Source organism: Dromiciops gliroides, chromosome 5, assembly GCF_019393635.1.
Source record: "Dromiciops gliroides isolate mDroGli1 chromosome 5, mDroGli1.pri, whole genome shotgun sequence".
Taxonomy (NCBI): Eukaryota; Metazoa; Chordata; class Mammalia; order Microbiotheria; family Microbiotheriidae; genus Dromiciops; species Dromiciops gliroides.
This window is the reverse complement of record NC_057865.1, coordinates 110,001,032-110,145,210: the sequence shown is the minus strand read 5'-3', so window position 1 is coordinate 110,145,210 and position 144,179 is coordinate 110,001,032. Positions and strand designations below refer to the sequence as shown.

Here is a 144,179-nt window from a genome sequence, read left to right as displayed (position 1 = left end):
TGGGTTGAGAGTCAGGAAGACCTGAATTCAAATCTAGCCTCATACCCTTACTAGCTGTAGGACCCTGGACAAGTCAGCTAACCTCTGCCTGCCTGAGATTTCCCAAATGTAAAATGGATATGCTAATAGCACCTACCAACCACAGTTGTTGTGAGGGCTAAATAAGATAATATTTGTAAATAATGTTTTCTTAGCAAAGTGCCTGGTGCCTAGTAGGTGCTTCCTAAATATATATTCCCTTCCTTTCCCTTTTCCTCCCCCTTCCTCAGGTTACATTCTAAGTACTTGCCTCTTTTGTCTACTGTGAAGGCCAGAGGTCTTGCATAGAGTGTGTGTGTGTGTGTGTGTGTGTGTGTGTGTGTGTGTAGTAGTGGTGGTGAAGGAAGGGTGCTGTTAGACATGAGCTTGATTAGACTATTTCCTTCTTTCCTGCATTCCTTCTGTCCCACATTCTGGTGAGACTTGACTTTAATCCTCTCTTCAGGTATGATGGGAGAAATGCCATCTTGATTTCTGTCTCTCTCCTTGTTCCAGCATCTCCCAAGGGAGGAGAGGGAAAAGGTTTAGCCAGGGTAGACTATTTTATTAAAAAAAAAAACACCCCCCCCACTGAAATCAACCCGTTATCCCTTTCCTGACCCCCAGCCTATTTGAATCTTGTAAGCGGTAATGATGTGTGTGGGGAACAATTTCGTTGTTTACTGAAGCAGCTGAGTGATAATTGCAGGGAAAGGAGAAAGCGGAAGGTTTTCCCCACATACTGTATTTCTTGCTGTCTCTTTCTATGCTAATACAGCCCTGAATGTTATGCCTTGTGAATCAAGATGACAGACAGAAAGAGAGCCCAGCAGGAGGTCAGGGGAAAAGGCCGGTGATCCTGAAGGGGAAGGTCTCCAGTCTCCTTCCTCCCCAGGAAATGCAATTAGACAAGGACATTTGGGAAGCTAGCTAGCTGCCTCCTTTAGGAACACTGTCAGGAGATGCAGGTGCCAAAGCAACACTGGCAGAGAGAGCTGGGAATCTTCTGCAAATGCTTTTTTGTCCACAAGATGGAGTGCCAACCCTGCTTACTCACTAGGGCACCAGAGCCAAGGATGGACAGCCTCTCTTTAGGTAAGAACCAAATTTCTTCTATTCGGACATAAAGGGAAAAGGATGGAGTGAATGCCTCTCCAAAAGCTTTTCCTTTGTTCTAGATTCTCTTTGGGGGAAGATGGGTGCTTATTTCTCTCCAAAACATTTGGCTGAGAAATAGACATGGATGATCTTGGAAAGGTTGGTATGTGTATTGTTCTGGAAGGGAAGCTCCAGTGCCTGACATAGTGCCCGACACATAGTAGGCACTTTATTTTTTTATTAAAAATTTTTTTTAGGCGGGGCAATGGGGGTTAAGTGACTTGCTCAGGGTCACACAGCTAGTAAGTGTCAAGTGTCTGAGGCCATACTTGAACTCACGTCCTCCTGAATCCAGGGCAGGTGCTTTATCCACTGTCACCCTCTCCTCAGATCTTTGATAGTATTTTCCTTACTAAGTTCTAATTTATATTAGAACTCCTTGTACATATACTTCTTAGCTTGCTTACTGGATTGTAAGCTCCCTGAGGACAGGGACTATGCCTTTTTACTGGTACAGTGTCACAGGCACTCAATAGATGTATTGAAAGAATATTGAATGAATATGTATGATCTGAAACTTGCAAGTTGTCTTTGTCAGGGAGTCAGTTACAAAAGTTAAGTACCCATCAATCATTTAGATGTGCCAGTCACTGGTGGGTGATAGAAGAGAAGAGGAAGAGAACTCAGAGCTTCAACAATTCGTGAGTCTGAATGCAAAGCAGTGTGGCATAGTGGATCGCGCCCTTTCAAATCCTGAATTTGCCATTTACTAGCTGTTTGACCTCGGGCAAATCACCTGGCCTCTCGATGTCTGTTTCCTCAGCTGTAAGATGGCAGGGTTGGACTTGGTGGCCTCTAGGGTCCCTTCTAGCTCTAAATCTAGGCTCTTTGATCCATCAGTGTGGGCACTTCCTTCCATTGTCACAGATCATCCCCCCTCCATGGCTTAGTCTTCAAGAGCTGCTGTTGCTGAGTGAGCATCTTCCTTTAGTCAATTGAGTGACGAGCTTCTCTAACCTTAGAGAGGCTGGTTCAAAGATGAAGAGGCTTCTAATCCTATTTGAATGGAAATTCCCTGAAGTTAGGGACTGTCTCTTCTTTTGCTTGTCTTTGTATTCCCAGTGCTTAGCACAGTGCCTGAGACATAGTAAGCCCCTAATAAATGTCATATCTCATCTCATCTAACCTCATGCATTGGTGAGCTCATAGTGGACTTCTGTCTAGCTTGGTAGGACCTAGCAGAGATTGTATTCTTCTCAGGTAGCTTTTAAGACCCTGGGATCACGTCTACACTACAATGAAGCATACAATAAGACTTTAGGGGTGTGGCAGTAAAGGTAGGGGGTGGGGAGGGAATATGAGAAAGGGAGTATGCCCCAAAGAGAAGGTATAAGCCTAAGAGCCTGATGAAGCTCTGGTCCCATGCCATTCAGTGGAATGCTATCCACGAAGAGTAATGGATTGACCCAGACTTCTCTGCTGGAACAGTATAGTGTCAGACAAAAAAGCTCTATTTTTCTCTTTTTCTCTATCCCTGGCAAAGAGGCATTTCTCAGTCTTTTCTCCCTTCCATCTAAAAAAACAGCCCAGACTTGAATAAAAGGATAAAATGCAAGAGCCGCTCATCTTTTCCCTTGCAATTTTACATTTAGGCATTTCAACCTCCCCTCACCACCCTCCCCGCTCCCCCAAACCTCTTCTTATTGGATTTGAACCTCTTTCATGTACACGTTCCCCTTTGAACAATTCCCTAGTGACACTTCTGTGGCAACCTTGTCCAATTACAGGTTATTTGACTTTCAGGGTTTTATTATAACAGAATGTATCACCTCCACCACTGAAACATAACCTCCCATTCCCAGAAGCCCTAGATTTGTTCTGTCTTTTCCTAACAATTTCTAAGTCAGGGCAAAGGCAATTTGTTGGGACAATGCTAATTCGAATGCATTCACACGAGCACCCCTGCTTTGTGCTCAATCAACTTCTGTTTCCCATTCCTGGGAATTAGCTCTGGGAGAAGAGAGGGAGGTCTGTGTGTGCACATTCGGGCACTGTAAGTTGGGATGGAGGAGAGGAGGAGTCAGTAGTGGCCAATGGTCACAATAACTTTCCTGTAGTTTAAGCTGTTGTCTTTAGCCAGGATGATAAGATCGAAGATTTAGAGATGGGGTGGATGTTTAGTCTGACTGCCTTGTTTCACATTTAAGAGGACTGAGGCCCACTGGGGTGGGTGGGGGGGCCTGAGTGGTGGTGCTTAAGTAGGTTGTCCAAGGTCACAAAGGTGGCAAGTGGGAGAGTTGGGATTGTAACCTGGGCAACCACCATCTGACTCAAAAGCTACCATTCCATTTGGATGACTGTAAACTGCTTCCTTTAATAGATGAGGAAACTGGAGTCAAGGAGGTAAAGTGTTTTGTCCAAGGTTATACCTACCCCCCAGAAAGTGCAGAGCTGGAATTGGAACCCTGGGTATAATCCTGGTATAGTCAGTGTATTTGTCACTGTACAACACATCTAGACATTGAAAGCTACTCAAGGACAAGGTGCAAATCACTTGACTGTGACTTAGCTCTTTCATTTCAAACCAAACAGGGGTAATTTATGGCTCATTGAGGGACATCAAAAAAGATGTTTGTTTGAACCTGACCAAGTAGCATATGTAGAAGTAGGAGCTGGATCTCCTAGCTGGCAGCAGCAACATGGAAAAGATCAGGACCCCGAAGTTAAGTACACTGGGGATTCAGCAAAGCTTGCTCTGTTAAGTGAATCTCTGTTGGTTTCTAATTTAATTTAATTTTTCAATGAAGATCTATCATTCTCTCCCTCCCACTTCCTGTTCTCTTCCTCCCACATCGAGAAATCAAGAAAACCAAACCTCTGTTAAAAATGTGCAGTCAAGCAAGACAAATTTCCTCATTGGTCATGATCTGCCCTCAGAGTCTTTCAACTCTCTATTAGGAGGTGAACAGCATATTTTATCATGAGTGCTCTGGAATCCTGGCATGTGATCAAAGTGAGTTCTTCAATCAGTATGATGAGATGGGAGGACGTGTCCCTTTGTTTGGATGCAAGTAAGAGGCACCTCTCCATGGAATGTGGGCATACTTATTGGGCATATATTAATCAGATTTCAGAGACTAGGTTCCCTCCTGACCTTGATTGGCTGACTTCGAATAATAATAGATAACATTTATACGGTGGTTTAAGATTTGTAAAGCACTGTATATATGTCATCTCATTTGATCCCCATAACGATGCTGTGAGGTAGGGTGCTATTATTGCTTCTGTTTCACAGATGAGGAAAGTATAACAGAGATGTTAAATGACTTGCCCAGGGTCAAATAGCTACTAAGTGTCTGAGGTAGGATTTGAACTCAGGTCTTTCTGAGTCCGTTAAATGTGTTTACCTACTGTGCCATTTTCCTCTCTCCCTTTACCTCTTCCCCCTTCCTCCTCTCTTCTTTCTCTCTCTCCTCTCTTTCCTCCCCTTCCCTTTCTCTCCCCCATCACCCTCCAAGAATCTCAGCTATGGGAATATTATTACTATTGGAACAAAAGTAAGCCATAGGTTTAGGGAATCTTTCAGAGCACAGGATAAAATCCTGTTAGGCCCGAAAGACATCAGAGCCTCAGGAATCTTAATTTGATCCTGGTTGTTTCTTCCTATCTGATTGCTAGGAGGGTATGATGAAATCCAGGGTGATGAAGTCAAACTTTCCGACTGTCAGTAGCTCATAAATAGACCAAATGTTGAGATTGGAGGAGGGGACCAGCAGAGCCTCAAGTGATATCATCCTCCATAATCACGGGGGTTAATGTTCACCGTCTGTCCCCATTCCTGCAGTGGTCTCCCTTCTAGTCTCTGTTTCCTGGCTTCCATGGCAGCCTTCAAGTTGAAGCTAAAATGTCACCTTCTGCAAGGAACCTTTTCCAACCCCGATTCATATTAGTACCTCACCTCTGTCTATCATTGCCAGTTTATTCGTCTTTTTTTTTTGTATTTAGTTGTTTGCATGTTTTCTCTCCCATTTGACTGTGAGTTTCTTGAGAGCAGAGACTATTTTTTTGCCTTTTTTTTTTATATCTTCAGGGCTTAGCACAATGTCTATCACATAGTAGAGATTTAACAAATGTTTGTTAACTGACTGACTGATAGTCTAGTAGTATCTGAATGGTGACTTGAAGCCATATTTAAAAGGCTGGACTTTGACAATAAACATTTTATTTCAAACACCTACTAAGCGAAAGGCTCTGTGCTAAATGCTAGGTAACTAAGGAAGATAAAGGGTAAGTGATTTGCCCAGGGTCACATATCTTACAAGTATCTGAGGCTAGATTTGAATTCAGGTATTTCCAACCCCAGGTTGAGAGCTTTATCCATTGTATCACTAAGAGGTAAGTGACATCACACAGTATGTGTTAGAGGTAGTACTTGAACGAGGGTCTTGCAGACTCAGGGGTTCGTTCTCTAAGGGCAGTTGTAGCTCTGAATGGAATCTCCACTAGACCTCGTCAAGAATGGGTCGGTCATCCGGCTTTTGCTTAAAGACCTCCAAAGAAGGACCCACCGCTTCTCAAAGCACCTCCCTTCCCTTTTTTGACATCTCCAGTTGTTAGGAAGTTTTTCCTGACACTGAGCGTCAATATCTATCTTTGTAACTTCCAAACACGGCCCCTGGCTCTGTCTTTGGGGCCAAAGAAAACAAGTACAATGTCTCTTCCATATGGTAGTCCTTTGGAGACTTCAAAATGGCCACTTGTTTCATCCTGAGCTTTCTCTTTTCAAGACTACATAGTCTCATTTCTTTCAACCAGGTCCTCATAAGACATGGCCCTACAGCCTTTCATGACCCCTCCTTTCTCCTTCCCAGCTCCTCCAGCAATTCACGAAATATATTGAGGCCATTAGCTGACTATAGCCACTTTTATTTTTGCAGGGTAATGAGGGTTAAATGACTTGCCCAGGATCACACAGCTATTAAGTGTCAAGTGTCTGAGGCTGGATTTGAACTCAGGTCCTCCTGAATCCCAGGCCAGTATTTTATACACTATACCACCTAGCTGATCCCTAGACTATAGCCTCTTAAAAACACCTTCCATTTGATTCAAGAAGTTGCTTGGGCTTGGTATTTAAATTTTTAAATTTATTTTTAATTTTTTTGAAAGGGAGCCATCATTTATTAAGTACCTCTGTGTACCAAGAACTATGCTAAAAACTTTACAAATATCTCACTTGATCTTCACAACAACCTTTGGAAGGCAGGTATTGTTATTATCAGGGATTGGTATTTTTAAAAATGCCAATTGTGGGGGCAGCTAGATGGCACAGTGGATAGAGCACCAGCCCTGGAGTCAGGAGTACCTGAGTTCAAATCTGTCCTCAGACACTTAACACTTACTAGCTGTGTGACCCTGGGCAAGTCACTTAACCCCAATTGCCTCACTAAAAAATAAAAAAAAATGCCAATTGTCTTCATTTGCACCTGGGCTTGAACTCAAAACATGATTTTAGAGAGACCCGGTCTTTCTTCTTTTCTCAGAATTCCTTGCATTTTCTTGTCCCCAGGTAGGGGACCTGGAATCCTAGGGGCCCAGGGAACCCATGAATCTTCCTGAGTCTTCACATATGAGGTTTGGCTGGGCTACAATCCTTTGTTGGTGATGATGTAAAGTGAAGTGTGTTCCAGCTAATTCCTTCAGTTGCCCTCCTAAGGGCAACACCTTAAGGGTGACAGAAACAAGCTAAGAGGAACAGAGATTTTGACAGGTAAACTCAAGGTTGTGATGTCTACCACAGCACACCTTTTAGTAACTGAACTATTCTCACAATCTTCAGTGCCGTTTAAGACCTGGATTGCGATGTAAGGTAGAACTCATTGAAGTCTGAGGCTTCCGGGTATGAGGAACTCCATTTTAATGTTTAGAAACTCTCTTAAATAACCATAAAGGGGAACTGTTTATCTCAATCGACACCTCAAACACCTGCTTAACTGATACTTGATTATGTGTTTTGAGGTTTGTGATTGAAAATCCAACACCTGGCTGATTAGGCGGCTGTTTGATCATGTTTGGAAATGCAGTTCCATCTTGTGTGATATTAAGTGGATTGGGTGCCTCTGGGCTTGGGGGCCTAGTTTCTCTTGTGGCAGGATGTTCATGCTTTAAGAATGACTTCCTCTTGGTATTCCTATTTGATTAAATCTGTGTTGGAAGCTACCATGTCCTGAGATTTTAAGAGTATGGGGAATGGGTTTTGATGACCAAACACTGGATACCAACCAAAACTGCTTGAGCGAGAGCCTGGCCTTCCCTATATAAGATGTCACCTGCTTTGACGCTGTTCATGGACTTCTCCTGTGGTGCTGTCTCACCACTGCAATCTGGAGGGGTCAGCTTCTCTACCCTAGCATGGGGAAGGGCGGTAGGTGTCACTTCTTGAGTTTCCCTGGTATGGAGATAGGACGCCAGTCTCTCACCAGTTAGGAGCCACTGAAGTCAAAGTACAACCTCTTCCTAGGATCATCCCTGTACCCTTTTCTCCCTTACAAATGAGATAACATTTGTTAAAGCTCTTAGCACAGTGCCTGATATTTTTGTTGTTCATTGGTTTCAGTCGCGTCTGACTTTTTGTGACCCGATTTTGGGGTTATCTTGGCAAAAATACTGGAGTGGTTTATCATTTCCTTTACCAGCTCATTTTCCAGATGAGGAAACTGAGGCAAATAGGGTTAAGTGACTTGCCCAGAGCCACACAGCTAGTAAGTGTGAGGCTGGATTTAAATCCATGAAGCTAAGTCTTCCTGATTCCAAGCCCAGTGCTCTATCCACTACATCATCTAGCTACCCACCTGGCACATAGTAGGTGCTATATAAATACTTAAATACTTATTCTCTTCCCTTTCCCTACTGTGGACTAGAAACTATCATGCCTGAGATAATAATAGCTTGCATTTATATAATGCTTCAAACAAAGCCGGTACAACGATCACCGCTGACCTCATCCTCCAAATGCTTCTGCACAAGAGAGCAAAGAGGAGGCTGAAGCACCAACTGAAAACCCTGCTCCAACCACTCAGATGAGCACGGCTGAGTGAGGTCTGGCTCTCTATAGGCACCTTTACCATTGCAGGTGTACTAAAACCAAAAAGAAACTTTCAGTGCTTTACCAACACCAAAGATACATCCAAGCAATAAAATGCAAGAATAAACTAACCAAGATTTTTGAGATTAAAACTTTTTTATTCTTAAATTAAAAACATGGAAAACAACACCCTTACCAGCAAGCTGAGATCCCTGGAACGTCTGCACAAAAGATAATAGAAAGAAAAGGAACAACCTCCTCAATTTCAGCAGCAACTGTGGTTTTTTTCTGGCTTTACCATTTTGCTATTATGAATTGAAAGAGAAAATTTTGGCACCAACTCTAAAGGGAAGGACCCCAACCAAAGAAATTATAGTAAATGTGTTGTTATCTTAATTGACCCTCACCACAACATTATGCAGTAGATACTACTATTATCTATTTTACATATAAGAAAACTGAGGCAGATGGAGGCTAGATGACTTGCCCACTTAATAAATGTCTGAAAGCAGGATTTGAATTCAGGTTTTCCTTACTACAGGACCTGTACACTCTGCACTGTGCCAACTAGCTGCTCTTATACTAACAACCATCCTGACTTTGCTGCTTTTGTCTTCCATGTTCCTACTCTAGGACACCCCATGTTTGGCCTTACACTTTCCCTTGTGTTCGTTAAAATGCTATCAAATAGAGGTCTATTGCTTTTTAGCATTAATTGGCCTCTTTCATGAAGGCTGTCTAGATTCCAAGATAAGTGTGAAAGACAAGTACTTATTGTTTGCTTTAATAATAAATGCAAGATAAAAAAACCTGTTCCTTTGATAGAAAGTGATCTTTTTAAACTATCTCCCCATTGTGGAGAGATTCCTTTAAAAGGAGGATATTTTAAAAGCACATTTGTACATTGCCTCATTTGATCCTTAAAACAATTCTGTGAGATAGGTGGTACAAGTATTTCCTTCGCCCTCCCTCTCCTCCTCCCTCTTTCTTTCACAATTGAAACTGAGACACAGATTATTTAAATGACTTAGTGAAGGATAAGTAGTAGAACCTGGGATTTGTGTCTAGGTGTTCTGGCTCTAAAGTTACTGTTTTTTTTTTTTCCAGAATAGCATAGCTTGCCTCACATGTTAGCATTCCTTTAGATCTTTAAGTGGAACAAATAGTCTCCTGGGTTGTTGTTTTGGTATAACCTAGGAGCTCAACTTAATAACTCTTCTTGGAGTAGTATGGTGAACTTAGGTTCAGTTTTATATTTTATATAACCTCATAGGCACACTTTCTTATTTATAGAAAATTTTTATAAGAATTCTCAATGAAAGCACATCAAAGAAACAACACAAGAAATGGGATTTAATTATGCACCCCCCCAAAAAGAAGAGGTTTTAAAAACATTTTTTTCTTATTATGAACTTAACAAATACCAACAATGTGAACATTTCTATAAATAAAGAATAGCAAAAAGATTATTGTACTTGAAACCATAAACTTCATTCTTTATAGTTTATCTAAAAAAAAATATAACCATCAGTATGTTAGTTCCAATAATATCTTGCTTGTCCGTGTTTCCCTAAACCTCCTTCTGATATTTTTTCTGAGTATTTTCTATAGATCCTTCATTAACAATCTTTTTTCTTCTTTTTGGCACCACTATCAGGATTCTCCCCTTTCCTTACTCCTATTCACCCTCCCCACCAAAAAATCACACCTTAAATATCTCTTGGAACAAATTAATGAAATCAAGAAAAAAAAAACACGTATTGGCCAGGTCCAAAAATGTTTATCTCTTTATATATCTCTAGTCTATCACCTTTTTGCCAAGAAGTGGGAAGTGCTTCTTCATAAATTCTCTGGAGTTATAGTTTGTCTGTTGCATTGTTCAGAGTTCTTAAGTCTTCAAAAGTTATCCATATGTATCAACTATCCATATGTACAAAAATACTTCTAGTGGCTCTCCCTCATATAGTAAAGTACTGGAGACTAAGGGGTACTCATCAGTTGGGGAATGGCTGAACAAATTATGGTATAGGAATGTAATGGAGATTATTGCTTTGTAAGAAATGATGAAAGGAGCTGTAGGAGAGAAACCTGGGAAGACTTGGGTGACTAGATGGATAGACAGAAAGAAGATTGATAGATAGATGGGAAAAATATTTTTAAATAACTTACAATATTCTAGGTACTGTGCTAAGTGCCAGGGATGTAAATATAAACAAACAAGATGGTTCCTGTGCTCAAGGATCTTACCTTCTAATAAGAAATATCATCACAAGAGCATCTAGAAGCAGAGGACATGGTAGCATGGTGTGGACCAGGCAGATAAGTAATATGGAGGTCTGAATTTTGGCAATATAAGACAAAAGCTCACCTATCAGAGCCAGGGGATCCAGGGGCTCAGATAGGTTTAGTGGCTTGCCACAGAGTTCGGGTCATGGACAGACCATCCATTATACCAGGAGTTTCTAACCTTCTTTATGTAACATGGATCCCTCTGACAATTTAGTAAAGCCTATGGTCATCTCAGAGTAATACTTTTAAATGCATATGATAAAGTACATGAAATTAGGAAGCTAATTCTATTGAAATACAGTTATCAAAATACTTGAAAAAAAGGTCATAAACCCCAGATTAAGCAGACTTGCAAAAATATTGCCTCAAGCAGTATTTTCAATATATGTTATTTTAGTATTTAATATTTATTTTAACTAATTTAAATTTATACATTAAAATTATATTTATTTCATTTTACTTAATTTGTTTAAATTTTATTTAAATTTATATATTAAGGTTGTATGATTTAAGTTTAATATTTATTTTATTCGAGGGAAAATACTATTAGCGCTTAAATTTTCTCTAGGAGCTCCTACTAAAGTTGTGTAGAACATTGGGTTTTTGAGGAACAGAGTTGTTAATAGAGGTGGAGAAGAAAAGGAGATTCAAGAGTACAAGACCTATGGTCAATGATCAGTGAGAAGAAGTGTTTTTAAAACAGTGGCTGCAGAAGTTAGGGGCAGCTAAGTGAATGGGACTTCATTTCTCATTCTTAGTTTGCCTTTGATAACTCAGATTCTGTCCTGTTTTCTTCTCTGGTCCCTACTACATTCCCAGTTGAAAACCATTTCCCATGGCTAGAGCAGGCCCCCTTGCTGAGTCAGCTCATTAGTCTTAATTGTCTTTAAAATGATTTCCAGCTGCTATCATTCCTTCCTGGGAAGGCTGGCTGCCTGTCTCAGGCCTTTATAGTTATGAAGAATGCTGTCAATAGCAGAGTGTGTCTGTTAGGGAGACATGTGATACCTTGCCACCAGTTTTCAGAACTGACAACTGAGGAATGAGTACATTTATTTTGAGAAGGGACCATATCAAACCAATGCTGTGAAAAGTTCTCAATGTAGGGGCAGCCATAACATGACAGTATTGTATAGTGGAGAGGCAATGGGGTATAGTGGAAAGAGTACTGCACCTGGATTTAGGAAGACTGAGGTCTAAATCCTGCCTCTAACACTAATTAACTATGCATTTTTGACCAACAACTTAACCTCTCTGTGCAGATAAGTTTCTTTATAAAATGAAGGTGTTGGATTTGATGACTTCTGGCTCTGAACATATGATTCAGTGTAGTGTTTCCTAGCTTTTTTCAGTCTATAACATATCTGTGACCTCACTAGGGCATACTGTGTTAAGGAACATAGGATTATTTGTTGAGCCATCCTCTAGTAGGGCATATGTCTATTCATACCTAACCACTATCCCCTACCCCAATCACATTTTGCATTGAGGTCCCTTCTAGAGTAAATTTTTTGTGATTTTGTATAAATAATAAAATATTTTTTAAAAAAGAAAGATGAGATAAAATATCTATGATTGGACAAGGAGGCAAAGGAAAGAAAAGAGGGGCAGGGGAGCCAAAGATAAACCACATTTTACTGAAATACATTAATATAAATACTAAACAGATATGTACCTAATGACAAATACACAAAACACACAAATGAAAAATCAAGCTATAGGAAGAAATAGTAAAACTATAAAAGCAGGGGATCTAAATCTACCCCTTTCAGTCTCTGATAAATTTAACAAAAAATAAACAAGTAAAAAGTTAAGGACCCAAATATAATTTTAGAAAAGTTAGATAGTATAGACCTATGGGGATTATTGAATAGTAATAGAAAGGAATATACATATTTTTCAGTTGTGTGTGACACTTTGACAAAAATTGATCTTGTATCAGGACCTAAAAACTATGCAAATGAAGAAAAGCACAAATACTGAACACCCCTTATAAGAACACAGTGCAATAAAACTATGAAATAAAACACTACTGAAGAAAAGATTCAATATTTTTTGAAAAGATTAAAATTAATTGGAGAGTAAATAACTCAATCCTAAAGAATGGGTGGTTTAAAACAAATTATAGAGGGGGCGGCTAGGTGGTGCAGTGGATAAAGCACCGGCCCTGGATTCAGGAGTACCTGAGTTCAAATCCGGCCTCAGACACTTGACACTTACTAGCTGTGTGACCCTGGGCAAATCACTTAACCCCAATTGCCCTGCAACCCCTCCCCCCAAAACCCCAAACAAATCATAGAACCAATAGATAACTTCATTAAAAGATAATGACAACAATGAGCCAATATGTCAAAATTTTTTGGATTCAGCCAAAAGTAATTCTTAGGGGAAATTTGATGTCTCTAAATACTTTCACCAATAAAAAAAGAAAAGGTATGTAACAAACAAAAAAACACTTAGAAAGCAACAGATTTAAAAAACCCTCCAATTAGACAAAAAAAGAGACACCCTAAAGAAATCAAAGATTGACAAAATTAAAAGTTAAAAAACCCCTCACTGAATGAATAAAAAGCTATTTAAAAATTAACCCAAATGACTAAAATAGATAAGCTGTTAACTAACTTGACTAAAGAAAGAAATAAGAAAATTAAATTGCCAGTATTAAGAATGAAAAAAGGGAATTCATAACCAATAAAGAAGAAATAAAATAAATTACCAGAAACTATTTTGCCTGATTACATGCCAATAAAATAAGCAATTTAAATGAGATGGGTAAATATTTACAAAAAATATAAAATGCCAATATTAGTAGAAGAAACAGAGAACTTAGCCCAATCTTAAAAAAAGAAATTAAACACACCATACATGAACTCCCAAAGAAAAAAGTCCAAACAGATGAATTTATAAGTGAATTTTATCAAACATTCAAAGAACAATGCCAATGTTACATAAATTGCTTGGGGAGAAAAAGGGAAAAGAAGCGGTCCTATTGAATTCCTTTTATGATACAAATATGATCTTAATACCTAACCTAGGTAGAGTCAAAATAGAGAAAGAAAACTATAGATCAATATCCTTAATGAATATCAATGGGAAAAAGTAAATAAAATACTAGCAAGGAGATTATAGCAATACATCAAAATATTATATACTATTGCCAGATCAGATTTATATCAGGAATGCAAGACTAATTCAATAACAGGAAAACTACAAATGTAATCGATCATATTAACAACAAAAACAACAGAAACAATAGTTATATCAATAGATGCATAAAAAGCTTTTTGTAAGATTAAAAACATTTATTTTAATAACACTGGAAAGCAGAGGAATAAATGCGTCTTTTCTTAATAGAAGTAGTAGCTATCTAAACAAGAAATAGCATTATCTGTAATGGGGATATGGTAGGGATATTTCCAACAAGATGAAGGATATAGCAAGTATATCCATTATCACCCTTCTTATTCAATATAGTGCTAGAAAGACTAGCTATAATAATAGCACAAGAAAGGGAAATTAAGGGAGAATAAGTGTAGGCAAAGAGGAAACAGTGTTACCACTTTTTTTATTTAAAAAAGTATTTTATTATTTTCCAGTTACATATAAGGATAGTTTTCAGCATTTGTTTTCATAGGATTTTTAGTTCCAAATTTTTCTCCCACCCTTCCTTCTGTTCCTCCTCCCCAAGAGAGAAAGCAATCTGATATAGATTATATATGTGCAATCACATCAAACATATCTCTGCATTAGTGATATTGTGAAAGAAGAATCAGAGAACAAGGGAAAAACCTCAAAAAAGAAGGGAAAAAAAACAGTCCCAAAGTAGAAACAGTATGGTTCAATCTGCATTCATAATCCACAGTTCTTTTCTCTGGATGTTGAGAACATTTTCTATCATGAGTTCTTTGAAATTGTTTTGGATCATTGCACTGCTGAGAAGAGCCAAGCCTATCACCATTGTTCATCACACAATGTTGCTGTTACTGTGTACAATGTTCTCCTGGTTCTGCTCCTCTCAGTCAGCATCCGTTCATGTAAGTCCTTCCAGGTTTCTCTGAAATCTGCCTGCTCATTGTTTCTTACAACACAATAGTATTCCATTACATCCATATACCACAACTTGTTTAGCTATTCTCCAATTGATGGTCATTCCCTTGGTTTCCAGTTGTTTGCCACCACAAAGAGAGCTGCTATAAATATTTTTGTACATGTTGGTCCTTTTCCCTCTTCTATGATCTTTTTGGGATACAGACCTAGCAGTGGTACTACTAGTTCAAAGTGTATGAACAGTCCCATAGCACTTTGGGCATAGTTCCAAATTGCTCTCCAGAATAGTTGAATCAGTTCACATCTCCACCAATAATGCATTCCAAATTTTTCCACAGCTTCTCCAACATTTGTTATTTTCCTTTTTTGGTCACATTAGTCAATCTGATAGTTGTGAGGTGGCATCTCAGAGTTGCTTTAATTTGCATTTCTCTAATCAGTATTGATTTAGAGCATTTTTTCATATGGCAATAGAAAACTGCCTGTTCATATCCTTTGACCATTTCTCAATTGGGGAATGACTTACATTCTTATAAATTTGACTTAGTTCCCTATATATTTTAGAAATGAGGCCTTTATCAGAAATACTGGCTGTAAAAATTGTTCCCCAGCTTTTTGCCTCCCTTCTAATTTTGGCTGCATTGCTTCAGTTTGTACAAAACCTTTCTAATTTAATGTAATCAAAGTCATTCATCTTGCATTTCATAATATTCTCTATCTCTTGTTTGGACATAAATTATTTTCCTCTCCATAGATCTGAGAGGTAAACTACTCCTTCCTCTCCTAATTTATCTATGGTATCAACCTTTATGTCTAAATCTTGTACCCATTTTGACCTTATTTTGGTATATGGTGTAAGATCTTGGTCTATGCCTAGTTTCTGCCATACTCTCTTCCAATTTTCCCAGCAGTTTTTGTCAAATACTAAGTTCCAATCCCAGATGCTGGAGTCTTTGGGTTTATCAAACAGTAGATTACTATAATCATTTACTACTGTGTCTCCTGTGCCTAACCTATTCCATTGATCCACCACTCTATTTCTTAGCCAGTACCAAATAGTTTTGATGACTGCTGCTTTATAGTATAGCTTCAAATTTGGTACAGCTAGCCCTCCTTCCTCTGAATTTTTTTCATTAGTTTCCTTGACATTCTTGACTTTTTGTTCATCTAGATGAATTTTGTTATTATTTTTTCTAGCTCTATAAAATAGTTTTTAGGTAGTCTGATTGGTATGGCACTGAATAAGTAAATTAATTTAGGCAGAATTGTCATTTTTATTATATTAGCTTGGCCTATCCATGAGCAATTGATATTTTTCCATTTATATAGATTTGATTTTATTTGCATGAAAAGTATTTTGTATTCATAGAGTTCCTGGGTTTGTCTTGGCAGGTAGACTCCCAAGTATTTTATATTGTCTACCATTACTTTAAGTGGAATTTATCTATCTTTCTGTCTTTTGCTGCTGAGCTTTGTTGGTCATGCATAGAAATGCTGATGATTTATGTGGTTTTATTTTATATCCTGCAACTTTGCTAAAGTTGTTGATTGTTTCAAGTAGTTTTTTAGTTGATTCTTTAGGATTCTCTAAGTATACCATCATATCATCTGCAAAGAGTGAAAGTTTTGTTTCCTCCTTGCCTGTTATAATTCCTTTAATTCCTTTTTCTTCTCTTCTTGCTAAAACTAATGTTTCTAGTACAATATTAAATAATAGAGGTGATAATGGACATCCCTGTTTCACCCCTGATCTTATTGGGAATGCCTCTAACTTGTCTCTATTACATATAATGTTTGCTGATGGTTTTAGGTAGATACTGCTTATTATTTGAAGGAAATCCCCTCTATTCCTATGCTCTCTAGTGTTTTCAATAGGAATGAGTGTTGTATTTTATCAAATGCCTTCTCTGCATCTATGGAGATAATCATATGATTTTGGTTAGTTTTGTTATTGATGTGGAAAGTTACCAGTTTTTGCAGATGATTTGATTCACTTAGAGAAACCTAGAGAGTCAGCTAAAAAGCTAATTGAAATAATGAACAACTTTATCAGAGTTAGAGGATATAAAATAAACTTACTTTATCAGCACATCCATATATGAGCAACAAAGTCCAGCAGGATCACATACATAAAGAAATTTCATTTAAATTAAATACAGAAAGTATAAAATATTGGGGAGACAACTTGCCAAGACACACACAAGAACTATATGAATATTTCTATAAAATGTTCATTGACTAAATTCAGATAGATTTAAATAAATGGAAAAATATTAATCGCTCAAGGATAAGATGAACTTATATAATAAATGTGGTAATACTACCAATATTAATTTACTTATTCAATGCAATACAAATTAAACTACTAAAAGATTTTCTTTTATTTAGAAAAATAATAAAATTAATTTGGAAGAACAAAAAAATTAAGACTAGAGAAATCATGAAAAGAAGTAGGAAGGAAGGGAGCATCAAAATATTGAATCTCAAACTAGACTACAAAGTAGTAAAAATCAAAATAGTTTGGTACTGGTTAAGAAATAGAGAGGTTGGGAGCAGTGGATAAAGCACTGACCCTGGATTCAGGAGGACCTGAGTTCAAATCTGGCCTCAGACACTTGACACTAGCTGTGTGTCCCTGGGCAAGTCACTTAACCCTCATTGCCCCACAAAAAAAATAGAGAGGTTGATGAGTGGAACAGTTTTGGCACACAATATACAGAATAAATGAACACAGGACTACTCATGTATAACTTATTTTGAATTGCTTGATTTCTTGTGGGTGGGGGGTGGGAATGGAGGGAGGAAGAGATGTTGGAACAGAAAGTTTTTTTTAAAAATTGATGTTAAAATTTGTTTTTACATCTGTTTTGGAAAATAAAATTTCTATTCAAAGCCAAAAAATAAAAAAAATAAATGAACACAGTAGCTTAGTGTTTGATAAATTAAAAATCACAGTTACTGGGGTAAAAAACTCACTATTCAACAAAACCTATTGGGAAACTACAAAGCAGTCTGGCAAAAACTAGGTATAGCCTCACATCTCACATTGTACATCAAGATATGCTAAAAGGGGTGGGCGACCTAGACATAACTGATGACATCATAAGCAAATTAGAGGAACAAAGAATAAATTGGATGGGGGGGGGGAAAGTTCATGACCAAACAAGAAATAGAGAAGATCATAGGATGTAAAATGGACAATTTTGATTACATAATTCTCTTCTTCATCTTGATCCATTAGTGAACCAACTCAGCTCTACACTGCCCTCCTCTCTTGAATCACTAGCTCCTTTATCATGTTTTCCCTTTATCTTTTTATTGATTATATCTAGCCAAGCCTCAGCCTTGGACCATTCTCACCATTAAATGACTTCACTCCTATACATGTTACTACTGAAGACAGAGAAAAATCACACAACTTTTCTGACTAGGTCCACTACAAATTCATGTTGTACAACCTCAACTGGGCCCTCACTGCTGCTAGGCAATCTTATTAACCGTTTCAAGCTGTTGCCTTTTTTTTTATGACCTTCCTGCATCACTCTCATTTCTCTTTCCATTTTTTCCTCTACCTCTCTTACTTTATTTTCAAAGTCCTTTTTGAGCGCTTCTATGGCCTGAGACAAATTCATATTTTTTTGGAAGCTTTGAATATAGGAGCCCTGATGTTGCTATCCTCTTCTGAGGGTGTACCTTGATCTTCCTTGTCACTAAAGAAACCTTCTATAGTCTGCATCTTTCTCTGTTGGCTCATCTTGCCCATCTTCTACTTGACTTTTAATTCCTTCTTAAAGTGGGATTCTGCTTCCAGGATGTAGTGTCCCAAGCTTCAGGGGGTGTAAGGTGGTACGATTTAAGGAGGGGCAGGTTCTTCACTTGCCTGGCCTCTTCTCTGGTCTGTAGATAACCCCAGGTCAACTTGCTACTTAACCAGGCACCAAAACTTAGTGTGCTGGGGTTGCTAGCTCCAACAAGCCTGCGCACCTGAGCCACCACCACCCAGCAGGGGTAAAACACCCAAATTCTGCCTCAGAACCAGCAGAGACCCCTGTAATCTCCTCCTGGCCAACCGCTCAGCCCTCTCACCAGACTGTGAGCTTAGTTCCAGAAGACACTGGTGCTGCAGCTGATTCAGAGGCTCTGAGGGTCTTTTTCCCTGTCGAGGCCTGCCTGGGACTGGATTTGTGTCGGTGTGACTGTGAGGTTGGGCTCCATTCCTGCCTCAGCACAGCAGCCCCCTCCTTCCAACCTTCTAAGCCATCCTTGGCTGGAAAATGATCTCAGCCAGTTCTTTTGTGGGTTGTGCTGCTCCAGGAATTGTCCTATGGCATTATTTGGAGGTTTTTTTTGAGCGATCATGTTGTGAGTTCCAAGAGTTTACTGCCTTTCCTCCACCATCTTGGCTCCACCCCCTCTTATTAACATTATAGATTCACTATCCGACTCTTCACAGGAACTCATCCAACTTTTTTCATTCCTCCTTAACCCACATCTCTCCCTCTACTTTCTCAGTTGAGAAACTTGCCTCATATTTTACAGAAAAAATTGAGGTCATTTGCTGTGAGGTTCCTTCTCTTCCCTATTCCTCATGTCATATCACTCATTTACCTTTGCTACTATCTCCTTCTTCACCCCTCTCTCACATGATGGAGTGATCTTACTCCTACCAAGGCTAATCCCCTCTAGTGATCCCATTCTATCCTGTCTCCCCCAACGGAGGACCATCCCCACTCTTTCACTTATTTTCAGACTTTCCTCATCTACTGGATCATTCTCCACTGCCTACAAATATACCTATGACTCTTTTATCCTGAAAAAACCCTCAATTTATCTCTCCATTTTTGCTGTTATCTCACATCTCTTCTGCCCTTTGTGGCTAAATTTGAAAAGGTAATCCACAGTTGGTGCCTCCACTTTTTCTCCTCTCACTCTCTTCTTAATTGCTTACAAGTTGGTCTCCAGTCTTATAATTCCACCAAAATGGCCCCCTGAAAAGATACTAATCATCTCTTAGTTGACAAATGCAATGGCCTCTTAATCCTTATTCTCTTTGACTTCTCTGCAACCTTTGACACTGTTGATCTCTTTCTCCTCTTTGATACTCTCTTCTCTTTAGGTTTTTCAGGACACTGCTTTCTCCTAGTTCCCACACTATCTATCTGACTATCTGTCTCCTTTGCTGGATCCTCTTCTAGATCATGGCCTCTAGCTGTAGGTATCTATCAGGATTCCATTCTAGGCCCTCTTTTTTTTCTCTAGACTACTTTACTTGATGACCTCATTAGCTCCCATGACTGGAGTATTGTCATAGCTTTCTGCCAGGTCTTCATGCTTTAAATTTCTCCCCATTCCAATCTATCCTCCATTCGGCCTCTAGAATGCTTTTCTTTTCTTTTCTTTTTTTTGGTGGGGCCATGGGGGTTAAGTGACTTGCCCAGGGTCACACAGCTAGTAAGTATCAAATGTCTGAGGCCAGATTTGAACTCAGGTTGTCCTGAATCCAGGGCCAGTGCCACCTAGCTGCCCCTAGAATGCTTTTCTTGAAGTGCATGTCTACTCAGCAAACTTCAGTAGCTCCCTCTTTCCTCCAGGATCAAATACAAGATGCTCTGGTATTCAAAGCCCTTTATAATGTTTCCCCCTCCTACTTTTTCATTCTTATGCCTTTTCTTGTATGTACTCTTCAATCCAGTGACAATGACTTCCCTGCTGTTCCACAAACAAGACACTCCATCTCGAGGCTCCAGGCATAGTCTCTGTCTGTCTGAGTTGCCTGGAATACTCTTCCTCCTCAGCTCTGCCTGCTACCTTCTTTTAAGTCCCAGCTAAAATGCCATCTTTTACTGGAAGTCTTTTCCAACCCCTCTTATTCTAGTGTCTCCCCTCTGTTAATTACTTCCTATTTATTCTCTATATAACTTGCTTTGTATATATTTGTTTACATGTTGTCTTCCCCATAAGACTGTAAGCTACTTGAAGGCAAAGACTGTTTTTTAAAATTTCTTTCTGTATTGCTAATGCTTAGCACATAGTAGGAGCTTAATAAATGTTTATTGATCAGTAAAATTAACAAGTTTTTGCACAGGTAAAAACAATACATCTAAAATTAGTAGAGTAGCAGGTAGATGGGGAAAAAATCTTCGCAGCAAATTTCTTTGGTGAAAGTCTCATTTCTAAGCGAGAAAGGGAACTGAGTCAGATTTATAAGAATAAGAGCTGTTACCCAGTTGATAAAAGGTCAAAGGATATGAGTAAACAGCTTTCAGAGGAAGAAAGACAAGCTGTCAATAGCTACATAAAAAATGCTCTAAGTCACTAATAATTATAGAAATTCAAATGAGAATTCTGTGGTTCTATCTTATACCTGTTGGAGTTGGCAGAGTTGACAAATAAAGGAAAATGACAACTGCTGGAGTGGCTATGGAAAAAGCAGGTACATTAATTCAGGTGGATCAGTGAACTGATTCAGTTGTTCTGGAAAGCAATTAAACTGTGCATATGCTTTGACCCAGAAATACTACTACTAGGTCTATGCTTCTAAAGAGATCAAAGATAAGAAAAAGGACCCATATGTACAAAAATAAGTTTAGCAATTCTGTTTACAGTGGCAAAGAATTGGAAATTGAGGGACTGCCCATCATTTGGGGAATGGTTGAACAAGTTGTGGCATATAAAGATGATAGCATACTATTGTTTTTTTAAAAAAATCATAAACATTTTTATTTAAAGTTTTGAGTTTCAAATTTTATCCCTCCTTCCCTCCCTCCCCTACCCACTCCCTGTAGTGGTAAGCAATCAGATATATGTTATACATATACAATTGTGTAAAAAATTATCATATTAGTCATTTTCTATAAGAAAATTTGAATAAAAGAAAAAATGAAAGTGAAAAATAGCATGCTTCAGTCTGTGTTCAATCAATATCAGTTTTTTTCTTTGGAGGTGGATAGCATGCTTCATCATTAGTCCTTTGGGATTGTCTTGGATCATTGTATTGCTGAGAATAATTAAATCATTCACAGTCCTTCTTCAAACAATATTGCTGTCTCTGTGCACAATGTTTTCTTGGTTCTTCTCACTTCACTATACATCGGTTCATACAAGTCTTTCCCGGCATTTCTGAAATCATCCTGCTTGTCATTCCTTATAGCACAATGATATTCCATCATAATCTTATATACTACAACTTGTATAGCCATTCCCCAGTTGATGGGCATTCCTTCTATTTCCAATTCTTAGCCATCACAAAAAGAACTGCTATAAATATTTTTGTACAATGGAATGCTATTGTACTTTAAGAAATGAAGAAGGAGGTGGTTAGGAGGTAGTTTCGGAGAGGCCAAGGAAAACTCATATGAATACAAAGTGAAGAGACTAGAAGCAGAATAATTTATGCAGTAATAATGTTATACAAAACAAACAAGAATTCTGATCAACATAATGACCAAGAACAATTTTCTGAGAATTCATGATAACACGTTTCACCCTTACTGATAAAGAGGTGGTAGATTCTGAGTGCAGATTGAGACTTTATTTTTGCACATGGCCAATTCAAGAATTTATTTCAGTATTGTTGGACAATGGTTAGACCATACTCATTTTTAAGAGGTGTTTTATTTTTCTTGTTTTCTCAATGGGGGAGGAGGAAGATAGAGGTGGAAGGGAAAGAAGGCAGACTTTATTTGATTGAAAAAATTAATTAAAATATTAAAAATACGATAAATGTAAATGAAAATTTAAATAGTATCCCAAATAATCTCATTATATTTAAAAATTTTTCATAATATTACTATCAGCTTGGGAGGGAAAGTTATAATTTACCTTATTTAGTAGATTTGGGAAAAGAAGTATGGGGTAAATGTGGATACCTGACCCAGTTATAAAATGAGTCAGTAACTAGCCCTAGAAATTGATAGTCTGTTGGCTTTGGGCCTGGGGTTCTTTTGGTCAAACTGCCCTGTTATGTTCTGTGGCCAGAAGTATTAAAGCATCTTCCCAGTTTAGGAGTTGGCCACCTTTCAGAAGTGGCATTCCAAGTCTTCATGTACTAACTCCATCTTAAGGTTTCATGTGCCTGTAATAGAGTTTAACATTTAAAAGGTCTCTCCCTATACAGGCTATGATTAAAAAAATAGTCGCTAGATATCTGCGCCTTTTTTATTAAGACATTAAAAAACATTTAAAATTACGTTCACGGACTCAACTTACTGCTATATTTTTCAGCTGAATAATGAATTTTGTCTCATCCAATATTAATGAAGGGACAGAGTTCTGAATAGGGAGTCAGAGGACTTGGGTTCAAATCCCAACTAAGCTGGGTCACTACCTGTGTCACCTGAGGCAATTTACTAGGCCTTTATCAGTTTTCTCAGCTGTATTGAAAAAAAAAAGCTCTAAGTTCTCTTTGTTCTGTGATGTGAGCATGGGACAGGGAATGCTCCTCCCCAAAGGGCTCCAGATTCCATTCATCCTGAGAGTGGACTTGATCTGTAAGAGAGTGAGGTCAGGAAGGTCTAACTCTCCTTGCTTTATGGTCCCCAGTCCAGAGTAACTTCTGGAAAATCTCTAAAATCAAACTTAGGTATAGCTCAACTCTATGGTCTTCCCAAAAAAATGGGTAACAGAGTCCTTTCCAGAAGGGTATTCAGTACATAACATGGATATTGGGTGGAGGACAACGATTAACTTCCTTCACTACCGAAAATATTTAAAATACAAAAGACTCAAAGGAAACTTTAGCAAATACAGAAACATAAAACATGCTAACACAAACATTATATTTTCTCCAAGAGGTAAAGACAACTTTGTGGGCCTGCTGAAATAGAGACTTCACTTTCATCTCAAATCCACACTGTCTGATCAACTCACGAAGTTTTCATCCCCAGTTTTCTTAGTCCTTTTCTTGGTCAAAAGCATTGTCTTGGAAGTGGTGTTAGTGCATGAATTAATCACTGTCTGCTGGGCAGATGACACTGGACCCAGAAAAACTTGACATCTCAGATTCATGAAGTTACCATCAGGACTGGAAACATTCATTTCTCAGGATCACTGGCTGGTTATTGGACTTTGCTCTGGGAAGAAACAAAAAGTAGAAGGAAATAGAGGACACAGACTCGCGTAGGCAGGCTCCATGTTCTCATTACCATTCCTGCTGTGGGGGGAGGGGGAGTGAAATCTCCTCCTCCCTTTATGCTGGAAGTCTAAGGTAGAAGAAGTACTGGAAGAACACTTGCCAGTATTTGTATCCTTGGTGCTTAGCACAGTTCCTGCCACCTAGTAAGTGCTTAATAAATATTTATTGCCTGCCTGCTCATCTGAAGGAGAGAGCAAACTGTTTCTCCTCAGTTTCACCTATAACATTATAACTCTTCCTGACTTTGGCTAGTCACTTCTGATGCAACTCCTGTCACTAATGGCCAATCAGGAGTTGCTATATCATCTCAATAAGGATCATGTCCTTCATCAAGGAACACAGGCCCAACTCCAAGGTAGATAACTCAGTCTACCAAAGCAGGGATTTCCCCAAATCATCCCAAATATGATCCTGTGGTTCACTTAATACATAGCAGCTACTGGTGTAGTGGATAGAATACAGGGCCTGCAGTCAGGAAGACTCATCTTTCTGACTTAAAATTTGGATCCAGACACTAGCTATGTGACCCTGAGCAAGTCCATTAACCTGTTTACCTCAGTTTTTCCATCTGTAAAATGAGTTGGAGAAGGAAATGGCAAACCACTCCAGTATCTTTGCCAAGAAAACCCCAAATGGGGTCATGAAGAATCAGACACAACTGAACAACAACAACAACAACAAAATGTATGCTAAGCACCCAATGGGAAGTATAGATCATAATCATTATGAGTCTAGAAAAGATAGTGAGCAATATGGGGGGGGGGTGGAATGGAGGGAAATGGGATCTAGCTCATGGAAGAAGGATCTTAGATCTAAGACTGGAAAGGACCTTAGAGGTTATCTAGTCTAGCATCCTCATTTTTAAAATGAATTGTTATGATATATGTTATAACATTGATTGAAACCTAATCTGTGCCAAGTTACTTTCCTGTTTCCCGAGCAATTTTAGTCAAATTGAGAGCTCTTGCCTATGTAATCTATGTTTTGAGGTTTATTGAAGACTGGCCAATACCTTTATTTTATCATAAAAGTATTTTTGTTATTTTCCAGTTACATGTAAAGATAATTTTCAACATTTGTTTTATAAGATTTTTAGTTCCAAATTTTTCTCCCTCCCTCCCTTCCTTCCCCCCTCCCCAAGACAGAAAGCAATCTGATATAGGTTATATATGTACAATCACATTAAACATATTTCTGCATTAGTCATATTGTGAAAGAAGAATCAGAGCACAAGGGGAAAACCTCAAAAAAGAAGAAAAAAACAGCCAAAAAGTAGAAGCAGTTTGGTTCAATCTGCATTCAGAATTCACAGTTGTTTTTTTTTCTGGATGTGGAAAACATTTTCTATCATGAGTTCTTTAGAATTGTTTTGGATCATTGCACTGCTGAGAAGAGCCAAGTCTATCATAGTTGATCATCACATAATGTTGCTGCTACTGTGTATAATGTTCTCCTGGTTCTTCTCACTTCACTCTGTTTCAATCTACTTAAGTCTTTCCAGGTTTTTCTGAAATCTGTCTGCTCATCATTTCTAACAACACAATAATATTCCATTACATTCATATACCACGACTTGTTCAGACATTCCCCAATGGATGGGAATTTCCTTGATTTCCAATTCTTTGCCACCACAAAGAAAGCTGTTATAAATATTTCGGTACATGTGGGTCCTTTTCCCTTTTTTATGATCTCTTTGGGATCAATCCCTTTATTTTACAGAGGAGAAGACAGGCCTAGAAAAGTTAAGTGAGCTGTTCCAGTTCACACAGATGGTAAATGACAGAACTGATATTTGAACTCAGATGTTGCGAGTCCAAGTTCAGTGATTTTACCTGTACCATACAGCCTCCCTTGAGATGGAACTTAAAGCATGAACTGGACTAGACAAATGTAGAGGAAGCAGTAGGAGATTTCAGTTTCAGGAGGATGACATATGGAAAGTTCCCTGGGTTCAGCCTACTCCTTTGCCTTCCTTCCCCTTTTCTTGGGCTGCCAACTTTACTCTCTCCTGCTCCTGGTGACAGGCCACAGACTCAATCCAATATTGACAATACCCTGTCTAGATTTATGCAGCAAGTTAGTGGTAGAACTAAGGTAACACCTAATAGGTGCTGGGTTGATAGACCTGAAGTTATTTTCTCTGCTACTTAATTTCCACTGAAAGTTGCCTTTAGATCCAGTAGATTGGTAAAAATTAAAGGAAAAAAAAAGAAATAATGAGGAAAAATTTCTGGAGAAAACCAGAGGGGTTGGGGATTGGGGGTCTGGCTAGGAAAAGGGCCACTTCTAAGACAGAAGTGTTAGGAGATTGTATGGGTAGATGTCTGAATTATATGAGAGGAGGAGAAAGGGAAGCTCTCTGGGAATATTCTCTCTCTCTCTCTCTCTCTCTCTCTCTGTTTCTCTGTCTCTTTTTGGTAAAGTATGAGGCTAGGACTTGACTGAGAGGATGAAGGGAGGGAATACTTTGAGAGCAAAGGCCTGCTGGGAAATGTTTAATAACTGGCTCTCTGGAAAATAAAATATATACCCATGACATACTTTTAAGTTTAATCTGCATCATTAGCATTTTCTCTATCACTTTTTAAAGTCTAAAAATCAATGAAACAATAACCCAAGTCCTGATTTGTTGCCTTTGCTGATTTCTGACGTGTAAATATTCACACCGCAATGTTAACAACTGGCGCTCCCAAGCCAATTCCGTCTAACTAGCAAACCTAGGATTGACAGGTTTAAGGAGAAGAGAGAAGGCCTGGAATGGCTTCTGTAGAGACTGAGATAGTTAAAAGATAGTGGATGAGTAGGATGTTTGTCTTATTGCATTAAATAACATCCATTCTTAGTGAGCCCACATGTGAGTAGGAGGGAAGGAGCAGGATGGAAGCAGTAACCCGAGGTTGGGATTAGGAATGGGTCTAAACAGCTAAAATGGCATCACGGGGCCAGGAAATTCTCCAGCAGAACTTCTCCTTCCATGGGCATGTGCTTACACACATTCCTAAAGCTTCTAGGAACATAAGATCTTTCTGAACTTGACGACTGTGTATCCCAGCAGATTGTGCCTCACAGCTCACAGGAATAATTTTGTCCTTGAAAAAAGGAATGAATGCATATTGCTAAATATGCAGGATTAAAATACACATGGATTATTGAGTTCAAAGGCAACTATGCTAATCTGCCAGAGAACATCTTTGCATGGGGAACTTGAATAAATCCTAATTAATCCTTACACAGCACAACCACGTTCAGGCGTTATGACCACAGCAAGGAAATCGATGGGATTTAGGTTTTCCTAGATTATTTCTTATGTTTGAGAGGTAGTGAAATTCTTGGTAAGGCAAAGAGAGGGGTAGACTGGAGAAAGAGAAACGCCTTTCCATCTACAGGCTCCCTAGAAAGGCTAAAAACCCAAAGGAAAGGACCTAAAGATAGATAGATTAAAGCCTTTCCTTCTCTTCCATCCCTCCGTAAGAGTTGAGCCCACTACAAATTTCTGACCAGAGGTATTTCCAGTGAATATGCTGAAAACATGCTCCAGGATGTATCAAATATTCTATTTGTATGAGCAAAGTAACCTACATACATCTATCACTGTGATGTCACCTCAGGGGGAAAGAAGAATGGAAGGAGAATCTCTAATCTACTAGGGGTGGCAAAGAAATGGTTACCTTCTTTGGGGTAGGAGGCAACAGTTTAAATTTCTATAGGGCAGAATTACATCTCCTTTCTTTATTGTATGTATGTCCAAAGACTCCCAAGTCTATTTGGGATCGGGTTACAAGTATGTGAACAATATTCCCCCCAACATTTTCATGCTTGTTTCTAATAACTCCAATGTGCTTAATATATGGGTCTGTGGTTATTCAGGTGGAATGCTGTCTCCTCAAGGCATGTTAGAGAGATCCAACCCCAATTTTACTAGTGCCTTTTTCTGATTTTCCAATTTGTTACATGTGCGACCTTGGGCGAGTAATTTAAACTTCCTGGTCTTCAGTTTCTTAAACTTGAAATGATGGGGTTTCACTAGGTGACCCTTGAGGCCCCTTTTAGATCTAGACTGTGATCTATCTGCCTCAGTTTCCTCAACTGTAAAATGGGGATCATAATAGGACCTATCTCCCAGGTTTGTGAGGATTAAATGAGATGATATTTATAAAATGCTTAGTACAATACCTGGCAAACAGAACAGTTTACCAATATGAACAGAATATAGATGATGTCATTCAGTCATTTTCAGTTGTGTCTGTCTCTTCAGGACCCCATGTGGGGTTTTCTTGGCAAAGATACTGGAGTGGATAGAGTACTAGGCTTGGAATCAGAAAGACATCTTCATGAGTTTAAATCCTGCCTCAGATATTTACTAGCTGTATGACCCTGGGCAAGTCACTTAACCCTGTTTGCCTCAGTTCCTTATCAGTGAATGAGCTGGAGAAGCAAATGGCAAACCACTCCAGTATCTTTGCCAAGAAAACCCGAAATGGGGTCACAAAGTGTTGGACACAATTGAAAAACGACTCAACTGCATCATGCCTGGCCTAATAAATGATGGTTCTCTCCTTTCCTCCTCCCTCCCTCTCTCTCCCCCCTCCCTCCCTCCCTTCCTTCCTTCCTCCCTCCTTCCCTCCCTCCCTCCCTTCCTTCCTCCCTCCCTTCCTCCCTCCTTCCCTCCTCAGACTGGTCTGTCTGATCATGTCACTCCCTATTCAAAAATGTATGTTCTTTGACCCATCAAGACTATTATTAGAAATCAAAGATGGGGGCAGCTAGGTGGCGCAGTGGATAGAGCACCGGCCCTGGAGTCAGGAGTACCTGAGTTCAAATCCGGCCTTAGAGACTTAACACTTACTAGCTGTGTGACCCTGGGCAAGTCACTTAACCCCAATTGCCTCACTAAAAAAAAAAAGAAAAAAAGAAAAAAAAAGAAATCAAAGAAAGAGGAAAAGGTCCTGTATGTATGAAAATACATATAGCAGCTCTTTTTGTGGTGGCAAAGAACTGGAAAGTAAGGGGGGGCACTCATTAATTGGGGAATGGCTGAACAAATTATGGTATATGAATGTAATGGAATATCATTGTGCTGTAAGAAAAGAAGAAAGTTTCAGAAAGACCTGGAAATACCTGCACGAAGTAGTCCTTATCACTTCTTAGATAAAAAACAAATTCCACAGCTGGGCATTTAAAGGCCTCCACAGTCTGGCTCCAATATACCTTTCCAGACATTCGTGTTACTCTCCTTTATGCATTCTACATTCTGGTCAAACTGACCTTATAAGCTTGTTTCCTTAACTTAGCATATTATCTCCCATCTCCAAGCCTTTGCGTAGGATTCCTGAAATGATGTTCATCATAATCTTTGCTTCTCAGAATCCTTAGTTTTTAAGCCCAGCTTACTAGCCACCCACTACTTGAATTTTTCCTGATCCTTCCATTTGCTGGTGCTCTTCTCTCCCTTAGATTGAATTCTATTAATATACCTGTTATATTTCCCCAGTTGAATGTTAGCCTCAAGAATGCAGGGACTTTTATGGTTTTGTCTTTATATTTCTAGTGTACTAGCACCTAGTAACTATCACCTAGCAGATTTATATGTGAGAAATGAACATTTCTTTCTTATATTTAATAACTAGTTATTATATTGAGCTCAGGGTTTTCCCCCTTTTCTATTTCCTTATTCAGGAACCAACCAACCAGTATAGGAAATTTCTCTTAGAGTATACTATTAAAGTGTATTCTTGTTCATTGTGTTTACTCTTACAGGTCCTGGGAAAATGTTGATTCTCCTTATCAAGATAGGTGATATGGAAATTGATGTGCCTTTGACTAAGATTTGAGTGACCCAAGTCACATACTTCAAGATAGCCCACCTCCCATTTGATTAATCAGAGGTGATTAGGCATCCCTCAGGAATGGCATATAAGCCATGACCCCACTACCATTAGAGGTCTTTGGTCTGAGAAAGATAGCCAAATGACCATCCTTTTATTAATAACTTGCTGGCTTATTTAATGAAGCTATTAACTTACTCAGAAAGTGTCTCAGTTTTTAATCCTCACAAATAGGTGTTGATGAAATTTGTGGAAGGAGCTAGCATACCCTAATGGATAGAGTACTGGATCTGGAGCCAGGAAGACCTGGGTTCAAATCATAACTCTAATAGTTGCTGTGTGACCCTGGACAAGTCACTTAGCCTATCTAAGCCTTTGTTTCCTTATCTGTAAAAGAAACCAATTGGAATAGATGGCTTCTGGGATCCCTTCCACCTCTAAATCTATGATCTTTTGACTTGTTTGAGGAGACACAGCTAGTTATTGACAGAACTAACTCTGTTTAGTGAGCTATTCCATTCAATTTATCAAGCATGGATTTGCTAGCTACTGAGCTAGGCTTGAGGATGAAAAGATAAGTTTAGATAGTTGTGGTGGGGGAGGTGGAGAACAACATGCCACAGTACCATATTATACACAAATGTGAGTACTAGGTCTACAAGAGAGTTTGAGACAAAATATTCTGAAAACTTTTGAGAAAGGGAAAAAACATACCACTTTGATCTATGAGGATGCTCCTTGGAGGAGGTAGCATCTGAGATGAGCTTTGAAGGAACATTTTCCCAGTGATACCTTTTAGGATCTTTCTAATCCTGTGATATTTCCAATCTGGTAGCATTTAGCTCTCCCTTTATTTTATCTATCTATCTATCTATCCATCCATTTATTTATTTATCCATTTATCTATCTATTTATTTATTTATTCATCCATCTACTTATCTATTCATTCATTCATTCATTTATTTGTTTATTTATCTATTTTTCTGTCTGTTTATTTTGTTTATAGGTTTCAGTTCCAATCTCCATCCCTCCTTCTCTCCTTCCCCTTACCCCTCCCTGAGGTGGCAAACAATCAGATATGGGTTATACATGTACAATCATGCAAACACATCACCATATTTGTCACTTTCCACAAGCAAATTAAATCATAAAAAATGTAAGAATGTGAAAAATAGCATGCTTCAGTCTGTTCCATCAATATCAGTTCTTTCTTTGCAGGTGGATAGTATGTTTCATCAATAGTCTTTTGGGATTGCCTTGGATCATCGTGTTCCTGAGAATAGTCAAGACATTCATAGTTCTTCATCAAACAATATTGTTGTCTCTGTGTACAGTTTTCTCTTGGTTCTGGTCACTTCCCAATATATCATTCCATACATGTCTTTCCAAGCTATTCTAAAATCATCCTGCTTGTCATTTCTTATTGCACAATAATATTCCATAACCATCATATACCACAATTTGTTTAGTCATTCCCCAATTGATGGGCATTCCTTTGATTTCCAATTCTTAGCCACCACAAAAAGTAGCTCTCCCTTTAGAAATTATCTTCTCCTACAGAATCAGGAGGAAAGCAACTAATGAAGAGGTCAGAATCCAACAAAGTAATGGGAGTTCATGGGGTGGAATTCTAAACAACCTCAGATCGGGTGAACAGAAGACAGATGACTTTTGTTTTAGACAAGGGGACAGCCAGCATGCTGAAAATGACAGCTTCAGGTCTAGTGAGAAATCAGTTACTTCAGCAGAACAAAGGACCAGAACTGCCACTGATACTCAGCCAGCCTCTCTGCTGAAGGTAACATGAGGTTCCTCATGAAGGGAGACATCTCAGGTAACAGCTATTCCAGTGAGAGGGAAGCAGCAAACAAAACTAACCTTGAAAACTGTCAGTGTCAAAACAAGAGACTGATAAGGAAATGTGCAAAATGTCTTGGTTCAGGAAAGGGTGATGGCTTTCTGGAGGCAACTGGAGTCATCCTTGTACCTTGACAGTCGACCTCTACACTATCACTATGTGGCTCCCTATTGCCTCCAGGTTAAAACCCAAATTAGTTAGCCTGACGTTTAAGGCCCTCCACCATCTAGATGAGATCTACCTTTTTAGCTTTCTTTCACACTACTACTCCCCTTCACACAAATTATGTTCTAGCCAAGCTAGATTTTCTGCAGTGTTTCTGTCTCTTTCTCTCTCTGTGTCTCTCCCCTTTTTCTTTTTTCCTCCCTTTTCTCTCTTTTTTCCTTCCTTCCCTCTTTTTTTCCCCTCGCCTCTCTTTTCCTTTCTTTTTTCTTCCTCTCTCCCTCCCTTCCCCTTCCTTCTTTCCTCGATGAGGAAACAGGCTCCAACAATGTAGGTCAATGCCTTCTCTGCAACTTAATGGCCTTAAGAGAATTGCCTAGAGGTCTGAGAGGTAAATGACTTATCCAGAGTCACAGAGTCAGCATGTGTTGAAGGTGGGACTTGAATCCAGGTCTTTCTGACTTCAAGGCTGATTCTACCCATGATTCTGTGCTGCCTTTCCTCTTGGCACATAGTTGGTCATCAATAAATGTCTGGTGAATTAAATGGATTCCATAGCTATAGGAAAACTGTCAAAAAGGAAGGATAAGATTCATAGACAATGAAAACAAAGTTAGACTATAGGAGGATAGAAATGAATTCTCTATGGTCTCCTGAAGCACATGGGCAGGTCGAAGCCACAGCAATCCTGGCTAGCCTCACTGAGTACATCATTGCTGTTCTGTCCTTCCGATGGTGAAACAATGCTCTTGAGGGTTTTAATCAGTGAAGCAGATAGGTCATGATGATCCATCCTTTCCCTTTCTAACATGACACATGTGTGAGCTGTCTGATTTTAATGGAGAGGACAGTCTGACTGGAGAGCAGTGATTCAAACTGGGCCAAGTGGGGTGCTATGAGGATTGCTGTGCCCTTGACCTCAGCCTCATTACCATCATTATCTCGCCCTCCACTTGTGAACTCCCAGGAAGTTTTTATTCCATGAAAAACCAAAGCAAACATGCCCACCATGCTTCAGCTCACTAGACCTCATTGTCTTTCTTCAAGGCTAAGAAGATCCTTGGCCCCATTCCTAAAAGAAAGCTCACACTGCTCACTGACACCAACACACTTGGATGGCTGGTGTGAATCTGGAATTACAGAAACGGGCTTATCTTGGGAGAACAACAGTCCTTTTCTTTCTGTTCCCCTCAGAGAGAGATCAGAAGGCAGGGCCTGAATCCGGTAAGCCCTGGCAGGCAGGCAGCATTCAATAATGCCCTGAAAACAGAGGAGGGCCCTGCCACTGCCTGAGAGAGGGATGCATTTGGAAAGAGCCCGCTTATTCCCCAAAGAAGTCCCAGATTGGCTCCGACATGATTCCTCAGTGCAAAAAAATGCCAGGGAGAAAACTCTGTCCTTTGGCTCATTGCTTTGAACGTGGAATTCAGGGGCTGCAGTTTCTGACTGTGGTTTAAGATTGTTTTTCCAGCTAACCAAACTCTTGGGCTTTATTAAGGCCATTCAGAGATCCTTATTATTCTTTGCCTTAGGCTAGGACACAGGGCCGGTATTGGGTATTGTTTCCTCTCCTCATTTCACCTTCGCTGGTCTAGTCTATGTCTAGTCTTTTAGAAATGAGGTTGTCAGTTGGCTAAGGTGAATGGGAGACTGTTTTTATCACTGATGAGTGGTTCTATGGCTGACTGGTGTGACCTTGAGTCAGTCACTTACCCCTTGCATCTTGTCTCTCTCTGCTCTGGTTTATTCTTATTTCATCCCCCACAGGCCCGCTTGATTAACATTTGAATTGTCCAGAGAGCTGCAAAATTGGTATTCCTAAGGCACAGATCTGACCAAATCACTCCAAGGCTCAAAATTCAATTAATCAACCATTATTTATTAAGTGCCTACTATGTACCAGGCACTGGGCTAAGTGCTGGGAAGCTTCAGTGACTTCCTCCTGTCCTCTGATTGACACTAACCTTTGATTGACACTAATTTTAAAGTCTTCACAATCTGTCAGTCTGTCAATAAATAATAAGCAGCTACTATGTGCCAGGCACTGTGCTAAGTCCTGGGGCTACAAATACTAAAAAACCAGTCCCTGCCCTCAAGGAGTTTACCATCTAATGGGGAAAGACAACCCACAAAAGAAGACTGACCTGAAAAAGTGGGGTGGTATGGTGGAGAAGTCAAAGTTGGACAGCTGGATGGAAAATGAAGAGAGGCCTTGTCTTGGGCTCTCTCTCTAAATGGATCTTTTGGAGTCATCCCTCTGACCTCCAGTCAGGGATAGAGGGTCTTCCTTTCCTCTTTCTGTCTCTTCCTCCCTCCCTTCCTCTCCATTTCTCTCTCTCTCTCTCTCTCTCTCTCTCTCTCTCTCAGAAAGGAGGATTTCACTGGTCATGAGACACCAGGCAGGCTGAGGTCTGGGGCTCATGGGAGAGAATTAATTGGGGCACATACATAAGGAAATAAAGGAACATAAGGAAAGTATTCCTAACAGTCATATCTGCAGTGGGTAGTGTGTGGGTACCTGTGTTTTGAGGTCTTCCTGTTTATCAGGATTGTGTGCTTGCCCAGCGTGTCTGTCTTACAGGTGGCATTTCCAGGTGGGATCAGGGTCTGCTCCTCCCCGCCTATGCTGAGTCAGCCATATGTCTTCTGTTTCTCTATAGGGGAAATCTCTGCCCACACCAATATTAATCACACCAGTCAAGGCTTTGACAGTCACCAGACTTCCTTGTTTATATCAGACACATGACATACATGATCAGGGGATGGGGATATATTGACAGGTAAATAGATCACAGGCCATAGCCAGGGGAAGAGGGAGGGGTCAGACCTCTACTTCTCCAATCTCGTCCTCCTCCAACAAAGCAGGGAGTGGGGTGGGGCTGTTGGTGGGGAAAGAAGAGGAAGGGAAGGGAAGGGACCAAGCCTTTATTAAGTACCTACTATGTGCCAGGCACTGTGTTTAGTGCTTTTCAAATATTATCTCATTTGATCCTCACAAACACCTTGGAAGACATCTGCTATTATGACCTCCATTTTACAGTTGAGGAAACAAAGGCAGAAAGGGGTTAAGTGACTTGGCAATGGTCACAGCTAGATCTGAACTCAAGTCTTTTTGACTTGGGTCCCAGGGCTCTATCCACTTTGACACTTAACTGCCTCACAGCAGGCAGTGAATATTTCATTAGGTTACACATTATGACTTAGTGCCATAGTCCGGGTGTCACATTCCACCAGAGTCTCAGAGTGGAGGGGCAAGGGAGCCAGTAGCAAGAAATCAGAAATTTGGGACTCTGCCAGTGGTACTTGTATTATGCAAGATGGATGAATTATTGTCTTCTGGTGCTCTCTCTCTCTCTCTCTCTCTCTGCAGGGCAGTGAGGGTTAAGTGACTTGCCCAGGGTCACACAGCTAGTAAGTGCCAAGTGTCTGAGGCTGGATTTGAACTCGGGTCCTCCTGAATCCAGGGCCGATGCTTTATCCACCATGCCACCTAGCTACTCCCTGGCTTTCTCTTAAGAGAAACCTTAAATATGTTCAGAGAGATTTCACCAAACTGGGGAATTCTGGGATGGTGTTTGTTTGAGTCTAGCATCTCCATAGTTCTGGGGGCTAGGGAGCCCAGGAACCCAGGGTTTCAAATGTATGTATGGAGGAGGTGGGGAGAAGGAGAAAGGAGAGGGACAGAAAGGATAGAGAGGGAGAGAGAGGGAGAGAAACAGAATCAGAGAGAACAGAGAGGGAGAGAGAAACAGAGATGAAGATAGGGAAACAAAAGAAGAATTGGGAGGGAGGGAGGGAGAGAGAGAGAGAGAGAGAGAGAGAGAGAGAGAGAGAGAGAGAGAGAGAGAGAGAGAGAGAGAGCAACAGAAAGAGACATGCATGTCCTTTGAAGAACGTGGATTATTTGAAGAATAATGATTCAGAGTTGACAGTGCCTTGCCAGAGCTCTGCTCTCTTCTCAAGATTTTTGTCCACTGTCTCCACTTTTATCCCCAGACCCTTTGGGATAGTTGACTCTTACTTTTTGTTCTTGCATCAGGAAATGAATTTGAGTGAATGACAGGGAGAGGGAACAAGGCTGGCAGAGAGGGGAAAGAATTCATGAGTGACTCTTTTCCTTCCTTGGGAGTGCCCAACAAGCTTTTTCTGCCCCACTGTTGATGGGCCTGTTTATGTATAGCTCATTAGGACCTCAGGCCTTCACCAGCCTGTAGGAAGATGTCCTTGATGCAGGGCTGTTTTCCAAGTGACAAAAGGGAAGGGCAAGTCCAGTCATTCCCATGTGAGAGACAGTGAGTCCTAAGGAGACAGGTGAATAGTTTAATTTGGCATTGAAAGTCAGCAATAACGTTTCATCAAATTATTATTTTCCTGTGTGAAAATTTGTGGCATCCACTGAATTTATACTACCTAGTTACTAAGCAGGCCTAGGGTGCAATGTTTATCAAGATTTTTTTTTTCTTATTCTGCAGCACCTTTTCTCTCATACCAGGAGCATGACTTCCAAACCCTACTTGAATACTGCTAGTGACAGGGTACTCACTACCTCATGGAACGTGTATTACATTTTTTTTTTTTTGATAGAACTGTTAGGAATATTTTCCTTATGTTGAACTGAAATTTACTTCCCTATAAATGTCTCTCATTGGTTTGAGTCCTAACCTCTGTTCAAGGAGAACAGTTTGATCTTCTAACCTTCTTCCATGTGACAGTTTTTCAGATATTTGAGGATCCTCCTCTTCTTTCCCCATTCTTCTGTTTACCAGTCTAGATTTTGTTCTAGCCCAGGCTTGAATGGAAATCTCATCATCCATTCCTGCATCTCTCTACTCCTTCACCTCTACTTCCCCCTTATTTTCCCTACTTTAAAATTCTACCCTGATTACAATTACTTCCTCCATTCACCCTTTTAGTAAGAAAATTGGCAAAGTGAAACCCTAGGATAGCATGACATTCCTTAGCCTCTGGAAGCCCTTGTTATGCTGAATATCCTCATACATGGATTAGATTGCAGTGTGACCGTGTTAAATGTGTGTATATTCTTGGATGATCATTGGATTGTAACCTATGAATTGAAGGTGTCATTGACTAAATCAATATGTCTTTCACCATGTACATGTCAAGATGGTCTTTTGAGTTGTAGATACAAAAATTCCTTCTGCTTATTTATGTCTTTGCCTCTTTATAATGCCACAGCAGGTCTCCTGCTGTAATTCAGGTCTCATGAATACTTTTTAGTCCCTGTCTCAATTTCTTCTTTAGTGGAGGGAGGAGGGGATAGGGTTTGCTTGTAAATGTTTAACAACCAGCTCTTTTGGGGGGAAATGTAGACATGACATATTTTTTAAATCATAAAAGTATTTTGTTATTTTCCAGTTACATGTAGAGATAGTTTTCAACATTTGTTTTTATAAGATTTCTAGTTTCAAATTTTTCTCCCTCCCTCCCCTCCCTCCACCTCCCCACGACAGCAAGCAATCTGGTATAGGTGTTTTACACACACACACACACACACACACACACACACACACACACACACACACACACATACAATCACATTAAACATAGTTTTGCATTAGGACATGACATATCTTAAAGTTCAATCTGCATTATTAAAATTTTCTCCATCATTTTCTTAAAGTCTAGACAAGCAATGAAACAATAAACCAAGTATGGATTTGTAGCATTTGTTGAATTCCAAGGTGTAAATGCTAACACTGATGAGCCCATGCCCAAGATATTTCTTAATCTTTCCTCCAGTTTCTTCTTTCATGAACCCTAGGACTTGGCTTGCCCATACTCTTGTTATCACTAGAACTCCCCTTTCTTTATGCCTCCATGCCTTGATATCTAGATTCCCCCTCAATAAGAGATGGCGATGATTCTGGAAAATAGAGAATAAAACATACCCTTCTCCTCTTGGCAGAGATGTGGTGACTCCAGAGACATTGTTTACAGCATTGATAACAGTGCATATGTTGTCATATATGGTCACTGTATCAATTGTTTTTCTTAGTTACAAGGAATGATTCAGTTGAGGGTGATGGAATGGATGGATATACAGAAATGATAGTGATATAAAAAAAGTAGCAATAACTATTTTTTTTAAAAAAGGGGGTGATTTCTGCTAGTTCCTTTTCTCTGATCTCTCTGAAACAAACCAAAAGGAGACCAGACATCTTTTATTTCAGCTGAGTATAAGATCAACTCTGCTTGAGAGATGGGGAAAAGAAGGCTACTCACAGAGGGAAATGCTTTGCTCTTGTTTTGAATGCAGTTGAATAGCTGAAGGAGAAAAAGGAGGATTCCATGTTTTTATGACCTTCTTTATCTTCCCTCATTAAAGCCCTGGGAAGATGGGGGTGGGGAGGGGTTGTGTCCCACTGCCTGGGACACAGTGAGGAGGGTGAAGTCAGGGAAAATGAAGTTCATGGTGTGTGGGTCTGTGTATATATACCATATCTATATCCATCTACAGGAAAAAAATGGTACATATTTATATATTATATATACTACATACTATATAGCTATACTATATATATTTTTATCTGTATATATATCTATATCTGTATATCTATATTTTATCTACATAGATAAAATATATACATCATAAATCTATATGTAGTAAATATAGACATATATAGTATATTTTTATGTAGATTTATTTTGTATATAGATAGGTACAGATATATAATCTCTATTTTTATACATTGAAATATTTGTTTATTAAGTTCACAATCAAAATAAAATTAAGAAACAAAAAAACCACAAAAACATTGAATTTAATTGAATTTTTTCTTAAAACTTGCAGAGAAAGAAGGATCAGCTCTTGGAAAAACTATGAAGAAAGAAAAAAATGTATCTTAGGCTTCCTCTTCTGATTTCTTTTTGCATCATGCTCTTGCCTCATAGTTCCTTTCTGCCTAAACCTCAGGTATGTACGCTAATTGAGATACTTGATTGATTCATTCATTTGTTCATTCATTCATTCAGAATTAATTAAACCAGGACTGTCCTTAGTCAGTGCTTTTTGCTATAAAAATAATCTGCTCTTCTCCTTTTAATACCTGAATTCTATTAGTGCATGAAGGAAGATGATGCAATAAACTAATTCACACTAAGAGGAGAATGAATGATAAGATCTAAATGTTTTGTTAGAGAGGTTTGGGCTATTTAAATGATTTGGTTTTGCCACAGTTGGTGAATTGTGTTATCTAAATGATGGGGGGGGGGCTAGACTGGGTTTTCTAAATTATTGCTATGTATATATTAATTGCTATTTATATAATAATGGCTATTGCACCATTTTTGGCAGTAAGGATTTATCATTAATTGACATTATGTATTATTAAAGTATTGACTGTGTGGCATTTAATACAAGATGAAAAACCCCTAGTGCCATAATTCTAAGAGAGAGAGCACGTCTTAACAGCCTACCCTGTCCTAAGAGGGGAGCACTCACCAACCAACAGTGGGTCCAGACCAAGAGTTGTGTTCCAAAATGGCGCTTGCTAGGAGCCCTGTTCTTCTTTCCTTTTATTCTCTTTTGATAGAGGCATATCACTACATACTGATCAAAGCTAATTGGCTAGTATCATTCAGTTCCATTGGTTGGCATGACTTGAGGGTGGGCCATATTAAAAATGAACTCTACCATGACCTCAAAGTCTAATGGGAGAGACCCCATGAGGGGCAGAGGTGCATAGGTATGGTATAATCCCATAAATTTACTGAGCTAGTCAAAAGAGTCTATTCTCCATCCCCCTGAACAGGATTAAGCCCTGAAAGAGATTAGAACTTTTTCAAGGACTGAACTTTCTGAAGTGGGGGCTGAGGGGGAGCTAAAAACTGGGTCCCTGGGTCCCCAAGAAATTCACTATTTTTTTGTTTGTTTGTTTGTTTGTTTTTTGGTGAGGTGACCGGGGTTAAGTGACTTGCCCAGGGTCACACAGCTAGTTAAGTGTCAAGTGTCTGAGGCCGGACCTGAACTCAGGTCCTCCTGACTCCAGGGCTGGCGCTCTATCCACTGTGCCACCTAGCTGCCCTGAAATTCCCTATTAATAAATATTTTCCCACAGGTTTGAATTTTCAAAGGGGAGCGTCAATCTCTATTAATGAAAATCTCTATAGTAAATATGCTGGGGGATTTTTTTTGGGTTGGGGGAAGGATCATGCATGGGACCTTTCCAGTGCCTTTCAAACACTAATGCAGAGGAAACTGTTTGGACAAGAAGTTGTTGTTGGGTAGAAGAGAGAAGAGGTATCTGGCAAGAAAAGGCTTAGTTAAAAGCCATGCACTAGAAATCTGGAATTTTCCCAATTTGCTGAGGCCATAGCTCTCAGCAGGCTCTTGAAAACTAATGAGTACAAATCACATCTATTTGACCTCTGTGGAGTAAGTCCCCAGAAAGATAAGGAGGCTCCTTGCCAAATTTAAAAGCCTTATGTAGGCACTGGAATAAGATTTGAACCTTTTGAGTTTCAGATTTGTTTATGTTTGACCCCAAATCATCTCTTGGCACCAAAGAAAATTGACCTAAAAGGTTTATATATGGTTTACAAGACACTTTGAGTCTTTTTGCCAGTTTTACTCAACATCTCCAAGATGAGTTTTAGGTGTGTAAGAGCTTTGTAGGCTAAATTTCCTTTGAACTACTAAGAAATAAGTACTTTATGATATACATTTTGGAGCCTATCCAACTTCCTAAGCTTGAAGAATAGTCAAAGGCACTAGGTGAACATTGGGTAATAGGAAGCAATATGTGGTACAATGGAAGCAAGAGGATTGTGCTCTAGGGGTAGGAGACAGTCTTCTAATCAGTCATGGTTCCTTATTAACTAGTTTTCTGACCTTGGACAGATAACTTAAATCCTCTAGCTCTCAGGTCCCTCCCTTGAAAAATGGCTGGATTAAATCAAATAGACCATAGGGCTCCTTCACTTCAGCTTTAAGGAAAAATTACAAGCTTCAAAACCATTACTTTACTTTTGAGCCTTTCTTCCCAGAAATAAGAAGCTGCTAAAATTTCCATGATCTGGATAAAGGAACTTTGTAAAGTTCTATATGAATGTAAGCTATTAGAGTCTGTGAGTTTTCACCACTCCAATTTGCCTCTTCTCTACTCATCTCAAGTCTAATCAGTTTCCAAGCTGAGTATCCAAATTGGTATAACAGCATGGCAAATTGGAGTGGTAGAAACTCATGGATGAGCATAATGACTTATATTAATATAGCACTTTTAAAAGTCCTGTCACAGGCCCACACATTTAGAACTTTTGTTGATGTTATTTTGTCATTTTCAGTTGTGTCAGACTCTTTGTGACTCCATTTGGGGTTTTCTTGGCAAAGATACTAGAGTTGGTTTGCCATTTCCTCCTCCAGCTCATTTGATAGATGAGGAAACTGAGGGAAATGAGGTTAAGTGACTTGCCCAAGATCACACACAACTAGTAAGTGTCCAAGGCTGGATTTGAACTGAGGTCTTCATGACTCCCAAGTTTGGCATTCTGTTCACCATACCACCTTGCTGCCCTATTTAGAGCTAGGCAGAACCATAAAGAATATCTAAGTCAACCATATCATCTTAAAGATGAAGTTGCTGAGGACAGAGTCAAAGTGAATTGCCCAAGCTCACCCAGTATTTTTCTTACTACATCACATAACCTAGCCTAATTACAGGGGGAAGTAACCAGGATTAAGAGAAGAAATTCTGAATTATAAACTACTTGATAGAAAACGTGATGAATGCCATACATCATACATCCATTCCAGGCTAGGCAATGTGCATATTTGTAATTAGTGTGATTAAACCCTGCCCAAAGGCAGAGAAACAGTAAGGTTCACTCAGAAATAAAGGAAATAAAGGAAATGCCAACATGCTTTTTTTTTTTTTTTGAGGGAGGGGATGCTTTTATAACTTAGCTTTGATGATACAGGAGCAAAAATAGGCTGTAACCAGCTCATAGGTACACCTATTATCTCACCTCAGTTTCAGAACAACCTTGTGAGTCAGACAGGGTAGTTATTGTATCTGTTTCATAGATAAAGAAACTGAAGTTCAGAGAGGACCAGTTGTTCCTGAATTCAAATTGGGCCTCAGATACTTACTAGCTGTGTGATTGCTGGCAAGTCACTTAACATCTGTTATCCTCAGTTGTTGTTGTTTTTTTTTTTTTGTGTGTGTGTGTGTGTGTGTGTGGGGCAATGAGGGTTAAGTGACTTTCTCAGGGTCACACAGCTAGTAAGTGTCAAGTGTCTGAGGTCAGATTTGAACTCAGGTCCTCCTAAATTCAGGGCTGGTGCTTTATCTACTATGCCACCTAGCTTCCCCCATCCTCAGTTTTCTTAATTGCAAAATGGTGAAAACAATAACACCTACCTTGCAGGGTAGTTATGAGGATTAAATGAGACAATTTGTAAAGCACTTAGCACCTAGAAACCACTTAACAATTTTCCCTTTCTTCAATAGACAGTTTCATCAGCTGTAGTTTGTAGTACCATTTTACCTAGAGCACTAATCTCCTAAACTAGAGTGAGGCTGGCATGGTGTAGCATCATGCACTCCATGTTCCTCTAGCCTCATGTCCTGAACAACCTTCATTATTCTTATTTTCCGATCTTCCACGCTTCATGATAATTTTGGCTGACTTCATGCTACTATTTGTTTTGAATGTATCAGTAATGGTGCCCAAAAGAAAAGTGAATGCATGGGCCTTGAGTAATTGATCAATCAATGAGTATTTATTAAGTGCTTACCCTGTGCCAGACATGGTGTTAGCAGTGCCTGCAGTTGCATGGTAAGTAGGATTATTCAGCTGTTCCTATTTGTCTCCTGTACTCTGATACTGACCCAATGTCTAGATGGGTTTCTTAAAATAAGCCCTCCTCCCCAATTCTGGGAAGTTGCCTCAAAGCACCTCTAATTCTCCCTGTATGTTTTGTAGCTCCCTATATATTTTTGTAGCCTCATCCAGAGACAAGACCCTGGCAAAATGCTTCAGTTTTTGATTTCTTTATTTCTCTTCTCTAGGAATATTCTCCATTCATTTAACCCCTTATTTCTACTAAGTACCTTAGATTAGCAACAGCCTATGATTAACCCGACTTACAGAGATGAAGTAAAAAATTAAGATAAAAAGAGCTAAACAGTTCTTCTCAGAAGAAAGGCTTCAGCCTTCAAAGAGGAAGACCAACAGAAGAAGAGAATTATAGGATTAAGTACCTTGGGGTTTGTAGTTTAGCTGGAGAGGGTTACAAGGGATGTAGCTTTTGTCCTGGTGCCCTTTGTGCTTGGTCTGCCCAAGCAACCTCCTCCCAGAGTTCTGTTCTCTTTATTTGTGGCAGCTACCTCCAACCTTCACTTCTGTTCTCCTAGCTCTCTGTGTCTGTGAAGCATCTTATCAGGAGCTGGGTTCTTCTCCTGGATTCACTGAAGTGACTTTTAAAGTTCATTTAGAAGTCTAGAATTCTCAACTGTTTGACATTACTTTCAAGGACTTAGTTATATTTCACAAAGGGATATCCTGTTATGACTGTATTTTTATAGTAAGTTTAGCCCTTGTTATTTATTAGGCCTCTCTTTTGTGATTAGGTATATGAAAAAACCACTTCATTGTACATAGAAAGGTAGTTGAGAAAGCAGAGTGATATTATATCAAGAATTATGAATGAAAACGGACCTAGGACACTGGCAGAGGTAAATTATATGACATTAATGAGTCCTTCACAGCAGATTATCAAGACAAAAAGGGAAAATATAAGAGAACAACCCTTCCCAAGAGATAGCTTATAAGGTTTCCTGTTTCCAATAACAAGAAAAAAATGAGGATGTATCATCATCCTTGTCGTCGTCATTATCATTAACACGCTGATAAAAGCACTTTAAAGTTTGTTACTTTGCCTTTTAGCATTACTGTGAAGAAGGGAGTGCAAGCATTATTAGCCTTATCTTACAGGTGAAGAAAGGGAGGTCTCAGGAAGGTGATGTCACTTGTTTAAGATCACACAGCTAGTAAGTGAACCTTGTAAGTCTCCCTGACTCCAAATTCAGTACTTGTTGCAACAATGAACAGCACAGTTGTATGTGTTCCACAAAACAACTTAACACCATGGCAGAGTAGAAAAAGCACTGGTTATGGAGTCAGAGGACCTGGGCTCAAACCTAGTCTCTGATGATTATTTTCTCTCTGACCTGGAGAAAGATCTGTATTGCATCCCTTAACTATCCTGCATTCCACTTTCCTCATCAATAAAATGTAGAGGTTAGACTAGATGGTCCCTGAGGACCATTCTGAAAACTGTGATCTTATTATATAGCATTTTCCATTCCCATTTTACAGATAAGGAAAATCAAGGTATAGAAGGTATCACAGCTAGGGAATATCAGAGGCAGGCTTCAGATCTGGGTCTCCTGAGCCCCTGTCCTCTTTCTGTTATTGCTTCTCTGGTTAATCATTTCGAGCCAGGGTCTTGTAGGGAAACGGATAGTTACATAATATTACTTCATTTAACTGAAATAAGGTGAGATTACACAGCTAGTAAGTAGTTGAGGCTAGATTCAAACTCAGATCCTCCTGACTCAAGGGCAGTGCTCTTTCCATTGCACCACCTAGCTGAGAATTTTAATAGGAAGTTTTTGTTAAGTGACATGACATGGTGGATGGAGAGTTGGTCTTTGAATGAGAAAGACCTGGGCTGGCTGGCTGGCTGGCTGGCTGGCTGGCTGACTGGCTGGCTGGCTGGCTGTCTCTCTCTCTCTCTCTCTCTCTCTTCTTAGGGCAGTGAGGGTTAAGTGACTCGCCCAGGGTCACACAGCTAGTAAGTGTCAAGTGTTTGAGTCCAAATTTGAACTCAGGTCCTCCTGAATCCAGGGCTGGTGCTTTATCCACTGCGCCACCTAGCTGCCCCCTCCAATGACTCTCTAAGACTCAAGTTGCATAGATGGTGCTGACCTGAATTGGTAGAGGAACTCTTCACTGAGAGTTCTCTACCCCTAATGAAATGACATCTGGTTCAAAAATCCTAGTTAGGAAATATTGTGTATCTTGCACAGTGTAAGACTTGGATGCCCCTGCCTCTGCTATTTCAGAATAAGGATTTCATTGTGGGTAAGATCAATTTCTCTTCCATTACTTCACAATATTTCATCTCTTATTCCTATTGTTTGAATGTATTGCTTAACTGTTGTGTGGTACGTAATTTTTTCCATGATCAAAATGTGCCTATGGTGAACTCTTTATTTGTGTATTGGAAAAATATTTTGGTAGTTAGTATTTTCATTTACTAAGATTATTTATGATTTCCTGAAAATAATCCTCTGTAAGACTATGATTTTACCCTTCCTCATCATTTTCTTTCCTGTCTAGGCCCTCCCTAGACTGGGCTCTCATGAACTCTTGTTTTGAAACTGGATTACTGCAACAACAATCTGCCTGGTTTTCTTTCCTCTTATTTGTCTATTTCTGCCTTTATTTCTCAGGCTTTTTTCCCCTCATTTAGTCTTTTCTGGATAACGCTTCCCTACTCATGAAATTAGACCACCTTTCTATGGCCAATCCAAATTCTTTAGCCTGGCTGTGATGTTTCCATCACTGAAATAGGATAAGAGGTGAAGACTAAGGTTATAAAGGCAAATTAACTCCTCCTAGGCACCATGCCTTCACTTGAGGTAACTGCCGCCAGGTGACATGATTCCTCCAGTGGTCCTTATCAAATCATTGAATCTGAGTACTTCAACTGGTTCTTGAACAGAAATCCCCTCTTCTTGTTGTTGTTTGGTTGTCTTCAGTCATGTCTGATTCTTTGTGCCCCCTTTTGCTGTTTTCTTGGCAAAGATACTGGAGTGATTTGCCTTTTCCTTCTCCAGCTCACTTTACAGATGGGGAAACTGAGGCAAACAGGGTTAAGTGACTTGCCCAGGGTCACACAGGTACTAAGTGTCTGAGACCAGATTTGAATTCGGGAAGAGGAGTCTTCCTGATTCCAGGCCTAGTGCTCTATCCACTGTGCCACCAAGCTTTCCAAATGTCCTCTATAGTGTCCTTAAATTATCTTCCAGATTCTGCTTGAAGACAGCCCTTAAGAGGGGAATTCATCTTAAGGCAGGAAATTCCAGTTTTGGACAGTGCCAATGATTAGGAAATTTATTCATATACCAGGCTGAAATTTGCTTCACTGCATCTTCTGCCCACTACTCTTAATTCTGTTCTCCATGACCAAGCAAAACAAATTAAATCTCTTTAACATGATAATCCTTCCAATTAGGAGGCAGCTCTCATGCCTCCTCTGTGACTTTTCTTATCTAAGATAAACATTCTTAACTCTTTCGAATAATTCTTGCATGGAATGATTTTAAGTCCCCACACTGTCCTGGTGATCCTCTTCCACAGACACTCCAACTTAGTGTTCTTACCAAAATGGCACCTCCAAAATGGAGTAGGATCTCTGTGGTGTCTTCTAACTAGAGGAAAGTAAGGTGGGATGGTCCATCACCTCCCTCCTTCTGGATGTTGTGTTTTGATTCCAGCCTAAGGTAGCATTAGGGTTTGGGTCTTTTTTTTTTTTTTTGGTCACAAAATAATAATCTTGACTCATTGAGCATGTAGTCCATCAAACTATTATCTCACCATGCCTCTCCCATCCCATGATTATACAGTTACTTTTTAAAAAATATTTTAAAAATCTGGTGTAAATATTTATATTTGTATTGATTTTTACCTCATTAGATTTGGCCCATAGTTAAAACTTACCAAGTTCTGTTTGGATCTTGGTTTCCATAGTTTATACTATTTAGAGCTGGAAGGCACTTTAGAGGTCATCAGTTCAATTCTCTCATTTTACAGGTAAAGGAAACTAGAGCTTACAAAGCTCAAGTGACTTGCCTAAGGTCACATAGGCAGTTAACTATAAAAGCCTAGATTTTGCCATCCAGAAGATTAGTTATCCCGTCAGACTTCATTTCATCTGAAAATTTGATGATCATATTATTAAAGTCTTCATCCAATTTACTAAAAATATCTTCAAGAGATATTTGCTACAGAGACTTGTGTGTGGCATTCCAGAAACTTCCCTCCAAGATGATTTAAATTCATTAATCATCACCCTTTGAATTAGGCTGCTCAAATAATTCTTTTTTTTCTCCCTCCCTCCTTTACTTCCTTTCTTCCTTCTTCCTTCTCTCCCTCCTTTCCTTCCCTCCTTCCTCTTCCCTCCCTTTTTCTATCCCTCTTTCCCTTCCTTCCTCCTTTCCTCCGTCTCCCCATCTCTCTCCAATTCTTTGTCTCTGTCTCTTCCCTATTTTGTCCAGGCTGGAAATACAGTTAGTCATCCATGGGCCTGACCTTACTATTTTTTGGCTTGTAAGCTTTGACCTCCTCTATTTTTTCTTTTCTTTTCTTTTCTTTTTTTTTTTGGTGGGGCAATGAGGGTTAAGTGACTTGCCTAGTAAGTGTCAAGTGTCTGAGACTGGATTTGAACTCAGGTCCTCCTGAATCCAGGACTGGTGCTTTATCTACTGTGCCACTTAGCTGCCCCCAACCTCCTCTATTTCCAAACTGGGCTGATTTATTCCACCTTGGGCAACCTGGTGGCCTCTCAGAGGCTGACTATATTGGTGCCAGACTTAGTGTGGACACCCTATTGCCTTTAGCCCTAATGCTGCCCAGAACTCCCCAAATCAATCGATCAAGTAGCCTCAGCCTCCCCAGTAGCAGGGAAGTATAGGTGTGAGGCACCACAATTGGCCAGTTTAAACAGTTTCAAAACTACCTAATTCTCATGAGCCTAGGACATAGGAAATGTTTGATAAATGCCTTTTCATGTATTCATTCATCAAGCTCAAACTTTGTTCACCAAGATATCATGAGGGGCAGCTAGGTGGTGCAGTGGATAAAGCACTGGCCTTGGATCCAGGAGGACCTGAGTTCAAATTTAGCCTCAGACACTTGACACTTACTAGCTGTGTGACCCTGGGCAAGTCACTTAACCCTCATTGCCCAGCCCCCCCCAAACAAAACAAAAAAACAAAAACAAAGATATCATGGAAGACTTTGTCCAATACATCCCTGAAATTCAGGTATTTGCTGGAGCAGGCCTCAGATCACTCCATTGAAAAAATGGAATGAAATTTATCTATCCTGGCTTTTTATTGATTGACTCATAATGGCTATTTTCGATCACCACTTTGCTTTCCAGAAGAAGATGCATGCATGACAGGCTGTGGCTGTACAGAAGTAGGAGTATAAAGATCCTGATTAAGAATCAGCCCAGTTTGGCTGGAGCAAAGAGTATAGGGGAGTGGATACGGATCCATATGCACATATGTGGATATGGAAAGGTTGGTGGATGGAGGCCAGCCTGAAGAATTTATATTTTATGGCAGAAACAACAGGGAACCATTGAAGATTTCACCCTGTGCTTTAGAAAGATCATTTTGGCAACAACAACAATAATAGAGCTATGTTCTAGGACAGAGGTTAAATGACTTGTCCAGGGTCACACAGCTAGCAAGTCTCTGAGGCCAGACTTGAATCCAGGCCTTCCTGACTCCAGGCCCAGAGCTCTTTCCACTTTGCCATCTAGTTAGTCATCAGTGTGGATGATGGTTTGGAGAGGGTAGAGCCTAGAAGCAGAGAGATCCATTAGGAGGCTCTTGTGACAGTCCAGTTGAGAGTTAACCACCCCAATCTAGGGTAGTTGCCATATGAGTAGAAAGAAGGGGAAGGATACAAGAGTTGTGGAAGTATAATTGATAAGACTTGGAAACTGATTGGAAATTGGGGATCATGGAGAGGAGGATAATGTCAAGGTTACAGACTGTAGGTGACTGGGAGTTTGCTAGTTTTCCTAACACAAATAGGAAAGCTAATAGGAAGGGAAAGATGGTCAGTTTTACTTTGAACATTCTGACTTGGTGCTTGTGTAATTGATTGCTTATCCTCCTGCACACTCACAAACTGTATACGTGTATGGCCCTTGTCACTTCTTCCCAAGGTTCCCATTGTTTCTACTTCAGCAAGGAGTTCCTCGGTATTTGTCAGCATTGCTAAGTATGGAGAGGCTCATCAACACTTCGGGCTGAATTGCTCACCCAGGAAGCAAAGAAAAATGCAAAATTACTCTCAGTCAATCCTAACAGGCCTTCTTCAGCTGAGGAGAAGGAGAGTCTTCTGAGAACCACATGGGTTTTAGACCATCTTGAAATGTTATGTTGGTCCTTGTCCAGTGAACAACAAACGAGTGGATGTGCTATTAGAGGAAGTGTATTGTGTGACATTCTCACAGCAAATGAAACCAAAATACAGAAGGAAACTGAAGCTGAATGCAAAGGTGGCTCCCAGGTTTTTCTTGGAGAGGCTATTCAAGGAGTAGGTAGAATTGACTTCCAAAATATACAAAGCTCCCCAATTTCTCCAAGAAGTAAAGGCTCATCTTTTTTATGGTATTGTTGAATACCTGAAAATCACCAAACACTATAGGATGTGGAGAATTAAAAATGAATATCACTCAGAGGAGAATGGAAAAGCACATGATGGGAGGGATGATCAGGTACCAACACAAAGCAAATAAGCAACCATGAAGAAGAATGGAGGAAAGAATGTCTCTAAAAATGTATGCCCGAAAAAGAAGATAATAGCTAAGAATAATTGCTACCATTTATAGAATACCTTGAAGTTTGCAAAGCACTTTACAAACTTCATCCTCACAACAACCTTGGAAAGTAAGTGCTGTTATCATCCTCATTTTACAGATGAGGAAACTGAGGCAGAGAGAGGTTCAGTGACTTGCCCAGGATTACATGGCTAGCAATTGTCTGAGGCAGGTTGCACTCAGGTCTTCCTGACTCTAGGCCCGGTGCTCCATCTATTGCCATACCTAGCTGCCTCAGGAAATGAGCTGGTCATGTTATTAAACCAAAAGGCAAACTGTATATTCCACTGGTATCCTCACAATAATAAGAGAAAACAAGAAGGTTTGCACATTGGGCACACCCCTTTGTGGTGAACTTATAGGAAGACCTGGAGATCAGTCACACAAGATGGGCAGGCCTAAACGGGTTGTGATCCGAATTGTTGGAGGGAACATCCATCTTTGTGGGATCCCAGATAATGCAAAATTCCAGGATTTCAAATAATGCAGATAGCTTTTAATGCCTTTTGAATACATATCATCACAATTTTTGGGGGGGGGGCAGGGCAATGAAGGTTAAGTGACTTGCCCAGGGTCACACAGCTAGTAAGTATCAAGTGTCTGAGGCAGGATTTGAACTCAGGTCCTCCTGAATCCAGGGCCAGTGCTTTATCCACTGCTCCACCTAGCTGCCCCCTCATCACTAATTTTTAATCAGTTTAATTCAAAAAACATTTATTAAGCAACTATTGTGAGCTTGGCATTGTGCTATAAATAAAAAACAGAACTACCCCTCACCTCAAGAAGCTTACATTCTACTCCGGGAGATAAGAGGAACCCAGATAATTCTTTTTTCCCTTCCTCATTCAGAAGAAAACTCAGTGCATAGCAGAATGGAGCTGCCTTGTGGTATGGGGGTGGGGGCGGATTGGACAAGGGGCACTTATGTACTTGAAACAGTGTATATACAGAGCATGAAACACTGAACTTGGAGTTCAGGAAAATCAGATTCAGATCCTGCTTCAGACACTTAGCAGCTGTGTGACCCAGGCTAGTCTTTGAACCTCTCTGTGCTTCAATTTCCTCATCTGTAAAATGAATGGGCTGGACTCAGCCTCTAACGATCCTTCCAGCTTCAATCTGTGATCCTATGCTCTCACTTCTCCCTTTACCCTCAACAGAAAATAGGTGTCTGGGGACAGAAGTCACTCAACAACAAACATCTTTTAAATTCTTAGAATGTGCCAGGTGTTGTGCTAAGTTCTGGGGATACAGAGAAGGAGCTTACAGTCTAATGGGTGAGACAACACGCAGACATTTTTGCACTCAGTCTGAGAGAAGAGCTGCAGAAAATGAAGTTTTTTAGCTTAAGAGATGGTACCCATTGGGGCACTATGGAATTTGCTGCTGAAATACATGGCAGAAGGAGGCATGCGCATATTCACTGGGAAGAATCCCAACCCTGCAGGATGCCTCATGGCTCACCCCTAGGTCAAGTCCCCAAATTGGAGAGCTTAGCAGCCAGAACTTCTAAAGAGATAAGAATATTTTGTTATGTAGCCTAATCTTTGGAGAAAGAAGAGTGTCACCTGCATGGATCTGGAGCAGCCTCCTACTTGGAGAGCAAAGCCCGTGAATTGATCATACATCATCGGTCTGATTGGGAGAGGCTTGTTTAGCAGTCCCAGAGTGCCTTTGCCTTCTGAGGGAACACTAGACCCTAGAGTGATACTCTTAAGTCTCAGTGGGATTGCCTTGAACTCTGATAAAAAAGAGAGGAATTCACTCAAATTTCAGAGTTTCCTCAGGGAGGAAGCCAATAGAGTTATTTGTTGTTATTTTGTCATTACAGTTGTGCCCAACTCATCATGACCCCATTTGGGGTTTTCTTGGCAAAGATACTGGAGTGGTTTGCTATTTCTTTCTCCAGATTTTTTTTTAACCAGATAGGGAAATGGAGACAAACAGGATTAATTGACTCACACAGGGTCAAACACCTAGTAAGTGTCTGAGTCTGGATTTGAACTCAGGTCTTCCTAACTCCAGGCTTGGCACTCTATCTGTTGTGCCCCCTGGCTTCCTCAGGGCTATCTGAGTGTCTAATATATTTTTAAAAAATATCTACTTGTGGGTTCCGGTGACTGCTTCAAACCTGATTTGCATTTGATACCTTGGCTGCTTGAATGTTAGGGACTCTTTTATCCACATTTTGGGCAACCTGGATATGAGTCATAGCTAATCTATATTTGGAGATTTTCCTTGGTTAACTCCAGATGGGGCCAAGTTGTCTAAGGAAATAATCATCCTTTAGGGGTTAACATAAGTAAATAAAATGGTAATAAGCCCATCTCTCCAGTTCCCAGAGTTGATGTACTCAGATGCTCTCATTCTGATCTAATTTCCAGGATGTCAATCATTCTTGGGTCACTCATGAATCCCATAGGTATGGGTAATGAACACCAAGTCAAACCCATTCGTGTTCCATCACAAATGGAACAGTAACAGGCTCGTAACTATGAGATCTGTAGGACACAACACACACCTGAGTTTTCCTCTAGTTACTACAGTATCCACTGTTCTCATGTAGCCAACAGATGCCTCCCCAACGTTAACCCTTCTAGAGGTTTCCCACCAATGAATATTGAAGCCCAGCAGGGTCAGTTGCAATATGGAAGCTCCAGCTTTTTCCATCCCTGACCCCTTCCCCATTCACTTGTGGTTTTCAAGATTTGAAGGAAATTAAAAGAAAGTAACTTCTCCCCAAACAAAATATGACCACTTCTGTGGTACAATAGAAAGAGCAGTAGCTCTGGAGCTAGGGGCACTGCGTTCAAGCGTCTGATTCTCACTGCATGTGTGACCTTAGGCAAATCACTTTACCATGTTGTGCTTCTTTTTCCTCATCTGTAAAATGGGGGGGAGGGGGTGTTGGCTAAATGGCTTCCCACACCCATTTCAGCTCTAGTTCTAGGATCTGAAGTCTGAACTACTTGCTTATCAAAGTGCAAATGATATCAGGGATGTAGCTCAAGAAAACTTCTGAGGGCAATGTGGAAGAATATTTACCTCTTTGAAAGGATGTCTTATACAATGGAAAGTCAATTGGTTGGGGGCAGCTAGGTGGCGAAGTGGATAAAGAACTGGCCCTGGATTCAGGAGGGCCTGAGTTCAAATTCGGCCTCAGATGCTTGACAGTTACTAGCTGTGTGACCCTGGGCAAGTCACTTAACCGTTATTGCCTCACAAAACAAAAACAAAAACAAAAAACAAACGAAAGTCAATTGGATGGACATCAGAAAACCTGGGTACTAGTCCTTGTTCTGCCCCTGACTGTATGACCTTCTGCAAATTTTCTCATTTGTAAACAAGGGGTGGGATTCCCGGGTGATTTCTAAGGCTGCCCTGCAGTCTGAACATCTATGATGCCTTCACATCTATGGTCCTTGTTCTCCCCAGGGGCAAGTTCCATGTTATTTTACAACTGCTGGAATGGGGGGGGGTTGGGGGATTTTCAGGGAGCAAGGGTTCAAGGAGGGAAAGTGTCAGTGGTCTGGGTGGGGGGAACCATACTAAGGGTTAACTAGGGCTGTTTCCTGCTCCCCATCCCTGAAGTTTTGTCTCTGCGTGCAGCCGCTTCTGAGCTAGGGAATGGCCCGGGAGAACTGGGGGCAGTGAGGACAACTGACAGCATGTGAAAGATTGGCGTGTCAGGGAGCACGATTGAGATGCAAGGCCCAAGTCTGAAAATAGAGATCATCCCTATTTATCAGGATGTCTGACAACTCTCCTGTGGCTTCCTGCCAGGGAGCCATCATCCCTTTGTACTTTCAGGAGGGCATCAGAATGGCACAGAAAAATTGAATTCCCTCTAAGAACTGAGGAGCTTCTCAGAGGGACACAGACCTTTCCCTCCTGCTGGGAGGAGACAGAGGAAGGGGCGAACTTGATATTCATACATGACAGTGTCTCAATTAGTCCTGTGTATATCATCTTAGATTAATTTTTCCATTCTTAGCTTCTCTTCCCGCAGCGGCACAGTCATAAACATTTATCCATGTACTTTCAGGCAGGACACCAGGGGGCGATGTGGTGCAGTGTTAATCTTTAATTCCCTCTGTGTTCCAGCCAGGAGGAGTCTAGTTGAGATTCACTTTTATTGTTAATTCTGTATCCGTTAACAATATTTAACTTAAGGCATTCAGGCATATTTAAAACACACACACACACACACACACATATCAAACACACTTCCAAATGGCTGGAATATTTTTGTGATAGTATGTGATGATTTAATCATAGAGTGTCTTTTGCCAAAATTCCTTGTCCTAGCTTGTTTTAAGTGCTGACATCTCAGCAGTCTCTGATGAAAGGCATGATAAGGGGTGTTTGTGTGTGTATGTATGTGCGTGCGTATGTGTGTGTGTGTTTGTATGTGTGTATACTTATACGTGTGGGGAGACACATTGACTAGCTTTCCATAGATGTATTCTTCCTCACTTGTCCGGCAGATAAAATTTGGATAAATTAATCACTGTTTAGTTAACTGTTATCCTTTAAACTGGAAAGTATTTAAAATCCCAAGAAAGGAATCTCTAATGGAATAGTTTCAAGCACCATGACATGTATCTAAAAAGGGATAATTTTTTGAAAGATGGGAAAATATCACAGAGCATTATTATCCCAAAGGGGTGGCCAAGAAAAGATTAGGAATTATCGATATGCCTGCTTTCTTATCTTTAGAAAATCTTTATGAGAATGGCCTATACAGGCCCCGAGAAGTTGCTTGATCATCCTGTGGTTTTATTGGGGTAGGAAACTCCTGGTGAAGAAACCCCATCTACTTGTTGATTTGACTCTACTAATGTAGCTGAGCAACTGTCTTGAAATTTAGTCTTGGAGATTTTTCTTGGAGCACTGAAGAAGTAAAAAGAGTTTGCTCAGGGTCACACAGCCAGTATGTGTCTATGGCAGGATTTGAACCTGAGTCTTCGTGACTCCAAGTCTAACACTCTAACCACTGAGCCACCTAGCTGTGTGAATCAGATGAATCCAGGAGCTGAAACCAGAGAAAAGCTACCCAATCACCTCTCTGTCCAGTGGAGCTGCTCATAGCATTGGCCAGTTTTGCCATAATGAACAGCAGCCACAAGAGGCCAGAAAGTATGAATCTGGTGGAGATTACTTGACTCCTGAAGGCAAGGGAATAATGGGTCTGGCATACCATGCTTCTTCATGAGTAGAAAAAACAGGAAGAATAAGGAGATGGATCTCATTCTTATTCACTTATTCCTACTCCTCCATCCTCCATAGCTGGCTCCATCTCTACAATTTAATTCCTAGGCTTCTCTGTCTTATTCTCTTATTTTGATATCTTCTTGTTTTCCAAGGCATCGGCTTCAATTCTCCCAACCTCTCCCTTCCTGACACCTATCACAGGGAGCTGGATCACAATATTTCTGTGTGACAATACAGTGTCAGAGTGTTGGAAGAAAGGACTTGAAAAGCTCACATCCTTGCTGAAGCTTTGGGTTCTAAACCTTCAGATATATATATATATATAACCCAAATGCCAAAATCTCACTGTGAGAAACCACTGCTGTCAGCTCACAATAATAATCCTCCCCTCTCCCCAAGCATTGCTGGAAGAAGTAGCACACTGTGGTGGAATAGTGTTGTCCTGGAAAGTAGAAGAACTGAGTTTGAGGTCACTTTGGTCTCACCAAGGGTGTGTCGGTAAATGTTTAACAACTAGGCAGCTAGGTGGCACAGTGGATAAAGCACTGGCCCTGGAGTCAGGAGGACCTGAGTTCAAATTTGGCCTCAGACACTTAACACTTATTAGTTGTTTGACCCTGGGCAATTGCCTCACCAAGAAAAAAAAAAGTTTAACAACCAGCTCTCCAAAAAAAGTACACAGCACACACTTTTTTTTTTTAAGTGAGGCAATTGGGGTCAAGTGACTTGCCCAGGGTCACACAGCTAGTAAGTGTCAAGTGTCTGAGGCCAGATTTGAACTCAGGTACTCCTGCCTCCAGGGCCGGTGCTCTATCCACTGTGCCACCTAGCTGCCCCCACAGCACACACTTTTAAAGTTTAATCTGTCTTATTGGCATTTTCTCTATCACTTTCTTAGGTCTAGATAATCAATAAAATGATAAATCAAGTCCTACTTTGCAGCACTTGCCAATGTCCAAGGTGTAGACAATCACACTGAAAATTAAACAATGGGCAGACTCCAGCACCCCCTGGTTCTCCTCTTTCTCACTGTGTATCCATAGATGAGGCTTTAGATAATAATGGAGGGGCAAAGAACCAAGGACAAGTAGTGAGAGTTGGAACAGCCATGACTATCCACTAGGCCTCTTTCCTCGTCCAGATGCACCAGGGGAATATGCTATGTGGTTCAATGGAGAGACAGCAAGATGAACTTGTCAGAAAGATCTGAATTCAGATCCTGCTTCAGGTGGTACTAGTCGTATACTCGACAAATCACTTAATCTTTCTTAGCTTCTGTTTCCTCGATTGTCAAATGGAGATAATAGTAGCTCCGCATTACTTTCAGAAGCAAATACAAAATTCTCTGGCTTTTGAAGAACTTCACAAGCTGGACCCTTCCTGCCTTTCTAGTTTTCTTTTCTTTTCTTTTTTTTTTGGCAGGGCAATGAGGTTTAAGTGACTTGCTCAAGGTCACACAGCTAGTAAGTGTGAAGTGACTGAGGCTGGATTTGAACTCAGATCCTCCTGAATCCAGTGCCAGTACTTTATCCACTGTGCCACCTAGCTGACCCCTCTTTCTAGTTTTCTTATCTTTTATATCTTTTTACCTACTCTACCATCCAGTAACATTTGCTGTTCCTTGCATGGGACACCCCAACTCTGTGCTTTTTTTGGCTTGCTGTCCCCGATGCCTGGAATGCTCTCTCCTCATCTCTATCTCCCAGCACGACAGCTGCAAAAGGACTTTCCTGGGTCTTCCTTCCCCAAGTCTAGTTACCTTCTTTTAGTACTGTTTGTACACACACACACACACACACACACACACACACACACACACACACACACACACACACACACACACGAGTATATGCCTAGTTGTTTATATATGCATCACCCCTTAGAATGGAACTTTCTTTAATTCAATAAACATTTATCAAGCACCTTACTATGTGTCAGGCATTGTGCTGAGCTTAGAAGATACAAATAAAAAAACAAAAAGACAGTCCCTGCTCTCAAGGAGTTTACAGTCGAATGCGGGAAGACGGCACACAAAAAGAAGCTGAAAATGGAGGAAGCCAAGCAAGAGCTGCAGCTGAAAAATAGTCCTTGAGAGCAAGGACTGTGTTCTTGCCTTTCTTTTTATTCCCAGCACTTAGCATGGTGCTTCATGTACAGTAAAACATTTAATACATTATTGTTGAGACATTGACTAACTATAGTTTCCTCACTGGTTGTTGTGAAGATCAATGAGATAATATATTTAAAGCAAACCCTCAAGGGATATATGAATGTTACTTGTTGTTGTTGAAAATCTTGCCTCTTTTCCCTCAACCTTATAGAAACTTGACTTCCTGGAAGTTAGCTTGGCCTATCGAGCAGAGGTAATCTGCCTCACCATGGTGGGAGCTATCTTAGAAGTATACAGCATAGTTTACCTACCTGGAGCTCCACAGGAGCAAATTAGATTAAACTCTTTGACACTGCTGGAATGAGTTGGCGCTTTGAATTATCAAGCATCTCCATGAATAGAAGATGATTGGAGCTTCCCCCACCTGGCATTTGTGATGGTAAATCATGCCTCTGTAAGCTGTCAGGATTCTGGGCCCTGACAAAATGAGGGAGAAAGGAGATGAGACAGCCATCATTTATTTATACTTTCAAAGGGCTCTGAAAACACGGTTAACAATAGGGGCAGAAGAACCAGCGCTGTCATGTATTAATAACCAGGAAGCCAGAGAGCTCAAAGGGAAGGATCTCCCCGATCAGAATGGACAAAGGTGACTAATAAGGTTTCCTAGGGTTGGGGGTGAGGACTGATGCTGCTCTGCCGGCTTATTAGTAACGGAAATAATGTGGTATTTAGATACATCTTTCTGATCTTTAAAAATAGGACGGCTGTCTCTTTGTCTGGAGTAGACTAAAGGTAGATATGGCAGAAACTGGGCTTATTAGGTCAATCAATCAGCCAATCAACGAGTGCTTACTGATTGTCTTCTATGGCCTGGCACTGTGCTAGTTGCTACGAGGGAGGGGAAAAGAGTGTTAGAAATTGAAAGAGAGCTAACGTGAAATGGATGATTCAGCATTCAACTCTATCATGCCTCTTATAATTGCAATAGGAGTCTGAAGAAGGAAGATGGTTATATGTAGGCTCAAATAGTCAGAGAAGATATCAGGGTTTCAATCCTGAGGCTCGGGTAGCCGTCAAATGGCTAGATCACAGACCTGGAAGAATTAGTGGAATAGGGCAGGTGATCTGAGAGGTCAGCAAGAGAGAGTTCTGGCAGGGGGAAATTTGGGGGTGTCCTAGTAGAAGGGAAGGGATGTAAGATCAAAGGTTCTGACCAGAAGCACTTAGTATCAGGGAGGTCTCCTAGACAATAGATGGATTGTCAAGGGCAAAGGAGGACCCCAGTCCCAGAGGTAGCAATACGGAAGCTTGGACAGTGGGGAATAAGATGAGGCACGAGGAAGAAAAGGGTTTGGTCATAAGAAACTAACTTTCTTACACTCGACCTTATATCATTCTTCCTTATGTAAAAGCCTTATCTTCTGCTGAGATGGTAAATTTCTTGAGAGCTGGAACTGTGCTATTTGTAATTTTTGCATCCCTGGCACATAGTAAATGCTCAAGTGTTTGTGAATCGAATCTTCTGAGTCACTGTTGATTTCCCCTCAACTGATTTACTCATTTTTGGTGAGATGTTACTGATCAGAATTTTCCATCTTCCTTCTCTGTAATATTTTGCAAATGAGCTTTGTACTCTAAAGCACTGCTGACCTCAACAGCTTTGTCTCTGGGCTTGACAAAGAGATTGTATATTTGATGGCTGAGGCTCTTTGAGGGCTCTTTTATTCTTCTCCTCTTGGGGACTGTTTTGCATTTTTCCTCAGGGTTCCGCCCCCCCCCCCCCCCACTTGTGATTTCATCATTATAGGGAGCTTCAGGTAAGGAAACTCTCCTGATCAATGCAGATGGCAATTCCAACTCAATTAGAGAGTTGTCTAGAGGCAAATTAAGTATTTCCAGGGTCCCACAGCCAGTATGTGTCAGCCATAGGACTTGAATAAAGGTGGTTCTGACTTGGAGGATGGCCCCCTGTGCACAGTACCATGTTGTGTTAATAACAAGTTTAAATATGTCTGGCCAATGCCGTTGTAATCACATAAAGTATTGCCTTCTCATCTTAAACCTTTCTTTTCATCTAGTACTATATGTCCTCAGGCTTTGCTCTAGCCAGACAGGCCAGCTGCTTGTCCATTAATGGCTGGTTCTGAAATGACTGTTACATCTTTAATTAGATTGTGGGCTCCCTGAGGGAAGGGACTGTCTTTTGCCTCTCTGTCCCTAGCACTTTACACAGTGCCTGACACGGAGAGGTGCTTATGAATAAATGTTGATTCTTCAATTGATTATTTTCTGTCTTAAGATGTAATCATTTTCACTTCTTGTTATGCCATTTCATAACAAACTCGGTTCTTTTTTTGGAGAAAGTACTCATGATATACAGGTATAAGGTTTCTGAGTCAACTATAAATAAACCCTTGGCCTCGTTCATTTCTTAAACTGGAACAGTATTTTCCAGTGTAATTTTCACCATGCTTCCCTGGACCCCCTTTTGCACTGAAGTCACTGGGAATCACAATATGAGGAAATTTTATTTGGTGGATCTTGTCAAGGCTTTCAGAGAATTTCTTTAGATCTTAACCTATGCAGCAGATACTGGTACATATTCTGCAATCATCTTATTCATGCTCATTTTGTATAGCATCCAATGAGCCAATGGAATGTCCCATGGGATGGTGCGTCATTGCCTTGGGTACAAAATGAAATCAATTACCAGGACTCCTTTGGTATCCATCCCCCACCCAGAAAAAGCCCATGATCCATCTTTCCATTTATCTACAGCTTCTCTTCCAAACCCATGCCAGGCTGACTGCCCTTCATTGTCCACCTCTGTCTAGAATTGAGGGTACCATTCAGTGGCTTTGGGCTGTTATTGGTTCCTTGATCTTAGGTCCATCACTTTCCAGCCATCTCCATACTATGCAGTCATATATAGGCTTAGCTGTAACCGCCCCTTCCTCCCCGTACCATTTTCCATCTTTAGTTGTGAGTACAGTTAACTAGTAATCAAATCAGTTCTACCATCCCTGATATGTCCACGGCAAACAACTGACCTCTGGCTTCAAGCGATTCTCTTGTTTTTTTTTTAAGTTTTTATTTATGTTATTATGTGTATTTATTATGTTATTTATGTTATATTTTAATTTATTGTTATCATGATATGATGTTTATTTATATTTATTTATGTTACTGTTTTTACATATCATGATAATTTCCCCTGGAATCCCTCCCTGAAAGCCATAAAATATAACAAATATGTTTTCAAAAACAGAAAAGAAAAAGGAAGAGGGGAAAATCAGGATACCTGATCAGTACCACAAAAAAAATCTGAAAACACATGCAATGGACCTCCCGCCTCTGCAAAAATGTAGGGTGGGAGTGTTTTCTCATCTCTCTTTTGAAACATGCTTGCTTTTTGTAATTTTGTAACATTCACTTTTGATTTTTTTGATGGTTGTTCTTTCCATTTTTATTGTTGTAGACATTGTATATATTCTTTCTGTTGCTCTGCTAATTTCACCTTGCTTCAGTTCATGTAGATCTTTCCCTGCTTCTCTGTATTCATCATATTTGTCATTTCTTACAGCTCAGTAGTAACATTCTAATTCCATTCATGTATCACAATTTGTTCAGTCCCTACAAATGGATGTCTACAATTCTTTGCTATTACACACACACACACACACACACACACACACACACACAAATGCTGCTATAAATATTTTGGTATACATGGGGACTTTCTTCTTGGCAATGACTTTTATGGGGTATAGACCTAGTTGTGGAATTTCTTGGTCAAAAGGTATGCACATTTTAGCAATTTTGCTAGCAAAATTCCAAATTGTTTTCCTAAATGCTTGTTGATTCACAGAGAAGGTTACCTTCCAATGAGGGAAATAGCAGGCGAATATTCAACCTTCATCACAAAATTGTGTTCCAGAATGCAGCACAGAACTTAGAGATAGTGTTAAAATGTACTTAAAGTCCTCTGTGATATAGTTTCACCTGATCATCAAGCATTTATTAAGTGCCTGCTATGGGCCAAGCATTGTACGAACCTAGAAGTTTATGAATATCTTCAGAAATCATGGAGGCAGGCATGCAAGAGCTGAGACAAGTTCATGGCTGGGCTTTTGAAGTCCACAGGCAAGAATATAGCATTGCCCCCACCCCACCCCCCAAAAAAAAGAAAAGAAAAGAAAAGAAAAGAAAAGAAAAGAAAAAAGATTCATTTTGAGGGGGTGGTAGCTCTAATTAAAGCTCATGATGTTCATATTTCCATATTAAAAATTTTTTTTTTTGCTTTCTCTGACATGGTTGGCCAATGGACTTCTTGTTACACATTTTGTTTCCCCCCATGAGCAAAGACAATGGCTTCAAAACTGAGGGGTGGGGTGGTAAGGATAGCTACTATTTTTGGTCAATGATGGTCCAACTATGGAGAGAAAAACAAAACTATCAACATTTTTGGGCACTACTCCTTCCTGAAAATGTGTCAGCAAGTATAAGACTATTTGTAACAGAGTAAATAGCTGAGATAAGGGGAACAATTTTATGGAGTCCAGTAAAACTAATGATACATATTTGATTCTTTTAGAAAAAGTAAAAAAAACCAAGAGACAAAAACTTCCCAGGAAAGTAGAGATAAAATTCACTGTCAAATAAAAACACTCTAGGCTTGGAGTGTATTCTCATACATATATTTTTTTAATCCCTTAAAGTTTAACTAGCAAGAATTGTCCAAAACTGAGCTCATCTTTCTCCCCAAACCCTTCCCCCTTCCAAATTTCTTTTGACTATTGAGGGTACCACCATTTTTCCAGTAACCAAGGCTCCAGATCTAGGTGATCTTTGACTCCTTGATCCTTGACTCCTCATTCTCTCTCACCCTCCATATTCAATCTGTTGTCAAGGGCTGTTGATTTTACCTTTTTAACATGCTGGGGCAGGCCCTCATCACTTCCTGATTGGACTATAGCAAAGGCCTGCTGGTTGGTCTGCCTGCCACAAGCCTCTTCCTACTCTAGTCCATCTTCTATTCAGATGTCAAAGTAATCTTTTGTTTTGTTTTGTTTTGTTTGTGGGGCAATGGGGGTTAAGTGACTTGCTCAGGGTCACACAGCTAGTAATTGTCAAGTGTCTGAGTTCAGATTTGAACTCAGGTCTTCCTGAATCCAAGGCCAGAGACTTATCCACTGAGCCACCTAGCTGCCCCTCTCAAAGTAAACTTAAAGTGCGGGTCTGACTATGTCCCTCCCCTACTCAACCAACTTCCTATGACCTCCAGAATCAAATATAAATTCCCCTTCATAACCTGCTTCACCTCCACCTTTATGGCATTCTAACACCTTTTATCCACCTGACCCTCCCTTCCTCCTCCTCCTCTGTTTCCTCCTTGCTGTTCTTCAAACAAGATATTCCACTGGACGACTACAGGTAATTTTGCTGGCTGTTCCCCATGTCTGGAATTCTCTCCTTCCTCATTTCTGCCTCTTGGCTTCATAACCTTCCTTCAAGTCATCCCCCAAATCTCATTTTCTACCAGAAATGTTTCCTAATCCCTCTTAATTCTAGTGCCTCCCAGGGTCCAGCTAGGTGGTACAGTGGATTGAGTGCGGGCCTTGGAGTCAGGAGGAGCTGCATTCAAATGTGGCCACAGTCACTTACCAGCTGTGCGACCTTTTAAGTCACTTAACCCCACTGCCTTCCCCCAAAATAAAAAAAAAATTCTACTGCCTTCCTTCTGTCGATCATTTCCAATTTATCTTATCTACAGCTGGTTCATACATGGATATTTGCATGTTGTCTCCCATGTTAGGTTGTAAGCTCCTCAAGAGCGAGGATTTCTTTTACCTTTTTTCTGGATATCCCCATTGCTCACTATAATGCCTGGTATAAAGTAGGAACTTACTAAATGTTTATTGACTGACTGACAAAAAGAATTATTTGTAAGTAATAATAATAAATAATAATAGTAGCTAACATTCAGATAGTGCTTTACAAAGTACTTTGTATATGTGATCCCATTTAATCCTCACAACAACCCTGGCAGGTAAGGGTCTATCATGATGCCCATTTTACAGAAGAGGAAGATGAGGCTCAGAGAGGTCAAGTGCCTTTTCCAGGGTCACACAATTAAGTGTATAAGTTAGGATTCACACTTGGGTTTTCCCGATTCCAAGTCCAACACTCTATCATTGATAGTACCACCCTTTTTAACTTTGTGAAACAAAAGCCTCGCCCCTTAATGGGAAATCTTTTCATTAAATGTGTGTATGTATATGTTTTTACAAACACACATATGAAAGTGTGTGTGTGTGTGTATATACTCATATATCCCTTCCCCTTGGCTCAGTTATGTTTTAAAATATTTATTAATTTTTTATAGCACCCTCATTTCCTGATGACTCCTCACAGTCCCAGTAAAACCTTGCCTCCCCCCCCCCCCTGCAACAAATAAGTAATTAAGAAAGATCCATGAACCCTCTGGCCATCTTTATACTTATAGGCCTCATTCTGCACCTATTTTTCGCCACCTTTCTAATGAGTCAGGAGGCGGGTGCACTGGTCCCCTCCAGGCAGAATTCATTACTTTGACTTCATTATTCAGCACAGAAGAAGAGCTCTTTCTTTGGTACCTTCCAATTGGCAATATGGGACTCAGCCACCTGTTCTGTAGGCCTGCATTTTCAGTTGCCTATATTGACTGAATGACTTTTATCTTCTGATTTTTATGCTAGCTAGGACCTATGGTGCTTACATTTTAAGTTTTGTTTGTTAAGTAGTAGATAGCTGGTACCTACAGTGCCACGGTGCTACATTTTAAGGTTTGCAGACTAATTTGTATGTATTATACACATATAATATTATATATCTTATACATATAGGATCATATATAATATTGTGACGTATCATGTACATACAACATTGTATATATCGCACACACATACATGCCATATGTTATAATATTGTACATAATACACATAGGCATATGATATATCACACATATTTTATGTGTATAGTATGTACCTCGACATACATATACACATATACATGCACATACACAGGCTAGGTCAAAAGTCACAAAGGGGTCTGATGTTTTAATAACTTTTAGAAAATTATCTCTTGCCATTTAGGAGATTTAAGTTTTTACACATAATGCAAATTCATTTCCTATAAATACTGTATATGATGCTATGGTATTATAAATTAAAAACAAAAGATAAAGGCGTGATTAAATATTTGTGACTTTTGGTACATCCTGTATACACACACACACACACACACACACACGCGTGCGTGCACGCGAGCATATACACATATATACGCACATTTATTGATCCTTAAAACAACCCTCTGAGTCAGGTGCTATTATCTCCATTTTGCATATGAGGAAATTGTGACCTAGAGAGGTAAAATAACTTGTCCAGGGTCACCCAGCAAGTAAGGGTCTGGGTCAGCATTTGAATCAAGGTCTTCTTTTCTCCCAGTTCAGCTCTCTAAGCTCTGTGTCTGCCTGGCTGCCTTGTCCCAATCCTATATACCCTAACATATAGGTTTATGCTTATAGAAGAAGTGGCACAGATAGAAAAACCAGCTTCTGCATGAGGCCTTTCCTGGGACCCATCAGTGCCAGTGCCTTTCCCCTGAGATCACCTCCAATTCAGCTATATATGTTTTGTTTGTTCATGGTTGTTTATGGATTCTCTCCTTCATTATACTGTTAATACCTCCTTGGAGGCAGGGACTATTTTTGCTTTTCTTTTCATCCCGTGCATGCACTTAGCATAGTTCTTGGTGATTAATTAAATGCCGGTTGACTTGTGCCCCTCAGTTGCCTCATTGGCATCTCACAGCCTCTTTTGTTGGAAGGGGCCTCAGGAATCACCTAGTCCAACCTGTACCTGGACAGGAATCCTCACTATGACATTACCATATGCACAATTCTTGGCCAATAGCAAGCACTTAGCAATGCTCATTCATTCATTCATTTAGCTATCTGTGACAAAGGCTTATCCAGTCTGTTTGAATACCTCCAGTGATGAGGAACTAACTCCCTCCAAAGATTGCCTCTACCACTATTGGATGGATCTAATTGTGATACAATTTTCCCATCCATTAAAGCTAAGTCTTCCTTTCTACCACTTTCACCTGTTGCATCCAGTTTGGCCCTTCAGGGCTTAGCAGAACAAGTCTTTTGTGGGACAACCCTTCCAGTGCTTGCAGATCATTCCCATGTCTTTTCTGGGCTAAACAACTCTTGTTCCTTCATCCAGTTTTAATGGGGTCTGGTATCTATACTCCTCACCAACCTGGTCGCTCTACATTGTTAATGTTCTCCCTAAATGTGTCCAGAATCGACCATAATACTTGACATGTGTTCTGAAAACAGACACTTGGGAACTAAATGTCAGTCACCTAAGGATTCATGGACTTTTAGGATCTAAGGATGGAAGAGATCTTCTCATCTTGCAGATAAGGAAACTGAGCCCCAGAGAAGTACGTTGGCTCACCTAAGGATACACAACCGTGGCATCATTATTATGGGATCATTATCTTGGTTTATCATGAATGATGATAGAATAAGGGGGAAGGCAGTGTGCATTTATTAAGCACCTGCTAAATGCTAGGCACTGTGATAAATACTTTACAAATATTATCTCATTTGAGCCTCATTTCATTCCTATGAATACCGTGGAACAATCTTAATTTGTAGGAGCTGAAAGTAGCTATAACCTCACAGGATTTTTGATTTGATCATTTAAAATAATAATGATGGCCACTTGCAGCATTTCAAAGAAATGTTTGCAAAGAACCTTTAATCTTTAATCCCTGTGATCTTCACCACCCCCCTGTAGAGCAGATAGGCATTATCCCCATTAGAAAACCAAGATTTAGAAAGGTTAGATGACATAACTCACCCAAGTTTACATACATAATAACTGAACTAGGATTCAAACCCAGACCTTCTTGAGCAAATCCAAGGTTCTTTCCACCATACTGAGCTCCATCAAGAATACAAAGAATAAGGGGGCAGCTAGGTGGCACAGTGGATAAAGCACTGGCCCTAGATTCAGGAGGACCTGAGTTCAAATCTGGCCTCAGACACTTGACACTTAGTAGCTGTGTGACCCTGGGCAAGTCACTTAACCCTCATTGCCCCACAAAACAAAACACAAAAACAAGAACAAACAAAAATAATATAAAGAATAAGGAAAGAATAGGCAAAACTAGGGTCTGTGAGGGATGTGAACAGGATATGTGGCATTTTGGGGGTTTCTATAAGGGGTGGGTAATCCTGTTTTCCATTTCACTTTCACACACACCACCCCTGAAAAATACATAAAGTTCTAGTCCTCTATGTGCATTTTCTTTTCCTCTGCCTTGCATCAGGACAGTTCAAGGCTCCTTTTCTCCACACGGGTCCATTAGGATAATCTAGTTAGGTGATTCTCAAGTCAAACCAACAGTGTTGGGATCTGTTGCTGGCTGTTGATTAGTAGTGGACTATAGGGAGGAGACATGTCATCCAAAGCTCTCCTATTGTTTGTTCCCTGCTAATGAGGTCACTGGCCAGGGGCCAGCCACTGGAGGACCCATTAAACATTGATTCTGGACTCCTATTACCATAAACTTCCCTTCCTTAGTTGCCTCCATTCATAAACTTTAAGGCTGAAAAATTGTTAAAAGGGCAGGGAAACAATTTTTTGTTGTTGTTATTGTTTATAACCATTCCTGTGGCTGATGACTTCACTGGGATTGCATCCCATTTCAACCTTAGACCTTTTCGTCTACCCAGCACAGTGCTCTGTACACAGTATACACTCAAGAAAGAATTACTGAATGATTCTTATGCCCTTTAACCTAGTCTGTCTCTAATTAGGAGGAAATAACCAGTCTTGGTGGGATGGGGAGAGTATGTGAGTGGGAAGTACTTTGACATTTGATAACAAATGTTATAACATTCTTTAAATAGGAGCAACTTTTTTTTTTTGAACCCACAGTATTTTCATCATGGAGTTAATGTGGTAAAAATGGAGTCAGTCAGCCAACAAGCATTATAAAGTGCCTACTATGTACCAGGGATTGTGCTAAGTGCCAGGAATAAAAAGAAAGGCAAAGAATAGTCCCTGCTCCTAAGAAGTTTACTATTTAATGGGGGGAGCAACATGTAAATAGCTATATATAGACAAGATACACACACACACACACACACATATATATACACACATATAAACTGGAACTAATCAGCAAAAAGTTGTAATTAGATTATAGCTAATTAAAAATAAGCATTTGTTGGGGGCAGCTAGATGGCGCAGTGGATAGAACACTGGCCCTGGAGTCAGGAGTACCAGAGTTCAAATCCGGCCTCAGACTCTTAACACTTATTAGCTGTGTGACCTTGGGCAAGTCACTTAACCCCAGCTGCCTCACTAAAAAAAAAAAAAAAGCATTTGTTATATATTTACTGAGTCCTGGCCACTGTGCTAGGTACACCATTGACTCATTCTACCACCTAAATAGGGAAGTTCAAAGTAAATTGGGGGAAAGCCCTATATTTAAAAGTAAGATGACTTGGGTCTGTCTGAGTTTCCTTGTATTTGTTATATTTGTACACATCGTGCTTCCCATCCCACTAGGGTGTAAATCCCTTGAAGACAAGGACAATTTTGTTCTTGTTCAGTTCAGTGCCTTATGCAGAGTAGACCCTTAACATTAGTTGAATTGAATTGGACTAGATGATCCCTAAGGTCTATTCTTGGTCTAACCTGAGATTCTGCAAACTGTCTGTTGTTGTTGTTAAGTTGGTCTCTCATTCTTGAATTGGACCATGTTATCGGGGTAATGTATTTACACCAGCCTCACTATTTCCTCTGGAGCCATCTGGATACAGTGGGAAGATATACATCAAGAGGACTGGAGATGGCCCCGGATGTTTTTAAGGCAATTAGGATTAAGTGACTTGCCCAGGGTCACAGAGCCAGTAAGTGTCTGAGGTGAGATTTGAATTTAGGTCCTCCCAACTTCAGGGTCAGTGCTCTATCCACTGTGCCACCTAGCTGCCCCTGTATATTGACCTATGTGTGGTTGTAGTGGGAGAGTGCTAGATTTAGAATAAGAGGACATGGGTACAAATCTGCCTCTGCCACCAAACTACTTGTAAAATCATGGGTGGGCAAACTGCTTAACTTCTCTGGGTTTCAGCATCCTTATTTGTAAAATAAGGTCCCTTCTTGCTTGAAATCTATGATCCCTATCTACCTATAACCCTTCCTCACCCATAGATCTAACGGGATATAAAACAAAAACAAAACACTACTCATTCATTCGTTCCCAGATAGTTTCTATTGCAGCATTCCTTAGATTTCCCCTCCCTTTTTATTTAAAAGATCAAAAGGTCATTGTTGAATGCCTATATGCAAAGAACAACAACGTTTCCATTTTCTTTGCTTTATTTGGGAAGTACGATGTGCAAGTAGACCCTGAAAGAACTCTATTCCCAGCAGTGTTGCCTTTTTTATGACTCATTATCAGACAATTTTGGGAATAGCACATTAAATAGCTGTGGACCAATGGCTGCTGATGAACACTGGGTGATATTATCGGCACTAGTACGGTTGATTTTGGATGTGTGATAACACACCTCATGTCTTGAGGGTATCATTCTCCAGGTCATTTGAAAAGATGCTAAATTTTATGGGGCATTTAAAACATTGACTTCTTCACCTTTTTTTTTTTTTTCTGGGAAAACACATCTGTGTGCTAAGCACAGGACCTCTGCATTGGTATTTGCCAGTCACCTTTGTATGTGTAAGTTTCTAAGTTCAGCATTATAGAGGCTGCTTATTGTGAGTGTGCACACACTTCCTTTTATGGAAAAATTTCTTCTAAGTTTTATTTTTCCAAACGAAATAATTGCTTTGAAATAAAATACTTGCTGCATTAAACCTTTGACCAGAAATGCTTCAGATTCAGATGGTATCATGTACATCTGTCCTTTTCTCAGTATTGTTAGAACACTGGTTGATGATCACACTCAGTGAATGACAGTTGTTGTCAGGTCAACTTTAAGGATTCAAAAGAACGTGCTGGGTTCAGTTTTTTTTGTTGTTGTTGTTTTTCTTTTTTTTAAAAGAATAGCTGTAGAACTCTAGGCTTCACTAAGATCAAACACAAAAGCAAATCTATTTAGTGATAGTGTCTGTCCTTAAAACCCAGTGAATGGGGGCAGCTAGGTGGTGCAGTGGATAAAGCACCGGCCCTGGATTCAGGAGGACCTGAGTTCAAATTCGGCCTCAGACGCTTGACACTTGCTAGTTGTGTGACTCTGGGCAAGTCACATAACCCTCACTGCCCTGCAAAAACAACAACAAACCAACAAAAAAAAGCAAACGAAACAAAACAAAAAACCAAACCCCAATGAACAGTTCAAAGCTACTTTTCTTCTAATGGTTTCTCTCTCTTTTTTTTTTTTTAGTGAGGCAATTGGGGTTAAGTGACTTGCCCAGGGTCACACAGCTAAGTAAGTGTTAAGTGTCTGAGGCCGGATTTGAACTCAGGTACTCCTGAAACCAGGGCCGGTGCTCTATCCACTGCGCCATCTAGCTGCCCCTCTTCTAATGGTTTCTCAACACCTTCAGTTACCTACTCATGTTTGACATAAACGCTTAATTGAGCAACTACTAAGCAACAAAATATACTGATTTAAATTTCACTTCTTTCTGTTTCTGCCATCTTCTTGTGGGGGGTCAGCTAGTGATCAATACAATGCTTGAATGATGGATTGGCAGTGGTCTGGGCTGTACAGTCAAAATCTTATTTTAACATATTTGACAGGACATTAAAAACTGCTTTCTTATATTCAGTTTTGTTTAAATGCTACAATGCTAAGGAACAGGGGTTATCACAGAAGAAGCACCAATTTGGATTTGCAATGAGAAGATGTAAGTTCTGACTCAGCCACTTACTGTATGACTAGACTTCTCTTAAGCGTTGGGATCTGTATCTGCAAAATAGGCTATGTACCTCACAGATTTATTATGAGAAGTGCTCCCTGGAACAAAGTATTGTTCAGAAGTGAGTAGTTCTGATAAGTGGACAGAGAGCAATATTATTTATATTCCTGGCACTTGGTTTTTCATTTATTCCAGTTAATGATTCCCAGCTCAGAAACTATCATTTTCATCTCTCTTCTGGCTTTACTAAATTCCAGTGAGGAATTTATTTTATAACAACTAAATGATTTTCTGGCATTTATCAAATAAATAAAAATTGGGTAGGGAAATAAGATTTTTTTATAATTAGAAAATTCAAACATACCGTTAATTTAACTTTAAACATAAGCAAAAGGGTATTACAAACAATGGGTAATATAAATCTGTAAATAGCACTTTTATAACAATTATAGGGTCACCAAGGTAGCGCAGTGGATAGAGTGCCAGGCCTGCAGTCAGGAAGACCCATCTTCTTGAGTTCAAATCCAGCCTCAAACACTCATTAGCTGTGTGAACCTGGGTAAGTTACTTAACTCTGCTTCTGTTTCCTTATCTGTAAAATGAGTTAGAGAAGGAAATGGCAAACCATTCTAGTATCTTTGCCAAGAAAACTCAAAATGGGGTCATGAAGAGTTGGATATGACTGAAATGACATAACAATTATGAATAACATTCAGCATAGATGTCTGCTTTGCTTATACTTTGGAGAGAATTTCAAGGTTTACAGATGATACACACACATTTACTAAGTTTTGATACAATGTTAAATTTTATTTTCAAAATTACTTTAAAACTTGCTTAGATCTGGGAATTTTCAGCTCTAGTAAAAGTGTTAGACTCACAAAAAGATCACAAATGATTTTTAGATATGGCTTCATAGTTTATAGACCTCAGCTTGTGGAAAAAATCTTTTTTTTTTTTTTTTTGGATTCATGCATTCAAAAAATGTTAGCTCTCCACTTATAGCTAGTCTTGGCTCTTCATGTTTAATTCTCACCCATCAAACACCAAAAAACTCACAGATAATTGTTACACTTTTGTTTCTGCTGAAGTACCTTTAATTCTTGAATGGTCCATTTCTTTTTTCCTTTTTTGTTTTGGTGGGGCAATGAGGGTTAAGTGACTTGCCCAGGGTCACACAGCTAGTAAGTGTCAAGTGTTTGAATAGTCCATTTCACTGCTAGAGGAAATAGCCTTTTCTTAATCTTCATCCTTTGACAATATCGATGACACTCTTCTGGAGTGATGTGAGGGGATAGGAGCGTATACTCTTCTGGTAGCAGGGTCAGAGAAGAAGAGGTGTATATTAGAGATGTTTTGAAGATTAAAACAACATGATGACAACAGATTAGATACGTGTGATAAGTTCAAGAAGGAGGCAAGGGTGGGGAAGCTAGGTGGCGCAGTGGATAAAGCACTGGTCCTGGATTCAGGAGGACCTGAGTTCAAATTCGGCCTCAGACACTTGACACTTAACTAGCTATGTGACCCTGGGAGAGTCACTTATCCCTCACTGACCTGCCCCCCTCCCCCAAAAGGGCAAAGGAAACAGTAGTAGCTAAACAGATATGAGGGGAGCTAGAAAGAGCATTGTCACAAAACTAGAGAGGAGAGCATGTCCTGTTTGGCTTTTGCAGCCCCTTTTCAGCGTCTCTTGACCTACTCTACAATCCAGAGACACTTGTTTTGGCTGTTCCTTGCCTGTCACATCATCTTCCAGTTCTGTTTTTTCACTTGCTGTCTCCCACACCTGGAGTGCTTTCCCCTCCTTGCCTCTGCCTCCCTTTTTCCTTCAAGAGTGCCCAAATCCTCCCTTCTGGATAAGGCCTCTGTTTCCTGTACTTCTGGTGCCTTCTCTTCCATACTGAAACTTTCCCCATTGTGGTTTTGATATACCGAGGGTCAGTATAAGAAATTAAAAAGTTCCATCAGTGCTTTGTGCTGATGGTTAGAAAATACCTTGCCAGCCACCCATTAAGGTGTTAAAGTTGTTTACATGCCACCTAATATGATATCTCTCATTTAGCCTCTTGATTAGGGGGTACATATGGGCATTTAAAGCACACTGCACACACTACTTAATGGTTATTTTAAAAATAATGTCTTTTGTTATATATGTAGTATGTTCAGTATTCTCAAATTTGTTCAATTAAAAAAATTTAATATTTATTTCATATTTTTGAAATTTATTTTTCATACAGTAATTTTACTTAACATTGACCTACATACAGTCTATGAGAAATACTTAACCCAACTGTTACAATAAGGAATTGTAAACACCCTATAAAACAAAAAAATTCAGACTTTTCTGATACAAAGGGAAGGTCAAAAATTTTTACTCAGATTTTCCAGATTGTGGGGGCGCTGTACCCTTAATCCCTGTGATGTGGAAGGGCTAACTGCATATATCTTGTATAGGCAGAGTTGTTAGCATGTTATCTCCCCATTAGGAATGTTAGCTTCTTGGAGCAGGGATTCTGTTTTTGCCTTTTATTTTTATCACCAGCTCTTAGCACAGTGCCTAGTACTGATGCAGAAGAATTCGACAAATCTATGCTGAATAAGTTACATTTTATTAGAAAAGGCTATTTTTATTTTAAAAATAAAAAACCCAGACTCCCCAATATGAGCTGTAAAAATTCTGATTAATGGAAGGTTCAAGTTAATCAAGGTTTTGCTGTACTTGCAGACATACAAAGGCAAGGTAGGTGAAAGGGACTTGGACAAAAAATAAAAGTGCAGATTTCTCTAACTGTAGCACAATTCAAGTTTATTCCATTTGTTCTTGCAACACAAAACTTAAAACACAGTATTATTTAGCATTCTGATGTTCATGAACTAGGATAATATGAGAAACCTAACTGTGTCAAAAGAATTACATTGTGGAAAAATGAACTCAGATCAAAATGCACAAAAGCACTAGTTTTTTTTTTTCCCATTACTGCTTAGAAAGATATGATTGTTCCTCCATTTACAAAATAGAATTAGGACAGCTTTATTTATTTTGCATGCAAAACACTGCAATTGCTTATGTGGGAGTGCACTCTCACCAGCTTCTTCTAATATACACTCATGCGGACAATATTGCATGTGAGAAGGTAGCAGCTCAATTTAATTTTCAAATGTAACTTAAAGTAGAGGGTGCAGAGGATGGAAAACTCAGTAAGTATTCATAGGTCTTTAATCACGGTTTGGGTGAAAACAATAAGGAATGAGTGGCCTACTTGTCAGCAGCTTCCACATACTAGAATTTAGGAAAGTGTGCTGTGCATAGAAGAAATATATGGGTGTGTAAGGAGGGACTGTCTGAATTTTCAAGTCCATAGCCATTTGTCTAAGGGTGGCGGTTGTAATTTGACACTTCTTCACTGATGTGCTGGTGTGAGGTAAAGGTAAGCCACCTATAAGTATTTACTTGAGACCAGAATAGAAAAACCAAAGAAAAAAAGCAAAAGCGAATGCAAGTTACCTTTCTGAGATGCTTAATTTTACTTTGAGTACAAAAATGTTAATATGATCTTTCATTGATGCATGTAGTGCAAAAAAGAAAAGACATAGTTTTAGCTTTTTTTTAAACCAAAAATATTAATAAGTTGTCGTCAATTTCTCTGCTAAAGTGGTTCAGAGATACATTATAAATAATGAAGTTAGTTAAAAAATACGAGAGAAAAGAAACCCCAAACCATCTTGGTTAGTATAGTTTATCCTACATCTGTTGTCTTTGCAAGGGAGCTCTTCACAATTATGGGGCTTGCTTACAAGATGGCAATGGGCAAAGTGGAAAGGCAAAACTGCCTTTACTGCATTACAAGAAACAGGATAACTTGTACAAAGCATCAACTAGATTTGTATACCACGATGACTGAGGAAAGCAGAAGGCCTGGGAAAGAATCCAGTAAACATTCTGCAATAGTCAACTACAATGAAACACTTGGAAAGGTAAGAGGAAAACTGTAAAGGAAAAGTTCTAAGCTTTTAAATAGCATTATGAAAATGGGGAAAAAAACTAAACCCAAACTCACACACACTGCACTACTTTAATGGAACCAAAATGGATAGATGCCCTACATTTTTATAGAGGTGTCTCCATTTCAGTTCAGTGATGTATGCCAGCCCTGATGAATAAGTTTTTATTAAATATAAAAAGGCTGTATTAAGACAGCAGAATTGTCCAAATATACTTGTCATTTTTATCAACTATTCAGTGATTGGCTTCTCAGAATAAGGGAAATCATGGGGTTGGACTGGTTGTAGAAGTGGAGGGCGGGGAGGACTCACTTAGAGAGGGAAGAGTCCTGAATAAAAAACCCATTACACTTAAGTAATCGGCAACTGTTTAACATAATTTGGTATTGGACAGGCTGGCTATTCTCAGTAATAATTTAACTCTCTGGAAGGATGCTGCACTATGTATAAAAATCTTCATTAATTGTTCCCATTCCCCAATCTGAATGCAAGGCCTTTTAAAAAATTTGAGGTACATTCAAAATTGTGTGACTTGGTTTAAAAAAAAAATCCAACATTTAGTAAACTAAACTTATCTGGATGTTTGTTTAGTGCATACTCCTGATTTTTGCCATTATTTAAATGCGAGATATTAAAATTAAGTATTCATATTTTATTTTGCCATAATGCTCAGGAAACAAATATTATGTGGTGTGTACAATATTTTCTTCAAGTTATAAAAACACTGTAATTGGATACTTATTCTAAATGTACAGAATGATTTTTAAAGTGTATCATACTCTATGTAATACATGATTTTAAAACAGAAGTTACAATGTATTATTCAAGTGGGTTGCCATATGTCCAGCAAAAACTTGAGAGATATTTGGTAACAAATCATGTTTGGGGAGGCTGGGTCAAATTAAATTTATTCAAATATTAAACCCTACCCCAGCACAGGACAATAAGTAATCTCATCCCGTAAGAATCAACACCCAGTATTGGGCTGAGGAAACTGTTCAAGTTATTTTCTTTGATTCTTCAAATAAAATTTATTTCAAAGAAAAATTTTCAAAAGAAATAAGTAGAAGAAAACCTTCAGTTACTAGGAAACTTATTTCCTTTTTCTATGATACTAACAAACTTATGGCTATGATTCTACTTTTAAATCCCCGCTCACTGCTAGAAGAGTTTGCAAGTGTTTCATACATAATACAAATTCTCAAACTAGAGGAGAAAATGAATATATTGGAATGCTATTTCTCCTTCAGATCCCCAAAGATTTTATAAATAAGACTGGTCAGTTTTACTTAAGGACACATGAAACCCACATGGAAAGGGAGGAGAAATTCAAAGTCCAGTCATCCAGCTACTTAAGGGGTGTGCCCCTCCTTATCTGAATTGAGCCTTTGTCTTAAATCAAAAGTTTACTGAGGAAAGATTTGGTCACCAACCATAGGGCAACACTCTTAACCAGGCCAGGAAATCCCCATTACAGTGCAATCTTAAGGCAGAGGGCTATAGCTAATTGCTTATCCTCAGCACCCTAAGTTACAACATAGTAGCCATCACTGCTTCCACAGTTAGGGCTACAAAGTATATAGAAGTAGGCCTTTATATGATCAGACCTTTCAACACAATCTAATTAATAAAACGAGTTAGGGAGCTGCACAGGTTGAATGTTAAACAGTATATTTTGTTTTTGCCCCTCAGGGCATGAACTGAATTTTATTAGAAACATGAGAGAGTGATGTGATCAGGCATCCCAATAAAGTCCTGATCATATGGATTTCCCCTCTCTAAAACTAGTTTTTCTGGTAGTCTGATTTATTATGAATTTCTCTCTCCCCTCACCTCTCTTAAAGTATTTAGCTGAAGAAGCTGGCAGATAGAGAGTGACAGACAGACAGGCAGCAGTGTGAGGCCATGGGAGAGGCATTCTTCCATATTTATCAGTTCGTCCAGCCATCACTGAAGAAGAGCTTTGATTGCCTGGTTGTCCGTGGCTTCAAAAGCAGTTAGTCCATCTGGGCCTTTCACAGTTTTATCAGCACCCTGAAAAAGAGATAAAAAGAGAGTGAAGAATTGTAGTGAAGAAAGGTAAAGCTGTTACAACAAGGTTACTTAGTTTAGCTGAATGTTTTAATTGAGAATTAAAAATTCCTTTAATTGTCTTTCATTCTAATTTCCTCATCTACAAAATGAAGAATTGAATAAGATGACTTCTGAGGCACCTTCAAGGTCAAAATATATGATCTCATTAAGATATTATAGTTGTAAGATAATTCTTAAGAAGAGACCATCAGTAAAAAGGAGTCTAGGTATCAAAACAGGTTAGGAGAAGGTCATGGGAGAGATGGGAGAGAACAATTTTCTTATCTATCAGTCAAATATTTTGACAATGTAGGTTACAGAGGAAACTAGCACTTGGCAAAGATGCTAGCTACAAATAGCTTTTTTTTACTTGGTATGCAGTACATCATATTTTATACACAATCTCTTCACAAAGCAGCTATAATTAACAGGAGAAAAATATGATTTACTTTTACAAGGGAAAAAGTTATAAGAATCAGTTATTTATAGCTTTCTCTTTTTTAAGACTGGAAAGTGATACTGCATATAATACATAATGAACACACATTAAAGGCACAGCAAGTATATAAAACTAAGGATGATATATGATATTGCTTACTTGCTTGATAAAAATATGGGCTTAAATATTACATTATAGGAATATTGTCTCCTCCATCCTAGTTCTCTGATTGGACCACCCACACTACTCTAAAAAATCTAAGTTGAGTGAAAAATTTTGTGAAGTGCTGCCACATGGCCAATAATCTGTGGTAATGCTGAGATGTCATTGGGGCTGGGTAGTCTTAGGAGATAGGTATGCACATGAACACAAACAGATCTCGTCTCCATGAAGTAGATTTGTTTAACTTGCCCTGATTCACAGGTAACACTTGAAACCTTGGGGGCCCTATAACAATGCTCTCATCATTCTGGTTCTCTGAATATGGCCACTCAGCCCAGAGTTCTTGTTCATGGGCCCTTCCACATCAGATGCTCCCCATGCTCCCCTTCACTCTACTCCTATTTCCCTCTTAATCATTGTAACGGGCTTCATTGTGTGTAAACTCTTTTATTTACTAAATTGTTTACCGTTTCCCTAAACTCCCTGCCCTAAGTTGGAGGTTTTTGACTTGGATTCTGTGTACCTTTTCCAAAATATTTTGATGAGTATATTTCAAAATGTTTACTTTGTACATTATTTTATCTATTTATAGCATTATTTCGATAGGTTTCTTTAGACTGCCAAAGGGGTTAGGGATCTCTGACAGAAAAAAGGTTAGAACTTATCCCCCAATTGTAATCTATCTCACTGAAGACACTTCACTGCTTCCTTCTCTTTCCAGTCTCTTATTACCGTGCCATCTCACCATAAGATACCCATTTCTATTTCGAGAAGGTAGCATGGGTTCAATGGAGGCAGTGCTGGATTTGTTATTATAACACCTCCATTTTAATCACATTTTTTTTTTGGGGGGGGGGTTTGCAATGAGGGTCAAGTCACTTGCCCAGGGTCACACAGCCCTCCTGAATCAGGGCTGGTGCTTTATCCACTGCGCCACCTACCTGCCTCCAATCACAGCTTTACCATCGGGAAGTTCTCCAGTTTCTCTGGGCCTCCATTTCAGATTTGTGAAATGAGAGCATTGAACAAGAAAGTCCCTTCAACTCTCAATCTATGATCCTGTAATTCTTCCTGGATGACTTCAGCACAGGTGTTCTATCTAGTCTTCCTTTCTTTGTCAGCCCCCATAATGTCATCAACAGCTTAATTTAGATTACCCTCTAAATCTGTGGTCTCCAAACTTTTTTGTTTGACACCTATTAGTAAACTATTTTTTTAAAGTATACATCCCTAATATGCATGTATTTATTTATAAATTATATACTTATGACTGTACCATTAATTATGTACATTGTAAAATTACACAAAAATGACATAAAGATGTGATGAAAAGTGAAACATGTGATCCTTGATAAAAGGGAGTCACTTAAGTTTACTGATCAGGTATGCCTACTATCAGACCTGTACTTCAGGTCCCCAGGTAACTGTTAAATTATAATTTCTCTGTGAGGTAGGGAAAGCTAGGGCCAAGCAGAGGCTACAGTGGGGGAATGTTAAGGGCTATGAGTAGGTAAGAATAGCACGCAAGTCTATTTTCTCATGCCTTGGCTGATTATACACTCTGCTTGTCAGGTGTACATAGCCCCCCCGGATCTCTACTTGGAAACCACTGTTCTAGACTCTTAGAACTCACACCTTAGTGTTCTAACTTAATAAAGTTTTAGAGCTGCAAGAGTCCCTAGAGATTATCTAACCCAACCTTCTCATTTCACAAATGAGAAAAGTGAGGCTCAGGACGGATAAAAAGATTTCTCCAAGTAAGATCCAAGTAAGTGGAAGATCTTGGATTTGACCCTCATGTCCTTTGACTCCAAATCTTTATCCATTAACTTGGCATTTGTCTTGCCCCAAACTTACTTACCTGTCATCTCTCCTACTCCCTCTGAAAAGTCCATCAAATCTATCTCACAGGGATTGTTAGCTTTTCCTTACTACAATGGGCTCCCTCTTTATCTTATACATTAAGGTCAACTACTTCATGCTATCCTCCCAAATCACCCTGGGTCCTCTGACCTTTAGGAACCCTGTCATTTCAACCCATGATCTTGCACTGCCCAACATCATGCTCGCCCACAGGATCCACAGGATCTCCAGACTTTTTTTTTTTTAATAACTTCATTTCAACATAGCATAGCTGCTATATCTTATTCTTTCTACCCTCATTTCAAGTCAATCCAGTTGTCTTAAATAGCAACTGTGTTGTTCTGGGCCACCAACACTCCCTGGTGCAAAAGAACAGACAGATTTCATGGTAGAGCTAAAAGGGCCTCAGAGGTCATCTAGTCTAAAAATCTTATTTTACAGGTAAGGAAATGGGGCCTGAAAGGATAAATGATGTGTCCAAAGTAACATAAATTGGGAAATGGCTAAGCTGGGATGGTGAGGCCAGTCCCCCCTTGATGCCAGAACCAGAGTCTATTTCTTATGACTCTCATTCTACTCACTCACTACTCACATTTCCAGTTCATTACACTCGAGAGAAATCTTACATTTACACAAGAACCCTTCCTCCTATCCCCCATCTTATTGTTTGATCTTCATAAAAAGTCTCTTCCTTTTCTCTTATCCACCCCTATCTTGTTATATTCATAAGCCTAAAAGTTAAGTCTAAAAGTAGTGCCAGTGATACATCTGGCACATACATTAAGGAAAATCATAGGGTTTTGAATAGAAATAACTAGAAATACTATTGCAATCAACCATTCAAGTAATAGAAAGTAAACATAAGTTCTCATATAATGGGGACTTCACAAGTCCATCTGCTTTCCCGTTCTCTAACTGAATTTGCTTTTCAAGTATCAGCATTCAATATAAAATGGTTTATTCAAATGTATTATTGTCATGTTTAATGACCAGTACCAGTATGCAAATGTATCACTTTCTATTTTTAAAATAAAAAATACACAGTATTTTAGCAACATTAAGGATTAAAAGACTTTTAATAGTCTATCTATAATTTGTCATAGACCTCCTTAGGCAATAAGATGAAGCCTTGAACACTTCTCAAATAATGTTTTTAATAATTGAAGGAATATGCTAAATTCCAGTTAGAGGTTTAATGAAAATAATTATGGAATTCCCCCCCCAATCCAAGTTCATGGATCTCAGGTTAAGAACACTTCATCTATAATGAAAGCACATCAAGCTTCTAACCACAATGATTATTATAGGATCAGAGCCTAGATTAAAGTATTTGTTGTACTAAGAATTCACTGTAGCCAGAAAACCGTACATTATTACCATGTTACAAATGCATAGGAGAGGAGGAAGCATTGGGTCTTTACCTTTGGTTTTTTAAAATTCATTTAAAATTAAATATAAAATGAGGGAAAAAATTTCCATGTACACAGCAGAACATGAAAGGAATTCAATATAAAACAATGACTTTCTATTTCATGAAAACCTATGTAATAAATCCTACAGTTATGTCTTCACAGCTACCAGCTTTTCTGGGCTTCCTTCTAGTTTTTCTTTTCCTTCTCTGCTGCCTTACTTTTCTTTTATCTCCCCCCTAGAAGACTGCAATTAAAGAGAATATATATAAGGACCATACAATGCATATTTGTATTTGTCAGTTCTTTCTCTGGAGGTGAAATCTTCCTTCATAGGTCAAAGTCTTTCCATGTTTTTCTGAAATCAATTAGCTCATCATTTTCTTGTATTACAGCAGTATTTTGGCACAATCATATCCTATCTGAGATATTGCTGCCCCTAGGGCTTATTGTCCTATTATTCAGCAGAGTCAGCCTGGAGTCGTTTGCACTTCACTCAGGCCAAACCTCTATCCCTGGAGGTCTGGTTCTCAAGCTGCCTTAGAAGGACAGCTGCTCTACCCTGGCTTTTGCTTATTTCTGCTGTTCTGTCTTCCTGTGGAGGAAATTTGGAGAGCCTGAGTCTTTAGACCTATCCTGCCATCGCCTTCTTTCTAAGACTTCCCACATGGGAAAGCCTGTTATTCTGACAGCTCTGATCAGCGAATTCCAGCATTTCCTATTATTGTACATATGGCAAGGTTTCTGCAATAAAGAACTTTGTGGAGGTGGCAGGAGCTGTCCAAGGTAAAGACAAGGTGGGAGAAGCACATCAGATTTCAAATACTAGAAGAAAAGTTACTCTACTCATCACTTAATCTGTTAGTTTAATAATGGTTGGGCATGTGTACCCGGGTACCAAAAGGGATACTAAAAGAAACATAAAATCATTACTTCTGCTCTTAGGGAACCAAAAATCTACTTGGGGAAATAAGATGCATATGTAAGAAACTACTAAAAAATAAACTTAAGGTGGCTTAGGCAAGTCCTTTACTCACTTAGTAATATTGGAAAAAATGTACACTTAAATCTCACTCCCTCAAACAGAAAGATAAAGTGGAAGAAGAGACCAAGGGGCTAAGATATTACTTGTTTTGAAAATGTTTTGATATATCATGCCCAATGCATGTTAAAAACAATCCTTGTTTGAGCTATTTAAAAATCAAAGTAGTAAACTAATTACTCAATGAAGATAAATGAAAGAGATTTAAGTGTTAAGATCTGGGTATCAGGAAATATTTTTGATATTATGGGAAGGAAAATAGTTTACTGAATATAAAACAGGTAAGTCCCGGAAAATTTTGTTAGCCTTGTATGAGGGGAAGATTTATAACCAATTAAGTATTATTACCATCATATGTAATCAACATAAACATCATATCATTAACATCATATGTAATCTAACATAAAATGGAATGCTTCCTTTCACTCTAGTCCTTTTCAGCTTAAATATTTTTTTCAAAGATGATAGATATTACTTATTTTTGAATGAAACCAGTAGCCCAGGTAAAAATTACAGTTTCCTGAGGGAACAGTAATTGTTGGTTCCAATAGTTGTTCAGCCTTAAACTTGTAGAACAGAAATACGGAAGTAAAATATTAAAAGGTAAGCATAAATTAAAGATAAAAAGCTAAAGCCTTTGGGAGATTAATAGCCTGGCCTCACTTTCTCTAATAGTCTAGGCAATGTGAATAGAAATTTTCTGGAAAAAAAAAATGATAGCACCAACATTTCCACTTTAAATTAAGAAATATGAAAAAGTTATGCGTGGCAGGCTTCTGGTATAAAATGTATTAATTTCTGAGATCCAGGAATAGAAAGGAGGAAGCTTCATGTGCTCTATGCTATTACCTGTTATTTACTTACCATGGCTTTAAAAAATCCTGACCATGACTTATGCTTCCTCCACCTAGAATGTTCTACCCTCAGCTTCCACTAGTTGAAATCCTACCCATCTTTCAAGGCCCTGCTCAAATGCTACCAACTCCAAGAAGCCTTTTGGATTCCTTTCAAGCAGACACAATTTCCTCATTCTCTGAACAGCGCTTTGTACCTTTGTTGTGGAACTTACCATATTCTACACTATTATAATTTATTTATACATGTCATTTCCCTTACTAGGTTTTATTTTGTAGAGGTCAGGAATTTTTAGTCACTTGTGTTCTCCCTATAGTTTTTTGGTTTTTTTTTGCTGAGGCAATTGGGGTTAAGTGACTTGCCCAGGGTCACACAGCTAGTTAAGTATATCCACTGCGCCACCTAGTTGCCCCTGTTCTCCCTATAGTACCTAGCATATGGCCTGGAAGGCTTGAATACTTCAAAGTTCTAGGATTTTGTTAGTATAAGTGGGCAATGCCCTCAACTGAAAGAGTATAATTTAATCTCTACGATTTAAGAGATGGTCTTCCCAGAGTTGTTGTAGCATAACATTCCATCACCTTAGAGCCAACCTCATGGTAAAACTTTCTAGAATTTAACTTGGCTGGTATTCACACAAGATATATACAGTTTCCATCTATGCCACTATACGAGAAGTCTTGATCTGTTGACATAACTTGAAAAGTAGGATCATTTCTACGCTACAATAAGGCATTAAAAAGGGACTTGAACAGAATAGGTACTTTATAGAATACATTTTCAATCATATTTTTCCAGCATGAACAAATGATAGAAACTGTATTCTCTTCAAGTCACATAATATATAAGTTCATTTAACTTAACAGAAGTTAAGTCAAAACTTCAATGGAAATAACCTCCCGGTTCTTCATCTGTAAAATTAGTGGGATGATTTCTAAGATTCTTTCCTGCTTTATTCTATGATTTAAAATGATTCCATGATTAAAGACAAATACTACAAATGAAATGTCCCAAGGTATGACAAGACAAACCTATGACGTCCTGTAACAAATACGCAAAGTTGAACAAAATAAGCTCTTGCATTGGTCATGTAAAACAAAAAACAAAAAGTCTTGCCCTGCACCCTGAGTCAATCACCTCTCCTACCAGAAGGTGAGAATCACACTTCAACATAATATCCTCATGGTACTCTGGAATCATGGTTAATCGTTTTGTTGATTAGATGACTAGGGAGGCATCTGTATCAATGAATTCCACTGGTTTTATTTTTCTCTTTAAAAAAATACTATTTGTACTATGGGAAGGGTCTTGGGTAGGGGGAAGGATACATGGGACACTATGATATTTTTATCAGAAAATATTATAAAAACAAAAAAAACTGCCGTGCTACCATATCGCATTAGTTAGTAGCTTGCTGGTGACATCACTAAAGACAAAGGCCTTTTAAGGGATATAACTTTCTTCAGAGAAAGCTGTTCAAAGAATTGGTGCAGTATGTCAACCCTGCCCCCCCCCCCCAGCCAATATCAGTGTAAGAAATGAATTAATAAAACATACCCATGAAATTTGTGGAATAACCTAATCTTATACTATACTGACTTGAAACTTATGACTCTTCGAAATAGGAATTTTATCTACTAAGATGGGCTTTATGAGTACATGATATTATATTATACTTATCATGATATGCAAGAGGTAGTATGGGTTAGTGTAAGAATACTAAATGAAGTCAGGGGAATCTAGTTTGTCTTGACTACTATTAAGGCAAATCATTTAGTTTTTCATTTGTGAAATGGCTGAGTTGTATTAGATGATTTAACTTAAAATTTTATTTTTACTCTAAAATTCTACAGTTCAAACATAGAAGACTGCTAGCAATATTTCTTTTTACCCATGATCTCAGTTGCCTGAGTATGATCATTAGCCAAGTTATACTTGTTCTTCCACATCAGCAAAGTAAGCAAAAAAAAAGACAACAAGTATTTTCCTTTTACAATGACGATACTATTTACTATTTTTGACTGGGAGTTGTCTTAATATGCAATTGTCAACTATTGCTAAAAGTAGCAGCTTATCATTAATTATACCTGATTATATGCAAATTGAAATCCTCATACTTTGTCCAGTTTTCTCTATTACTTGATCAAACTTAAATAATCCTTATTAAAAATTTTATTTCATTAAACTTTTCTGGTATCTATTTTCCAGTCAAATCATTCTGGTGGGCCAATCAGGTATAAATATTAAAGTTAAAATATTACAAGTGCATACTTAGTTCTTTAATGGACCTGTGTAACGATTGGAATGACGCCACCTGCTGGATACTTACTGTAGAAGAGTTCTGCCCATGAAGCGAAGGTCTTTGAGGGCAAGACCAGGAGTCTTTTCTTTGGCGGGGAGGAAGTGACGCAGACTAGTGGGAGGAGGAAGGAAGAGACTGGCGCTCAGTCTGGCTCTCTTTCCTCTGGACTCTGGCGGAGAAGGGAGCTAGAAATGCGCTCTCCCTTTAATAGATAGGAATCTAGACCTTTCTCTCTCTCTTTACCAAATTCTTATTCTCCTTAATAAATGCTTAAAAGTCTAACTCTTGCTAATTTATTGGCGACCACTCATTAAATATTTTAGACAGACTAGCTAGAATTTTAGCCCTTAACACCTGCCATAACATTTTTTCAGGCTAAAATACTATATTTCAAATAATACAAAACAGAATTTCAGGGTCTTAATCAACCTGTAAAAACCTCACTTAAGACAACAGATATGAAAGAGTTTTGGTTTCTGATGTAATTGGCTTTTCAACTTTCACCAGTGCACTGAAAATATGTGGTTAGTAAATCAAGAAAACAAATTTTATATTTATTAAATTAGCTGGTATTATGTATTGTCCATATTGTTTCCATCAGTACAGGTGGGTGTTAGTATTTTCTTTTTGGTCATTTAAAAGATGAAGCCGTCCTTGTTTGAACGTTACTTACTGAAGGAGTTCTTTCCCTCAAATATTCATCAAACAATTTGTGTGGATCTCTTCTGTGCCCCTACCACACTTCACACTGTCACACTTCTTTGTGTATATGTCACATGTACTTAGGAGACTAAAAGCTCCTAAGGGCATGCATGGTCTGCTGTTCTTCATCAACTCACACAGCATATTGTACTAGCAGAGATTTAGAGATATACTGGTTTGCATTTAAACACAGTACCATTAAAAATCTTTAATTCACATGTCTTCCATGATTCACAATATGATATGAACTATTTATAATGTCTATATTAGAGTTTCTTTAAGGGATTTTAGGTTACTAAGAACACATACCATATAAAAATAGATAAATATTAAAGCAAATTTGAGTTTGCTGAATGAAAGTTCATCCTTTTAAACCATGACACTATAATTTATAGTCCATAATTTAGGATGCTGGAGGCAAACATTTAAATATTTATAATGTTATAGATCATAAGACAGGTTTATAATCTTATAAATTCTCTTATTCTATGTTGTTTACAGAATAACAATATGATTTATAAGTTATGCCCAGTATTACAAAGCTTGGTAATGTTTGGTTAATCCTCATTATTGTACAATATTAAAATTATAGAAATTAGATTAAGATGGGGATGAATTCAAGATGCATGTTAAAATAAATGAGCTTCTGAACCTAAAAAAGTTCTGATGCTAATCATTTAAGAGAACTTTATGTTCAAATTACACTGTGCTACAAAATCCAATAACAAAAGCTATTGCTTCATCTAACATTAAATGAAGCACAGGTATTTGAGTTTTTAATCAGAGTAAAGTTGAGAGCAATGAATTGTCACAGTTCTATATAGGAGGGCTCGTTAGAATGTAGCACTCAATAATTAAAACTTTCACTAAATGCCAAAAGTGGTACAGTGAATACAATGTCCAGCCTGGAGTCAGAAACACCTAAATTCAAATCTGGCCTCGGACACTTGCTAGCTGTGTGTGATTCTGGACAAGTCATTTAATCTGTATCTTGGTATTCAACTGTAAAATAGGCATCTACCTCCAAAGGTTGTTGTGAAAAACAAATGCATACTCAAAAATGAAATGATAGGACATACTGAACTTGCTTCACTTTATAAGAATGATAATTGGTTCCCTCATATAGCAAGGTTGTTATTCTGAACATCATAAACACCAACACAAATATTTCCATATACAAAGAACAAAAAAGGGAGGACTGTAAATGAAGCTGTGAAGCTCTAATACATACAATTTGCTTTTTAAAGGTATATGATAAATTCAACATTTCAAATTTGAAGAAATTCCAATTTCCAAGTTGTCTTGTTTTTTATATCTCTCTTCTTTTGTTTTCTTCTAATAAAATGCTCCAATGAGATTCTTTTCTTTCTGGCATCCCTATCACTAGCTCCTCCTGGTTTTCGCTGATGCTCCCAAACAAATCTCCCCAAACCTTTCTGTGTAACAAACAAGAAGAGTCATGTAAAACAAATCCACATCTTGATTGTGTCTGAAATTCCATGTCTCATTTGGAACATTCAGTCCATTACCTCTACACCAAAAAGTACTGCTTCAAAGTATTTTTTATACATACGGGCCTTTTCATCATTTGATCTTTTTGGAGTCTATGCTTAGTGATGGTATTGCTGGGTCAAGGGTATGTACTGTTAGTGGGGTTTTGGATATAGTTCCGAATTGCTTTCTAGAATGGCTAGACTAATTCATAGCTCCAATAACAGCACATTAATGCAGGGCTTCTTAAACAACCCCTTTTTGCCAGAGATATTTTTAAGTGACCCCAAGTACACAGGTATATATAATAGGTATACAAATCAAACTTTTACTGCAAAATGTTTTGCCACCCCATATTCTGTTATATGATCCCATATGGGGTCGTGACCCACAGTTTAAGAAGCTTTCACTAATGTGCCTGTTTTCTGTAGTCCTTCTAGCAATGATAATTTTCCAGTTTTGTCATCTTTAGGTGTGAGGTACATCAGTGTTAATTTGCATGTATTTTGTCACTCATGTTTTGGACCATTTCCCCCTACATTATTGCTGCTCTTTGAAATTTCCCCCTATCTGGAGAACTTCCTGTTCATGGGGAATGACTATAGTTCCTACATAACTGAATGAGTTCATATATCTAGACATCAGAAAAATTTGTTGTAAAGATTTCCCCTCTAGGTAACAGGTTCACTTCAAATCTTAATTGTATTGATTGTGCAAAAGCTTTTCAATTTTATGTAAGCGGCATATTATGTTTAAGTTCTGGGTGCCATGTTTTAGGAAGGACACTAATAAACTTGAAATTACCAAATTAGATTGATCGATTAGAAATGAAACTAGAAGCTATAATAAAAGAACTTGCTGAAGAAACTGAAGATGTTTAGCATGGAGAAGAGAAGACTTAGTAAGGACATGATAGATATCTGAAGGGCCGTCATATAGAACAGATATTAAACTTGTTCTTTTTTTGGCTCCAGAAAGAACAGTGGAAAAAAAGCTAGAGAAACAAATTTAGGTTCAAGGGAGGAAAAAGAGAAATGGACTACCCGTAAAAGTAATGGCTTCCTCCTCCTTAGAGATCTTTAAGTGATGGTTGAACATGTTGTAAAAAGGCACCCCGCCCCCCCCCAAGAAAAACAAACAAAACAAACAAACAAAAAGGCATCCCGTTCAGATATTTGAATCCCACACAGAGATTCTGTGAAATACATTTTAGCTGCAGATATTTCCACATTCAATTTGGCTTATTTCTCTGGTAAGAGCACTAGATTTGGAGGAAAATGACCTTTGCTCAGGTACTGGCTATGCTTAATAGTTTTATGATATCTTGGGCATCACAAACATTTCTGGAGCCTCAGTTACTGAAGCTAAATAATAGAAATGGCAGTACCCTACCTCATAAGGTTATCATAGAGATCTAATGAAATAATGTAAGTTATGCTGACTAAAGTTTATATAAATGCTGCATTTTCTTACTATTGTCTTGTACTTTATATTCTTTTGCTATTTTAGCCACTCCACTTGGGTAGTCATGTGTCAGCACGAGGTAGGCATATGATTTCACATAAGCAGCTGCACTTTAAATACTTGTACTTTTTTGAAATTGTGCTTTTGTGGAATTCACGTTACAGCAGCTAACACATTATGTGTCGGTCACTATGCTAAGTGCTTTATAATTATTATTTCACTTGATCTTCACAAGCAAATCTGGGAGGTAGGTACTGTTATTCTCCTCATTTTACAACTGAGGAAGCAAGGCAGACAACTGACTTGCCAAGGGCCACACAGCCAGTAAGTGTCTGAGTATGGATTTGAACTCATGTCTTCCTGATTCTAGACCTAATGCTCTATTCATTGAGACATGAAAAATCCATTAGTTGTAATTCTACTAACTTACAAATTTCTCCTCATAACTTTGGTTTCCTTCCAAACTAATGAAACAGGAGTTGAGCTACAATCCAGCAGGTAAAAGTTTTCTATAAGAACACAATTTCTCAGTGACCTGGCTAACAAAACTTCCATGGTGGTATTAGAAGGGGCAAATGCAATAGTAAGTTAATCTTTGAAGTAATTCAATTTTGACAAATCTGACCTCAAATTTACTCTATCAATTTCAAAAAGGTCAAACTCTAACATTTTTCCCTTTTAAAATAAATAGCCTTAGGTTTACAGCCACCGTTTTCAGCAAAATGGGATGTTCTCTGAATGTCAGCTACTAGAGCTTGGCTAGGAAAAAAAAATCAAGGTAGAGAAATTTCACTAAAGGAAAGGCAATGAGCATAAATAATAATCATTTTAAAAAGAACTGGTACATAACAATGAAGGATTATAGATTAACATTAGTACTCTGTAGATATGTTTCACAGAGTATGTTAATAGGTTATATAATGTGGGAGCTTCTCAGGGAGGCTCAAAACTTTACACCATATGCCACTGTGCAAATGAATGTCAAGTTAACTCAGGTCAGAGGAAGGAAAAGGGACACCATCTGGCCTGGTATTTGCTCAAATCAGGTCCATGGCTAGTTTTTGGCTGCTCGTGTTGACCTGAAAGTCTAGAGTCCATGAGCAGTCAATTCCATCTTGGAGTATCAACTCCAATGTATCTTGACAAATTAATTTAGTCATGGGCTGACATCAGAGATTTATGGGGCTCAGAAGGCAGCTTTTCTTTCTCCTGTTTTGAACCAAGGGGCAGCTAGGTGGTGCAGTAGAGTGCCAGGCCTGAAGGCAAGAAAATACCTCCCCCCTTTTGGGGGGGGGCCAATGAGGGTTAAGTGACTTGCCCAGGGTCACACAGCTAGTAAGTGCCAAGTGTCTGAGGCCAGATTTGAACTCAGGCCCTTCTGAATCCAGGGCTGGTGCTCTATCCACTGCGCCACCTAGTTGCCCCTTATTGAAAGATAATCTCACTATATCATAGATTTTGGATGTGAAAACCCAGAGAGAAAATAAGTAATCCTTACCCTGTGTGAAAACAAGAGATGTGATTTAGGATTGAAGGCTTCCTTTTACTGAACAAATTAGTCCTGCAACCCCGAGGCTCCATTGATTTGGAGGTTCATACATAGGATTATAGATTTATAGCTAGCCAGAAGGGATCTTAGAGGTTATCACATGTCCTAGCATGAAGGAAGGCAAGATATGGTTTTTGCCATCACACTTAAAATAAACAAGTGTTGCTTTTCCTAGGTGAGAGGCAAGTTAAGAATAAGGAAGACAGTTTTGGCTGCTGGGAGAAACCATTGCTCTTGGGGGCAAGGGTCTCATTGTGGTTTCCACTTTCAAAAAGCAGAACTCAGGGGGCAGCTAGGTGGTGCAGTGGATAGAGCACTGGCCCTGGATTCAGGAGTACCTGAGTTCAAATCCAGCCTCAGACACTTGACACTAGCTATGTGACCCTGGGCAAGTCACTTAACCCCAACTGCCTCACAAAACAAAAAGAAAAAAAACAAAACAAAACCAAAAAGCAGAACTCAGGCTGACTGGAGTAAAGAGAGGGCAGATAGGAGTATTCTCCCTTCATTCATAGTGAACCTAGGTAATTTCCCAACAGACTTTGGAAGTCCCTGGTAAACAAAGTTGAAAGAGGGCAGAGGTATAGGCTTCACTATCCTGCCAAAGGCTACTATGACACAAGAAAGTTTAAAACTCTTGACCCTTAAGAATGGGGCTAAGTCCCTCCCACATAAATACTTATGAGGAAAAAGGACTAAGAACTTAAGAATAACATGAGACGGGGCAGCTAGGTGGCACAGTGGATAGAGCACTGGCCTTGGATTCAGGAGGACCTGAGTTCAAATCCGGCCTCAGACACTTGACACTTACTAGCTGTGTGACCCTGGGCAAGTCACTTAACCCTCATTGCCCCGCCCCCCCCCAAAAAAAGAATAACATGAGATGTCTTCCAACTAAGGAGAGATACTGTATTTGGCATGGCAGAGATTTAGTAACAAAAGGGACCTTCAGTCCAACCATCTATGTGACTAGTCTCAAAGTCTACACTTAAATCCATATTTTCCTCATTTTGAATAGAAAGCTCAGGGGCAGCTAGGTGGCGCAGTGGATAAAGCACCGGCCCTGGATTCAGGAGTACCTGAGTTCAAATCCGGCCTCAGACACTTGACACTTACTAGCTGTGTGACCCTGGGCAAGTCACTTAACCCCCATTGCCCTGCTTAATAAAAAAAATAAAATAAAATAAAAATAAAAAATAAAAATGAATAGAAAGCTCAGTGGGATATACATGAGGGAAAAGATTGGTAATGAGCAAAGCAGCTGGGGGAGACAAAAATGACCAAATGAAAAAAATCTCTTTCTTTCTTTCTCTCTCTGCATGTTCAGGGTCACAAAGAGGAAAATGGCATGGGTAAAAAAAGAGGGCAGAGTTACATGTTACTACTATTGCCTTTGGAGTAGCTATGTGGTATAGTGGATGGAGAACCTGGAGTCAGGAAGACCTAAGTTCAATTACAGCAAATACAGATACTTACTAGCTGTATGACCCTGGGCAAGTCACTTAACCCTGTTTGCTTCGGTTTCCTCATCTGTAAAATGAGCTGAAGAAGGAAACGGCAAGCCACTCCAGTATCTTTGCCAAGAAAACCACAAATGGGGCCGTGAAGAATTGGATGTGACTGAACAACAACAATGAACTATTTCCTCTAATGTATACAGAACTACAAACCAATAGTGAATTGATCTTGGAAATTATGTTTTAGATAGGAAAAAGCTAATCTTAATGAAACAGCTTTACACAAAAGCATAACCAAATACAAAATTCTAGGGGGTAAGACAGGTTTGTTTTTCAATTTCTCATTATTTCTATTTAAAATATGAAGTATCTATGTGATTCCCTTTTTTGAATGAATGGGGTAGCCTTATAACCTCATCTTTTCATCATATATGCTCTGATGGAAGGTAATCAGAGAAGAATAATTCTTCGGGAATTGAACTGAAAGACTAATAGCAAAGAGAAGGAAATCTAAATTTAGCATTCATACACTATTTCAGTTAGGCACTAGTAACAGCTTTAAAAATTAAAGGTAAAGTTTTATAAAGAAATTTACCTTTCAGGAAGAAACTAGAAAGTCAAATAAATGCTTAGGCTATTAAAATTGTTTTTTCTTCTTCTTGTAATGTATGCTGATTTGAAATATATGTTACTATTATCATCCCAAAGAGGAAGCATATGAGCAGAAATATGGGAACTATGAGTCCTAGATTCTATTGTCTGCTTCATATTTTTACTCATCATATAACCGGATGGAACTCTCAAATTCTGGAGCTAGATTTCTTTCATTTGGAAAAGAAACAAGTGTGCTGATAAATAATTTTTTGCTTCTTTTCTTCATTTGGAGGATAAACCTGGAAAGTATGTAGGGAGAGAACTGAAGGCAGCTGTAAAAACATTAACAGTAAATTTAGAAATTTATTTGGCTAAAAGATGCTATGCTAATGTCAATTATATTTTTAAAAAGTATTCTACTTCTTGTTCCCCTACTGACAGGCAGAAATATAATTTAACTCCTTCAGGGTAGATAAATACAGATATACATAGTAATTAAAGATGATTGATAGCAAGAATTACTTAACATCACAGGAGCATAAATTTAGAGTTGGAAGGAATCTTACAGATCATCTTCCTTATTTTTAGATGAATAAACTGAGGCCTTAAGAGGTAACTTGCGGAAGGTCACACAAATAGTATAGGTGAGGTTCTAGAATTTGAACTTATACTTCAAATTAAATTCAAAATAGAAGTATACCCATAGTACTCAAAAAAGTCAGATGATTTCTTTAAATAAAAAAAATACCAATTTTTCTTAAGTGTCTTTTTTCCCTCAGAAAGAAAGCAGAAGAAATTAAAAATACCATAATAAAGCAATATCTGAATATGGAACCCTTTAAAAAGATAGTAATGAAGATCATGCACAATACTACTAAAGAAGATCTTATAAACAACGTTTACAACGTTTCATGTAAAACAACTACCCACTCTTCTAATTTGAAAAAGGCAGGCATACTGGATTTGAAGGCAAAGGGAGGGTACACATAGAGGATAGTCTTGTTGCCTTAGTACTAGTTACAAGACCATACCAAGTTCATGCTAATATGCCTTGGGCTCCTGGCTCAGGGCCTGGAGGGGCCCGGTTCAGCCCAGTTCATAGAGAGGGGGAGAGAGGTGAATACTTTTACAACTTAGCTCCGTTAGGTCCTTTGGATCAAAGGGAAGGAAACCATCCTTAAAGAGAAGTAATATCAATGTGGTTGGAATAGCTTAAAAATAGGTATGGGGAGTGGGGGGAAAGGGGGAGAGAGAGGAAGAGGCCAGTAAATCGCCTCCTTTCTCTTTTATTTCACTACTTGGAGAACCAGGTCTGTCTCACCAGAAGAGGTAGAAAGGAAGCCATTGTTCACACATCCACAGTTACCAGTAATTTTATTCTACTTTGAGACATTAGGCAGGTGACAGGAAGAACTAAACGGACATAGAACAACAATGCAAAATGGGGGTGGTGGTGGTGGTGGTGGTGGTGGTGCAGGGGAAGGATTTGTCACGGTCGGCATTTGGACCTAGTCAACAAATTATGACTGAACCCTACACAAAAGAATGACGTGTTGGGTCCATTTTATCAGTCAATCACATCAGCATTTTAATATTATTTAATATGTACCCTCACCTCCTACTGCTTCTGATCTATTTAGAAAGCATCCCTAAGCCTTCTATGTTTTTTTTTTAAACCACAGGTAAAAGGTTTTTGATAAATCATATTTATAAAGTGCTTTCAAGTTCACACAGCACTTTCCTCACAACAACCCTATAGGGTAGGCAGTATATTATCTCTATTTTACAGATGAAGAAACTGAGTCTCAGAGGTTAAGAGACTTGCCTGTGATCACAAAGCTAATCAGCTAACAAGCATTAAGTATCTACTATATGTTAGGTCCAAAGACAAAAGTGAAATTGTCCTTAACCTCCAGGAGCTTACAAGATAGCTGAGGGAGATGATAACCTCCAGCAGATCCCTATCACCTCCCAAGATCAAATACAAAATGATCTATTTGGCATCCAAAGCCCTTCATAACCTACTCCCCCTACTACCTTTCTAGCCTTCTTAGACCTTATTCCCCACTCTGATTCTGTAACACTGGCCTCTTGAGTCTTCCATGAAGAAAACACTCTTGTCTCCCAACTTTTGGCTCCAGGCATTTTCTCTGGTTGTCCCCCATACCTGAAACGTTCTTCCTCTTCTGCTCTAACTACTGACTACTCTAGGTTCCTTCAAATTCCAAATAATAACCCCATTTTCTCCAGGAAGCCTTTCTCAACTCACCTTAATTTTTTTTTGGGGGGGGTGAGGCAATTGGGGTTAAGTGACTTGCCCAGGGTCACACAGCTAGTAAGTGTTAAGTGTCTGAGGGCACATTTGAACTCAGGTCCTCCTGAATCCAGGTCCAGTGCTCTATCCACTGCGCCACCTAGCTGCCCCTCACCTTAATTCTTAATTCTAGGGCAGATAGGTGGCACAATAAAGAGTGCCAGGCTTGGAGTCAGAAAGTCTCATCTTAATGAGTTCAATTCTAGCCTCAGACACTTAATAGCTGTGACACTCTGGGCAAGTTACTTAACCTTGTTTGCCTCAGTTTCCACATCTGTAAAGAGTTGGAGAAGGAAAGGGCAAATTACTTTAGTATCTTTGCCAAAAAAACTCCAAATGGGGGGCAGCTGGATGGCGCAGTGGTTAAAGCACCGGCCCTGGATTCAGGAGTAACTGAGTTCAAATCCGGCCTCAGACACTTAACACTTACTAGCTGTGTGACCCTGGGCAAGTCACTTAACCCCCATTGCCCTGCAAAAAAAAAAAAAAAAAAAAAAAAAAAAAAAAAAAACTCCAAATGGGGCAGACCCAAAACAACTAAAGATGACTTAATTCTAGTTCCTTCCTTGTTAATTATTTCCTATTTATCCGGCATATAGCTTGCTTTGTATATATTTGTTTGCACGTTGCCTCTTTCTCAATAGATTGTAAACTCCTTGAGGGCAGGCACTTTTTGCCACTTTTAAAAAAAATCCCCAGCACTTAGCACATGTGGACAATCAGTTTTTATAGAAGTGAATGGGCACCTGGATCTCAGCAATTATTCAATGCTTTCAACTATCCCAAGCTGCTTGTTTCTGGCAAAAATACATCTTTTCAACACCAATATTCTTAAAATGATGACTTAGGGGTGAGATCATAAATCATCACAATCTCAGGATCAAAACTGAAGGAGATGCAAAGAACAATAGAAAGATACATAGTAGGTTTAAATGGGCTGCAGGCAACTATCAACCAATGAAGGTTGTAGTATAAGGAGTAGTAGCATAAGAAACTGGAAAAGCAGGTTGGCTAAGTAATGTAGTGGGAGATAGAAATTACAAAAGATAATCGGAGTACTGCACTGGTATCCATAAAATATCGAATTAGCTAGAAGATAACTATCTGTATGATAGATTAATTATCAACTGGCAATTTATAAAAGGGAATGAGAATTGTACACGATAAGAAAGCAAGGGTTTCTTGTGATCATGAATCTATTCAAGTATAATATGTATGTGTGTGTAAATATGTACACATACACGCAAATATGTGTTCTTTTTTTGGACTGCACCTTGCATTTCATTGGTATAAGGAACTTCTATTGAACAAATTCCCTCAACACAGTCTCTACCACTAATAATATTAGAGTGACCTGGAGAGTGACTTGTCCAGGGTAATAAAACTATTATGTGTCAGAAGCAAACCTGAACCCAGGTCTTACTGATTCCAGGACCAGTTCTCTATGACAATACACACACACACACACAATTTAAACAACCCAAACCAGATTAACACCCACCCATTCTGGAATGAGATCCAATTTTCTTAAAATAACACAAAAATGTCCTAGTTTATAAAAACAGTGGAACTTCTATTCTTTTGTCCATCTTTCTCAGATTTGCTGTTTCAAAGGGGAAAATGGATAAAGTTTATGGTGGTATATAGATTATCACAATTAAATTCTATGACTCTTTTTTAACCAAATCAGTCTTATCCACTCTCAGGCAAATCAGCAAAAATGCTTTTAAACTTGGGAATGTTATATAATGAACAGAGTAAATCTAAATATTTCAGCAACATTGCCACTATATAAATTATTTAAATTGTTGAGTAAATTGTGCAGTCATGTAATCAATCAATAAACATGTAGTGTCATTTATGTGCCAGCTACTGTCCTACATGCCAAATAAACAAATTAAAAATATAAGTCACCACTTGTTGAATTGAATCAAATTGAATTAGTGAAAGATTAGGGTCTAAACCTAGGTTTTTGACCCATACCAATCCCCTTTTCCATTTTATCACACTGGAAATGATTTAGCACCTGCACTGATTCAAATACATTTACTAGAAGTTGTTGTAAAATGACTGACTCTGATAGAAACCTTTTTTATTGTTATTTGTTTCTTTCTCCTTAGAATCTGGATACCTCTATCTACATATAGTTAAATGGGTATCTGGCTCTGGCTAATGAAGGTTCTCCTGTATTTGTGTGTAAGTATCTTGGTACTAGATAAATGTAGATAAAATGATGGGATTAGGAACATTTGTATTTTTACTAAAGTAAGTTATTGATGAAATGAGCATGAGCAGAGGTTCTTGGCTAAGAGGAGAGTGAATTATTCAATAGAGCAAGGATTGAAATAAAGAAAAATAGCATGAAAAAAAGATGTCACCTCCTCCCCAAGGAACCTACATTCTAAATATGCATCAGGATCGGGATATGAAGGGGATGGGGTAGTAAAAATAGGGTCAGATATTGATGCTGCCATCCTATCACAAACATTGACTATACTGCCTTCTGATATAATTTAGTTTAGGATTCTGGTTGAGTATTTGTTGATCAAACTGTTGATGAACATAAAGGACCACTTCATTTGTACTAATTTTTATAGGTAGTATGGGAAGTGTTGATGAAGGGTAGAAAATCATCCTTGCACTTGAACCAAAATAGCAGAAGAATCTTCATTACAATTACTATCAACAAGAAGTTTAATTTATATAGTCCTTCAAGATTTATAAAATGATTTGTTCACAAGAACTCCCTTAAACATTATAAGTACTATTCACTTTTTACATATCAGTAATAGGAGGCTCAAAGATGTTTTAAGACTTTCCAACGGACACACAGATAATAAATGTCAGGGCAAGGACTCAAATTCTATTTATCATCAAAATCCAACTCTCCCTACTGGATGATTGCTATTCCACTGGCTACATTTTAAAATGAAATTTATAGAATTCTGCAAAAATACCTATGTTTAAGGTAGCTAAGAATTAGCTAGCAAGGTTTTCTTGAATAAGTCAACCTTCACCTCTAAAATCCTTATGGTTTAAAATATATTATTGTCAACTGCTGATAAGTGTGAAAACAAGTCTTTGACCAATTACATCAAAGGAATTCCTTTACTTGGCTTTTAGGCAGCTTCCTTACTGATCATAAAAAACATAGCACTTGAATTCCTTAAGTACAATGCATAGGCCACCTCAATAAAACTATTTCGCTATCTTAACAGGTCTATTATAATATTTAAATTACAGAGAAAGTTACTGAGGGCCAGAGAAGTCAAATGACTTACTAAAGCAGAGCTTAAATTTAAATTCAGGTTGTCTGATTCTGAATTCTTTCATTCAATTTAATAAGTAACAAAGGAAAAACCTATTTCTTATTACTTTTTTAAAAAAGTTCTAGCGTTTAACAGAAACATAGAAAAGTTCAGAGTGGTTCAGTGCAGCAAGTAGCTTAAGTAGGCTCAAACTTGGAAATGTAGATTTTTGAACAGAGTACAGGCTAAATATAAACCTAAACTTGTTGGAGGCCAGGGTTCTAACATTTATGCATGCACATCCCTACCCTAAATAGTATTTCATCCTTTGCAGATTTGAAATTCCATAAATAACATACCTTTTCACATCTGTCATGCAATTCAAAGAAAATCTGACAATTTATCTGTTACTATGTAAATGTATGTCACATTATTTCCATTCATTTTGCCCCAAATCCTTTAGATAAATGAATGATTCTGTTTTGCATAAATAACAGAGATAGAGTAATCTGGGCCTCAAAATTCAGATAACAGTTAGTTAAAAGGAGAGGGAAGAAGAGAAACATCTCTAGATGGCTTGGAGAGGTATGGGGAAGAAGTTTGTGGCCCCAAGAGGATTCTTTCCCTATCTTTTTCCTGTGGCTGGTCTGTAAGTAATATAATTTAAGGGAAGGCTCTGACATTTCCCTATCTTTTCCAATTAGAGACTGATTTGGATTTAAAAATAAACCTCTCTGGAAGGTTTTAAGAATGGTTTGTATCATATGTGTTGGTACTGCTGAAACAATTGTTCACACCTTAGTATGTATTAGTTTAACCACCTTGCTTTTCATAACACTTAGATAAGACATACTAAAGAAATGTGAATTTTTATTAGAAGATAGGAATGAGAGAGCTAGGTACTTCCAAAACATTAGGCACTTTGGGGGAAGGCAGGGTTCAGCGAGGTGCTACAGCAAAGGAAACAATAAGATTTAGAAGAGTACTTCTGTGATCTAATCTAACTCTTAGCCAAATTATAAATCAGGCTTACAATCTATTTTATTTCTGGGCAGCTATAATTGTCCAGAAATTTTTCCTGAGTTAGAATCAGCTATCTTTTAATGTTCACCACTGGCTTTTCTTCTGTCCTCTCTGGATAAACAAAGTTAAGTCCAATTCTTATACATACTGAAGATAGTACAAGGGTAATGGGTACCTATAGAGAAAAGGAATAACAGGTGGTAGAGTTTCATAAAAGGGGTGGTGGTGCTCAAGGAAAACTTTAACAACTTTCTTGCAGTAGAAATGAAATAGATGCTCATCAACTGGGAAATGGTTAAACAAATTGACACGACTTAGAAAACCACTAGAAGACAAGCTTCCAGAGGGCAACTTAGAAATGAAAGGAGAGTCACAAGGCTACACCATTATGTGGTGATATAATTTTGTGTGGGTTTGGCCTTAACTCCCCTTTTCTCAATGATCAAATAATATTCCTCCATCAAGCACAACTGTCATCTGGTTCATATTAGACCCAATTTATTACCTGTATGTCTCAAGTATCCTTATCTACCTAGATTGATGTGGTTAGAGAGGCATGGGTAAAACCTGGAAGAATAAACTAAGTTTCATAATGCCAAGTTATGAACTTCTCACTCTACATTCAACAAGGCTTCTTTCCTTCAACTGGTGTCCCGCATATCTTTCTCTTTTCCTCAAATGACCACCTGGCCACAAATGTAAGACAAAACAAAAAAACCCACCAGCAAACACTCACACAAACACTTCACAGATGTGTGATTGCCTGTGAAAGGATCTCTCCATTTATGTAGAACATAACCTCTCTACAACTTATGTCTTCAAGCTAGAAAATTAAATACTATGCAGCCAAATTAACGATGTACTTTTCCAAATGTAGCTACATCATCATAACCATACATGAGACCTTTCCATTTTGAACCTGCCAGAGTTCATACTCTGATAACCCAACCTTTGAGAGATGCAACTCATTACTGATGAGTTTACTTTTCCACGCGTTTCCATTCAGTTATTCACTTCCCATATGATGTTTTGAAGACAAATGTATGAGATCCATGCAGACATTGGGTATATATGTTTCTTTCTCTCTGTGTCTTTGTTTCTGTCTCTCAGGAAAATAAGGCTCAGAGAAGTACAGACCCCAGCTGGTTCTTGACAGAACCAGGATTAGAATGTAGGTTTTTAGACCCCCCATTTCAGGGCTATTTCCATAACACAGTGGTACCTGAGTTCTCTTCATATAAATTAGGTACCAGTATCCAGAACATACTTAGCCCTTTCTCTATCATGGATCCTTTTGGTTGGCAAAAAGGACCTGGATGTGCTCTGCCACTAGGACTCTAGGTTTCAATGAAAGCATCACACTGTCCGACCCACCATCTTTCCTAATTTCCTGAAGTTTAAGAGGAATGGGGACAAAACCATTCCTTTCCTCTTAGGACTTTGGTACAAAACTTCTGTTTTGATATGGCCCCTTTTAGCCATACATTCCTTAAATCAGAATAGATTCCTTCTATATTCTTCCTACAAAGAAGCAACACCTAGTTTAAGGGAGTTTCTTAGGTTACTTCCTCTTCTATATCATATAGCCAAAACATTTCTATTTTGTTGATTCTATTTTGAGATTGATTTGGATCCTCTACATCATCTTGGAGTTTGTAACTATAAAGGACAGGAAAACTGGCTTAAGCTGGACAAGCATTCTAGTCTCTAAGACATTCCAAAATATTTTAAGAAAATATAGGTATGATTCTTATGACTACATACTCAAAGGGAATACAATATGAGAGATATGAGATTCTAAAACAAGAAATTCTGATTAGTCACACAAACAAGAAAAGGAGAAGGAACCTAAAGGAATCACTCAGGCTATTCGAGAGATACCTGATGATCGTAGGTTAAAAGTAAAAAAAAAAATGCATAAAAGATAGAAGGAAATATAATCCAAGTAAACTAATTACAAAAGAGTAACAAACTCCAAAAAATGGCATGAAAAAGGCAAAGTCCAGAATCAGGTGAGGTTTGTAGCAAGAAAATAATTAGAACAACAAAAGGAAAAGATGGGGGCATTCCACAAATACAGTGTTATTTCACTTAAAGCATTTGTTTAAGTCTATTGACTCAGATCTATTATTAGAACCATAAAATGTTAATATTTCTAAGCTATTAAGTTAAATTGGCTTTTTTGAGTTGGTCAGGTAGCCTAACCACTGTTTTACCACTAGTTTTATCATAAATATATATTGTGAGTTCTGAATCACTAACTTACAAACTAATGGAAAACAACCTATGTGTAAATTTAGGGTTGCCTGAAATGTAATTCTAAGAACAACATTTATGAGGTACAATGAATCTAGAATGCATTCAGAGAAAGGTGACAAGAAAATGCAGGCTATGAAAACCATGTTATTACATAAAGAATGGAGAACAGAACTGAGGTTACTTAGGCCTAAAAAAAGAAAACTAAGGGAATAGACAATATTTGAGAGGCTTCTATGTAGAAGGAAGGAGTAGGTTAGGCCTGTCTTATAAAGAGAAAGGGTAAAAATCATAGGGAAATGGCAAAGTCTTCCTACTGAGGGAGTCTAACCGGATTTGCGCAACAGTGAGAGCTATATACTATATATTCAAGCAGAGGGTAGATGACCACCTATTAAAGATGTCACAGAAAGAATTCTTGTACTGTATGAAAAGGTTAGACTAAATGACCTTTAAGATCCTTTTCAACTCTATGTTCTATGATAAAGTTTTCTCTTTGAGAAGGGAAAGCTACAGGAAAAGTTAATCCTAGAAGTTGAAAGATGGCATAAAGTCTAAAATGCTTATTTTAAAGATCAGGAAAGTAAGACCCATAGAGGTTAAGTAAGTGCCTTATCCAGGTCACACAGCTAAGTGCTAGTGCCAACACTAAAACCCTTGAACTCTTAAACCCCTAGTCCACAACTCAAATCCCACAACTGAGTTCTCAATGCCTGACACCAGATACAATTTGAAACAAAATTAAAACCAGCAATTTATCTTCAATCAGCCAACGAATAAGCATTCATGAAAGTGCTTACTACATGCCAGGCAAAGTGTTAAATCTAAGGATTCAAAGAAAGTGAAAAACCACAAATCCATAATCTAACTTTTAACAAATCATAAAGTATCAGAGAAATTAGTGAAAATTAGCATTAGCTCTTACCTTTGACAGAAGCAGTTTCACACAGGAAACATGACCTTCATATACAGCTGACAGAAGAGGAGTGATGTGATGTTTATCTGGAGCCTACAAAGTAATAAATTAACAGGATAAATAAGCTCATTCATTTAAAGCATAGAATTCCAAGGTTGTTAAATGTCCTAAGAGGTCATCTATGTGGGTTAACACTCTCCTGAGCAGGAATCCCCTGTATAATATCCTTGCCAAAGTGATGGTGAACAGTCATCTATTCCTTTAAGACCTCCAGAGAGAGGTCACTATCACCCTGGCAAGCAACCCCTTTCAATCTTAGCTTATCATTAGAGATATATTGTGTTGAAAATTTCCTATTTTTCTTCACTGAAATGGGATTTAGGACCTCCTCTTTCTTTTTTTTCTTTTGGCCCTCCTCTTTCAAATGATAGCCCGTCAAATATCTGAACATAGTTCTCTCAGAGAAGAGAAGACTTGGGAGAGAGATAATTAACTATCTTCAATTCCTTCAAACTGATTCTGGCATTGCACAGTTTCCAGTTCTCTCACTATCCTGATTAATCTCTTCCATTCTTCCTCAAGTGTTGCAGGCGGCCAGAACTGAACAAAAGACTCCGTCTGCCTGACCAAGGCACAGAGTAGTGGGATTACACTCTTTCTTGTTGCAGACACTGTAGTTCTCTAAGTTCAGTCTAAGACCAAATGAGCTTTTTTTTTTTTTTTGCTTGTGACATCACACTGTTAACCTACTGAAAAAGAAATGATTTAAAACTCAGTCTTAAAATTCAATTTGGAGTATCATTATAGATGCAGAGAGACTTAGCCTTCATTTCATGAAGTAATATTGACTTGCTCCCTACCGTTTTAACTCTCTAAGCTGTAGTATATTGAGCACCTGCAAACATCAAAAATAAGAGGCTAAGTTTTTAAAAAGCGTGCTTGGAACACATAAATATGTGCAAATGAAAAGTAATTCTCTCATGTGCCATCAGCTGAACTTAAATTGCTAAAAATGTAATAGAAAAGTCAATTCTCTTTCCAATATTGAACCTCAAAAATCAAGCCAATTTATCCTGCTTATTCTAAAGGGTCTCAATCATTTCTTTCTAAATTATAGCAAATTGGCATACTTAATTTTAAATAGTTTTCTTTTTCAAAATGAGGTTCTCACAAATAGCTTTTAAAAGATGTGTAATAATCAATTACCCAAACCGTAGAGCAGAATTCTTCTAAACTAAGTCACCTAATTTTTTTAAAAGACATACATTAATATCAGCTCCTTTTAGTAGCAGAAATTCCAGGATTTCAAGCTGCCCACAGTCTGCTGCATAATGAAGAGGCTTCCTCCCACCTTCAAGTGTCCGATTAACATCTTCACCCTTAAAAGAAAGGAAAAAAATAAGGACAAAAAGGTGATGGTTGGAAAAGGGAAATGAAGTTCATTTTCCCCTCTAAAACTGTGAAGATTTCATTCAATGATTACATTTTCTAAAACAGGATGACCAACAACTTGAATGGAAATGTAGTACAGTACCTGGTTGTCTTAAGTTAATGGAGGTCATGACCATCAGAGGTAAAAATTAAATGAGCTAATGTGTAGAAAAGAAAATTAAATGAGATAATATGTGGAAAAAAGTGCTTGGTAACCATATAATACTATATAAAAATTCAATTGTTACCTTAATCATTAATAACTATAACAATATATGTGTGTGTGTACACACACACACACACACACACACACACACACACACACACACAAACTACCCAAACATTTCCAAAATTTTCTTATTTTGAAAGTAAAGTACAATTAGGCCTGGTAAGTAACTAAATGGTAGACAGATTGGTAATTGGTATGGCATGTTATAGACTAGAATCTTTATAGAAGTAGGACACATTCCTCATGATGTTGTGAAAGTAAATCTGGTTCTCAAAGGCTATGCAAGTGGAATATATGTTCTTGAAGGTTCAGCCCTGTTCGAAAGGCATTGAGTACAGTTCTAGAATTAGCTAGATTGATTCACGAACAGCAGGTACACTCTAAGCATGGAGGATCATCACCAGTAGATTGGACAATAGATGAAAATTCTTTGGCAAAAGAAACCCATAAAACAAAGAAAAGTACAAAATGGCTCCAAGACCTGTAGGTCATCCTTCAACTTCTACACCAATGAAGACAGAGCAGTAGAAAAGGATGCAGAGGGTGCTAAGAATCCACAGCTTTGAAGACCATCATTTAACTGTTAGTATTCAAAATATGAGAACTTAGTCCAATTAAGTTCTGCGAACACTTCTATAAGAAACCATTTTCCTCTTTCAATGATAGTGACACAACCACATTTGAACTTTAATATCAGTTTCCAATGTACTACAAAGAAATAAAAATAGCACTATAGAAAACAAAGTTGGGAAGAACTAGACCAGACCATAAACATATAGAAAAGACTCATCCTGAAGGTGACAATTTAATCTAACTTTATTTATTTTTACTTTAATTAACATTTTTACTTAAAGTTTTGAGTTTGAAATTCTATTCCTTCTTTCCTTCCTCCCCCCTTCCCAAGGAAGTAAGCAATCAGATATAGGTGACATATGAGCAATTATGTAAAGCATAATTTACCATATTAGTAATTTTGTACAAGAAAACTCAAATAAAAGAAAAAAAGAAAAAAGAAAGAGTGAAAAATAGCATGCTTCAGTCTTTGTGCAATCAATAACAGGTCTTTCTCTGGAGGCAGATAGTACACTTCATTATTAGTCCTTTGAGATTATCTTGAATCACTGTATTGCTGAAAATAGTTAAGCCATTCACAGTTCTTCATCAAACAATATTGCTGTCACTGTGCAAGTCTGGTTCTGCTCACTTCACTATACATCAGTTCATACAAGTCTTTCTAGGTCTTTCCGAAATCATCCTGTTTGTCATTTCTTATAGCACAATAATATTCCATCAACATCATATACCACAGCTCATTCAGCCATTCCAATGGATGGGTACTCCTTTGATTTCCAATTCTTAGCCACCACAAAAAGAGCTGCTATAAATATTTTTGTACAAATAGATCTTTTTCTCTTTTTTGGGGATGTCTTTGGGATATAAACCTAGCAATGGTATTGCTGGATCAAAGGGTATGCACAGTTTTATAGAGCTTTGGGCATAGTTCCAAATTGCTCTCCAGAATGGTTGAATCAGAAGGTGACAATTTTAAAGGCATCAAGGAATCAATTTCCAAGATTTCAGAAAGGGAAGATATCAAATCACATTTTTTAAAAAAGCCAATTACTACTTTAATGGATCTCTGATCTCAGTGTCAATGATACCGATCAGAACCCTATTGACTCATTCTACAAGACTAGTCCCATAAACTTATACAAGAAGTCCCATACCACAATCTCTCGAGGAGCCTTCATCTAGGTTTTTTTTTCTTTTTCTTTTTTGTTTGTTTTTGCAGGGCAATGAGTGTTAAATGATTTGCCCAGGGTGACACAGCTAGTGTCAAGTGTCTGAGGCCAGATTTGAACTCAGGTCTTCCTGAATCCAGGGCCAGTGCTTTATCTACTGCACCACCTAGCTGTCCCCCTCCCCCATTTAGGTTTTTTGTTTTTTTTAACACTGTGTGAATATTTATGGAGCACACTGGCTTTCCAATGGCTATTCCTCATTTTCATTACATGAATGGCCCATCTCTCTCTGCCCCCAGTCACACATGTTTCTGATGACATCCTCCACTTGGCTTCTTCCATCCAAATCAGTATTTATATAACGTACCCTACTTGTGTTCACCACACACCTCTCCACTATCCTTTACACGACCTACATGACCCTCATCTTCAGTTCTTGAGAGAAGCATTCCTAGAAGTGCACTGTTGTTAAAAAGAAGGGCCTTTGTTTTAGGAAAGAAGGTTAGGTCATTAAAGTCATCGTACAACTTTCCAAAGACGACTTAAGTCTCCTATCTTCCTCTTGGTTAAGCTTGGGCTCATCTCACTGTGCATGTGTAATGACTATTCAAGATATATGTATTGCTGGGTCAAGCTCTACAAGTTGTCTAACCAACTATGTCAGAGTCTGGAGAACAGGAATTCTTTATTCACTTCATTTTCCTCAAATGGACAGTTATGAAAACTCTTAAGTAATAATTAATCCAACTTAGGAAGTAATAAGGTGTTCTACGCCTTGCTGCAATCAGTACAATATTATCTGCAAAAAGAGGCACCTTCCCCTCTAAAGAAAATCTCTTTTCTATTTCAACTCTGTATTAGACATCTTCCATAACAGAAGCAAATGCCACTGGTAAACATATGTCTCCTTGTTTTATACCTTACTTGTAAATAATCACAGGTTTGAACAAAGTTCTATGTTGTATCTTTCAAGGAATCTCCCCCCCGCCGCTCCCCGCTTTTTTTTGCAGGGCAATGAGGGTTAAGTGACTTGCCTAGGGTCACCCAGCTAGTAAGTGTCAAGTGTCTGAGGCCGCATTTGAACTCAGGTCCTCCTGAATCCACAGCCAGTGTTTTATCCACTGAACCACCTAGCTACCCCTTTCAAGGAATCTTGTATGAGTTTGACATATGCATGGAAGACTTGGAGAAAGCTCTCAAGGCTATGAATTGAATACTTCTGTATAATCAAGCAATAAGCAGAATGGGACACTGTACTCTACACCTTTCAGTCAACTGTGTGATTTTAAAACTATAGTGTGCTATAATTTATTAAAGACCAGTTTCCTTTCTCATATATTTAACAAGAATGTCTTTGATGCACACATAGATTATTCTAAGAAAAGGATAACAAGTAGGAACTAACAGGAGAACAAAAGTGAGTGTGTTGATAGGTATCAAGTGGTCACATGAAAACAAAGAAGAGATCCTTTCAAAGCCACAAATAATAATTTTTTTCAAGGAACATTACCCTTCTCTTTATATAAAAAAGTATGAGGGAACTTGACAGTTGAGGGGAGGGGTAAATGTGTGAGGGACACATACTTTTGGGAGACTTCAGATATTTCACCAGTTCTGAATTACAACAAACTTTGCCTAGGATCACCCCCTCTAACCTGACAATATAAAGCACTTACTAGCTGTGTGACCCTGGGCAAGTCACTTAACCCCAATTGCCTCACTTAAAAAAAAAAAGTGATTGGTGGGGCAGCTAGGTGGCGCAGTGGACAGAGCACCGGCCTTGGATGCAGGAGGACTTGAGTTCAAATCCGGCCTCATACACTTAACAATTACTAGCTGTGTGACCCTAGGCAAGTCACTTAACCCCAATTGCCCCACCGAAAAAAAAAAAGTGGTGATTAAATTTCCCTTCTAAAAAGCGTAAGTAGAAAGATGAGTAACAACAAAAAGTTGCATTACCACAAAACAAATACATATAGAATGTACTTTCTCTTTACTTGTCTTCCTTCAAAACAGTTCAAATTCTTCCTCTATGAGGTTTTTCTGCTCTCTCCCCATAACTACTAGTGCCTCCATCCCTAATATCTTATATTTAGTTTATATCTATTTAGTAGTTACTATACTTAAAAAATACCTACATATTATATATGTTCATTCCTTCCTGTAAAAGTTCCTTTGAGAGTAGGGCCTGGGGGACAGCTAGGTGGCGCAGCGGATAAAGCACCGGCCCTGGATTCAGGAGAACCTGAGTTCAAATCCGACCTCAGACACTTGACATTTACTAGCTGTGGGACCCTGGGACACTTAATCCTCATTGCCCCCCAACCTCCCAAAAAAGAGAGAGTAGGGCCTGTCCCATTTTTGTCTCTGTATAATTAGTACCTCAAACAGAGCTTGGCACCTATAATAGATGCTTAATAAATTACAACAGAGAGGATTTATTTAGATATGGATTATTATCAATGCATTGATAGAGAAGAAAAAAACTCCAAACATATTATAAAACCTCCCCTCAAAACCTAAATGATTCTATTTAAATGTATAAACTTATGTTCATTGTTAGCAAAACAGTTATCTGCAAAATATGCAGAAAGAACCTGAAGCTTACCAAAAACCAGGAGGAACAAAATCTATCCCAGCCAAATCTCCCCTCTTATTTTAAAGGTGAAGAAAATGATCCTGAGAGGTTAGATAACTTGTTTGAAGTCACAGAGCTAGTGCCTGAAATGGCTAAAAACTTTAACAAACTCTTTATTTTCAATTTCCTGTCTCCTCAAATTATTTCTCTAATCCAATTAGCCTCACTTCTCAAAGTCTTTAGAGCATCCTATGGCCCAGCCCTGGTTATTCTCCAGAATTTTACACCCAACTCTTTATCCATATTAACTACCACTGGTTAAAGTTAACAAGGTAGAGTAAATAATAGGTATGAACACTTCAGTAATAGATCTGAGGGTATGGAAAACCTTAGTGGGAAGAAGAATGAATGAGATTGGAGATGAAACAACAAAATATGCAACAGCAGAGGTCATGATGTCTCATAGGTCTTGAACTTGATGTCATCAATATTTTCTTTTATAGGTCAAAAAAATTGGCTAACCCTACCAAAATCCTACCTGTGTCTGGGAACAAAAAAAATATTAAATATTAAGAAATTTACTGATACATTTTGTTTTGACAAGCCCATATCCCAACCAATACATAAACAATATCCCCAACAGAGTATACTCCAAGAAAAGTTATATGAAAACACACGATAGCTTTTTTTTTTTGGGGGGGGGTGTTTGGTGAGGCAATTGGGGTTAAGTGACTTGCCCAGGGTCACACAGCTAGTAACTGTTAAGTGTCTGAGGCCAGATTTGAACTCAGGTCCTCCTGACTCCAGGGCCAGTGCTCTATCCACTGCATCACCTAGCTGCCCCAAAGAAACTGTAATTCGATTCTTTTTTTTTTTGGGGGGGGGGCAGGCAATGGGGGTTAAGTGACTTGCCCAGGGTCACACAGCTAGTAAGTGTCAAGTGTCTGAAGCCAGATTTGAACTCAGGTACTCCTGAATCCAGGGCCGGTGCTTTAACCACTGTGCCATCTAGCTGCCCCCATTAGCTTTTTTTTTTTTTTCAACTAAAAGCAGGCCAATTATTATTTTTTGTGGTTTTCTGGCTAACAGGAAGATATATCCTTTAGATTTGATAGTATGGCATTAAAAATGATCACTACATAAGACCCAACTTTTGTTGACTCTAAGTGCATACTTTTTTGCATGCTATAGTTTGCACATCACATTCTTTTGGCATTTTCACCATGCTACATCAGTTTATTCAGCTTCCCATATTTTGTTTACTTCTTCACATTCATCATTCTTATGAAATAATATCCAATTATAGTCATTTGTCATAGTTCATTCAGCTATTCTGCAATTTTGGGGGATGGGTTTGTTTGGGGGGAGGAGAGGTTTTTATCATAAATAATGCTATGGATATTTCTTTATGTAAGGTTTTTTTTGCCATCCTTCTTGTTTTTAATAGCCTTTGTTCAAGAACAGCCAAGTAATGAAATTTCTGAGTCAAAGATTACAAACAATTTAATAACTTTTCTTATACAATTTCAAAATGTTTTTTCATGGCTTATCAAATCCGTTTTTAAAGAAATCAGTCATGACCAATGCACCTTCTTAAATGAATGCACTTCACAAATAGCTGGTGAATTGGTTGATTTGGAAAAGGTCATTCTTTTTCACTGACGTCACTTTTGACAACACTGGAAAAAAAATCCTACTTATCTCCTTCATAAAGGTTATGCTTAAAATATTATATGACTATGAGACATATCATTATTATAAAAATTCTCAGTTATTTAATGGAACAAAAATAGTTTTCCAAACCTGAAGTTGAAAATAAATGGTTTCCAATGACATAAGGAGCTATAATTAAAAGGAGTAAATGTTCCAGCTATTTAAGTTCTTATATGTAACAAATTAATTTAAATCCAGCTCTCATTTGTTCTTCATGGATATGGAGGATAACTTGTGAACATCCTCCTGAGAAAAATTTTAAAAAACATTTTAGAATAAGTGACTAAATTTGTTCTTGACGTTTTCTCTAACCAATCCTTACATTACATATTACACTGATTATTGTCACTAATATGAATATTGGTTTTCCCCCCAGAGACTTTTCAAAGTATATACTTTTTAAAATAAAACAAGGGCATGTATGATGGAAGAATTACTTCCCAAATGGCATATGTCAATATTATAACATACCTCATCATTCCCTTTCCCTCAACGGCACTATTTTTGCTGATTCATTCACAAAACCCAACGCAAACAATCTTCTGAGTTTATGTTTTGGTCTTCCCTGCCACTGTAGCAGTTCTTGTTGTTTGCTCATTTTTCTAGGCTAGTTCTTGACTTTCAACTTTATGTTAAAGTTGGGCTCTGCTAACTTGGGGTTGAGGAGGCACTATCCCAAACTTCAGGGGTTTTTGTTCTGCTGTTTTCAGAGCTAGTTTTAGGGGTCTGCAAGTTTTTGTTGTTTTAAGGTTGTGTGATCCTGGAAGAGGTATGCATCTTTACTCTGATCTTTACCCAGGAAAGGCCCGTGCTCTCTTGTGGCCACCAGCACTCTTTTCTGCCCTTGAACTGAAACCCAGAACTGAATATGGGCAGCAGAGTTGTCAATCAGTGCTGGCTGTACTTAGTGCCAACAAAAGGTACCCTATAATCTCTTTCTGACCATTATCCAACTCGTCTCTGGAAGCTGCTGTTCCTATGGCTGCTATTACCACCACTGCCTGTGTAGGCTTCTAGACAAGCCTCCTCAGTGTCACAAACGTCTTCAGTTGTAATTTAGTTGTTCCATCATGTCCAACTCTTTACGACCCCATTTGCTGGAGTGCTTTGCCATTTCCTTCTCCACCTCATTTTACAGATAAGGAAACTGAAGCAAACAGGGTTAAGTGTTTTGCCCGGGTTAATTCATGTCTTTATGACACCAGCCTGGCCACTGCATTCACTGCCTCATCTCTTAAGTTTGTTTAGTCTGAAAAAAATGTCTCACTCCAACCTTTTGTTGGCTCTGCCATTCGAAAATTTGATTTCAGGTGTTATTTTAAAGTTGTTTGGAGGGGATTTTTGGGAGAGTTCAGCTGGGTGGCTGCCTTTAATTCTATCTTGGCTCTTATATAAAATGATTAATATGGTAATGTTTTACATAACTGCACAAGCATAACTTTTATCTGATTGCTTAGCAGTTGAGTGAGGGGAGAGGGGAGAGAGGAAAGGAGGGACAGAATTTAGAACTTAAAATTTGAAATAAAAATGTTTATTATTATTATTATTATTATTATTATTATTTCTAAAAGGCAGTTCCTATCCACAAGGTGCTCACTTTCTAATGGAGGAAATACATACAAATAATTGTACATACAATATGTGTACAGTATGGCTAACCCTTCTTGCTTGGTTACTGTCATGTGTTGGAAATTTGGTTTGGTATAATTTGCTATAAGTTGTTGTTTTCTAGTATCTAAGAAAGTTAATAAAAATGTGTTTTGATGTTCTTCTAGGCACTGATGTTTATTTGATCTATTCACCAGCTGCTTGCACTCTCTACCATCTGGGAAACTGCCTTTCATTTATGTTCTATGTAGATGATTATATGTAAACATATTGTTGTTTCAAATAAAATATAAGCTATTTGAGGGCAGGAAGTTTCCTCTTTGTTTTTGTATCCTCAGTGCCTGTTTATTAAATTAAAGTCTAACAGCCATGCTTTTGAATCTCCAACCACCTTTTTAGATATCTCAAACTTGATGTTTAGTAGACTTCTTAAATTAAACATGTCCAAAACAGAACTCAAGTCCTTGAACCCTCCCTTTAATTAAATTTAAGACAGCTTTTCCAGTTTTAGTGTCTAATATATAGCTCATCATCATTTTGGTCATGTCTGATTCTCTGTGACCCCCATTAGGGGTTTTCTTGGCAAAGATACTGAAGTGGTTTGCCATTTCCTTCTCCATCTCATTTTACAGGTGAGGAAACTAAGGCAAAAAGGGTTAAGTGACTTGCCCAGGGTCACATAGCTAGTAAGTGTCTGAGGGCAGACTTGAACTCAGGAAGATGAGTCTTCTTGACACTAGGCCTGGTACTCTCTCTATCCACTGAGTCACCCAGTAGCACCAAATATGGTTTTCTTGATACAGGGTGAGCCAAAAGTCATGAAGGGGTCTAATGTTTTACTAACTTTTTGAACATTTTTTCTTTAATTTTTGCCATTTACAAGATTTGAGTTTTCACACATAACATAAAGATATTTCCTATATATACTCCATGTGATGCTATGGTATTGTTAACTCTGTTTTCAAATCTTGCTGGAATAAACATCACTAGAAGGTTATTTGTAATATAATTTGGCTCATTAACTATTCCCTTTAGAGTAATTATTTCAAATCGAATATTGCCTACTAAATTATACCCTTATAACAGGATCTTGAGGATAAAACAAACAAAAAAAGGACTTCTCTTCTACAACATAGCATCTTGGAATACTTACCTCATCAGCTCACCAAACCCTTTATACAGCCATCAATTTAAGTCTTTTTCTAAGACTTTGCTTAACATTTAGAATCCAAAGTATATAGAAGAAATTAATTCAATTGCGATTTTTCATATAATTGTAAAAAAAATTCATGGGACATAACAGTCTGGGTTGTTTTTTTGTTTTTGTTTTTTCTCCAAAGTACAATCATTTAATTTTTTTCATGTTTGTGTAGTTTAAATTACATAGAAAAAAAGACTGAACTGGTCCTCACAATGGGGGTATCAGTCTATTGAAAAATATAAAACGTTATGAAATTATTATACAATGAGGTGGCAATGGGATTAGGCGAATAGAAATGCTACACTTAAGAGTAAGGAAAACCCTCTTACTAATTCTGATATTTGCTAGCTAAGTCAACTTGGTCTTTCTGAGCCTTACAAAACTCTAAATTACAGACAAGGGGTGATCTGTATAGGTGAATGGAATTCTTAGAGCCCAAAATGATAAATTTCCCTGAAAGACTTAAGTAGATTATTATTATCACAGTATTCTCACAATAGATTATTATCTTTTAATTCTGCCCTTCGTGCAGTACTGAAAAGATTCTCAGAATGCAGTTCCATAGATTTTATACTAAAACACTCTTAACTCTTTTTTTTTTTGTTTAGATCTGACTTTATTTGTGTGAAAAGTCTTTTTTGTAATTTTGATCATATAATTCCTGGGTTTGTCTTGGCAGGCAGAGTCTCAAGTATTTTATATTATGAGCTGTTATTTTACATATAAGGTATTTTATTTTTTCCATTACATGTAAAGATAGTTCTCAACTTTTGTTTATACAAGCTTTACAATTTCAGATTTTTCTCCCTCCCTCCCCTCCCTCCCCCCTCCCCTAGACAGCAGGTAATCTGGTATAGGTTATATGTATATATCTATATACATATACATATATATAGATATATATATCTATACACACACATATATATACACATAACATTAATCCTATTTCTGCATTAGTCCTGTTATAAGAGAAAAAAATCAGAGCAATGATGAAAAACCTCAAAATAGAAAAAAAAAACAACAGCACCAAAAACAAAAGAAATAGTATGGTTCATTCAGCATCTATACTCCACAGTTCTTTTTTTTTTTCCCTTGGATTTGGAGATCCTTTTCTATCATGAGTTCCCTGGAACTCTTCTGTACCAGAAGAATATAGTCCATCACAGTAGATCAACATTCAAATATTATGCCCTTTGGGCATAATTCCAAATTGCTCTCCAGAATGGTTGGATCAGTTCACAGCTCCACCAACAATGAATTAGTACTCTTAACTCTTAATAAATATAAACCTTTAGAGTTCTGGCAGTCATGTTATAAAGAATCAGCTTTTAAACAGAGTAGCTTTCAGTTTTGATTCTAATTGCTATCAATAATAACTCTCTCCATTTGGAGAGAAACTGTCAAAATCAAGACCTGAATTGTGACTGATTAAAAAAGTTCCTCTAATCAGAATAAAACTATTTCCTTAAAATCACTAGCATACATAAAATCTGGGATCAGTAAAGTTGCCAAAATCTGAACTCACATTTAGAATGTTTATTTCCTTAAGGATTTAATTTTTCAATTAATATATTTTTTCCCTAAACTGATGAAAACCAAAACAAAGAAAGAAGTCAGATAGTCTATGCTCTTCAGTCACTGGACACAGATAGCTTGTGCTGTTGTGTGGACCCATCTGCATATGCCAGACCTAAGTCTCCAGATATCAACTGTGATTCTGCTTCCTCCTCCCAAGACTGTACACTGTACCACTTGCTCACGCCTACATATTTGTATTGTTTCTGCCTATGATATTGGCCCTCTGGACAGTGATCCTTGGGCTGTCTGTTTAGATTCTATATCTTACCAATGTCTTCATTTGGCGTGACACTCTGGACTATGACTTCAGTTCTACATTCGGAACTCATAGTAACAACTGGATCTTTGTATTGATGAGGTCAGTCAAGAGTTTAGGGTATCCCCAAAAAACCAACAATGTTTAAATGAGATGTGTTAAATCTTATAAATGTTTAACATTTATAAGTGTCAGCCAGATATAGTGGAAAAAATATTGGACTTAAGGGGAAAGAGAACTAGGTTGTTATATGTAACAGTTCTGAAAATCATGGGCAAGTCAATTAACTTCTCTGAGATGCAATTTCTTCATCTATAAAACAATGATAATAATATACCACTTTTTTTTTTTTTGGGTGAGGCAATTGGGGTTATGTGACTTGCCCAGGGTCACACAGCTAGTAAGTGTTAAGTGTCTGAGGTCGGATTTAAACTCAGGTCCTCCTGAATCCAGGGCAGGTGCTCTATTCACTGCGCCACCTAGCTGCCCCTATACCACCTATTTTACAGGGCTGGAATGAAGAAAACACTTCTGGAGCGTCACAGCATGGTGCAAGTGACTTTTGTCTGTGTCTTTCTTTAAGTTCACCATAGGGGATCCACTTGACAGTCTGAATGCCTTCTTTGTTTTCTTCTGATGATAGGAGGGTACCAGTGGAAAACTGCGCTTCACATTTGTGTGAAATCCTGTAATTCTCTGCTCTCACCACATGACTAGGCCATCTTCTCTTCCTTATCTATCATTTTCTAGTCCTACCAAACAAAATCAATTTTTTTTTTTTACTTATATTGGGTCCTGGTTTGTTTTTACTGTGGAGTAGTGGCTACAAGGTTCTCTAACCTTGGTATTCACCAATAGGTAGTGAAAAAGCAATGCTACCATAATATTAGGTTTACTGTGTATGCTAAACATTCAAATGTAATAGTGTTTGAAACTTAAAAAAATTCTAATCTGTCATCAACATTATATTTTAAATAAAGTAACAATTTGGTCCCCATTATTAATTTCCTTTTTTTTAGATAGAAAAGCCATAAGGAATTTTTCTTTTTAAATGTTCAAGATACAACATAATATGGCAGCTGATCTCTACTGCGAAAGTACACACTGTACTGTCACAAGAGACTAGTGTCCCCAAAATCTACTTAACAAACCTGGGCTAAATTAGCAGATGTGTTACCATTCAGTAGCACAGCATGTAAATTAATACTGGCCAACTAACTGATAGTAGAGCAAAAAGAGACTAACATTTAATTGAACAAGTTCTGTATGGATGAGTTTATGCTTCTCCAAAATTTCTGTTACATGCTGTAATATTTTTGCTCATTCACATCTTAAAAATTCTTTAGAGTGTAACCTCGAAGGTAAACACTCTCAGGAACTAAACTTTACTTAGTTCACAGATTACATTACAAATCATTGAGTTAAATCTTTGTTAAAGAGGGGCAGCTAGGTGGCGCAATGGACAGAGCACCGGCCCTGGAGTCAGGAGTACCTGAGTTCAAATCTGACCTCAGACACTTAACACTTACTAGCTGTGTGACCCTGGGCAAGTCACTTAACCCCAATTGCCTCACTAAAAAAATAAATAAATAAATAAATAAATAAATCTTTGTTAAAGCAAGACTACTAAAGAAGACTATTATGAAATTAGACAGCTCAAATGACTAGAAATAAGTGGGGGGTTTTTTACTATTAGTTAAAATCCATAATAGATTGATACTAAAAATGTCATTACTATCTAGCAGCTGTCCAATTACCTATATGAAATGAATAGTTCATACTGTTTATATATTTCCAATGGATCAACAAAAAGCTTCATACTTCTTATCAATCTTAGAAGAGAATCTGGCTAAAAATGAAATGACACAGAGCAACACAAAATCATACTTCATCAGAGATGACAGTTACAGAATAGCAACTGCCAGGGGTGTCTGTACTGTATTTATTTGGAGAAAGGAATTACTAATCTGCCACTTTTCAAATTAATTTGCTTTTATGAAGGATATGTTGTATTACTGGTGTAAAAACACTCATTAACAAAATGACCAGTCTTGATTTACCACACTTTCCCCCACAAAAATACAATTTATCATTAACAATTAATTCACTGTCATCAACTCATATGTGCTTTCAAAATAAATGTGCCATAGCAATTCTAAGTGTCAAAATATTTAAGACTAAAAGAGAAAAAATTACTTAACAATTTATTAAATTTTTAATCAGTAAAAAGTCTTAGGCTTTTTTTGTTCCTTATGAAATAAAGACAGTCATTAAATAGTTGTAGGTAAAGATTTCTCTCTCTCTTTTTTTTTTTTTAGTGAGGTTAAGTGACTTGCCTAGGGTCACACAGCTAGTAAGTGTTAAGTGTCTGAGGCCAGATTTGAACTCAGGTACTCCTGACTCCAGGGCCAGTGCTTTATCCACTGCGCCACCTAGCTGCCCCAAGATTTCTCTTAATGTTTTATCAGCACAAAATATTTTCACCTAATCCAACTAAGTGGAACCTTTGCCTAATGAAATTTGTCAAAATCTAGATTTCTTACTTATTGTTTAAGTTATGGAACTGATTTGATCCACCAAAGTGGAATTACTAGGTTTGCTAATAACAAAATTTATTTTTGGTATTTAGTAATAGTTATTTATATATTTTTAATTTACATTAAAAAAAAATTTGCAAAGGGTCACAGCTAATAAGTGTCAAGTGTCTGAAGATGGATTTGAACTCTGGTCCTACTGACTCTAGGGCTGGTGCTCTATCCACTGAGTCACCTACCTGCCCCTATTTAGTAATATTTAGAAAAGAAATTTTAAGTTGGTTTGTAATTCATATTTCTTGACATTACTCATAAAAAGGAATGAGCGATAGTGAATTTTTCTCAAATTAGCAAACATAATAATATGAAAACTACAAAATGAAAAACCTATTTATCATAATGAATGCCTTTCAAAAAAATACAGTACTTTCAATTTGGGGTAAAGAATGATTAATTGCAAATGTAGCTTCTTCATTCTCTACCTCAAAAGTGATCCTTTACTGGAATTTCTTCCTAAAAGTTATGATATTCATGAAAATATGAAAAACTATCATCTCTGTATCAGTACAAAAAATTCTAAAGTGTACTTTTGTAAATTATCTTCCAAATATAGTTTAATTACTGTACAGATGGACCCAATATTATAAAGACAAGTGACTTATTCAAATGTAAGGGTTTGATTAATTAGGAGTTTTTAACTGGGGGAGGTGGCTGTGTCCTATGAACTTGTATTAAAGTTTTGATAACTATTTCAACATAATTGGTTTCCCTTGTAATCTTATATACTTTATACATTTACAGACATTCTGAAAATGGATCCATAGACTTTGCCAAAAGGTCCATGACACAAAAATATATTCATAAATCTATCTTTTAAAGACATCTCTGTGAAGCCTTCCCTGATTCCTTTCTCTGAACTTTTATGGAACTTCATCGTTACTTTTCTGATATACAAAAAGTGTGTAAAACCACTTTGTGTTATTATTTGTGTACATGCCATCTCCCTACAAACTATTAGAAGATAATTATCAAAGGCTGGAAGGAAAAGTTGAAGATAGCAGAGACAAGCAACTTTTCTGAAGGAAAAAGTAGAGCTAGCATAGTAATTACTACAGGAAAACTTCAGCTATCTGTAGCCTCTGTGATATAGGTCATTTTGGATGGCCAATTTCCCCAAATAATTACTTAACTCCTTTAAGTAGTAAATTAATGGGAAAAAATGGAGACTCTACTGGGAGTGAAATTCTGGATAGAAATGTCCCTAAAGGGGGCAACTAGGTGGCGCAGTGGATAAAGCACTGGCCCTGGATTGTAACGATTGGAATAACGCCACCTGCTGGATACTTACTGTAGAGGAGTTCTGCCCATGAAGGGAAGGTCTTTGAGGGCAAGACCAGGAGTCAGGAAGTGACGCGAGCTAGTGGGAGGAGGAAGGAAGAGACTGGCGCTCAGTCTCGCTTCTCTGGCCTGAGGACGCGGGTGGAGAGCGGAGCTAGAAATGTGCTCTCCCTTTAATAGATAGAAATCTAGGCCTTTCTCTCTCTCTTTACCAAATTCTTATTCTCCTTAATAAATGCTTAAAAGTCTAACTCTTGCTAAAGCTTATAATTTATTGGCGACCACTCATTAGATATTTTAGACAGTTTAGCTAGAATTTTAACCCTTAACAGGATTCAGGAGGACCCGAGTTTAAATCTGACCTCAAACACTTGACACTTACTAGCTGTGTGACCCTGGTGGGGTTGTTCCTAAAATGTGATAATACTTCCAAGCCTTAAATACAGTATGCTGAATATAATTTAACAAGTTGTTGTTGTTGTTGTTTTTTAAATGATGTATTCAAATCCAGCCTCAGACCCTTACTAAGTTTTGTGACCCTGGGCAAATCACTTAACCCTGACTGCCTCTAAAAAATGATGCTGAATAAAATTAAACATTTACTGAATGTTTATGTGCAAAGTTATGGTGCTTTAAATAAAGTACTGTTCAGTGATGTTTTCAGGGTCTATTATGGCATGTAGTTTTGTTTGTGCCCATGTTAAATAGTCTAACAACTGTTATTTGAATTCTTGTGTCTTTGTAATTTTGTTATTTCTTCTCTGTTGTTATCACTTCTTACTGCTGTCAGTATTTCTAACTATAGGCAGGCCCCCTTCTAGCTTCTACTTTTCTGCTTCTAATAGGTCAGTTTGGAAACTTGATAGCCAAACTTCTTAGAATTAAGTATGAAGTACGAGTAAATAATTTCTAACTTAGGCTCTGAAGGACTTTCCTATGAGTAAAATGAATGAATTTTAGTGCAAAAATACTTTGTGATATTTTGGCTACACAGGGGCTGTATTCTGGATAGGTTAATTTGCTGGATAGCTGAATTCCAGATAAGTGAGTCATTGCTAGACTTCTATGAATGAAGTGAATAAGCAGTTTAAGTCCCCCATGAACAAGTATTCAAAGGCCTCATTCTTGCCCATGGAATTGTTCAAAAGGCTAAAGCAAACAAAGAGGCTGTTTTGGGATATAATACTTACTATAATATGTCTTGTGACAGTCAAATAACTATTAGGGCTCATTAATTCTATCACAATTAGATTGTCTAGTGTATCTAAACATTATTTTACTGCTGAGAACAGGTTTCAAACATAGGAAGTATTTTTCCTATGCAATACTTGTATCCAAACTATCTCATCACTACGGTGCCCGAAATAATTCTTAATGAATAAAAAACAAAAGCATAGCATTATGTGTTACCTAGATGCTGAAGAAAATTAAAGGACTTATACTTTTGTTGGCATGGCTACTGTCAGTGCAAGCTGGATCCTTTTCCTGGTATTTTTAAGCTTGAGGAATAATGAGGAGAAAATGACCAAGAAACTACTTCTTTCCAGACTTTAAACCTGTAATACAGGTTATGCTATTGGTATGAATAGAAGGGAGATAGTTCAGATAATATAACTCAAAGCTTCTGAAACTATGGGCTACAAAAAATTTGACAACAGTAAGAAGTTATGTGTACCTTTTTTATATACCTATATACCTGGGGTCACATAAAAATTTCTTGGGTGAAAAGGGGTTGGGAATGGAAAAACTTGAAGCCCTGATATAACTTAACTATTTTGTGCCAATTTCTAACTTTTCATTTATCTGTGATAAGGTTAAGCCTTAAAAAGGCTAATCTATTTACAAGTAATCGTGAATTAGCTGTACAGAGTTAACCAGGAAATTTCAATAAGAGTATTATTGTGAATCCTGGTTAACTAAAGTTTAGAGAGGAATGTCAATAAAGCTCACCATTCACTTGTTATGTAATTAGTGATCCAAACTAATTACCTAGGTGTTGTTATTAGTTGTACTTAATACTGTAGAGTTATCAGGCTCATTTAGGCTAGATGGATGTGTAAAAATTTTAGTTGGAAAAGTTTAATAAAGCCTTAGTAGGATAAAACCCTAGTAGGAGTAGGTTGGGTAAGTTGATAAGCAAGGGAAAGGGAGTTGGTTCTACTCATCCTAGGTGTTTTCTTTTGGTGAGATTGGAATAAAAACAGTTATTTCAGAAAACGTCAGATGGTAGACTGTAGCACAACTCAGGGAGAACTAAGAAGACAGACATTACCACTTCTCAGGTAACAGTGAAAGGGATGAAAAGTTGAACTGAGGAGAGAAAGAGTTTGGTGTAACGATTGCTGGAGACTTACTGTAGAAGAGTTCCGCCCATGAAGAGAAGGTCTTTGAGGGCAAGACCAGGAGTCTTTTCTTTGGCGTCAGGAAGTGACACGGGCTAGTGGGAGGAGGAAGGAAGAGACTGGCGCTCGCGCTCGCTCTCTTTCCTCTGGACTCTGGTGGAGAGCGGAACTAGAAATGTGCTCTCCCTTTAATAGATAGGAATCTAGGCCTTTCTCTCTCTCTTTACCAAATTCTTATTCTCCTTAATAAATGCTTAAAAGCCTAACTCTTGCTAAAGCTTATAATTTATTGGCGACCACTCATAAGATATTTTAGACAGACTAGCTAGAATTTTAGCCCTTAACATTGGGAACACTGATGATCAATCAATCCCTCTCCCCTTGAGTACTCTTGGTTTGGATTTCCTACCTGTTTGACAGCTCTTTCACTGCATCATCCATCACATCTTCCAGTACTTATGTTCTGCCCTGGGCACCTTTCTCTTGTTATTCTTTCTAAGTGGTCCTATAGGTTCAACTCTATACAGCTAACTCCCAGATCTAGATATTCAGCTCAAGTCCCACTTTACCACTGCCTACTGGATTTCTCCAAATGGATGTCCCCTTAGGTTTCTTAAATTCAGTATGTTCAAAACATAACTCATTAACTTTCTCCCCAAACCTTCCCCTCTTCTTAATTTTCCTATTTCTTTGAAGAACACCAGCAACCTTCTAGTCATCCAGGCTCACAATCCCAGTCATCCTTGACCTTTTGCCATTCTTCATCCTCCATATTCAATCAGTTGCCAAATTTCGATTATCTCTCTACAATATTAATACACTCATATGGTCAACACTATAGTTGGCCATGACTGAACAACAACACAGCCACCACCATAGTCCAGGCCCTACCAAATCACTATTTAACTATATTATAATAGCCTCCTAATTGTTCTCCCTCTTCTTTCAAATTTATTGTCCACATAGCTGCTAAATTCTCCTAAAATATAGGACTGAGGTTTCTCCCTTGCTCAGGGGGCTCTAGTAGTTCACAACTACATTTAGGATAAAATACAAATTCCTGTTTGATATTTAAAACCCTTCACAATCTGGCTCCAGGCTTATTATATAATACTCTCCTTCATGTCCTCTATTTCCTTGCTAAACTGCTCTATACATATCATTGCATATCTTGGCTCTGTTTGTGGTGCCTTTGCACACAGGCTGTCTCTTTTTAGAACCCACAGCTTTCTTCAAGGCGCAGCTCAAGGGTTTCCATATATAAAAGGCCTATCCCTATCTTCTTGGTTACTAGTGCTCCAATTCCTTGAAATTACTTTGTATATATTTTTTATTAATTTATTTTGCTCACATTGTTTTCCTGCAAATAGAATGTAGACTCTTTCAGGGCAAAGAGAACTGTTCTGTTTTTGTCTTTGAATTCTCTTAGTCTACACAGTGCCTTACTAAATGAATGGAAGGTAAGGTATAAGCAGCTGCTGTTTGAAGTTCACAGTTAATGCTTACTGCTAAATGATTTCTGTTCTAAAATCCCAGTAGCTGTCCTATTCAAGATCCTATGATCTAGGAATGGAGTAAACCTATCAGCCTGCACCTCCTGGAATACCTGAGTGTAGTGTTCTATGAGAGAAATAAGTCTTGCTTCTGAGGTCCCCTATTTTTGAATCTAGCTCTTTAGAGAGCCCTCAAACTTCAAGTTCCTCACTTAAAGGAAACGGGGGTTAAGGAAAATAGACTGAGGACTGGAAATACTCCCTTTCCAAATCCCAGACCTTATCTGTAGGTAAATTGGCGGGGGTTGAGGTTGGGGAATGATTTTCTCCTACCTCCAAATATTTCCCCTATATTGTCCTAGAGATTCATTTCTGTTAAGCGAGCATACTTTCCTAGGAGGATTGAGGGAAATGCTAACAATTATTCAAACACTGGCCGGTGGGGTGGGAAAGGGGCCATTTTAATTTATATTACCAATAGTGAGCTCCAGACTCGCAACTCTATCTGCCTATTGGGTGGTTCTCCCTGTATGTCTGAGTCACACCTTAAAATCATCCTTCTGGATAAAGCACTGGCCCTGGATTCGGGAGGACCTGAGTTCAAATCCAGCCTCAGACACTTGACACTAGCTGTGTGACCCTGGGCAAGTCACTTAACCGTCATTGCCTTGCCAAAAAAAAAAAATCATCCTTCCACTATATCCTTTAATTACTATTTCTGTTTATGGCAATATGTCCAGGCTCCCATGCTTATAATCTTGGTTACCTCCCTCTACCTCATCCTCACTGTCACTTTTCACATCCAATCAATTAGAAAGTATTATAAATTCTACCTTCAAAACATCATTTTATCCATTGTCTCCTCTATTCTTTTTATCCCCCTGCCTTTAACCAGTCCAGATTCTCATTACTACTAGCCTGGATTTCTGTATTAGTATCTAATATCAACTAGAACTTCAATTCTCTCCAATCCTTCACACAGCTACCACAAGAATTTTTTTTTATGCATAGATTTAGTTAAGTTACACACTTTTAGAAGCATGAATCCCAAATAAAGTTTAAACTCCTTTGTCTGGCATTCAAAGCCCTCCACAGTCTGGCATCATCTTAAATTTTCTACTTTTTCAACCTTCTCTTCATTCACATCTCCCATGTACTTTATGTTCTAGTCCCAGGAGAATACTTCATTCCCCCTGCCCCCAACATTCTAGTTTAACTTTGCTTACATCATTCCCTTTCCTCAGAATACTCCATCTACCATTATTTCTTGGGTTCTCAAATGTCCTTTAAAGTGAAAATTAAATGCCATCTCTTCCATAAATCCTTCTGCACTATACCACAGCCAGTAACATTTTTCCCACTTCAGGCCTTATATAGTGCTTTGGTTAAATGGATGAAATGAATTATAGTGAATATATGGATCAATATAACCCCATCCTCACTATCTCAAAGTCCATGTCCTAATGATGGTAGATAATTTTCCTACAGAAGGAAGAAGATGCTTATTACTGTATAACATTCTAGATATTGCTTGGGGCTTAAACAAAGGCAACCAATAAACATTTGGTTAAGTATTATTTATTATATATGCTACCCTAGATCCTGTATCTGTACATTTGATCAATATTGTTAATTTATCAAGTAAGCATATACAAGGCACTGAAGTAGCTTGTACCTTCATAAGTTTTAACATTAAGGTTACCCCAACAGAGTTGGTTTCACTATAACCAAATTGACTGTACAGTCATGAAACTCCATAGTACTGTTTGGCCCAATGCCCATTTATGATGTTATTCCTGTGGAACTACCTCTTGTAACACTGGCTAGACTAAAGTTGTGTTTTCCCCAAACCAATTAACATTAGGTAAGTTATACTAATAAGAGGTAAACCTCCTTATGAAAGTTTACATTTGTAAATATTCTACATCTAATTAAAGCACTTATTGATATAGTATGATCTAATAATATGACTAGGTTTCCGCTACTACTATAGAGGAAAAAAGTTATACATATTCATATTCTCCGATGTAAGGAAAGTATTACATTTTAATTTCAAGGCAAGGTAATTTCTTGAACATAATAAATACAAAGCAGACTGAATTGCGGTCTGTTTTAATCTCAATACCATTTAGGAAACAACAAGAAAAGTGAGTCCAAAAAGTTTTCAAATTTCTAAAGAAAATAGTCAATTCTTAGTCAGTTTTTTCTTTCTTGGGTTCAAGTGATCCTATTTTCTCTCACACAATTGTTGCCTTTTTAAACCTGAGGCCCTATTAAAGTGTAGAGGATAGGCACTGTCAGAATGGGGGATGGAGAGGGAAAGGAAACCACACAGAAAGGGAAGTTAGAGACCTGATGTATAGTATTTCACAGAAAGTGAAACAGAAGTACATGTAAACAAGAGAGTGCACATATCAGACCTGATGCAGTCATGGACTTACTTGTCCTGTTATTTTAATAGTACTCCTCTTTAGTGAACTATATTATCAAAACCTGGCAAAGGTTTTATGTCCTGCACACAGTAGGCATTTAAGTGATGTTACTGGCAATCAAACTACTTTAAAACCTAGTTAAGGTATAATGAGAGGCATCTCCTCCAAAAAGCTTTCCTGGATTAGGCCCAATCTTACCCTGATACTTTAACTTCTCATCCTTTCAGTACTTATAACTGTTTTCAATACAATGCCTTACTTTTTTCTGGACCTGTTAAGTGTTGTAACTTAGTTTAAAAATTTTGGATAGAAATCTCTAAAATTTATACTACACTCTGTCATCTTCTGAATAAAATGAACACAATCATACTGTTTGTGATCCATGATCATCAATTATTTTGTTAACAATGAGGTGTGACAAAATGAAATCAACTTCGTAAGCCACATAGGAAACATCAAACTTTTAAAAATTATATCTGTAAAGCCTAAAATTCTAGCTGTGATATTTAAAATCTAATATGTGGTCGGTCACCTTAAATTAGAAGAGCTTTAGCGAGGGGGCAGCTAGGTGGCTCAGTGGATAGAGCATCGGCCCTGGAGTCAGGAGGACCTGAGTTCAAATCCGGCCTCGGACACTTAACACTTACTAGCTGTGTGACCTTGGGCAGGTCACTTAACCCCAATTGCCTCACTTAAAAAAAAAGAAGCTTTAGCACCAGTCTCACATATCTTATATGGTGGTGGCCTTTGAGGTTATTATGTTTACAGGTTATTTACTTTAAACACTGAATAGCCCTTTTGCTACCTTTCTGTCAGGCAATAGACAATATACTTTTTTAAACTCATGCCTACCTCATTCCTCATAGCCCCTTTTAACTTGCTACGGGTTTGGAACATGTCAGAGTAATGTATAAAGTAAACATTAATAATAATAACTGCTAGCATTTATATAACAGTTTAAGGTTTGTAAAGCACTTTACAAATATTACATCATTTAACATATTTCATTTAGTGTCTGAGCGATGTCCTTAATAATCTATATAAAAGTTAATATGTGAGATTAATGGATTTTATGAAATGTATTATGGCTAGATGAAAACATTGAAATTCTTATTTGTGCTCTACATAACTGAGGCTACTACAGATAAGGAACCTCTTACTAATTGAAGTGTTTACTTGCAATCATTTGTATGTTAACTTATAAGTGTCTTAAAGTATGTATAATACATCTCCAATCATTCAAATACACAATGGAATATTAGAGATAGTACATGGATTGTCAGGTGAAAAAAAATGAGTAAGTGAAGAGAGAACTGAGAAAGATGGTAGCTGAGTGTCAGAGATTGGGAAATGTCTCCTCTAGGTGTGGTACTACGTCTTCTATTTCTTTTACACTCTCTATATTGCCCTGTAAAAGTATTTAGGACACAGTGGGCATTCAATAAAAGTGCATGCTCAGAAGTTAAATGTTTGTTTTTTCCATCATGCACCTGTGTCTTCATTGGCATTACAGTGATGAAGGTGTAGACCAACTACTGTTCTGCAACTTATAGCCTGAAGAGTTAGGTAGTGCACTGAGAAGTTAAATAACTTGCCCATGGTCACACAGCCCACGTGTTATAAGTGGGACCTGAATTCAAGTCTTCCTGACGTGAAACCTGCTGTCTCTATCCACTATGACGCAGCTACTTTGAAGCTAAAATACTTTAAAAATGGCTTTTAACAAATTTTAAGTCACACTTCAATGTTTAACCAGATATAAAGTTATTATTTTTTTCCTCTGATATACACTCAATCCATCCATGATAGGTTCCCACAGATCTTGGGATTCTCTTAACTAACTTTTCATTGGTCACTGCTTTCTTAACTTCCCCATAATTCTTCAATTTTGCAAGGAGATACCAGAAGTAGATTGAGGTAAGGCAGGAGAGGGAGCACAATTGTATGAGGGAAGCTACAAATTCCTCAACACAAATTTTAAAAAGGAATGGTGTACTAAAAGGGTTGTCTTTGCATGTGAACATTGTCACAGAACTTCAAAACAGGATAGGGTAGAGGAAGAATTTTTAACTAGTTTTCTTACCTCAGTATGAAAGCCAAAATATCATATAATCTCCCCCTATACCTTTTGACACATATATACTTTATACATAATAACCCTGAAGATACACAAAGAGTTTGGCTAGTGAATGAAAAAATGGGAAAGGTAGGACTTCAGTGTCTGAGAAAAAAAAAAGGAATGGTCAGCAAATGCTAGCCTTTGGCTACTTTTCATTTCTGAAGACAGAGGCCAAGTCACATTTGGAAATCTAAGAAAGGGAAAAAACTAAATGTTCTGCTTAATCAGACCTTTTAGGGAAAACTGTCAATTCTTCTATCTCCTGTTTCTTCTCCCTGTTACATATATCTGAATGATAAGAGTAAAGAAAATGGATAGAATACACACCACCCCCACACAAATCAAAGCAATGAAAACAATTACATTTTAACTTATAAACCACCTATTTAAACATAGAAGCATAATCAAGAACCCTGTGTCCATATCTTATGTACTTGGATCTTTCAAAAATAGTAGTGGAGACTTTGGTTGGCGTATTCTAACTTTAGGTTTGGTTTCTGAAGTCAACTAGATGCAGTGGAAAGAATACAGGATTTGGAACTCAAAGGATCTGAGATGGAATGGTTGCTTTTCTACAACTGTGACCAGGTACATGGTGCAATGGATAAAGCACTGGCCCTGAAACTGGGAGGACCTGAGTTCAAATGTAACCTCATGACACACTAGCTGTGTGACCCTGGGAAAGTCACTTAACCCCAATTGCCTTAAAGATCCAGGGCCATCTCCAGTTGTCTAGATATATATATATAGATAGATAGATAGATAGATAGATATAGATAGATAGATATAGATATAGATATAGATATAGATATATAGATATAGATATAGATATAGATATAGATGATATAGATATATATATATATATTTTGCCACTGGGCCCAGATGGCTCTGGAAGAAAGTGAAGTTGGGAGACCTTGCACAGCCCTTCCTCACTTAAATCCAATTCACTGCAAGTTAAGACATCACCTAGATGTCATAGTCCTCTTTAAGAACAAAGGGCAAGGAACAACAACAACAAAATGACCTTGGGTCAATTCTCCACCCCCCCCCCCAGGGCAATGAGGGTTAAATGACTTGCCCAGGGTAACATAGCTAGTAAGTGTCAAGTGTCTGAGGTCATATTTGAATTCAGGTCCTCCTGAATCCAGGGCCAGTGCTTTATCCACTTCACCACCTAGCTGCCCCCTTGGGTCAAATTTATTTAGCCTTTCTGGACCTCAGTTTTTACATCTGAAAAATGAGGAGGTTGGACTGGTTGACCATGGTCCTTTCCAAATGTATATCCTAGATTATAGGACCACAGTCATAAGTCAGGGATCTTAGATATCTAGTTCAACCCCTTCATATAATGACAGGGAATTATATGTACTTGCTTATTACTCAATTTATATTGACAAATTTATGGAATCTGGCTCAGAATGTCACTAGGGGAGATGGCACACCATAGTATCATAATCTGTGGCAAGTTATTGACAGAGTGGATAACAAGGGCCTAAATAATGCAGAGTTGAATATGATAGTAGAAAAAAAACGATCATCTGTCCAAAATGTCTTAGGTATTTTAAGCATTCAGAAACACTAATTCCACTTGTTTCTTGCTTCCTAAGATGCAACTATCCTGAGAAGAAAAACACAGTGGTAAAGAAATGTTAATTTTTCTTAGAGAAAGCCAACTACTGAGTTCAAGAGGCAAGAAAGCCTATATATAGGCCTTATGTTTGTATCTGTTGTGAACTTATGATTTCCTTTAAGATTTGTTTTTAGTGTTGCCATTCTTTTAAGCAACTAAAGGAAGAGTAAAATCACGTATAAAAAAATTGTTATATCCATTAAAACAGTAATTTGTTTGATAAAAAAGAGGCACTGGGGTCAACAAAGGCAGTCCCTCCTGAAAACTGAGATAGTTAAATAGTTGTCTTTGGGACAATACCGAATCAATTTTTATACATGTGGCTGCGGTTGTAAATTAGTGTTTCCTTCTCACTAAATATACTATGACTGAACAACACTATTTATTAGACAATTAAGTATTTTGGATGCTATCAGCCAGAAGGCTGGACTGAAGTCAACATGCTCGTGCAAAAAATTGCTAGGACGTCTTAAACTCATGCCATCTTACCACTTGAAGCAAAAGTCTATCTGTGTTGTGGCAAGGGAGAGGAAAAGCGCCACACCCAAAATTAAGGCTCCTTAAAGTGATAACTTTCAGAATTGTGATTTTTCAGAATGATGACATTTTGAAAACGACCATTTTCCACGGATCCGTTCAAGCCATGTCAGGCCGAACATTTTTGAAAGAAAGGCTGCCCTGGTCAATCCCACTTGGGGAGACTTTTTCACTATGGGTGGGTCTAGTACAGATTTAATACAAATCAAAGAGGTCTTTAAATAAGACACACCGAACAACGGCCTAACCCCAAAGAGCTACTCCCGGAGGTCTAGAAGAGGGACTTGGAGCTAACCAGCCCTGCCTGAGCCCGGGATTGCTGGATGGGGTTAGATTCCAGGCAAATAAACTTGACCGACAGTGAGAATACGGTGGTTTTGATTGACTGACCCAAACAGGCAGCCCTCGGTCTGTCCTCTAAGGAGAACTCAAGCTCTCGACCTGCCCTTGTCCCTCCCGGCGACCCTCCAGGACCCTCCTCGTCGCGAAGCCTTCCCCATGCTGGCCGCCGGCCATCCCCTACCCCTGCCCGGGGACCCGGAGCCTCGTCCGCGGCTCCCCTTCGCTCCCACGTCCCCGGCCCACGCTTACCTTGGCCACATAGTCTTTCACCTCATCCAGGTCTCCATTTTTCAAAGCCCACATGAACTCCTTGTCGCACATCACTGCGGTGGGGCCGGCCGGATGGAGAGAGGAAAAGAAGACAGCGAACGGGGCTGAGGGAAGGAGGGCGAGGAGCGAAGGCGGTGGGCGGGGAGCGGCCGCGGGAAGCCCGGACGGAGAGTGGCACCGGAGTGTTGCTGGCCAAGGCGGTCGGACGCAGCAGCCGCAGGAGCCGGGGGAAGGAAAGTTCTCTCAGAGCCGGGGGCCGCGCCAAACGGAATCCGACTGGAAAGGGAGAAGCGCCTTCAACTTCCGGTTCACGCTCCCCTCAATGACCCACCCCCGGCTTCCTCTTCCCCTTCTCCCCTCCAACGCCCAGATCAAAGCCCCGCCCTCGTCACCAGCGGGGAGCATGGGGGGTGGGGGGGTGCGGCTAGTCACTGACTAGCCTCCTTGCGCAGGCGCAATTGGAATAGGAGGCTGGTGAAGTGATTTGAATCTGTAGAGGAGATACAGTAGGGATGGCAGAGAGGATGATTAAATGTAGAAGAGTTTGGGGGCCCTTAGGGCTAGAAAGGATCAGTCAACTAGGCATTTATTAAGCATCTTGTAAGTCCCGGTCAATGGACTAGGTCCTGAGTAGCTTATATTCAACTGGGGGGTGGTAATGCATGCACATGCAAAAGGATACACAACATATATACAAAGTATATATGTACAATACATGTACAAGTACTTATGCACAAGTATAAGTACAAACTAATTTGGGAGAAGAGACTCTAGCAGCCGTAGGGAAGCCGTATGTAGATGTTGTACCTGAGCTGAACTTTGGAGGAAACGAGAGATTCCAAGAGGTGAGGTGGAGTGAAAAAAAAAGTCTGTACAGTGTCATGGAGAAGGGAGAGGAACTGTCCTTTGTGAGTAAAGAAAGAATGTCTCTTTGGCTAGGCCATAGGGAATGGGGAATAACATATTAAAAGGTTGGAAAGGTAACTTGGGGCTAGGCTTCAAGAAGAACATAAAGTTTGTATTTTACCCCAGAGATAATAGGGATACTTACACAACGACTCACTCTAACTGGACCCTGATCATCAGAAATCTTTTTTGCAGAAAGCTGAAACTTAGCCTGAGATTACTCAACCCAACTAACATTTTGCCATTATCTACCCCAGGCTTAAATTTAGCCTCGTTCAACACAATAGGTGAAAGTTAGTTAAAAGGAACAGAAAGAGCAGAGCAGAGTAGAACTAAGTCCAGACCGAGTTGTTAGATATGGTGGTGAAGGAGAGACACTGAGAAATTCTCGCTGAGCACATTCCTTTAGCTTCATATTTTATATGATCTCTAAGCCATGTTTGAATTTTGGGTTTTTCCCCATAGCTAACCAACGTCATGCTCCAGAAGATTCTCAGAGTCCAAAGTCCTGGTATAGAGTTCAAAATTGGTATTTCCCAAGGAAAATGAAAGTACTTCAAGGCTTTTCTATAACTACTTTGAAAGCCAATAAATCTGGGTCACAACTTACCTGAGACATTTCTGAGGGCAAATGCCCACTCAGTACAATTTATCAAAAATAGAACTGGCCCAGGGAAACTAGGAAATCTAGTTCCCTAAGTAGGAGGTAATCATCCCATTTTTGCTGCCTTCAAAGAATAAACATTTTATTCAGCAATACTGCATAGGTATCTGTTGTTATATAGAATGAATATATTCCAGAATTGTTAACTATAAATATGAATTTCTGTAAAGTGAAAGCAACCTTTTCCATGAACTTTTTTTGGACTCAAGATTTGTCTTGTCTTCACAAATTGGAAATGCATCCTCATAGAAAAGAAATCCCTAGTAAATTCACTTGAAACCTGAACTAATGATGATGGGAAGGACTTTGATAGCTTAGTATTATAATACTAGAAGCATTTTCAGAGAACCTTCTTAACTTCCAGAATTTTCCCTTTTCTAGGATCTAGAATCTGTCCCATGTTCCACTCTCAGCACTTATTTTCTTCCACAAGACTACTGGGATTTTTCTTACATGTGAGAGTTGCTTAATTCCACACTTGCAACTTCAAAAATTTACCTTCATTTTTTTTTGACCTAACACATATCTAATAGTATTAATCCGAACCATTTCAGCCTGCCATTGGTACTTCTGTCTGTTATTACTCTAGCTTGAAAGTTCCTTTAAATCGAACCTTCACATTTTTCAAAGTGAATTAATGCATTAATTTGTCTGTTTAGCAAGTTTGAAATGCCATAAAATGACTACTCTAAATGGCAATACATCAATCAAGGCTAAATTCCTTTGATGTAGCAGTAAGAACAATGTATCAACCAATGTGCTGGGTGCTTTGCTAGGAGCTGGGAACACAAAGATAAAAAAAAACGTCCTTGACTTCAAAGAGCTTACATTATATTGGAAGAGACAACATGTTCCCCAGTACAAAATGTGTATATGTAAGGATATACAAAATATACACAAAAGAAATGTGAATTAGTTTCCTGGGGGAGGCATTCCTTCCCCCCCCCCCCATGACTTGTCCTACAGTGTTCTATCCTTCATCTTTTATAACATCAAATGCAAGAGCAAGAAGCTAAAAGCCTTTTTTTCACTTTTCCTCTTGAGATTGAACTTACTCCCTTACTGTGCCCTTCTCTTTTTTTTACTGTTGCCTCTCTTTATATAAGCATTTATTTTATTATTTGTGATTTGGAGCAACCTTTCATATAGTAGTTGATAGTTTCCAATTTTTTTGAGGACTGATATATCTTTTGACTACTTACCTATTATGAAATGACTTTTGGTTTTATGTATTTCTATTAGTTGCCTATTTAGCTTGGTTATAAGACTTTTATTATGGCTATATGATTCAAGGATTTTTTTTCAAACACTTTTATTCTTATCCTGTCAATTTTATTGTGCAAATTCTTATTAATTTCATTCAATTGAAATGATTTTTATTTTTACTTTAAAATAATCTTCATTTTCTTTCTTTTTTTTCTTTTGTAATTAACTCTATCCTGTATTTGTGAAAGCTATTGTCCCTGTAAGGCAGAGGTATCAAAATTCCCAAGAATTGAGAAATGTAATTGGTAAATATTTAACAAAATAAATACAAATACAATATAACATAGATAATGTTAATTTATAATTTTCTAATTCAATATGCAACCCCCACAGGGATCTTTTTCTTGAGTTGACACCACTACTTTAACTTCGCTTTTATATACATGGAAATTGATGAAGAAAAAGGCAAAAGAGTATTTGTATAAGAAAAAAATAATTAAATCTAATGATAAGGGATGTAAAATATTGCCTCTTTCATAGAATAGTTTGATGCTTAAGAGGAGTAGAGAAAGAAATTCGGTTCAATGCAAACTTACTAATGTGTGGAAAGAAACATAGTTTTCAGATAATCTTGAGATTTGTTACAAAAGGAACAGAAAATGAATTGTGGCATAAAAATAAGGGCTATATCACCCTATAAAGGATATAGGGCAACGCCAGCCAATTAGTAAACAAGCATTTATTTAGTACTTAGCATGTGTCAAACACTATGGTAAACTTTAGGGTACAAAGAAAGTCAAAAACAGTCCCTGCTATCAAAGAGCATACATTCTAATGAGGGGAGACACAGGAAAATAACTAGTATCATACAAGATATAAATGGAGTAGATGGATGTTAATTTCAGAGTAGAAGGCATTAACTGATGGGGGATATTAATGTGGGGGGGGGGAGAGGGGGGAAATCCAAGAAAGTTTTCTTATATATGAGCAATGTTATAATTTAAAGGCAGCAGACAATTCTTATTTTGAACAAAACTGATAAAACATGAGTATGAATGTATGAAACAGTTGTCAGAAGTGTTCTTTTGTTAAATTGGACACCTTTTAAGACTATGGAATGGCTGAAGCTGCAAGGCATTTAGGTCTCTCAGGTCATTTGCATGTAACTGTTTTAAGATTCAAGAGAATAAAGATCATGAAATGAAAAATTACATAACTGAAGACTATGGAATGTCTAAATAAGGCTTATTGATTTCATAGAGGATATTTGGTAAGTTTTTAACCTCTTAAGTCACTGAGTATTAGGAAATGTGTAAAGGGTGAAGAGGTAAATGAAGAAACTTGACTGCACTGGAATAGGGGGAAGAAAAGCTATATGAAGAGGTAGCAACCAGAGCAGTCCACTGATAGATGGCTTCAGCTGCAAGATGCTCATTGGCTGAAGAGAGATTGGAAGTCATTGGATAAGAATTCATCAGATATTGTCCTTCAGTGCCACCTAGAGTTTTGTATTTTATTAATTTATTATGTCTTTTATTAGATTCTTTAGTCCATTGATATTCTTTTTGCTTTCTCAGTGTCACTCTGTATGTGTGTGAAAAAGAAATTTGATGCTTCCCAACCTTACATTCCTGTCTTTGTTGTTCTTTGCTATTCTTTAAAAAAAAAAAAAAACATTTATTTTATTTTCCAGTTACGTATAAGGGTAGTTTTCAGCATTCATTTTCATAAGATTTAGAGTTCCAAATTTTTCTCCCTCCCTCCCTCCCTTTCCTCCCCCCTCACAAGATCTTAATCAGGTTATATATGTACATTCCACAAGTGTTCTTTTTATCAGTTCTTTCTATAGGGGTGCATAGTAAGCTTCCTCATTAGTTCCTTGGGATTCTTTGCTATTCTTTCTGGTTTAAGGGAAAATCTGGTGAAAGAAGTTTTACAGAAGCTTGATTGTATCAAAAGAGATGCCAGTATATAGTTGTATGAATTAGAATTCAGATGAGTGAATAATTGACTGGGTTTGTCTGTCTTGCTCAAAGAATCATCTTGAACTGCTTTGCAGTGAGCTCTCTTTGCTTTAAGTTGATTAGACAATATAGCATGCTACTGGATAGATGGCTCTCCTTGTCTCTATATACCAGGAAAAAAAATAACAGACTTGATGAGCTTTCAGTTCTTTGGCTGAAAGAGAACTACTAGCTAAACTAAAAAGTATTATACTTTCTTAGCACTCTTTAAGGGTGATTGTTAAGTAAAAGCACTTGTAAATGTTTTATTAATTTGAGAGTAGATGAGAAGAGGATTTGCCCATCTGGAGAATGGTAAAGATGTGCTGGAGAGCAGTTAGTAGAGTAGTAGTTTTATGTGGTATATATGTTCCCCAGTGGCCCAATGACTTCAAAGCCTACAGTCTAGAATTGTGAATTGTCTCAAAGACATGACTTTTCCTCACTCTTGTTTCCTAGTCAGGTTTCCCTCAGAGATACTAAGTACATTTATGGAAGAGTGTGACCCAGGGCTTATATATAAATTGTGATATGTTTATTATTACTGCACATGCTTTGATAAAGAAAAAAATGTTGCATTATTGTTGGTTGCCTTATTTTAGATAAAGCTTGTTATCTAAAAATGTCATTTTTGTGAATGGCTGGTTTGTATAGATGGAAGCACATCAATGAGGACTAGAAAGCTGTACAGACAAATAGGGACAGTGTATTTTCCCCACAACAGGATAATCCTTAGGACCCGGAGAGAGTTTGAACATTGCCATGTTGTAGTGTTTCTTCTTTGGAATCATAAACCTGCCAGTGTAAGGGCAGGTTGAAATGAGCAGTTAACCACTAACCCATTGTGAAGTGTGAATGCTACAGTGTGTTTGGCCACATCGTACACTTGCTACATTTGGTTAAGAATTCTTTCTCTAGTCATAGATATGAAAGGTTCTTAAGCTGGTTTGCTTCTAAATTTTTAGATTTTATAGCTTAAATATTCAGTTTAAATATTCATTTTGAGTTTCTTGTGGTATATGGAGTGTATTATGGTATAGTCACTCAGTCAATAAACATTAAGTGCCTACTGTGTGCCAGGAATTGTGCTAAGTACTAGGGATTCAAAAGAGGCACAAGACAGCCCCTGTTTTCCAGGAGCTCACAATTTAATAGAGGAGACAATACACCAACAAGTATTACAAACAAGCAACATACAGGATAAATGGGAAATAATTAACAGAAGTAAGGCATGATATAAGATATTGGGCTAAACTTATTTTCTTCCAGACTTCTGGTTTTCCTAGCAATTCTTGTTACATAGGGAATTTCTTCCACAATAAGTAATGTTTTGGAGTTTATCAAACACTGGGTTATTGAGTTCAGCTGTTTCTGATTCTTCCTTTTCTAATCTATTCCATTGATATACCTTTCTATTTTTTAACCAGTTCCAAATAGCTTTGATGATATTGTTTTACAATATTGTTTGAAGTGCAAAAGTACTATTGCCCTGTGAATTCCTACTTATAAAATAATTTTTCTTGATTTTCTAAATTTTCTGTTCCTCCAGATGAGTTATTTGATCTCTGCTCTTTTTTTTTTTTTTTTTGGTGAGGCAATTGGGGTTAAGTGACTTGCCCAGGGTCACACAGCTAGTAAGTGGTAAGTGTTGAGTGTCTGAAGCTGGATTTGAACTCATGTCCTCCTGACTCTAGGGCTGGTACTCCAGCCACTGTGCCACTTAGCTGCCCCGATCTTTGCTACTTTGAACTTTGAATTTCCTATTTTATCTTTTATGTCAAACACATGACCCATAGGCTGTATATGGCCCATAACACTCCTGAGTGTGACTGCGACCAGATTAAAATGTGATTGGAAAATGTGGAACAAAGTAAATAAAAATGCGGTGAAATATAGATAACATTATATGTGATTTTCTAAGTCAACATGTGACCTGTGGGGATCACTAATTGAGTTTCATGGTTCCTGTAGTCCCCATATTCATTTGAATTTGACATCATTGCTTTATACCACTAATTTTCTTCATGTCACTCAGAGAATTTGTGCTTTAAAAAAGAAAGAAAAATCAAACAACAAACAGAAATGTACCTCAATTCCACATTCATATCTTTGTGTAACCCTGGTCACATGAGAACAAATATTGCATTTCTTAGTCTTTGAGTACTATCTGAAAAGTATTTAACTTATTGTTGTTCAGGAATACCCTGTTCCCCTCTGGGTTCCTCTCACTGAATGATTAGAATTCTTTCCTTTGATGCTTTGTCTCAGCTTTGCAGATACATGTATGCACACACGTATATAAATACACATATACATACATGTATATGTACATACATACTTACAGATAATGCACATGTGTTCATATCTGCAAACATACATAATATATTTGTTGTTCATAATCAGTCTTTATTCTTTACTCTTTGGAGTATTTTTCTTTGTTTTCTTGTAACCATGTGGCAATCATGTGGTATTCTTTTTTTTTTTTAAATGAGGCAATTGGCGTTAAGTGACTTGCCCAGGGTCACACAACTAGTACGTATTAAGTGTCTGAGGCTGGATTTGAACTCAGGTTCTCCTGAATCCAGGTCTGGTGCTCTATCCACTGCGCCACCTAGCTGCCCCAATCATGTGATATTCTTAATGGTTCATTTTTAACGTGAAAGATTTTTTCCTTGGTGCTGACAAAATCTGTCCTTTGATGTTGTAGTTTTGACATTTGACTATTATGTTTCCTGATGAAATTAACTTGGTATCTCTCAATATGAACTTTTCTGTTTGCTTAGAGTATTTCTGGAAAATTATTCCATATGATTTATTGGAGTAAGATTTTTTTCATGATGTTTTTCTCGGTGACCAACTTCCTTAGATTATTTTTGTAGTCTATTTTGAAATCCAGTATCTGTATTTTAAAGGGCTCATATATTCCATTAGCTTTTTTACTTGCCTTTGCATTTTTATGTTTCACTTATATTGCTCTCATTTTCAAGAATCTACTATTATGGACAGTGTCAGTATTTTTTTCTAAATTCTATAGTCTTTGGTTATATAAGCACATATATGGATGGCACATTCATCAAGTCACTTAAACCTCTATTTGTTGCTTGTAGATTATTCACCTTTCTTAGTCTATCCCTCTGCTCTTTTCCCCTCCTCTCATAGGATTGTTATGAGAAACAAATGAAAAATTTGTAAAGTTCTTAGCACAGTATCTGGCACATAGTAGGCACTATATAAATGCTTATTCCTTTCTGTTCTCTCCCCTCCCCCTTCATTAAAACAATTTAAAAAAATGTTCAGAGAACAGGAGAGAATAGAAGGAAGGCCAGAGGGAAGCATAGAAAAGCAGGACAGTTTTGAAAGTTACATGTTGAATTGATTACATACTTTAAGAAAAGCAAACTATGTAGTAGAGATTTGCAGTTTCAGATAAAATTTCCTTTTTTTTCCTACTTTCTACATATACATATATATGTATATATGCTCATTTTATTTGGTATTTAAGTTTGGAAAAAATTTAAAAATTCAATTGAAAAAATTTAAAGCAATTAAACAATTAGTTAAACAATGTAAAGAATTACAATCTAGTGGGTTCTTTCAGTTAAGTTCTTGCTATTGCTGAATTTTCTGAATTTTGGGCCCTTTTACTTGTATTATTTGGGGTGATGAAAGAAGAGTATCTTATAGGAAACTCCTCACTCTGCCATCTTTCCAAGATTCCCCAGACTACTATAGAACACATATGAGAATGACCTAAAATAGCTTGCATTTATGTAGTACCTACTATGTGCCAGGCCCTGTGCTAAGCACTTTATAAATATCTCATTTGATCCTCGAAAAACCAACCTTAAGAGGGAGGTGCTATTGTTACCCTCATTTTATAGTCAAGGAGACTGAGGCAAACAGGAGTTAAGTGACTTGCCCAAGGTCACACAGTAAGTGTCTGATGCCAGATTTGAACTCAGATGTTCCTGACTCCAGACCCAGTGTTCTATCCACTGTTCCACATAGCTACTAATCTACATGTTCTCCATGTACAGTCATGATTTCTATAAGAAATCAACAAGTAGTCTTTCAAATATGATTTTTCCATAAGAGACCACATTTTCATAGACTCATGATTGACAAGGGTATACCAACATAAGATCCAGGTGTCTTTATTTTTTGTTGATTATAAAAACAATTTACTTTGTGGAATGGAGTGTTCTTTTAAAGACTCTCTTCCAAATGGTGTTTCTCCTTTGTATGCTAAAATCATACAACATTCTTTCAAAGGGCCAGCCACAGAGATTACTTTGTTTAATTATTTACTACCAATAACAAACGAAATGTAAAGGAGACCTATCTCGATCAATCAGCCATTCAACAAGCATTATTAAGCACTGACCACCTTCTAGGCAACAGTACTCAGTGCTGGGGATACAAACACAAAAGTGAGATTCTCTGTGCTCTCAAGGAGTTTCCATTTTAATAGGCGGTCCAATAAGGAATGGTGATCAGAGATGGTAGTGTTGGTGTAAGAAGCCATAGGAATTGCTGTTGGAGTATAGAGTAGTAAATTGTCATGGTCATGGCCTTTTCTGTGTAGGATGGGATGAAGTGGCCAATAGATGTTTTTGGGGGTGAGGCAATTGGGGTTAAGTGACTTGCCCGAGGTCACACAGCTAGTAAGTGTTAAGTGTCTGAGGCTGGATTTGAACTCAGGTCCTCCTGACTCCAGGGCCAGTGCTCTATCCACTACACCACCTAGCTGCCCCTATGGCCAATAGAATTTTGATTCAAACTGCAGAATGGACAGATAGATCCATCCAACAGCACAATTAGCTTTTGTAGGACTGTGGATTCCAGGAAAGGGATAGGAGATGAGGGATGTGATAACTATCTGAATTTTGCCCTCGTTTTAACCACTCTTCCTCCCCTTGGTAGACAAGGGTGTATGTTTGTGTGTGGGTGTATGTTTGTGTGTGGGTGTGTGCACACCCACATTGTTCTTCAGAATAAGACAGAATTTTGAAATAAATATTTCTTGAGTGAACAAGTGAAAGGAGTCAATGAATGCAAGTGCTGTCGATTGCTACAGAAGCGTAAGTACTTTGAGAGTCCTTAGAATACTAAACCAAAGCAATATCATTCGATCATTTTTGCCCACTAAAAACCAAAAACATATTGGAACACATGTAGAAATTGAGGATGAACGAGAAAAACTCCATTATATATTGTCGCAAAGGACTTTCAGGATTTCAGCTCAGGATCTGAGAGGAGGCAGATTTGCCTGAAGAGTACTACATGGACATTGGGATGAATGCCAGTGAGACAGTCATAAAGAATCTTGGGTCCCTTTTATTATCTCCCAGGAATTCTTATACTTGGCAGAGAATTGGGATAACATTGAAAGACACTGACACTGTTATCATAGCCCTCAAGATGATAATAACCTTCCTTACCCTTCTGCCTGTCAGCTGGAGCATCTCAAGTATTCTCTCTGGTTGTCTCAGATCCCAGGAGAGAGACAAATACAGTATTTTACAGTGAGGAGATTGGACTTGTTCTATCTTCTGGATACATAAAATGATTGAGTTATGAGCAAACAATCAGGGAATGTTAAAGATTGTAAGTCCACAGTCTGGACAAGGCCTAATTAGAGTTTTTCTTTCTGTTTTTGATTGACTAGTATGACCAGCTGGAGAATTCTGTGGCTTAAAGGCTTGGATAACAGAAAGGACTGACCGATTTCTTCCACAGAGACAAAGCGTGACAGAACTGAGAAGGCCTGAGTAAACTTCTAGTTAGAGAATTTTCTGTGCTTGAGCATGGTTGTTGCTGGTTCATAGTATCAAAGATTTAGATCTGGAATGAACTTCAAAGCTCATCTATTTCAATTCTCTCATTTTTCATATGAGGAAACTGAGGCTTAGAGGTGAAGTGACTTGTCAGGAGTCAATTCTAGGAAATAATTTCAGGAAGAAGATGACTTACATTAATGATGTACTGTTTACCTGACTGAAGAGTATGGGTTCAGAGATAAGAACAACTAAGGATGGATGACAGTTAAAGATTGGTGAATAACTATATGAATGAGTGGGTATTTCTTCATGTAGTATTCTAAATCACATTTTTTTGATGATCAATAATGATTTGCCATGCTATTATTACAATTATTTCTTTTTTATAGGAAAAGTAAAATTGCCTGGAATAGCATGTTACATCTCTTCATCTTTCATTTATTCATGGCTTTTGGAAATTTAAACCATTTGAGAGGTTCAACAAAATCAGTGCTTATTAAGCACCTACTATGTACAAAATTCTGTACAAAGTACTGGGGGGGGCATAGAAACAAAATTGAACAGGACATGATTTTTGCCTTCATAGAGCTTGCTGGGTAGTAGAAAGATAAAACACCAATAATTCTAATGTACAAGAATATGCATTAAATACATTAGAGAGGTACAAAACAAATTGCTAGCTGACCTATAAATTGCAAAACTAGGGGACCAGTATTCATCTGGTAGCCATTACAATGTAAAGTTCTTGAGGCCAGGTACCAGCTCACTTTTGTGTTTATGTCCCCAATGCCTAGCCTATCACCTGGCACATGAGTACTTAATAGATGCTTGTTAATCAGTTGATTGGCATCTACCCATATTATTTTAGGCCTAGTTCCCAAAAGAAGATGCATACACAGCTTCTGAAACGCTCCTGTTGTAAATACACTCATTATACCAGAGTGCTAGCAGTTGCTAAGTTTGAGTTCTCTGGGAGTTATGCCCAGTTAAATTTATTAAGAGATGGTTTTAGCTTGCTGTGTCTTTGTCATGTTGGGTTGAGTTTTTGGTACCACTAAAGCTCTAAATCATAAAGCAAAATCTCACTGGTTTATTCAGCAAGAATCTACCTTTATGTGTTTGTTTCAGTAACTTCGGAGCACAGGTCACAATATCAATACCGACATTAACAGTCTGAGCAGATGCACCAACACTAAGCAATGGCTTTTGGATTCAACTAGCTCCTATATACTGATAAAAATCGTGCATAAATCAAGAGACAAATATACTTGCCTATGTTCAGCTAGGGGAAAATATGCCTGGAATCCATAAGAGACATTCAAGAGAGATTTTTATTTCTGATTTAGGTAAGATATAATGAATATGACTAGAAGAGCCTGGCCCTATACAATATTGATCCCAAATGAAACATAACCAAACCACCTTCCTTCCTCTCTACATGTACATAAAAAAGATTGAACCTCCTCTGTGTTTTATCCTATATTCTGCCTGGACCTCATTTAGTACTTAGTTTTGTGTCTTTAAGTCGTTTTTTTTCTCTGAGGCAGCTGCACTCAATAAGTAGGTTGATTGTGATAATGGAATAGTTTTGTAATTTAACACCAACTACAAGTGGATACTTGACTCACTAAAACCTTAAGTCAGAGCTTCTAGTAGACAGAGCATTGACTCTCTGAAATGCATTTTGTAGCTCCTGCGTGGTCCAAATAATTTGTGGATTGGTCCAAAGTGAAAGGTATGGCAAAACGTGCTGGCTAGCACATTCTGATCACTTCCCTATTTTCTTGGTCAGAGGATTCTAATAAGGACTCTAACAGATTGGCTTTCAACAGGTGGAGATGAATGGGTTTTGAGGCCAACCCAGGAGTCAAAGGACCTGGTTTTGAATCCAGTCTTGGATAAGTCATCTAACCACTGTGGGCCTCAGTTACCTCATCTGTAAAAAAAAAAAAAAGAAAGAAAGAAAAAAAAAGGTTTGAACTATGATCCTTTGATCTTGGGTGAATAGCATGAATAAAGGCAAAGGTAAGAGAGGGCACATATTTGGGGAATTGTAAGTCATTCCTGTTTCACTGAAGTACAGTGTAGGGAAATAGTGGGAGATGAGGATGGACGAATAGGTTGGGGTGAGAGTGGTAAGGGCCTTGAATTTCAGTCTAAGAAACCTGAATTCATTCAACAAGTAGTAGGAATCCATTGAAGGTTTTTAAGCAAAAGTTTGGGAGGGGGTGATGTCATAATCAAGAAGGGCAGTACTAGGAGAGTTGATTTGGCAACTGTGTGTAAGGTAGATTTAAGAGGGCAGAGAATGGAAGGTGGGGGACAAGTTATGGAAGCCCCTGCAATAGTTTAGGCATGACATAGGGTAGATATGAATTTAAGTGATGACCTTGGAAGGAATAAGGAAGGACGAGATGTGAAAAATATTGGAAGAGGAATTTATAAGACATGTTGACTGGATGATGGTGTGAACAAGTATGTTAAATAAATTGCTATTTCTGAAATCTCTCATGCTTCCCATACTTGGCCCAGTCAATTTAGCCATATTCCCCCCTCTAAATATTTTTATTGATATACATCCTGCCATATGTTTCAAGAATGAGCAAAGTTGAGATTCAATTAATCAAAACAGGTTCTTCAATACAGGAATTTCTTGAAAATAAACAAATGTTTTTTAGGCCAAAGTTACATCCCTATTGTGATAGTGTATGGTAATAATGTATTGTTCTAGTTATAGTAATTTTTTTGCAATGAATAAACAAGTACAACAAATGCTTTCTCCCAGTCCTGCCCATATAACAATCATTATTTTGAAAATGATTTGTACTTTATAAATAACCTATAAAGGCCCACTTAATACATAACATAGATGAAATATTGTACATCTATAATTTAACAATAGTAAATGGTACTTTTGTATCCAGTACTGGTAACTTAACAAAACAATAACTAATGAATAAAAATAATTTATTTAATATGAGGGAGTTGAAGAAAAGAAAAATAGGTTCAATTAGAGGATGGGAGGAAGATATACACTTGTAAAGATACTTTCTGTGACTGGATTTGATGACACTAGTATTTTAATTTCAGTTTAAACTCTATAATTTGCCTTTTCCTTAATATAGAGATATCATTAGCACTATTCATACTTATCAGTCATCACTGGTGTCATTTTAGGGTCATAAGTGGAACAAGGTGGGGTGGATGAGAGAAAATAATGGATATTTTATTAAGCTCACAGAGTAAAAGACAGATGGAGGAGGAAAAAGGGGTTTATTGGCAATATGTTTTCATGTCTATTGTTTTTGCTGAACTAAGAATGGGAAGAGGCTGGAATGAGAAGGATAAGAATGACTTTAGCATCAAATGATCTGGTCATATCCTTGTTCTGCCTATTATTAAATGTGTGACCTTGTACAAGACCTTGGGCAAGACATATGATCTCTGTCCTTCCATTTTCTTTTCTCCAAAATGCATATGTTGAACCAGATGACTTTTAAAGTTCCTTCTACCTCTCCATCTATAATCCTATGATTTGGTTCCAGCACGAAGTTTATGAAACTATAAACACAGTAACCAGAGACATAACTAGTGTGAGGCAAATAAGGGCACTGATATTTTAGGGGCTGGGGAATGTTTGCTTCTTGGGAGAACATGCTTAGTCCCTGTTGAGACTACTTTCCTTTTGCTTATCTTGTGGGCTTCCACAAGATACAACCACCCTCAGGCTGACCATGGTCATAGTTACTCAGGGAAAGTGGAGGGATGGGAAGGGTGACACAAATCTTGGTTCCATGAGAAGGCAGAACACAATAAGAGGTTGACTAGAATAGGGGCCATAATGGGTCTTATCTCCTCCCTTCCTATAGGGGTGTGGGTCAGATCACATTTCTTCCCAGCATGACTGCAGCTGTGAGCTGACTATCCTACTCCCCTGGGCAGCAGTACTACAACTGCTCCTCAACACCTCAGCTATCTTTATCCCAGGTGAAATGGCTCTGATGAAGATTTGAGAGGGAGGAGGGAGTGAGAGAAGTCAAGGAGGACTTAAGGGTTCCAAGCTGGGCTAAAGAGGGAGGGTTTAAAATGGCACAATGGCAGTTGATCTTCATAAATCCAGGAGGCTCACAGCTATGCATTCAGCCCCTTTTATGTTTCACAAACTAAAAAGTTGAAGCCTCAGAAGTATAGAAGAATGCTTTGTATCAGATTTACCAGTTTCAAACCACAAAATGAAAGTAAAACATCCAGCTGCCCATACTGAAAGAAGTTATAATTGACTATCCCATAGAAAGAAATAAGTACTAGGACATTGAACATCTTCCAAGGAAGTAATTACTTTGGATAAAATAATTTTTAAGGGTGAGAGGCTTGTCATCTTACTGACATTGAGTGCTGAATTGGCACAGGATTTATATTAGAGTAAAATGCATAATTAGTGATTTGTTGGTAAAGGGAAAAAAAGCCTCCCCCCCAACAACACAGCAACTTAACTCTCCTAAATGTTAAAATAAAAAACCTAAATCAAATCCACTAAATCAACCAGTATACATTTATTTAATTGGGTTTTTCCATTTCAGATCTCAAGGGGAAAATATTATGTTGTTTAAAGATGTATAGAAGAAAACATCTCCATTTGCTCTTACTGGTACAAGTGGAGAAAACTTTAAACTTTATTTTTCAGACATATTTAAGGGGAGTATGGCTTTTATTTTATTTTATTTTTGTTTTCAGTTGCAAAGTCTCTCCCTCCTTCCAGCCCTTCCTTGACTCATTAGAAGGAAGAAATATGACACCCATTGTACATATGAAATCATATAAAACATTTCCATATTAACTATATTCTGAAAAAAAGACAAAGCTAAGCAAAGGAAAAAAATATGCTTCAATCTGCATTCTGAATCCATTAATTCTGCCTAGAGGTAGGTAGCATTTTACATCACTAATCCTTTGGAGGTGTGGTGGATCATTGTATTGATCAGTTACTAAGCCTTTCATGGTTGATTATCTTACAATATTGCTGTTAGTGTATAGATTGTTCTCATTCTGCTCAATTAACTTTCCATCAGTTTATTGGAGTATTCTCAGGTTTTTCTGAAATCATATCCTTTATCATTTCTTATAGCACAAGAGTATTCCATCACATTCATATAGCATGACTTGCTTAGCCATTCCCTAACTGATGGGCACCCTTCAGTTTTAAATTCTATATGACCACAGAAAGAGCTGCTATAAATGTTTTCGTATATATGGTTCCTTTTCCTTTGATCTCTTTGGAATAGAGACCTAGTAGTGGTATTGGTAAGTCAAAACGGCATAATTCCAAATTGGTCCCCCAAATGCTTGGACTAACTTAGTTCACAGTACATTAATGTATCTGTTTCCTGTCACCCCCTCCAGCATATGCCATTTTCCTTTTCAGTCATGTTAGCAATCTGATGGGCATGAGGTTGTTTTCATTTGCATTTCTCAGAGTTATTTCTTTAATTATTAGTGAGTCAAAGCATTTTTAAATAAGACTATTAGTAGCTTTAGTTTCTTCTTCTGAAAGCTGTCTATATCATTTGACTATCAATTAGGGAATGACTCCTTTTTATGTTTGGCTCAATTCTCTACATATTTGAGAAATGAAACTGTTATCGGAG

The 144,179-nt window shown here is 38.2% G+C and overlaps 1 protein-coding gene across 1 annotated transcript; it reads right to left on the bottom strand.

Annotated features, from left to right (window-relative positions):
• Nucleotides 1-72,230: 72,230 nt before the first annotated feature.
• Nucleotides 72,231-128,339, bottom strand: MTPN (myotrophin). The gene is made up of 4 exons (XM_043966288.1): nt 127,955-128,339; nt 101,868-101,981; nt 100,612-100,695; nt 72,231-75,477 (listed from the first exon to the last, which is right to left on the bottom strand). Exons 1-4 carry the CDS (start codon nt 128,024-128,026, stop codon nt 75,391-75,393), a joined length of 357 nt encoding a protein of 118 aa, XP_043822223.1. The 5' UTR covers nt 128,027-128,339; the 3' UTR covers nt 72,231-75,390.
• Between the last annotated feature and the right edge of the window lie 15,840 nt (nt 128,340-144,179).

Excerpts from the sequence above, each read along its gene's own strand:
- MTPN (XM_043966288.1), bottom strand. The coding sequence starts at position 128,026 with ATGTGCGACAAGGAGTTCATGTGGGCTTTGAAAAATGGAGACCTGGAT. Across the intron at positions 101,982-127,954 it reads TGAAAGACTATGTGGCCAAG|GGTGAAGATGTTAATCGGAC; the intron begins GTAAGCGTGGGC and ends CTTTCTTTTAAG. Across the intron at positions 100,696-101,867 it reads TAAAAGGAGCTGATATTAAT|GCTCCAGATAAACATCACAT; the intron begins GTATGTCTTTTA and ends ATTACTTTGTAG.